Genomic DNA, 144179 nt, shown 5'->3' with positions numbered 1-144179 from the left:
TTATCGTTTTAAGATTATGTACACACACAACCTCGACCCTTTATACTCCAGATCCTTTATGAAAGTAACCCCCATCTCAGGAGAGTTCACAGACCAAATCCAATGTCTTCCTCCTCCCTTTTAGCCATCACTCTCCTCTTCTCTCTTCTTCTTTCTTGTTCCTGAACAATTCTTCTTTATTTCATGTCATGGCTGTTTTTCCAAACCATTTCCCCCCAATCTCTCTCTCTCTGGTGCTTTCTCTTGAAGTTTATGCCTCACTCTCACTCTCCTCTCTCCCCCTTTCCTCTTGGTTACTATCTCTCACGTCCTGCCCTCATATTTCATTCTGACTCTGGCTCACATTAGGCCCTCTATCTCTCTTGTCCACTGGTCTCGTCTCTTTTTCCTTTCTTTAACCCACCTTTCTCACTTTCTTTCTCTTTTACTTCATCCTCAGCTCTGTTTTTACTGTTTATCTACTGCCTATCCTCCCAGTGCCATTCTTTTTCTTAACCTCCTCTCACACTCTCTTTCTATTCCTCTCCCTTTTTCACTCTTCTATTTCCATGCTGCATTAAGTCAGTGAGCAGTGTATAGAAACCATATTAACCCAGAGAGAGGTGGGGGGTGGGTGGGTGGGTGGGGGGGGGGGACTTGAAAAGATTCTCAGAAGTTCTCTATGCGCTGACAGTGACTGGGGGAGGTCATCTATCTCCTGGGTTTTTCTCTCGCCTCCTCTCTCTCCAGACAGCTAATTCAATATGTTGAGAACAGGACAGAGCGCTGTTCCTTTGTCAACAAATTTCATTAAGCAACATTAGCAGTGCTATCAAAGAAGTGACAGGGAGGAAATGATGGATTCAGATTAGAATATGGAAAATGAAAGTCTTGGAGAAGCAAAATGGCTAATATGTGTGTGTGTGTGTGTGCGTGTGTGTGTCTATGTGTGTGTCTGTGTGCGTGCGTGCATGTGCACAATCTCATACTTGCCACACTTGTCCCCAGCCACTTAACAGGCAGAATTTACATAACCCATTTGAATTTTCATTATTTCTCTTGGAAGGATTTTGTAATTGGATTTTCTTTCCCACAGAACTTCTTAGCCTACACTTATCCAAGAGGAGAGGGATACTATTAAATTATTGTACCTTTTGAAGTAGTTAAAGCTGGGTGTGGTTTGCAAATTTTCTTTCTTGATAGTTAATATCTTGCGAGATAGAGACCATTTCAACATTGCTTTTGTAAATGAATCCATCAAACCAATTTAAAATTGGAATCATTTGCTGTCACACTTGCCAAACGCTCACTTCCTAAAATGATAGTGCAATGCCCTGATGTAAACGTACAATCCATTAAACAGATTATTGCTGAAAGGGTACAGTGGGATAGATGGCACAGATAGGCATTTATTTCTACTGTACTGTAGAGAAAATCATAATTCCCTGACTGAGATGATACGCTAACATATCCTTTTTTTGGTTTATACATTTTAAGTTAAGAGGTTGTAATCATCATTACAAATAAAAAAAAAAGAAGATTTTAATTACACACAGTTGATTGTCATTGTATTCTAAAATCTTTATCGTATGTGTGCTGGTTGTACAGTAGCAACTTTAATTACTTTAGCTACTGTAAAATGGGCTAACAGGGCAGGCATCATGATCAAGTAACTTTAAATTAACCAAAATATTGTGACAATAAGTGTGAGTCTTGGAGAGCTGCAAGTGAGCAAACTGTAAATCACAGCTGTCAGTCAAAACCCACACAGCAGGCATTAAAATCTACTAGAAGTCTTCAAATCTTATTAATGGAGCAATTATTTTCCAAAATGACCACCAGCACACTTATTACATGGCCTGAATTTAGTGTTTGAGACCATAGTTACTCATTGAAAATAATATTGACTTAGCATTTCTAGAGAGAAGTTGAGGCTTTTTGAATGGGGTTCAATTGGAGCCAGCATCTAGTGACTGTCGGTACTTCTGTATTAGCTTCAGCTGCAAGCCGTGGTAGTTGCTGATTGGTCTCTTCCAGGTAGTATGATTTCTTTCCACTTTACATTCCCCACAAACCTGGCACAACTAATCATTTAAAACAAGCCATAAAGTTTGTTTTGTTAAACTTTTAAGTGTCAGGTGGGTGTGGTTTGCTTTTTGGAACAGCTCTGGTTTTGGGATAAAATTATTCACAGACCAGTATTGAAAAAGCTTTCAGATAATGACATGCAAACTTATATTACATCTAGTAGAGCCAATTCAATTGGCTTTATAATCAGGGCAAAACAGAACAAAACAAGAGTAAAAACATGGCATTGTTTTGCAGCAAAATATTATTATTGGTCACTACAAAAACAGCACCATATGAGGTTTTTAAAGGAAAGCTGTGACACAGACTGTTGATCCAGATCCATTTAAAATATCTGAATTGGATTCTAAATTGGTCAGACCTTTAGAATTTAATTCAGACTGGGATTGGGTACAATAACATCCATTTCTAACAAATAGTTTACAAAACCGGCCTGTTTTTCTTTAAGTGCAAATTGAGACCGGCCTCACCTTCAAAAGCCCAGAATAGAAATAAGTGGGAATGCAAAATGAATAAACTGAACAAGTGGGAATTTGTTGTAATATATTTGCCTTTCTTTAATAAATATTATTCTCAGTACTGTATTCAATAGAACATTTTTAATATCTCTCACATTTGCTATCATTTTTTACCTCTGATACACAGTTAATGTCAACATTATTTGCACACTAGATCACACTCAAACTGATGTACCGTCAACATGGCACGGATGTAAACTTGACCTTTAAGGAACTAAGTGCTGGCAGCCTGAACTACAGGAGTGCTTTACTGTAGCTGTGCATCTGCTTAACTCTTTCAGCAGGCAAAAGGACAGTAAAGAAATGTCTGGGCTCATAACACTGAGACTGACGTATGTTGAATCATACAGATAATAAAACCGTCCTGATGACGTACACCACTCTTGTCATTAAAGGGGACGATTCATGCACATTTCCAGGTCTATATTTTTATTCTAAGGCTATTCTTACAGTTCAAAAGCTCCTTCCACAGCAGGTTGAAGCCTGGATTTTTTTAATTTTAGGGAGCATTTTTACATATGTTCACCTAAAGTTGTGGGCCTTTGACCATCATAAAATAACAGAAAATCAGTCCCCTTTAAAATATACATATACAACAAGGTAAGACACAAAGCCAAGTTTTAACTATTAAATATGACATCTGGTCTATCTGTTCATGACAAAGACATTCAGCCTGTTTAAAAAAGCAGTTCTGTTCACAACAATAAGATAAGAAAATGTGAAATATTGACAAAGATTTGAAATCACCAGCTGTTTTATAACACACACATGGCAACTTCACATGTGTTGAGTTATAAAGTGTCACAGACAGGTGCATACACACTCAAATATAAATGATAAAATTACAAGTTATGCTGTTTTCACACATGCAACTATGGATACTCATTCACTTACCTGTTTTTGTTTGGCTGTTGTGCAGTCAACCTAAATTCCTGCTCTTTCCTAGTCATTTAACACAGCTGAGCCACAGCTGCAACAGGCAGAGAGGACGTTAGATTCACAGAGAGGTATCAGAAACTCTCTTTGAGTGAACATCACAAAATTTGTCGCTTTTATGAAATTAAGGTGTTAAAAGGGTTCTTAAAAGTCACCACCTTAACTATATCAACATCACACTGTTGCCCCTGAATGCACAGTGATAGGCTAAAGCAAAGTTTTTTATTGGACACTAAGTTTAAATGCACGTTCACATTTCATTCTCTGACAGATGTCTAAGCACTGAGAAACAGGTTTACACTTAGACCTACTAAAATGTACACACACACGAACACACTGATAATCCCTCAAATTGTTCTGTGATTCAAATGGTTTCCATCCCCTTTGTCACCTCCCCCTCCTCTTTTTTTTCTTTTTCTTCCCCTCCCTCGTCTGGCTCTCTGACAGCTACAGGCAGCAGTGATGGAGTGAGTGTGTGTGTCTTATTGTTTGTCATGAAAATTGGATTTCAGCAGATGGATGGAGAGATTCTGGAGGAGAAATACAATCTAAAAGAAAGTATACATGGAAAGAATGGATACCGGCTTCCTCTCTCCCAGATGGGGGGGGGGGGTAGCAGCCTTGATTGTTCTTTTATGTAAGTGCATGCCCGTGTGGTATCTGAGATATATACTGGCATGTGTCTTGTTAGAATTTGAATTTGTGTGTGTGTGTGTGTGTGTGTGTGTGTGTGTGTGTGTGTGTGTGTGTGTGTGCGTGTATGTGTGTGTGTGTGTGGGCTTAAGTCCTGTGGGAGATGAAATGGGGAAATAGCAGGAAATAATTTATGTACTGACTACAAATGAAAACAAACACCTATGCAGAGAGACACAAAGGGAATGAACCTTAATCTGATATTTGCAATCAAAAGCACACATCTCCACCTACACATCGATATGGAGGGATTATCTTGTTTAGTAGACGCATAACTCATTGTTTGTAAAACCCCTCCCAATATGTAAGACATTTAAACAGATTCTCAGTGTGCATGTTTCTGATAGAGTCGCAGGAAGAGAATGAAACAGAGAGTGTATTCCCCATTTTAATGCTCCTCTCTCCTCCGCCTCCCTCTGAGCTGCTGAGTAATGCGGAGACAATGAGCCAAATTTGCCCGTGGGGATTATGAACAATTCATGTTGTTTTATCTATATTCATATTATTTCAGCTTTTCTTATTTTTATCTTATGAGTTCATGAATACGGATTCTGTTTTGATAGGATGTACTCTACCACATTTCAAGGTTGGCAAAAAATATAACATCTGCCCATTAACCACATTCCCATCACACGATCAGGAAGGCAGAGACTGAATAATATAGTACAGTATAGTGCTTAATAGAAGCATGTTAATGTTATGGTTCAGTAATTAGTAATCCAAAATGACACACACACACACACACACACACACACGTCTTTTCTAATCACTCACTGATAAGGAAGTATTTATATGGATCCTGAAGTTCATCAGGTACATTTAACACAAAAGCAAAGGCAATTAATAGCAGCTCTGTCTTTATCTAATTCTATTCTTAATTAGTTTAAGGCTGAACAATGGTGGAAACAGACAGTGATGCTGTAACGGAGAAGTATTTTACCAACTTGACTGCTGCCTAATTAATTCCTCTTCAACTTTGTTCAATAGAAACTATAATTATGTGTTGCTGAGCGCTTGGCTGTGGGAGTTATGGGAGTGGATGAGCATGTGTGAAGAGAAACAAGATCTGTTTCTAGATCTTGGACAGTGCTAACAGTATTACACTAGTTTCCAGTCTTGGCTTGTTTTGTATTTGTGTCGAATTAGCCATAATACTATCTCTGTCTCTCTTTCTCAGTTATCATTGTATCTGAAAATGCTTCCCTAAGTTGAGCTGAGAGTGTGTCTGTGTGCGTCTAATGAATTTCTCAGATTCTTTTCCCATTTTTATGTTTTACCTCTTTCCCCCCTCCCCCATTTTTAATTTAGCTTTACTTCACCCTTGTGATGTTGTATAGCCACTTTCAATAAGAGGAAGTTGAAAATTAACAGTAATTTTCATACTGGGTGTTTTCCATTTGGCTAACATAGCTCCTTGCAGCCTGTCAGAGGGGATGACATAGATGTGAGGAAGGGACGCGAGGTTGGGGAAATTTCACCAAATATCACCAAATGGGAAATCCTTGTTCACTCCAGTGCCATATTGAGGAGACTACAATTGCTTATGAGGCACAGCATCTCAACTGTCAAATGTAACAGCACAACAACACCTGATGACTGCTGCTCCAATACCGATTATAGATCAATAACAATGTCAGGGCATCAGAGAAAGTGACTGATAGAAATAACAAAAATGGACAATTAGAGCAGTGTCTCTCTAAAAGAGCTAGAGAGACAAGTTAAAACCATAGCCTGTAAAAAAAATACTGACATAAGGACATAATCACCATGACGTCACCCATTGGTTTGTGGACTGCCGTTTTGAAGCCTCAAGTTTAGTGATTTGACCATCACCATCTTGTATTTTTGGAGCCAGGAATGACCATATTTTGACGTGAAGGTGCTGACACTAGCACTAACTGCTAGCTTGGTTAGCACTGTGCATTTACAGTCTACGGTTAACTGTGATAATGTTAATGCTAATTTTCACAAGTGAAAAACAGGCTTAAAGCCATTAAAACAATTTTTTGTACTAACCGGAAAAATTGAACAGCCGACTCCTTAGAGGGTCTTTTGTCACAACCAAATGCTGAACAAGATTTTTTTTTAGGCGACCAAAATGTCACAATCAACTTTCATGAACTGCAAACATACAGTGAAAAAGTGGCAGCTCCACCCATACCCTGTGAATCTGGGGTCACGCCATGGTTACGTTGCATCATCAACGTTGTCGCTGTGGTAGCGACTTGTCAATCACAAGGTGGCCATGCCCTGAAGCATACGCTGCTTTATCGTGTATTTTACTTTAAATGGGACCATCATGTACAAAATGAACATCATGCTGTATTGAAGAAGACTTGAAACTAGCAATTGAGACCATAAACTTATTAGGAAAGTGTTTACTGAGGTAATAAATCAAGTGAGAAGTAGGATCATTTTCTCATAGACTTCCATATAATCGGACTTCTTTTTGCAGCCAGTGGAGTCGCCCCCTGCTGGCCATTGGAAAGAATGCAGGTTTAAGGCATTTCTGCATTGGCTTCACTTCTCAGTGGAAATGGATGTGAATCTCGGTCAGTTTTGAAAAAGTTGCAGAAATGATAGATATTGGAACATCCTCAATGATGGTGGATCACAATCAATTTCCAGGTCACAGGCTGGAGGACGGAGGAGCAAGGATGGGAGAATAATTATGAGCACATACTCTCATACTATAACCTGTTCCTCCCGTTTTTACTCCTCACTGCTGCCTACGCTTTCACTGAATGTCTCGGTAAATAAACTTTTTATAATGCATAGGGATGCAGGATCTCTCAGGGCAGAGCTGATGCTGTCAAATATGCAGATTAAGTATTTCTGCCTCATGCCTGCTGACAACACCTATTTTCTTACTGTGGGGGTTGTTTGTCAGTCAGACCTCCCCATCTTATCTTTTACACTCACTTCGCGCTCTATCTCTCACTCATTTATGTGCTGTCAACAACTTTCATATCCATCATTCCTCAGTCCAGCTATCTCACTTTCTGACTCCTCATCCTTTCGGTTCCTCCTCCCTTTTCCTATTTTCTTTGTTGTTGGTTTTTTGCCTTTCTCTGGCAGATCAGTAGTAGAGAAGCACTGGACATGCACACTGGAAGGACTTAATTAAGTTACTTAATACAATTAAAAATTACCACAATAATAAGAGGAATAGGGCAGCAACTAACTATTATTTTCATTTTTGATTAATCTGCTGATTATTTTCTCGACTAATAGTTTAATCGTTTTGTCTATAAAATGTCAGAAAATTGAGAAAAGAGCCTCTTGTAATTATTAAAGCCCAAGGTAACGTCTTCGAGTGTCTTATTTTGTCTGATCTGAGGTCCAAAATCCAAAGATGTATGACACAGAAAAGCTCTAAATTCTCACATTCAAGAAGTTGTAGGCCTACTGGGTTGTTGATGTGGCATGGCATTTTCACTGTAACCAAGATAAAAAAAGAATATAATTAGTATCATCATCATTTAAAAAATTTAGTAAATGGTTAAACATTTATTTGTTTTACATGGACCTGTTGTTATAAAAACTGCCTTGTTATTAGATTTTTTAAATATCTGAGGGAAATCTCAAAATTGTGAGAGTGTCTCAAGCATGGTTCAGTAAATTACAACTTTTATAAATGAAAAAGAAAAGCATAAAAATGTTAAATGCCTCAGGCATAATTTTACAAGTGTCTATTTAAGTAAATGGCTTTTTTTCATCCATATATCTCTAAAAGCATAGGAACTTGATACATTTTGTAAACCACGTCCTCCAATGTGACACCATATCCTGATTTTAAATTGGGCAATTCCATGGACAACTTTATTTAGTTGAAGGACCCCATTCAAGCACATGTTACTGAAGCCCATGACATGTGCTCATGGTAAGTTTATGTCTCAGAAGTTTTCAAATATTTAACTTTTTTAGAACCAACTATAAAAGTGTTAGGTTTTCTTGTCCTTTGTTGTGACAACCTTAATCATATTTTTTAATTAAAAACAATATGTTAAACTACATAATTATGGAACATTGTGCAAATGTCTCTTGCTAACTGCTAATGACAGGTTAGCTAGGAATAGCAAGGTCATTAACTAACACAAAAAGCTGAAACATCCACCGATGTGACAGAAATGTGATACTTCACTTTGTCTTTGAGACAAAGAATTGGGGGAGAGAAATGAGTGGGAGAAAGAGGACATAGAAGTATAGAAAGAAAATTAACGGGTCCACGCAGAAGGGAGGTTATCCTAAGAGAATGACACAGAAAGTAAATAGAATTGAAATGTTGCCTTGAAAACTGCAGCTATTATACGCTTTAAAAAATCATTCACATATCTTAATGAATATAGTTTGAGTATCAATAATATCAAGCTGTGCCGCACAGCAGGGAGGCTCTAGAGGAGTTGATACTGATTGACTGAGTGACTACCCCATTGTTGAAGGTACTAGGCACAGCTTACACTAGACTTGTTTAAATTTAGTTTTAATAACATTGGTGGATAACAAGCTAGAGTGGACACCTTCAATATCAACTTGCTGCCACAGAGAAAGCAGAATGAACTGCGTAAAATGTGGAACGAATCCAAAAAAGATGCAGAGCAAGAGAAAAGGCACTCAGTGCTATTCTAAATATGACCCCCAGTCTCCAGAAAGCTTACCAGAGGAGGCAGTGGTTGAATTACCGGTGAAACTTCCAGTTTAGCCTCCTCAAGCAGTGTTACCTCTTCAACCAGTGGTACCCCCTAATGTGGAAAGACATACTCCTCCATCACCAGAGGCCACACCAACAAGATGGAAGAACCACACAAAAAAAAATGAAAGGAAAACTAGCAAGACTGAAGAGGGAAAATAAATTACTGAAAGAACCCATCAAAACTGAAGAATGAAAAACAATGTGAATCAGAAGAAAAATACTTCACTTAACTCAAAATAAGGCAAAAAGGCAACTGAGTGAGAAATTTAGTGTGCCAACAGAGAGAAAAACAGCCACTGAGGAGAGACGAGAAGTGTCCTTCTTGTCAAGGAATGAAAACAGTAGACCTCTGGCTGGAAAGACAAACATTGTTGGCAAGGTGATCAAGAGGCATTGACGAGTTCTCACGAAATCTCTATGAGACCTCCACAGTGACTACTGTAAAGACTCGAGTAGGAAACATTCAATGTCTTACAGTTTGTGAGATATAGGCCATTTTATATCAGAGGCTAAAGCAACTGCAAGTATCAGCATGAGAATATGCGGCACACAGCAGCATACAGGGGCATAATTCAAACACGAAGCTTGTCGTTGCTACTAAAAGGCATTAATGCAATGCAATGCTGAAAACAAAAAATGCATGTGCCGTGAATACAAAAAAGTGCTGTTATGATGAGACTCAGCTGGTCGAACACAACCCCCTTGATGCTGCAAGATGGGAACAGTGGCAAAGACAGGATGTGACTGTTGGTGATGAAGTTTACAAGAACTGAATCAAGAAATCAAAGTGTGGCACTGTTGAAGACTGTTGGCTACACCACGCCGGAAAATTTAGGGAAATTAAAGAAAAGGTTGCTGAAAATTAAATGGTCCAACACATAGACTTTTCAGAGAATTATGGATGCTTAATACAGAAATCAAGGCCTTTCATTTTGAGGGAAATTGACAACAAGTTACTATTCATACTGCAGTTACATACACATCACAAGGATCCCAGAGCTTTCCAACTCTGTCACCATCATTAAGGCATGACGAGAGAGCAGTCTGGGCGCACATTAAACCTGGAAGATGTAAAATCATGTCCAGGACATTGACACTGTATGTCATCAGCGATGGACTGGTAACACAATACCGGAATAAAACCAACTGTTCCCTGATGAGCATAGTTCCCCTCACAATGGGATTCAAACTTGTAACCCTGGAATTACTCGGAAAGGTCACATGGCAAGGGAGTACTAGATGGTGTTGGGGGTGCAGTGAAGTGAATAGCCAACAAGCATGTACAGATTGGCAATGATTTGCAATTTCCCATGAGTTTTTGTCCTCCAAAACACAGACAAGCGTGAAATTCAAATGGATTGAAGAGTCGGACATTGAAACTTTCGACAAAATGCTTCCCCCATCTGTTCGACCGGTCACAGGAATCCTCAGTACACACCAAGTGTTGTCATCATCTCCAGGAGTGATTCTGTACAGTGAAGTGAGTTGTTTCTGTACATATCACAAAATATGCTCTTGCCAAAAACCAAAAAAATGGATTTTGGAAATGCTCCACAGATTGGAGACAATGCTGCCGCTCAGAACCAACTTGAATTGGATGAATCCTTTGAGGAAGAAGATAGGTGCACAGAAGGGAAATTTGTGATTGTGCAATATGATGGCAAGCCATTTGTTGGCCAGATCATGGTGATTCTTGGAAATGAGATACAAATCATGATCCAGAAAGGTGAAAGGAATTCATCTGTGTGGCCGGAGAAACCTGACTGCATTTACTATTCACGGCAGAAGGTTATTTGGCATCATATCTGCACCGGAGCCAATGCTGCTCGATTCACACCTCTTGATTGGCTAATGTTCAATCAATAAAGGCATTGCTGCCACCTCTAAAATGGACTTATGACATTGTGTCAAGCCTCTGATTAAAAACAATTCTTGACATTGTGTTTAAAATGAAATTAAATATGCACATGAATTAAATTAAGAAAGTTTTTTTGGTGTTCAAGTCTTAAAAGTCAGAGTGTCAAAGCTCAATTTGCTGATGAAAAATGATTTTGTCTTGTTTTTTAAAAACATGTTGGATATTGTTTGTATCAAAACTAAACTTTCTTTCTTCTTTGACTACTTTAATGTATTACCTCTCACTTTCCCTTTAATGCAGTAACTACCTTTTCTGTTCTTTAGTGTGACATAATGTCCAATGATGTGACACATTAAAGAACCAAAAACATGTTTTTATCTCTAAATATCTTAAAGAAAACAGTTGAGTTTTGCATTAGGGGAGATATTATCATCCCTCATCTTAAATTGTCATAATTTTCAACAGTTTTGAAAGGATGACAGCAAAGTTTGACTCACATTTATTAAAAAAGTCCAATAAGTCATAAATAATGTTATTCATAATTTCGTATTAAATAAATAACACTATATGAAAATAAGTGTCCAACGATGAAGGTAAATATCTTTCTTGCTATTTGTATATCACTTAAGATTTTTTTTTTTTGTGACACCATAGGATACATTTATGGTGCAGTTCAGTGAAAATGTTCAAAAAAACTGAAAGAATTGACAAAGTCAGACCCTTATTTATCAGATTTGACACTTCATAAGTATTTTTTCTTCAAAGATGGTGTTTTACCATAAAAGCAGTTTTACTGCATATTTGTCAACTACCTGGTATTTTTGCTTTAAAAATTACTATTACAATTATTCTATTATTAAAATAGCTTTCGATAGATTTTTTGTTGATCGACTAATCAATTAATCAACTAATTGTTGCAGCTCTAAATAAGATTTTTTTTTTCAGATATCAACAATATATGGCAAATATAAAGTACTCTAGCAAATGTTTAATGCCATTAGCTACGTTCCACTGTTACATCAGGTAAGTCTTCACACCTGTTAAACATCAAAAACTCAATTTGTTCGTTTTTAATGACATTTTGCTTTAAATCATACAGTAGTCACTAAATTAAATACACTAAGGTTTCCTTAAGTGGAAAATGATCAGAGACTGAAAAGAATGATACCAAGTGTCAAGTGACTAAATTCTAATTAAAATTGGATTTACTATATTATATTTTATACCATATGAATTTTTTTTTTTTTTTGCCCTGACATCAAAGAGTCAGGGAAGGTTTAAGGATAAGTAAAAGTCTAGCAGGTTATTCTTCTAGGGGAATATCTTAAACTGGTTTCAATGAGATCTGGTGAAAAGTTAGTTCAGTTTTAAAGTCAGTCTGTATTGAGGTGCAGATCCAGTTTAATCCATGAACTTCTTACATTGCAGGATGGGGCACTGATGAACATTTTCATTATTTTCATCATTTCATTTCACTACATTTACTTGAATAAGTTTCAATTAAAAAGATCTAAAACATGTATCCTAGGATTTTCTGTCAGTATATTTAGATGCAGATTAAAATGTTCTAAATGTTTTCTATTATTGAACTTAAAACACATTTTGAAGACACCACTGTCAGAGAAATATCTTCTGTTTTCAGTAGGTTTTCGGTGTGTTTGATAACATTTCACATCGTTGTGTGCTGTGATTGTCAAATACAATACTGCAACCGATTTTTCTGCAAACAGTACTGACAATCACCACTACAGAAGATAGAAAAAGAAAAAGAAAAAAAGCCACATCTTTAAATTATTATAGTGTATTGTCAGTTGAACTACAGTACAGTATGCAGTTTTCCCTCTTTTCTCTCTGGCTTCTTCCTCCTAATGGAGGTCTTAAACCCATGCAATTTAACCTTCATCACACATGAGACCTGCAAAAATGTGGCTGTCAACACACACACACACACACACATTTCAAGGAGATATAGATTCATGGGAGGGAGAAATGAAAGATGGAGGCCAAATAGAATGAAAAAGAAAAACATATGAGGCTGTGTTAAGGACAGAGCAAATAATGGGGAGAGGAGGGGTAGATTGGTAAGAAAAACTTGGAATGATGAAGGACACTGTGGGACAACAAAGCTGAAACAGCAAGTCAGTGGCTGGATAGTCACTGGTTGTTAAACCAGATTTACTCATAAATCTTGATTGATAGCTAAACTATATTGATATGGGAAGTTGCCACCCACAGTTACAGCTTATACTGAGAAAACTCCAATCCCTAATAACAGCATATTCAGTACATATCCATGTACTTTATTCACTGAGACAAGTCATGCTGAAAGAAAAGCATGCAAAGATATGTATTTCACAAAATCTACAAAGGAGAAAAATGTCACCCTGAAGTGACTACATACTAATACAGTAGTTAGGCCAATTTAGACATACAATTATAACAGGGTTTATAAGGCCTAATTACTTTCTTCCTTTCTAATTACTCCAAATAATTAAAACATGTTGAATATGGTCTGGTCTGGTTGGCTATCAGTTATCTGTCTGACACACACAGTTGAAATCATTTGGTCTCATAGTCTGCAATGCATATAAAAAAAACTGCAGGATTTTGTAGCAGGCCAGCTGTAAGACGTCATTATGGATACTAGGTTTATTCATACACATCCACCCACATCCAGTGAATTAATAACCCCACAGTGCCATAGTTTAGTGGCAAAGCACAACAACATCTGTAACCAAATACCGCTGCAGTATCACAAGTTTAGGAGGTCAGGTCGGTGGTAGGTACATAGGCACGGCGCCCAGACAACATAAATAACCTAGGACTTACAATATACAAATGTAAACGACTTACGTACTGTTTGTAGGTCTACTCTAAAGTCCATTTGCTGAACTTTTTTGACTCTCACTAGCTCATCAATCATAAATGAAAAACTGTTGTGCTACCCTAGCAAAGGAGGAGAAGAAGGTAAAGAAAATTTGAGTTTTACACGCAGACAGGGAGCAGCAAACCGGCAATGACGTGACAGCTCTTTTTAACGGCCCTGTGGAAATTTGGGAACTCATGTTTCCAGCATAGAGTAGAATTATATGCTGTATTTTTTTTTTAAATACATTTCTTTCAAATATATTCTCAGTCAGATACTGTGTAGTGTCCCTTCATAGTCCTATCTGATGAACCAGAGAGGCACACTGATGGCTTTTACTGGGATCCTGGTATCTTGGCAGTCTTCACAGTTCCTCAGTTTATATAGCCTAGTAAAAATCATCAGGAGTGTTGGAAACTGTGACACATTGAAAACACAGGTCACATTTTGAAATTCCATCAAAAATAATGAGACATTTTATATGATTCTCACACATCCAGTCTCTCTTCCCAGTCTTGGTGTATTCAGTCAAATTGCTTTTAACTAAATAACATATGGGCCTATAGTATCTGAGCACAGGGGTACCGCTTGGTTTTTAATAAACCATGCAATGATCAGAGTGCAGGAGATCTGTTGTGGGCATCAGTAGGGGCCCAATAACGAATTGTTGTCACCTCTTCTAATCTTTCTACGAGGGAGCAGACGAAATTGGCTTCATTGTTATTCTGTCTCAAGATGAATAGACCTCAATCATCTAAGAGAGTAATCAGAAGCACACCACCTCTGTCACTGTGTGTTTCTGTTTTAAAAAATGATAATTCTCACTTGATCTGAGTCGAGTCAGTGTTTGACATTTTACCTATATGGCACAGATCAGTTTCTCGTTCCTTGTGGGCACACACGACAATACAAAGCAGCCATACAGCGTCAGACTTGAAGACTTAATGTTGCAGCTTTGTGCTCAGTCTAGCACATCAAAAGATAGAAAATGGGCTGAGGAGAGCATATTGTATTTCGACCTCAATCCAAATCTATTTATGGTGACTTGTTCAATGCCAACTCCACTTTCTATTGCTCACAATATATTTGAGCATGGCTTTGACTGGCTGAAGAGTACCAGCATCAAGCGTCTGTAATACATAGGTTTAAAACAGATCGGACTCTATTCACTATGTCTGACAAGGCCGAGAACACACAAACTGCATTGCTCAAGGATGTCTCAATGGTCATTTTTAAGCATGATTGTCCAGACTTTCCCACCTGCTCCGCAAATCTGAACAACCAACTTGTCAAAAACTTTTCTAGACTTCTGCAGCGCTATGATTTTATCGCCTGACCCCGTTCCACTTACACCCTAATAAGTGCAGCAGCAACCTCCCTGTGAAAAAAGAGCTTGCTTTTTTGTCCTTCATGCTACCTGCTTTCTTATTACCAGCTCTTGTGGCCAGTGCCTTTATGGGTTGAATCATTATTTCGTTTTAGTTACAGTAACACCTTCACTATAGATTGCTTCTCTCAAAAGCCATTGACTTTACTGATGATTAGAAATGGTGACCTTTCAGTAACAATCTCACTTCTCCAGCCTTTCACCTCCCAACAGTTATCTCTTCTTTAAACTGTAGCTTTGCTTTTGTTATAGGCTGTTTTATTGCAGTTTGATTTGTGTATCCACCCTTATATTTTCTGATAACGTATTACTCTAAAAAGGGTAATAAACCCACTAGTTGAGCTGTAACCGTTGTGGTTGTATATCAGTTTGACATGCTGTAACAGAGTTTTCTTTGCAAAATGGGTTAGTGATATACATGTTAGTGTCAAAGTGGAGATAATTCAAGTATTAAACCAGTTTTGAACTGTAGCTGCTATGCTGTTTTCTACAGCTGCTTCACAATCCCATATATTCTCCAACAGATTGTGTCTTTTTCTAGCCTCATATGCTGTTTTGAAGTCACTAGATGCTGATAAGCTGCCAACCTGGCACACCTGGCTATGTTTATTTTGTTTTCCTCTTTTCTCTCTTCTCCCTTCACCAGTGATTCACTTGCTTTTCTGTAGAAAGAGATGAGGGCAAGAGCAGGGAGTCTTCACAGGTGGCTGCGGTAGTAACAGAAAGGGGGGATTAGATTTCACAGCTTGTGTATGTTTGTACATGTGTAGAAAGTTATTTCTCAATGTGTGATAAGAGAATATGGAAGCTCTAAGTCAGTGCCCCAGGTAGAGGTTATCACTGCCTCTAAATCTGGCTAACACACAGTATATTCATAATGCATAACAAATCCTACCAGATCCCACCTCTCACCTGATCAATACTTTATTCTTCTCTCTTTTCTCTCTCTTTGTGAAGCATTACTCTACTTGCTTTTTATACTTTAATCTGTAACAGGTTCCAAACATTTTCATGTTCCCATTAGATGAGCTGTGTGCTAATTTCATAAAATCCTTAAAATGAGTTTAACTTTTTACTATTAAAGGATGCGTTCTATACTGACAGCCGGAGCATAATTTCAGCTCTTGACAGCCAATGTAACGTCTCCGCTGCCCTTGGAAAAGCTTTGATGCTGTTTGTGTGTCTGACATCTAAAATATAAACCTGCCTGACCTTCCTGCCATGGAGCTCAAAAGGAACAGTTAACAGGTTGTGTTGTCTCTGTGTTGTATCTGTTGTATCTTCTATCTGTGTGCCTCTCAGTGCGTGAATGTTTTCAACTACAGCTTTCTGAATCATTGCCCAACCAAACGGACCTCTGGCACAGGCAGCCATGTCGTGCCTGTCCAAAACAATTTGGGTCACACCCAGAGAAATAGATAAGAGGGGCGCTCTGAGACTCATCCCGAGCCATGATGTAAAGTCTACAGAGACTTGAGGGGGAGCGATTGAGAGACGGGGCAGTAACAGTAATAAAAGTCAGAGGATGAAAAAGTGCAGGGAATGAACTAGAGAGGTACTTCTGCATTTTAAAGCAGTAGGGGAAGTGAAGAGAGAGATGAGAGGTGAAACTTGCACTCAGAACAATTTTGGGTTGTGGGAGCGAGAAAATATGAGACACTCTGACAAAGAGAAAAACAGCTGAAGAGGATGTTTGAGGTAAATGAAGAGAAAGAAGGATGACAAGCTGGATAATCATACAAAATAATTTAGAATAAGAGACACTGAGGGGTAAATGGGAAAAGTGTGCAAGGAAACATATTGTCAAGGAAAAGTGAGAAAATTATAGAGCTATCAAAACTTGATAGAGGGGAAATAAGGATGGAAAAAGCAGAGAAACAAAAAGGAATTCTGATACACCACCTGCAGAGAGTATTGTCATTGTCCACTGAAATGGATCTATTTTTATGTATGCTCCTTTATGCTCATAAAAACTTGCAAACCCACTGGAGTTTCTCAAAAATGAGTTGTCATAAGCATGAAATGAGGAAGAAGAATGAAAAGTTGACATTTTGGAGATACAGTGTTGTCACAGGGATGAGTGTTTTATCTACTATTTTAGTTTCATTCCACACAAATGAGATTAGATCGCAGACCAACACAGTAGAGTTATTTAAATATGCTGATGATATGTCCCTGTGGGCTTATTGTCGGATTACACAGATTTAAATGAACAATTTGACAAGTCTTTTACCCCATTTGCATACACTAGACAACAAGATCTAAACTAAAAACAAGTGACCAGATTAAAAACCCAGCTGTAACCATGGATGGTTAACTCAGCTTTAAGGATCATATTAACAGCATCACCAATGTTGCCTTTTTCCAACTCAGAAACATTTCCAGAATCAGAGGGTTTCTTTCTCATTCTGACTCAGAGAAAAAAAGATTTTGTAATGAGAAGGCTGGATTATTGCAATTCTGTGTTTATGGGTCTTCCAAACAAAACAATCCATAGATTACAATTTATCCAAAACTCAGCCGCATGACTTCTAACCAGGACAAAAGAACCTTCACTGTCTACCCGTTGTTTTCAGAATACACTTCAAAATCCTCCTTTTGGTTTACAAAGCACTTGCTGGTCTGACTCCACAGTATATCTCAGACATGCTGTCAGTTTATAACCTCAGCAGATCTCTCCGGTTACGAGGAGGAAATCTCCTCCATGTGCCTTGAGCACTTTCAAAATCTGGTGAGATGGCATCCAGTATTAATGCGCCTGCTGAACTTAGACTTGCTCCAACACTGTTCTTTTAAAAGCAAACTAAAGACCTTCCTTTTCAGTCGAGCATTTTCTTAAATTAACACACCATATTTGTACAGTATGTGATGTATATGTGATTTTATGTGTATGTATGCATGGATGTTTCTGTTTATTTGCACATTTTTGCTGTTTCTTTTTTTATGTAAAGCACTTGAACAGCTTTTGTATGAGATGGTGCTATACAAATAAAATTGAATTAAATTGATAAGATATATTAAAGAATTCCATAACTGTTTATACTGTAGGTGGGGAGATAACTGTGGAGAGAGTGAAACCTCTGATCAGAATATTTTTTTCTTATACATTGTGCTAACTTCTAGTGAAAAGAATATTGGTAAAATTGAACTACTCACCATTTTTATGGGGACCCCTTAGAGCCCCCTCAAAGACCCCTGGGGGTCCCTGGACCCCTCTTTGAGAACCAATGATTTAGATCAATCTAAATCACCCCTGAGGCCAGTCAGCTCATTTTTGTTTGTTTAATATTCCAGAGGGAAGTCCAACATTTGACTTGTGGGTCCAACATTTCCATCCTAGAGGTGTGAGCCATGTCGACGAAGGAGGAGGCCATGTAAGGTTATAAGCTTTGTTTATTTATTTAATGAATAAAATACTTAACAGCAGCTATAACTCTGAATGATGCTGTCTTGTTTCACAGAGGGCAGAATGAAACCTGCACACTGTTGGGGAGAAATTCAAACCTGATCAGTTGTGCGTAGGTAAGGTGTAAGGAGTATGACTCAAACTATCCAAACATATTGGAGCAGTGAGCTAAACTTGATTTTGTTGGCAGGTGAAAGTGCTCAGAGAGAAAATAAGAATGTGTTGTTCGTCTTACCTCATTAATACTTTTATGTGAAACACAGTAATGATTGTACAACGTGCGATGCATTAAAAACACCCAATTTCAACCACTGTATCAATACATTAGAGTTATGCTTCTCATTTTAAGAAGTGGATTTTCCCCTTCCCTTTGTTTGCCATGATATACAATATCAGATTATTGCTGACTTGAGTGGAGTCATTACATTTAAATTAATCATTCTCTCTCTTGATAATATCTGTATGAAAAATACAGTGTGCACAACTCAAGTGTCCAAGCACACCTTAAGGGTCCACTGTTGGCCAAGCACCTGAACCTGATCAAATGCGGACATGACAAGTTTCCATGCTTTTCGGTATTTTGCCAGAGTTGTACCTATATTTTTGGAGGACATTATCAGATATTTACACAACCTGATTAATTTCACTGATGCAATCTGTTGTAGATAAGATGCTACATAATTAAACCAAAGTCTGTATAACGACAAGTCAGTTCCATATTGGTAATGCCAGCCAGGCAGTAAGCTGAAGACTTCAAAGACCCTTATCGTTAGTATCTAAGTAAATTTTGTTAGGATAGGAAAATGTTTCCACTCAGTTTGGCTTTTACGCATGCACCACCCAGTGGTTTCTGACACAAGATCTATGGTTACTATGCATCCCCATAGCTGATTTTAGAGAAGATTAAGATATCTTAAATATATTATCTCTTTACTGTGCCAGAATTAATGGCACCCATGGCAAGTGAAATATCAAGCAAGTATGCTTTATAATATCACTTTACCAATTACTTGAGCATAAACTGAAATCTTTGCTTGATCCATCTTTCAGGCCTTTTCATTTCACCTTAAAGGGGCAGTTCACCCAAAATTTAAAAAAAAAAAATTTTCCTTTCCTAATTATCTTACCGGGAGTGCAATCTATCCATCTAGATAATTTCGGTGTGCTTGGACCCTTGAGTTGTGTACATTGTATTTTTCCTTTAGATATTATCAAGAGAAAGAATGATTCATTCTAATGAACTGACTCTACTCTAAACAGCAATAATCTGATATTGTATCAGTGGCAGCTGGTGACTGAAAAAATTGAGGAGGACAGGAGGAAAACCAACATGGAATCTTACAACAAACCGCATCATACTATATCATTGTCCCCCACCTGATGAAACAGGGGTTTTTGTTTTTGAAAGCAAATTGATTTATTGGCATATAAAATTGTCCCCCACGCCACCGGAGTGGTGAAAATGCTGTTTCTTTAAAGACATTTATATAGGCTATATTGTTTCCAAACAAAGAAGTGCTAGCATGTTAACACTTGTTATTCTAGTTACTTTAAGCTTATTACTCAATATACGAATCAGCTTAAAAACAAACTAAAGAAAATGTCACAAGCAGCCAGACCTCCTGCACACACATTCACTAATCACACAACATCAACAGGTGACTGAACAACCACTCAATTAAAAACGGGATCAATTCCAAATGAATGAATGAGTCCAGGCAACAAGCAAACTACCCACAGCACATTATATCATCTCTGCTGCAGTCTTGTTAAGGAGATAAATTCACACAACAGCCACACAGAAATACCATCAGAGATGAAATTAGCGACCAAAGAGACAGAGAGAGAGAAGCTGTATCTGACTCACGTTATCTGATGTCTTCTTCTTTCTTTCATGGAGATGAAGTATCCATAACGTCCGTTTGTGACTGTTGGTCACCTTGTTTGTTAGTTAACAGAACTTTGTGGCTGCTGGTATTGACTGTATATAAAGATGGACGTCATGACAGCTCCCCAAAAGTGAAGCCAAAACATCTCGATCGTCCCCTGGTGGCTGGCTGCAGTATAGGTCATAAGTCTCGCCATGAGCTAAACTAAAAAATCAAAGTACATGTCAAATACATTTTTCCCAAAGACGTTTTCTGTCATTTTAGGTAGTTCTTATCATGCTGATGTTTGTCCAAGTGCTCATTTCTCTTATAAGTTTGTTTTTGATTAGTTATTTGACGATATAGAAAGGGGATCTGACGTCATGATTGACAGCTGTGACAGCCTCTCTCAAACCTCCGTCAGGCCGCGGCTGAGGGGGCGTGTTCCGCAGGCTGTCATCCCGCCGCCTGACTCTACTGCGCAGACTCTGGCTTCAAATGATGTCACACAAGCAAGATGGCAGCTCCTGGAAAGGAGATAGTTTGGCTTCACTTTTGCATAGCGGTAGGAAGTGGAGACGCGTCATCCATATTTATATACAGTCTATGGCTGCTGGTTAACCAGTCTGATATGATTAGCAACAATGACAAACAAGCTAACTCTCCTGGTTGTTTCTCCGGTTCGCGGGTGGGGGCAGTATGGGAAACACTACTGCGCATATTCAGTGGGCCACACAACGCGCAAGCAAACCTGGAAGCTAGAAACTTTTTTTGGAGTATGCGCCAGGCGAGCAATTCCTATAGGACTGAATGGACACCATTTTTAGCCCAGTATCCAGTTCTTATAATACATCCATGGTCCAGATCCATTCTCACCGTTAGCTTAATAACAGTCCTTAACAGTCCTTCAGGGCTGCTACAACAAGCCAACTGTTGTGTTGGCTAACGGAAGCAGCTATCTACTGCTTGATAAAAGAAGTGAAATGTAATTTATCTATATCTCACCGCTCTTCTTCTCTTACCAGTTCCCCACACTCACATATGTTACAGTGGTAGAGAATTGAAGATGAAATCTGGAAACGATCATTGGACCAACGCAATGTCAATATTGCATTCTGTTTATTGATTGGTTAGGCAGGACGTCCTCCCTTGAAGCGTCATTTTACATGTCTTGGCCAATCATAGATTAGCATGAAAAAAAGTGAAGTACATTAAATTGATGTAAGAGGTCCCGCCCTGAGGAGGACAGCAGGAGCCTGTCCACTTCTGCTCCCCACTCCCCCCCCACCACCACCACCACCACTTCACGCAGACTGCCCTTTCTCCTCCTGCCCTTCAGGTGTCGCTGTTGAAGCATTTTAATCAGAATTTGAATAATGGATTTTTTCCAAAGAAGAGAGAAAAAATATTTTAAAAATAATACTGAGATTTGGTAATGGTTTATTTCAACCAAATATTCTTTTTTAATATTTTGATCTCCCTCTTGCCTCTCAAAAAATAGAGGAGGAGCAACCTCCTCTGCCTCTATTGACCAACCTCCACTATATTCTATATTATGGCAAACAAAGGGGGATCTAAAAGTAAAAAATGAAAGGGAAGAGGAAAATCCACTTCTTAAAATGAGAAGCATAATTATAATGTATTGAGAGAGTGAGCTAAAATTAGGTGTTTTTAATGCACCGCACGTTGTACAATCATTACTGTGTTTTGCATAAAAGTATTAATGAGGTAAGACTAACAACACATTCTTATTTTCTCTCTGAGCACTTTCATCTGCCAACAAAATCAAGTTTAGCTCACTGCTCCAATATGTTTGGATAGCTTGAGTCATACTTTATAACACCTTACCTACGCACAACTGATCAGGTTTGAATTTCTCCCCAACAGTGTGCAGGTTTCATTCTGCCCTCTGTGAAACAAGACAGCATCATTCAGAGTTATAGCTGCTGTTAAGTATTTTATTCATTAAATAAATAAACAAAGCTTATAACCTTACATGGCCTCCTCCTTTGGCGACATGGCTCACACCTCTAGGATGGAAATGTTGGACTGCCCTCTGGAATATTAAACAAACAAAAATGAGCTGACTGGCTTCAGGGGTGATTTAGATCAATCTAAGTCATTGGTTCTCAAAGAGGGGTCCAGGGACCCCCAGGGATCCTTGAGGGGATTCCAGGAGGTCCCCATAAAAATGGGGAGTAGTTCAATTTTACTAATATTCTATTCATTAGAAGTAAGCACAATTTAGAAGAATGACTATTCTGATTAGGAGTTTCACTCTCTCCAGTTATCGCCCCACCTACAGTAAAAACAGTTATGGAATTCTCTAATATATCTTATCTAACAACTATCTCCTTAGATAGGGGTCCCTGGAACAAAAATCTTATCAAATGGGGGTCCACAGCTTGTTACATATCTATTTGGGGGTCCTTGACATGAAAAGGCTTGAGAACCAACTGTCTAAGTACTGATGGTTCAACTGTCAATTGAAAGAGTGATTAAGAATAAAAATCACACTATAATTGCAATATTTAATAAAAAGCATCCAATTCTATATCATAAATATGAATAATAATCATATTTATTTAAATTGGCAAAATCAAAATGTAACCAAAGTGCTTATTCTGTTGTATTTGTCATTAAATGTACGAAATGATCCTATTCCTTTAGCAAGTGTCCAAATGTCCCACTCGTAAGGTTTTTTTTAAAATCCTTACTGGTAAAACATCCCACTCACAAGTGGTGAAGTGTCCCTGTTACCATGACTAACATTACAGTAAACTAACGTTAGCTATGCAGTCCACTTAATCTAAGCTGTAGTGTTGTATTGTTGTTCACTTGCTAGCTAGCAGACTAAAGGCTAATGTCAGTATAGCTAATGATAACAGCAGATTGGCACTGAATAAAATACATTTCAATCCAAAAGATAGAAGTTACGTATCTTGCTAACACACAGTGAGTGAGTTAGAGTTAGAGATCACAGAGACATTAAAATTCACCACAAAGAAAACATGAATGCTTTTAGTCCTATTAAGAACATGGGGTAGTGGTGCACTTCAGCTTCTTGTGGCCAAAATGAATATTACAACAACAAACACTTGACTGAAAAATGATTGTAACAAACAAAAAAACAATCTGTTTTCATAGATGGAAAAAAAAAATTAGAAAAATGATTCTGGCAAAACCTTTTTTCCCCCCCACCTGTTTCACATGTGGAAAAAAGGAACATAGCAAAACCTTTTTTTCACCTATTCTTAAGTCATAAGCACAGGAGAGAAACAATTTAACAATTTAGATCAGACTTAGAAAATGGATCACCAGAATTTTTTTTCTCTTTCTTGCCTCTCAGGGCTTCTGTACAGCAACCTTCACATTATACAAAGTAGTTTGATTCATTGGTAGCATAAAAGATTTGAGGAGAGCAGCTATAGAGACTTTGGCGAGATACACTATATATGGATAACAAGCTGAGCTTTTAACATAATACTGAGCATACTTCTATGAAGACCAACTTGACGTTATGTCTGTTATGTATATATATATATATATATATATATATATATATATATATATATATATATATGTCTATATAGATAGATAGATAGATAGATAGATAGATAGATATAGCTTGTGGGCAGGCAGTACAGGCAACTGAATTTCCTGTGTGGTTCAGCTGTATGCAGCAGGGCTCAGGCAAGAATCGACAACACTAACACCATCTCCTGCATCCTGAGTTTGAGTTTTTTCCTCTTTGGCTGTTGCTGCAAAATGCAAATAGACAGCAAAAGATCCATTCTACCTTGTGCAATTGGCCTCCTTAAATGAACCACTGTGAGTGAGGTCTTTGTATATACAACAGTTTGCATTGTATGTTTTATTTGACACACTGCATCATACTTGGGATGAGAAGATAGACGGATTTTCTTTGCCTTAGCCAAATACTGAAGTTTTTACACAGAGATCAGTCTTCTCTGCTAGATTTCTCCACTAAAAAACCCACAACTGTGGCCTTTTTAATAATTCAAGAGCCAATCATTTCAGATATATGGAGTTTGTATATCATTCTTTTATCTCACTTTTCTTGCCTAAACGATCAGTGTGTCAGGCTACACTTGAACTTTGAGAAACTACCATTGGAATATTAAACTCCTCCTCCTGGAATATTAATACTTTTTCGATCAGACATGCCAAGAATTCATCCTTTAGATTGACTGTCTCCATATGAAGCAGGAACCTTTGACCTGCACAAACGAAAGTGAAGGAAAGACATACAGAGACAGACTGATAGACAGAGAGGAAGAAAAGTCTTCTTAATTGGCAGTCACTCCCTGTCAATGTCAAATGTTTGACAAGTAACTGATTTGTTCAGCAGTAAGAGAGACTGACTTAGACTGTCAAATGAGATAGGTTTAAAGGAGTTGTTTTTGGGCATTAATTTGATGATTTGATATTAAACCAGCTCTCTGGAGAGACAATGTGGGGACAGAGGAACCTTCCTTTCTTCCTTCTGCCTTTAGTTTCTTTCTTTACTATCTTTCTGGCTCTCTGTTTTGATTTTGGTTGTGAGATCACTGGCTCTGCTATAATGCACCCAGCCCTTTTGCCTGTTTCAGGTAACACATACTGTACATGCTATCACACACCACATAACATAATTACACACAATATAGGATTGCCAGTAGCAATTTGGGCACGTATACCTGTCAGCAAAGTTCAGAGATAATAAAATGTAAGGGATCAGTGGGTTTTATCGTTGTTCTCTATGGATCCCGAGTGTAATTAGCTTTCCTGGCTGCAATTTTCCTCTGAGAAAAACTTGATAAGGGTAATCTATTTCCTCCCACTCTGAGGCAGCCACGAGCCCACTGCTGTGGTCAGTAGCAGAATTTCTTCTCTTTCGCTGTGGGTGGAGAGGGTTCTGTATCTTATTCAGCCAGGAAGCAGTAATAGCAAGGTGTGTGTTCACACCTTTATTTTAGCTTGCCCCTAAACCCGAAAATGACACTTGTGTAGCATTTGTGTTCTAGTCAGTTGAAGGTTCACACTACCTCATTGCAAACACACCGAGAGTTGTGTAGATTGTTTCACACAGAACCTCATTCATGACTGGGCAGTTTTGGTTATCATCCTTCATCATCAGCACCTTGTAGACCCTGGGGAAAAGATTTTATTCTTGTTACTTTCAGCAAAACATGCTGCAAATAACTGTGCTCAAATCCATGCCCATGCCTAGAGATAAGAACTCAGTAGTTATGTGATTGCTAGTCAAGACTGCAGACAAGAACCACTAGGAAAACTTCCTCCAGACTGCATTCACACCGTAAGTGAGTGTGATTTAAAGCATTTTAGCACTTCAACCACAACACATTGATGAAGCAATCGTTGCAACGTTCATTTCAACCAAATCAAATAAGCCAAGTGCAAAACTGCTGTTCACCTAAAGCCAGAACTCTTTCTTCTCTTATATTCTTTTGCCCTTTGTTCTTTTATTGTCTGCGAAGCAGTCCATTAAGAAAATATAATTACATGGTAACACACAGGAGCATGCATCATGGCATGCCTGATAAAGTGAATTTAAAAAAGCATAATTAACAAAAATAAACTTCCCAATAGGAGAAAATAGCTCTCAGAGGGGTGCATGTGTGAACACTGTGAAAAGGAGACTGCTCTGCTTCATTGCAGATAATGGCACTGACATGGTGTCAAACATCCCTCCTTGGGGTACTGTTGTTTCTTAGTGTCTCTGATGAGAAACTCCTCCTGAGAGTGTCCGAGTCAAGACACCTAGGTGACCTTTCATGTTGCCTCTTCACTACTATCCTGGAGGGAGGCCCAGCAGTTTTTGGTGCTATGCAGCATTGCAGTGCATCTCTTTTTGTGTGTCCTCTTGAACAGTGGGCTGCTGTGAGAAGATAACCTCTCTGTGTCATTGCTGGTTTATAACACTAAACTGTTTTTGCCTCCTCTGTGTCCTCTGCTCTTCTGGAATATCTCCACAAACACTTTAGACCCCGAACACAACGCCAGCAGCAGAGTACAGTGCTGTTAGAGTACCTGAAATGTTTTCTGATCTTTTTCATATCTTCACCTATTCAGTACTAGCTATCTTTTGCCCGACTTGTCCTTGCTGTCTGTGTCTTGTCTGTCTTAGTAGAGGAGTAGATGATGTCATACTGTTTGAAAAGTTATCAAACTTTTAGTTCTGCTGACTCCTTTCTCTCTTGTGGTTTATCTCTAATTAAATTTGTCTTTTTCTGTCTTATCTATGTCTGTGCGTCACTGCCAGCTGTCTTTTGTTCTCTGTTCAGTACATTAGGCCAAAGCTTTATTTTGATTTGATATTTGTAAATCCTCCAGGAAGTCCATATCCTGTGTTATATCCCCCATGTCTTTCCATCAGTGGTGCAATATTGTCTTGTGTGCTTGATCGCTGGGTTTCCCCCAGATTTATACAATCCCTCAAGGTGTTGTTATTTCCCGGAGGACAGTCAATTATTAATGTAATGATCTTTGATTAAATCTTTGGTGTCACTGTCCTGTCCACAAATGATGGTCACCCACAAATTACAGATACATTTGCAAGTCCTACAGTCCTTTTGCATGCTCATGCATGGGTCCCAAGTATGGCATTCCTTTGGATGTGTTAAATATGTCAAGACGAAACTATCTCATGTTGCAAGTTGCAAATTTAATGAAACAGGCCCCAGTATAGCAATGTGGTGAGTGGCAACTTTCAGCACCATGGACAGCTCCTCTGCCTACAGCGTTTACCTCCATCATTAAACCCTGCAGACCTGCTAAACAGTCTTGATTTGTGTATTTTGAAGGCGCCTCCAAACACTAAAAACACTAGCAAAGCTTTTACACCTTCATGTGACAAGTTAACAATTACAATTTCCATAACTAACTAAAGTCTCCCTCCACAGCTACGTTAACTATACAGTATCGTGAGTGTGAGATTGGGGGACAAACAAAGCTCAACTATGTGGAACTGAAATGTCACTGTGTCAACTTGTAAAAATAGTTCTAAACAATTCAAAATATTTTGTGCTCTTATCTATAATTGGCTGTTGTGGTGTTGTCAGTGTCAAATCCTGTAATGACGTCTCAGCGGAAAGAAATCAAAACTACGCTGACATACCTTTTAAGTATAAATGTGTCCTCTTTTATATCTACTTATTTATGATATCTTCATATAGTTTTCTCTTTTTTTATTTTGGCTCACTCATTTTTCAGGCTCAAACTTCTTTTTCAACTCAACTAAGAAATACTGTTTAGGACTTTTCCAAACCTTGAAAAATCAGCTTTTAAAATAGATATTGAGGGAAATGACAAAAAAAGACTCCCATCTCTTTGCTTTGAAAAAGATGACACATAAATGCAGTAGTGCCTGAACTATGGAAGAAAACATCAAAGCTGATTGAGGGTTGTTTCTAAAAAAGTCAGATGTTTGTAGTGATTTAATGTGTTTTCATGCTGAACATTATCCCATTATTATTTGGATGCTAAATTAGTCCCTTTTTTTTTTTTAGATTGGGCATGTAAACAACATGTTCTGTTTACTGTCACTGAAGTCCGTGATGAGGAACTGATTAGGATATGTATCCAACGTATAAACATATCTATCGGGATGCTGAGACATTTATACTCTTTATCCCATTTGCTGGTTGCTTTCATGCTCTATGAGTTTTCTCTTTTCATCCTACGTGGAACGTCAGATGTGTGATTGGATTTATGAATGCCCCCAAGAGCAGCGAGCAGAAATGTCAATTGTTGTGTGAAGGAAATGCTGCATTTTACACCTCGCACAGTGGGACAGCCCCGGCAGATATCATCTAGGAGGCTGATATGCTTTATGATCATGGTCCATTCTCATTTTCTCTGGAGTCACTCAAGTGGAACTGAAGTTCTCATGCAAAAAGTTAAGTTACAGACACAAAGCTCATTAAGAAACAGTCTATCACACCCCGCTGCTCACTTTCAAACATCTCCTCCACACTTCCCCTTCTCGTCTCTTTCTTGCTTAAACACACCTACACACACACACACACACACACACATACACACACTCTCCCCTCTATCTTTTCCTTACACCATCTGCACTTGCAATGTGGGGGATGTATGACTGTAAATTTACTGCTGGGACACTGTTCCCCTTTGCTTTGTTTCATATATTTTGATCTTATTATTCAAAATTGGCTCCCCTGCAGCTGCTCTTATCCATCATCTCCCAGAGCTCCCCCTGTGGATGCTGGGATTTAGAGAAAGAAGGAGTGGAAATCAAGAATGTTTGACTCAAGTGGGCCTGGATTGAATCCTTTGAACTCGAAAGAGCGGCAAGGCTTTGGCTAAGCCTCTGTAACAACATAATAACACTGGTCAAAAATGATGAACATTATATGGAATCAGCTTTTCTATTCAAAACTATAATATTTTCCTGTGGCTACATCTGATATGCAGACACTTTCCCCCCTGTTTGAAAGCAGGGTCAGGTCATCCATCCATCCATGCACTCCTAAAACATTTGAAAGCTGATGAATGCAAAGGTTTTCTTAAAATTAGGATAAACCATGTCATATATATATATATATATATATAAATGTTATATGTAGCATCATGCTATTGGATTAAGCTAATAATACTTATGATCTACAACAAATGCCTCTAATAAGACTTAAGGGTATCCTGTTACATCTAAACAGTCCCTTGGAACAATGTAAGGACAGTGTATCTTTATTGGTGTTGTTGTGAACATTATACAGTCTCTCCGGAACAGAGCTAAAAGACTAAAATATAAATGCAAATGTAAATGTAAATGTAAATAAGCCATTTGGCAGTAGCTGAAGGACAAATGCTCGATCTCATTTCCAAGACTGAAACAAGTGTCCCAACTTTACCCAGATTTACTGTAAATGTCAGCGTACCCATTTAACACAGGCAACATAACTATTAACATACACTGCATATAAATGTCTTGTAAGAGCTTTGAAATGTCAAAATCAAGTGCCTCATAATCATTCAGTTCATAAGCTGCTTATTGGACTTTCCAATTCCACCCCTTACACAGTACTCCACAGGACAATACTGCTCAGTGAGAGACTCATTATCAGCCTGTGTCATGCAGACCATCACTCCTATCCTTGAACCATAGTGTCAATATAACTGTTGCATGTTACCAGGACAATTTTTAATAGTAAATATGTGTGACAATGATAACAAGTTCTTGTGGATATCTGACTTTTCTTCATTTCTCATTCATGAATTTCTTCACTAAAACACAAAAGCTTAAGTTTAGATGAAACCCCTAACAGTGTGATTGCAGATATGGGTAAAAGCAAAGCAAAAAATGACATTTGTAGGATTCCATTCCTTTAAAATATTGTAAAAAAAAAAAAAAAAAAAAAAAAGAAGAAGAAAAAAAAGCCTTTGTTATCTGAGTCACCTTTGTATACCTTTGTAAACTGAAGCCAGACAGCCTCAATGCTAGTTATGAGTTCTTTGGACTTTCAAGTAAAAATAACAGTATCCTGTCTTTCTGCAAGGCATTAAGCTTGAAGGATAAAGGCAGAAAATGTACAAAAAAAAGTGTCCTTGGTGCTGTTTGCCTCATTTTGTCACTCCCAGCCTCTGTCACAAAAGACTGCATTAAATCGAAGATTATTGCAGATTAGGAAAAGAAATATCACCACTGGTCACATTCACTGAGATACAAATATCCTGCTAACACACTAATAAACCAGCTAATTGTTTATAAGATACTTTGGAAAAGACTGCTTTATACTACATTTAGATACTGACCACTTTCTTAATTAATCTGAATGATTAACTCTGAACCAACTGGTACTGTAACAAATAACTAGTAAATTCTTCTTTGTTGTGTACATATTACTACAATTGTTCCCTCTGAAATAAAGAAAAGCATCATATTGAGTTGCATTTACACTTCATGATTACTTCCAATTTACCCAACTGATAAATATTTGCTCAGTTTTTAAAGGGAAAGTACTTTTTCTACATGCCAGAGACAGCAAATATAATAAATTAGAGACTTTAATCAAAACACTCAGCACATTTCTACACATAGCACATTCACATCAGGTATCCTTTATAGACGCAGTGCATACTGTATGTCATGATATGCACACGTAAAGTGACCCAAAATGGGTTTACTGTATTACATGTTCATATTGTTTCATATTGTCAAATCAGTGATGAAAATAATAAATCCTCTGAGGTGTTAGATGCTTTCAAACTTTGCAGCTTGAGTTAGAAACTTTCAGCACCCTGGTCAGCTCCTCCAGTGTTTACATGCGCCATTACACCTCACAGACCTGCTGGAACAATCCTGATTTGTGTATTTTTAATGCACCATTAGACACCAAAACACTAGCAAGGTTTCTACCTTTTCATGTGGGGAGCATTCTCCAACCAATTCATGTTTTAAATCTCGCCTTTATATACTGTGGACAAATAGGAAACATATACAGAGGTTACTTGGGGTCACATATTTCAGATTGTAGCAAACACAACTGAAAACAAGTGTGTAAAGTCTGTTGTTGTGTTTAACCTGTGTCACTTTTAATGAGTTTTTACTCTGGACCCATGGCAGGTAATAATAAGGAAATTGCAAAAGGCCTGTAACCTATAGGATTTTGTTTCCCCTGAGAGGAAAAGGTCAAAAGTACAAGAAGCAGAAACATTTCTTTGCAAGATTAATGAGTTTTGCCAGGTAGCAGGTGGGGAGGAATTCAAAATTACAAAAGAAAGTGAAAGTCTGTCTTTTGACTATATATTTCCAGCCATATTAATCCAGGTAATACTTTCCAAAAGTGCAAGCAATACAAAAGAGAATTGTGATGTCAGCCAGAATAGTTACAGTGGGGAAAAAAAAAGCTTTTATATGAAACCAGTAAGATAAGAAGCTGAACCAAACTCCTCTGCGCCAAATCAGGTCAATAAAACAGACTCGAACTGAACCACATAGGAAGGAGTGTGTTGTCACTCGACAGTCCTACTCATCACCACACTCACACACACACACACACACACACACACACACACACACACACACACTTATTATGCAGAGAGAGAGATTAGTGTTGCCAAAGCGAACAAAAAAAACCCAGAGAGAGTCAAAGCAGAGAGTCACCGATTAAATATTTAAACACATATCGTTATATTAAAATGAACGTCCCAGTTTTATGCCCCATTTATGAATTGTATTTTCGCAAAGTTTCATGTGGCCAGCCAGTCTCTGTCCGTGGTGCTAAGGAAGGATCACGGAGACGTTTCAGGCACCAAAACAACGCTGATTTTACGGTTTATGTAACTTAATTGTATTTACTATGGTGGACAGGAGCACGAATTCCACAACAGAGGCGCATGACTAAAATGAAATTTGTGTTTGTACACCCAGAACAGCGCTTTGACACGGCTCCCAAATCCTGCCTGCGCTCTGGTGTGAACACAGAAGAAAAATCCCTCTGCTGAAAATCAATGACACGCTTAGTGCGAACCGGAGAGAGAGAGAGAGAGAGAGAGAGAGAGAGAGAGAGAGAGAGAGAGAGAGAGAGAGAGAGAGGAGGCGGTGTCTGGTGACCGAGGAGGAGGAGAAAGCTCTGGGTCCGCTTGTCCTCGCAGCTCCCTTTTGCCGTCAATCCTACAAGCAATCGGGTGCTACCGTAGTGCCCGGGGCCGTGGACTTATTTTCCCCCGGGAATCGGAATTGGACACCAACGAACTATCCCAGGTGGGTGAAACATTACCTACAACAGGCTTTGTGAAAGAAAATATAAATTAGAGATGAAAGTGCATATTCGCTCATTAGGCGACTTTCACGGTGGTGCTGCTGCTGCTGAACGGAGGAGAAAGCGGATGAAAGCCAAGACAAAGCTCCGCGGGGGCGTCAATTGTGTTGACGCCGCTAATTGCTTTTTAAATTTGCGGAGGGGCAGCTCTTGAGCTAATCGTGCCCCATCTGCCGCGGTGACAACTCTCCAATGTTTACAATCCGATTAGAAAAAAAGGGATCAGCAATTTGATCAAATGAGCACTCTCCACTCAACATAAACAGTGCTGCTTTCTTATTTCCCATTGTGACATTTTTGTGCGTCACAATATGTGACTTCTGTGTTCTGTAAAGTGCTGTATTCTACTTCTCACACTTTGCAGCACCCTCCTCTCCTCTTTATCAGTTTTCTCACTCTGAATGGCTGTATGCCGTCTTATATTCATCCCCTCTTGTTCTTCTCTCTTGTTTTTGCTTTCAGAAGATGTTCCTCTTTCTGCTACCTGTCGTGGCTCTCTTGCTGAGCAGAGAAACGGCAGTCTCCGGTAACAGTAACGACAAATGGCTGAGCACCGTGGCTCAGTACAGCAAGGACAGATCCTGGAACAGATTCAGAGATGTGAGTTTCACTGAGGGACACAACATCTAGCCAAAAGGGGCATTATAATTAGCTTCATTTGTATGTGTGCGTGTGTGTGTGTGTGTGTGTGTGTGTGTGTGTGTGTGTGTGTGTGAGTGTGTGAGAGAGAGAGAGAAGAGAGAGAGAGAGAGAGAGAAAGAAGAGAGAGAGAGAAAGAGAGAAAGAGAGAGAGAGAGAGAGAGAGAGAGAGAGAGCTCACTACGCCCTTGATACACCCTGTGAGTACTTGAGCACTTGCCAGCAGGCATAATCCACCTTGTAGAGACTCAGCAGGTTCAGACCCTGGTTAAAAGAGAAGCAGAGTCATACACAGAGAATATTGGACTTCTACACATAATGAGAAATTCTTTATTGCTTCTGATTTGACTGACTGAATGATTTCCCCACTGAATTGCTGTTTTTTATGGTAATGTTGACATTAAGAGCAGTCATAATCCTGGGATTTTATGACTAACGATTGTTTGCTCATTCCACTCAGAATCAGTAGAAGTGTCTGTGGTTTATTATGTGCTACTATTAACAAGTCCAGAGGCATTTCATAACATACAGAACAGCCTCTGCAATAATGCTTTATGTTAGGTAACTCTGCGTTTCATATGTGGTTGACAGCAAGCTTATTTTTATGATTTGTCTGAAAAACAATGTACACTACATGTGAAGTTCGTAGTCTACAGATGAGCTACTTCTGTACATTGTTTGTGGTTCAGATGGGCATGACTGTACCTCATTTATTTTCAATCTAATTTGGAGTACCGTTGAGGCTGGTTTCTTTATTAGACAGATGTTGCATGATATAGTTTTCTCGGAGACAGACATGCTATGTGGTTGATATAAGTTGACTGTAGGCCAGCTGACTTGAGTCATGATACATTGCTGCATAAACATTTGTGTTCTTTTTATTCTTAGAAAAATCATGATTGTCTGAGGTTTTGGTCACAAACTTAAACCAGGCTCTATAAAACATCTACGAAATTCACTTAAGAATGGCTTTAAGCTTTGACTTTGACTCTTAGCAAAGGACTTTTAGCATCCTTATTGCTAAATGAGGACTACAGTGATGTCTACCCAAAGTGCCCTCCTTCCAGCACAGAATCAGCACGTTGCTGGCCTTCAAAGGTTACATGTCAAAGCTCCATCACACCATTCATCACAAGAGACGCTGAAGCTTTTACATTTAGAATAAAGATTTGTTTGTCATCGCTATATTTTCTTATTCAGTATTGCTCTCACATCACCAGCATCATACCATTACCATAATTATTTACCTTTTTGATCGTTTTTAGCCCCTTTAGTAAACAGTGGCCCACCATTAGCTCAGTCGATAGAAACTCACGCTGTGCAGCCACACATTGTTCAAACCCACATGTAACTATTTCAAATTCTCGTGGAGATCCCAGAGTTTCCAAAGATACCAAATATATCAGGCTGCATGAACAATTCACTCAGTGTAAACATCATGTAGCTTCAATGAAGAGCTGGAACAGAATACATGTGATGCTGCCAGACAATCTGACAACCTTGAAGCCACTTAGTGGAAAATGTAAGGGGTTGGTTGAGTTCACACAGAATTCAATACGTCACAAACACAATTATAGTATCTTTTATAAATGATGATCCATTTCCAAGACAGCCTTTTATTATTGGACAAACTGCATGACCTCTACACCTGTGTGTGTAAGGCAGCCATCTGCTGGTGACTCCCAAATAATAAATTAAATAATTTATAGGCTGCAAGTAGTTTATCTAAGAATTCAGGAAGTCCTCTCCAGAATATAATTATAGCCCTGGCTCTGGCCTCTGGTCAACAAGTACCGGACAGTAACAGGAACTGTGAGTTACATACTCTCCAGTCTAACCAGTTGTCATCAGGCTGATGGTGTCAGTAGTGGGCTTCCAGTCTGACACTCTTAGCATTATGATGTTGTTGCCTGCTTACATGTTCTCACAAACGTTAGCCTTATTAGAGCTCATCTTCCCTATATACTAGAGCCATGATGTGAAAGCTAGTATTAGTCATGTCTCTATACACTCTGCCATGGCTCTACTACCTGCAGTGTGTGTGTGTGTGTGTGTGTGTGTGTGTGTGTGTGTGTGTGCTGCCCACTCTTTATTTCTCTCCGTGGTCTCCTGTGCAAATGAAACTCATTAACAGCAAACTGTCAGTGGAGGGCGGAGGACAGGAGCGGAGAGGAGGGAGGAGCAATGGATAGGGGGAAAAGGCTGTGACATTTATGTTTAATATTTCAAGCAATGCTGCTAACCAAATGCAGGAGCTGCTGTTGTGTTTATCTGTGCCTCACTGTGTGTGTGTGTGTGTGTGTGTGTGTGTGTGTGTGTGCGCGCGTGCGTGCGCATGTGTGCGTGTTGTCTGCCCTATCACATAGAGAAAGCTGCTGGTCGTAATTTGTCTCCTGTAACATTGGCTGTCTTTTGTCCCACTGTGTCTTCTTTCCTCCTCCATTCTTTCTGAGTCATTTCTCTCCTCCCCTCTCTGGCACAAAACATGGTTAGCAAGACCATAAATTAGGAAAACAGATTTCTGTGTTAATCAATTTCAAACTACAAAAAATGTCATCTTTGCAAGCATCTAAATGTGATGACTGAGGAGAGCCTGATGTTAAAAGTACTCACGTTTTGATCATGAAGTGTTTAAAGGCCCCTTTACCCTCACATTGTTTTGGCTTTTGTAACATTTTTGCTGCTCCATATGAAATTTGACCAATTTTAGAAAATTGCGGTGAAATCTTTGGTTGTCATTTGTCTAAAATTGTCCTGTGAGACATGTCCACTACAGCTGATTTAACAACCAAAGACAGGCAGTGTGTCAGACTGCTGAAACGACTATTGTTTACAAACCAACCAATCAGAATTCAACATAAAATGACAAAATACACTGGCTAGTTAGCCTAATGCAAAGGCTCGACAATATCTCGAATTAATTTGATTAATTAAAATTTTTGTTTTTTCATGATTTGTGAAATGTCTAAATTGTAGTTATTACATTATGCACAAAAAGGTTTTAGCTAGCTACATTAGCCATTTTGAGTTACAACAGTCCCGTGAACTGTGACATGAGTAGTTACACTCGCTATCTCTAGCTATCTCTGGCTATTTCGTAGTGAATTTAATGGTCACATCTATGAGTAGGACAGACTGAACATGACACTGCTGACTGATCTGTGCTTGGTTTGTATAAGTTGATGAGGCATCATCTCTGGTTAGGAGAGCTGAAGTCTAGGAGACAACTGAAGAGTTTCCAGATTCAACTTTGTTCAGTTTATCTACCTGCCGAGTTGCTAACATTAGCTAGCAGCAGTCTGCAGATATCAGGCTGATGTCTCATAAAGAAACACAAACGACAGCAGATCAATTAGTGAGCAGACTTTTCTGCTCTAACTTTACTGAATTTTATTATTAAACTGGATGTGCTCTACTTAGTTGAAGCATCTGGTACTGATAGTCAATAGCTGTGTGGGATAAGCTGTATTTTATGTATAATGATTCAGGTGTTTTATTATTCTTGCTCAACTGTGGCTTCTCACAGAAATATATACATATGCCAGCCAGTATTAAAAATACTGCATATATTTCATAAAAACACAGTAATGTAGAAACAGTGTCATCATTAGATTGTCCTGTGGCAGATTATCGGTATGCTCTGCAGCAACTTTGTCTAAGCTGAACAGATGTTGGGGGATGTCTAGTAAGAATCAGCCTCCATTTCATAACTTTGTCTTACCTCTTTAAAGGTATACTATGCAGGATTTTTCAGTTGGTGTTTGTAAACACACAGCATTCAAAGTCGGCCCCTCCTCCCCGAGAGAGCAGCGGTGGTCGAGCGAGCTAGAGAGTGAATGAAGAGAGTGAGCAGCGCTGGCGAGAATAAAGCTGTGAATTATAAAGAAGAGAAATAAAACGTTATTTTCTGATTGTTTCACAGCAGTTATGTTATAAAGCACAAATTAACATGCCCACACCTCCGCACACCTCCACACAACCCTGTGGGAAGGTGCCACATTGCCAGATTTTTTGTGAATGCAGAGCTTCTTCCTGTCCGCTGTGGCCTCTCTGCTCTGTGTGTGTGTAGCTTAGCCCCGCCCTCAGTCAAGCAGACACACAGACCTGCAGCTCTTGAAACATCCATGACACAGAGACAGAGAGCAGCCTTTATCTCTCACTACGTGTCAGACAAACATGTGAAATAACTGTTCACAACGTTTCTCCATGTCTCTCTGTCACTCAGTCACTCTCACCCATCTCTTCTCAACTCTGATTGAGTCATGAACTCCACATTTTTCTTCCAGGCTTCTCTCATTCTCTCATTTTCTCCCTCTGTCTCTGGAGTAGTGAATGACCCCGTGCTTCCTCAACCATAACCCTCTCCATCTCCTCTCTCTCTCTCTCTCTCTCTCTCTCCCTCTCCCTCTCTCCCCCTCTGCCCACACCCGTTCCTCCTCCTCTCTGCTGCTCTCCTCTGCCTGCCATGTTTCACTCTGCATCCCTGTTGATGAGCCACTTGCTCCCTCCTGCATAATGTATGAGCGTCCATTTGTTGGCGGGGGAGCTGGCGCAATAGTTTAATAGTCAAAGTTTAGATGGCTTATCTTGAAAACATAAGGAAAATTGGTTTTGATTTATACTTTTGGCCAGTCATATTGCACATAACTCGGCTTTAATGTATTGAAAAAATAAGTGTAATGCAGACAGAGACAGTTTTATTCTAGTCCTCTTCTAGTCTAAATTAAGACTGTTCCTTCATGTTTTGTCAGGTCAAAAACATTTTTCTCCAATAAAAACAAAACAAACCTCTTGTTATTTGCTTGTATACTTGCCACAAATACATGTGTGCCTCACTATGAGACAAAATGACACATTTCTTGAAAAAATGTCACACCACATTGACTTAGACTGAATTGCGTGGATTGGGTTGCTAGCTGAACCAGTTTAATTCTTTACACACCTGCTGCCATTGTGTAACTGTCTGCAGTTTGCCTAAAATATTACAATTCATTGTGTAGAGGTCTCATTTTGCTTTCCTAGTGTACTGCCTCTGTGTGAATAGTTTGGAGCTTGTTAGAGGATATCTAAATGATTATGACCAATTATATAGTTTCTTAATCCTTAAATTTGCTCAACCACCTTTGTTCTTCTTTTGCCAAAATCACTTGCTGTTTGATGTTTCTGCCAACAATATTTCCATTTTCCTTAGGTTACAATCACAGCTTTAATTTTCTTGAGCTTTTATGCAAATAAAGTATAGCTGTAGCTGAATGTACATACATTTGTATGCAGTGCTTAATTCAACTGTGTTTCTGTTTCAGGCAGGTTCAACTTTGCTGTAAGCCTGCAGCTGCCTCGTTGTTGTTGGCTACATCAAAGTATTCTGGTCAGGACAAACGTGAATATGAGGGGTCCAGCTGGAACAGTGGTAGAAGCAGCAGCAGTAACAACAGACCTTAATAAGCGATCCAAATCTGGTGACAGCAGCATGCAGGGTTAGATCCATGGAACATGAATTTGTAAACCAATGTCTAGTCTCTTTATGGTTTATGGTATTTGTTCATTATGTTTTAGACTTCTATGCTCTCTGGCTCTCCTCAGGAAGAAATACAATCAATATATTTAGTAGTTGAATAAATCTTGGAATGTGTTCCTGAAAGATTCTTAATAGGCACAATTTTAGCCGATAATTATGGTCCTTTACTGTTTCATTGAAAAGAGGAACAATTTTTAATATTGCAGAGTTTAGTGTGAGGCAAAGTCATAAGACTGGACCAGTAACAATATATTATTTAACAGTTTGGACAACAACAGTTAGGGGTAATTGCTTTTTATAATGTAGTGAAGTCTATCAGCTCATACACATGGTCTGTGGATTGCTGAGCTGGCTGGTTCAAGTCAGTCTTGCTATCCTGGCCTGGGCCAACCTATTATTAGTGGATTTATGTTGGGTGAGGACATTATAGGGTAATCTGTATTGAGGTAAATGTACAGTAAGCATTAGGGTAGGAGAGTCAGTGTACAACATGACATGATCAATGCTGAGAGTTCATGTTGAGCAATGATCATCACTGCTGGAGATGTCAGGATGTTATTCATCTCATGCGTGTGTGTTTGCTGGCACTGATGTACACACTCCTAGTTGTCTGATCTAATCTTGTCTAGGGCTGGGTATCACACTTAAGTCATGTCTCTGTTGTACCAAGAATGGAAAATCAAATACCAAAAGTTGGCATCAAATCCTAGGTCAGTTTTGATGGCTTGTTGACTTATTCTGTAATTGAAGTCTGACTTAAATCTTAATTTTTCCCTATCAGTAATTTATGAGGCATAGGTTCTTTATAGCAGCTTGTGTTCAGACAACATCCAACATTTGAGAACTATGAGTTCTTTTGTTTAAATGAAAAAGGGTGTTGTCTCATCTTGTCTCATTGTCTCTCCTCTCCTCTCCTCTCCTCTCCTCTCCTCTCCTCTCCTCTCCTCTCCTCTCCTTTCCTCTCCTCTCCTGTCCTCTCTTCTCCTCTCCTCTCTTGTCAGAATCGCTGATAGCAAATGGTGACATAAAAGCTGTCATTGCCATTCAGGCAGACCCACTTTTATCCTCAAGAGGTAGAAAAGTTGTTTTCACTCTTCTGAGCCTCTTGTTTATTTCTCCTTTTCTTGTCCATATTCTCCTTCCCCTACTTTCTCTATTTTCCTATTGAAATCATGTCTTCCCTCACTGCACACTGTCAGGTGTACAGAAATGCACTAAATCTTATTTTTCAAGGACGCTGGATGTGTATTTATGACTGCTGCCTATTTCCTCATAAATTTGTTTATTCATTAGTCAGTGGGACCTGGTGGCAGGTGGAATCTCAGCAAGTTACACATTGCTTTGTATGTGTTTGTGTGGTAGAATGACCAACCTGTCTAAGCTCAGTCTCATGGTGAAAATTAAATATTGTCATCCTTTATCGGCAGTATTTTCTTTACCGAGACAACAGTCTCTCCAGGGCTGCCAGTCAAAGACCACCACTTTCTCTCTTTATCAAAACAGGAGGACTTTGTGTGTGTGTGTGTTTGCATGTGTGTGTGTAAGAATGTTTGAGTGTTTTTCAGCAGCGTCTACAGCGACACTATTATATTCAGTTCAAAGCTAGTGGTGTCTGTTAGCTTGTGTTACGTGTTTTCTCCCTTTGCATTTATGGAGGAAGGGGCTTTGCTGAGCAGGCAAAATGTTTTTCATCCCTGCTCTGCCTCACGGTGAACACATTCACACCTGGGAGCTTCCTGCTGCATCCAAATTAACTGGTCGTCCTCTGTTATATCTACTGCATGTTTCTGCCTTGGTGTGCATGTGTGCGTTCTGATTGGCTTTTTTACAGCTGGGGGGGAGGAGGGGGAGGCAGGGTGCGGTTTAGAGAAGCAGCTTAAACAGGACGAACCCTGAAGTCACCTTCACCTTCTCTCACAAACACACATGCAGACATAAACCCTCTGAGTGAATGCTCCCCAGCAGGCGCACAGTATTTCCGTCAATTAAGTGAAGACTTGGCTGAACACCTGTCATTCTTCCTTATCTCCCCACTGCTCTGTCCTCCATTTCTCTTTCTCCTCTTAAGCTGCCTCTATACTTTCTCTTTATACCTTTTTATCATCCCTACTCTCTCCTGGCTCTTCCCTCGCTTGTTTTATACTCTGCTAATTCCTGATGAAACAGTGCCCTTGAAAATAAACTTTCTCTCTCTCGTTTTCTCTCTTTCTGCTGCTTTCATCCCTTTCTTTTTTTCATACTCTCACTCTGCGTGTGCATTTCTCAGCGAGCTATTGATTTCAAATGAGAAAATGCTGATTCTAATCTCTACACTGGAGGACTGGAGTTGTGTGTGTGTGTGTGTGAGTGTAAAGAGGGACAAGTATTGCGTAGTTCCAGCTGCAAGTCCATATTTCTGTGTCATGTTGTACCTCTTTAAATTCACTGGTGGAAAATTTTCATACCTCTCTCCAGCTGCTGCCTCTGCATGTCTGTGACACACACACAAGTAAACTCACACAACCTCCCATCCACCCTGAGGCTCTTGCAGAGATCGATCAGTAAATTTACAGGGCCTGGTAACCCTGATTGGAGCCTTGATATAATCAATACGAATGTGAAAAGGCAGGAACTGCACACATATGCATGCACACACACATAAACACACTGGAGGACAATTCGGTCACAGGCTAGACAAAGGTCACTGTCCTTTATGACTAGGATAAATAGGTTGTGTGTGTGTGTGTGTGTGTGTGTGTGTATGTGTGTGTTCTGTGTTGGAGGGTAGAACAGAGAGACGGACAAAGCAAGAGAGCTAAAGGATTGCCAGTGTAATTTTGGCTGATGATAAGAAAGAGGAAATGGGAAAAAAAGGGAAAAAAAATAGAGATAGTAGGAGAAGAGAGCAAGAGCAGGAGCTTTAATGTGAAGCCCATCAACACTGTGGGCTGTGGGCTGAACAGATGGACAGACGGAGGATGGAAGGATGGCAGAAATGTGGAATCCATCATCAATACAACATGTGTGTGTGTGTGTTTCAGTCAGCTTTATCATGGCTGCTCCTCCAAACTCCCCTCTCTCTCTCTGTGGGGATTGTCTTTCTGTCGGTCTATTTGGCGCTGATGTGAAGTGCTCCTGCTAAGCTGTTGATTCTCTTGAAGGGATTTTGTCTGATTTGCTTTTGTCTCAAGATTTACCAAGACAGAGAAGACATACTTGGACTATCAGAAAATACCTCATATAACATTCTGTATTTGTATCTGAGCAATAATTTATCAGACAATATTTTACCATTACTTTATCACTCCACTGCTGAACATGACAAAATCTTCTCTTCTAATAGGGGATTATATTGGATCACCTATACTGCAGATGTTGAACTTAAGTTAATATTTAGCTACACGTCATTACTTTCATTCCTACAGTTCAGGGGTGATTTGATACAACAATATATACAGTGAAACGATCTGAAATTTGACATTCCTCAATGATTTTTTTCTATACTGCTTTAATATTTCTAGTTGGATAGGACCCTAATGGGTAAGTTTTCTCAAAATTTTGATATCAACACACACTATACCATTTTCACCATGTTGTTGACTCTAGATTCTCATTGTCAGGTTAAAATATAGAGTCGACAACATGGTTTAAACAGTAATGAAAGTGAAAAAAGAATACCCATGCCTCCTTTCTACATGTAAGGAAACTGTAATCAGATAAGCACATAGAATACTGAAGGACCCATCATATACAGTATTTTATACTCAAAGTATGAACTTTTACCCTCTGGTGCAAAACCAACTATCTCAAGCTCTCCTTTATCCCTACCTCCATAAGACAATATATACTGTATATCTAATCTAATCTTATTTTATGGTCAGCATAAACCATAATACGGCTGCGGGAATGATTATTTTCATTATTGATTAATATGTTGACATTTTTTTCTATTAATTGATTAATAATTTAGTCTACAAAATGTTAAAACTAGTGAAAAAGAGCCTAAGGTGATATGTACAAATGCAGTTTTAAACATTAAAGATGCACTGCACTGGAGTTAGCTTGAAGCTAATTTGCATCCGTAGTCCCCCATAATCAAAACATACAACAGCACAACAACGAACAGTACAAAGCAAAAAAAAAACCACACACACAGAACATACCATACAAAATACAAAGCTACACATAACAGCACATCACATGCACCCACAATGTCAATTAGAAATTAATAATGTAAACTTGTCAAATTAAAAGCAAGACTACCTGCGCTAAGACCATAGATGGAGTTTAGACTCAGTGGTCACACAGCTGATTGGTCTTTAGCAGATTTTATTAGATTTTTACATTGATGTTAAACTGAGACAAGTTGCATATCCTCCCATTTGAAAAGGTGGAACCTGTGACAGTTTGTAATTTTTGTGTGATAAATGATTTCAACAATTATCAAAATCGCTGTTGACTGATTCTCTGTTGATCATCTAATTGATAAACTGACTGATCATTTCAGCAAGAACCATGTTCATTTTAAATTTCATTCCCACTGTTAATATACCATAACCCTGCATGCAGTACTGATCGGTATGGCTTCAAGTTGTCGCTACATTTCTACCATATTTCATTTTCATGGATGTCTGCAGTTTTTGTTAGAAAATCAACATTATACTAATGACATGCATTCAGCTTTATGTTAACATATGTCTTCAATGTTCTAGGATTTCCACTCACATCCACAACAGCTGGTTTTAATGCAAAGGGGGCGGGCAGGGTATCAGTGTGTGTGTTAAAGCCTGTGGATGAACAGGATTGTGTAGTGTTTTATGCATAATGCATGCATAGCTTGTTTTGATCATCATGTTTTCATGTCAAAGTGAAGATACAGACATATGTCAAGATAGTTTAGTATGTTTCTGTGTGAGTGTTTTGAGTGAGCGTGTTGCTGTTGCCGTTAATGAAGTCGTCACCCCCACTGTGAGCTAGTTCTATAGTGTGATCAGATGTTTCTTCCCCAGGGTTTGGCTCCCTCTACATTTCTCCATATGCCAGAGTTTGATTTCTCTCCTTCTAATCTCATAAAAAACCTATAGGTTGAATCCATGAGTGGTGATGAGCCATAGCAGCCTTATTTGCCTGGTTGTTCCTCCGCCAAATAGAAAGTCCTGGTTTGCAGAGTGATAGTATTGTTGCTTTGGCAGTGTGGGTCTTCATGCCTGCTCCCTGCCATAAACCCATAAACCTCATATTTTTAAAGATGACCCTGGAATATAACCTAATAGACATCTGAAATCAAAATTGATATTTTTTATAGGCCATTAAAGATTAAATCAGGATTTAATTAAATAATCAGTCTTTTTTCTGGAAAGAAAAATGTTCAAAAGGCAGGAGTGTATATTTCCCTCAGAGGCTCGGAGTTTAATGGAGTATTTCTGGATCTAGATGATTTTTGACTGCAAAAAGAGACTATTTGTCAAGTGAAGTTTGGACTTTGAAGCACATAGAAGCGGGGCAAGCAATAGAATCCTGTTCTTGATCAGTCAGAATCCATTTTTGTCTTTATCTTTATGATGTCTTCACTTTCTTTGGTATGTAGTCTCTTTCTTTGACTCTTATGTAGAGCTGCGAGGATTAGTGGATGAACTGATTAGTTGACAGAAAATTAATTGTGAACTATTTTAATAATCGATTCATCATTTTGAGTCTTTTTTTTTTAAGAACAAAAGTCCAAATTCTTTGATTCCAGCCTTTCCAATGTGAATATTTTCTGGTTTCTTTAGTCTTCTGTGATAAGAAATTTAAAAACTATGGGTTGTGGACTGTTGGTCAGGACAAAAGAAGACATTTGAGGACATCATGAGCTTTGGAAATCATTCTTCACCATGATGACACTTTATAGACCAAACAACTAATTAATTAATCACGAAAATAATCGACAGATTAATCGATAACGAAAACAATTGTTATTTGCAGCCCTACTCTTATGCAAGAATTTGATTTTTCTTTGGAAAAGTCCATTCCCGTCTTTTGATAATGATAGTTGTTGTTTCCACAACCTTTAGTCAGTGCAGTTAGTACAGTATGAGGTCTTTACATCAAGAGACTTGAACAATGCTTTTGCCAAGAAGCTAATAAAGCAGCAACTGATACTGCGATGTGATATAAACTAACATCATGGAAGCATCATTATACTGTAGGTAAGGATGAATTATACTCATTTATCATCGTTGTTTTTTTTCTCACAATAATCCCTTTTGTGTCTTGCAATCTGTTGCCACTCTGGACCAACATTGTCCTCTTTTCACTATCATGTAATCAGGTTATCTTGTGATGTATCTTGTGATTTATAAAGCTGCTCCTTACTATGATTGATTGCATGTGTCTGCCCCTGCTTGTTCCCTGTAATCACAGCAGTTGTTATTGAGATGATGGACGCAATCATTGTTTTTACCCATCGGTGATGTAGATCATCATATGAACAGTACTCAAATTACGAATCGTTCTTTGTAATAAATTGTTTGGCTACGTATTGTGTTTCAGAGGCGGACTAATCAATTATGAAATGCTGTGGATTTTATTTACATGGGGGCCATCTTGCTCGGATCACATCTGAAAGTAGACTTCCCGACCCTGAGTGTCACAGTGTGAAATAAATCATGGCCAGTCTGTTTCTCTTTTTCACACTTCCCCAGCCCTCCTTTCGATCAGTGTCAGCATCTCTCCTCTCTCTCCCTCTCTTTCTCTCCTTCTCTCACTCTGATGTTTATGGTCTCTAAAACCATGTCAGATTGAATTGGTCATTATCTCATTTTCCCCCTGAGGGCAAGGATACAGTTAGTTTGTGTGTGTGAGTGTGTGGGTTTGAGAGATGTCTTGTCTGCTTCAATAATTCAGGAGGTTTCTGCTACTGTAGCTCCCATGGTGCTCCTGGGAGATACAGAGAGAGAGAGAGAAGAGGGGAGGGAGAGATTGACACAAAGATGTAGCAAACCTGTTCCTTGTAGCTTTCAGTGCCTTTCCATTTTCCTCACTGCATCATTTTGTAGTTTTCTGCAGCTAAGTAAGTCCCTGCTGTATTCTTGTTTATGACAGACAAACTCTTGGGAATTGTTGGTAATGGCAACGAATAGCTGAACCCTGAAGGGTTGAATGAATACTGCATGTAAAGTCATTGACTCTGATTGTATGTGTGTGTGTGTGTGTGTGTGTGTGTGTGTGTGTGTGTGTGTGTATGTGGAAAGTTAAACCAATAGCCCTCTGGGTAGTGTAGTCAGACAGTAGTAGTTTCTTTGAAGACCTACTGCAAACTAAGTGAAAGTGAAGCTACCAGGAGACTGCTGCTTCTTCAAAGGAAGGTTACACTTACAAGGGACGCACTCATGGCCAGTGGTCTAAGTCACATACCATGTTACTGATTCTGGTTGTTACATGCCAGCCCCTCTTCTTCCTGTCTTCACTTTATAAGGATGGAAGGTGAGGGGGGCTGCTGGCTTCTGAAATAGTTTTCCCCACTCTGTAATCCCATTCCAAAGTTTTCTTTTAATGATATCATCAGTGTTACTCAACATAGAAATATGTTGGTCTTGTGGATAATTTAATAATCCTATAGGTTAATGTTATGGACACCAGTTTTAATTATTTCAACTTTTTTCCCATCAGTTTGTCATTTGGCAGAAGATTCTAAATACTACAAAACCCATGAGCCTTGACTGCTGTTGTGACAGTTAAGAAGCCAGTCAGAGGCAAAGAACTTAAAATGCTTTGCTGTTGAACAAAACATAATGCCATAAATTGGTCCATAATCCAAAACTGATGTTTCTTTACATAATGCACCTTGGGAGTCATAGTTAAAGGATACGGTTTGACTGCTTGACTTTGTACTACATTGTAAATTTCTCAAAGAACTTAGATATAAAGTCAAGAGGTTGTGAAATGTAGCACAACAAGCTAGCATAGCTCTGTAAATGGAGCTGCATTCTCATGCATGCACAGTGACATCTGCTTTACAAGAACTGCTCTTTGGAGACTGAAGATGTTTCTGAACTAACATGCCCAAAACTTTGTGCTGAAGAAAAATGTAACCCAGTGCAACAGTGTGACTCATTTATGTGATTTTAATCGTTTTTGGACAACAAGTAGGATGAGTTCATTGTTGGTTTGGCTCTGTATGTGAGATTTGTTGACAATAAGAAAAAATATAGAAAATTGCCCCTCTGTCCTTTAATTTCTCACTTTTACATACACAGGCTTGTACCTTTGATATTTTCTACGAGTTATTAAATTCTTTTATACAGATGATTCAACCAGTAGAGTTTCATGCCTATCCAAGCCATGGAAGTGCTCTAACTGTGAGATATCTGACATTGTCCATTGTGAAAATTAATGGGACTTTTACCTCTGAAACCAGAGACACCCAAGATAGCTTCTCCCACTCTGCAGCACTATTTCCTGTCTGTCTCTAACATCTCGCTCTATCTATCCTGCTCTCCAAATGAAGGGAAAATGCCAAAAGAAATCCTTGAAAAGATCAGATTTACACAAAATTCTGCATTAATGTAATCACAAATAATATGGATTGCTTCTCATAAAGGCAGTGTAAAAAAAAGAGTATTTATGGTCTACTGCTATTGTAGAGTTTTACACCTGTAATCCAGGCATCACAGGTCAGTAAAGTTCAGCGCCATGGTCAGCACCATGTCCTTGCTTTTTATAGAGCTTTTAATAGAGAAGGATCCAGTTTATTGTTGGCCTCTGTGTCAGTGTGTTTTTGCTGTCCGAGTGGGTTGAGTCTTGGTTGTGGGTCAGAAATGAAAGGTTCATGTGGATAAAAACAGTATTGGACACAGTGTTCAACTTGTACCCCTCAGATAGATGGACTGCTGCAGATCTGGGGGCGGTGAAGCTGGTATTAGAGTTAGCTCTAAAGAAGCTTGTCACTGCCAACCCCAGGCAGTGGCCTACCTTACCATTAGGCAAGGTAGGCCACTGCTAACTCATTAGAGCATCAGCTGCAGATTCAAACACAATCTATAAAACAAACATACGTAAATCTTTGGAGAATTGGAATCTGATAAATGTTGTTTTATCCAGAGTCCAAATCCAGCTAAATTGGAGGATACCAAGTAGTTTGTTTAAATGAATGTTTGAATGAAAAACAACAAAAAATAACGCCTTTTGTGGCACCAATTACCAAAGCTGTATATTACTTTTAATCATACTTGAATATCATAGTTTATTGAACCAACAATAAATAGAGACATTGCAGTTGTACAGGAGCATCACAATTTTTTCTTCTTCTGGGTTTTTCTTTGGATCAAATGGACCCCGGTTGGGATGTTTACTTGAATTTTACTTTCTTTTCTTGTTAAATCATTACATTTACACCATGTCTGTGTTGCTGTTTGATGTTAAACAAGGCACTTTGATAATAAAACACCAGAGATGATAGGATATGATCATTACTGTAATTCACAAAGACTTAAAGGAAAGTAATTAAACACTGCAGCACTGTTGACTGGTCCATGAACATGGTAATTAGAATCACATATATTATGTGAAACAATTTGACAACTCTTCGCAGCTACACAAACATGATGTGTCCTGGCCTCTAGCGTACTGTATCTGTTTGAATTTTTAATGGATCATCATGGGACACTGTTACCACAGTGCATGACATGTCATTAAAATGAGCTGTCTATAAATACGGCCCAGTAATGTTCTGAGAGAAAACAGTGTGTGCTGCAGAGGTGGCCTGAACAAATGACTCACTGAACTATATAACGGCTTGTCTTCCATTCATTATATACAGTGGGATTTACCATACAATAATTCTGTCCTTTGTTGTATTCATTTAACACACTAGAAGACACTTGCTAACTCAATCTTCATGTTCTTTCTTCCGAAACAAAACTGAATTGACAGCACATATTTGGATTATATTCATAAGAAATGCTTCAGCAGAAAGACATGAGACTGAGAACACTACTTGGTCACCATAAGACCAAAAAAGTCTCATTTCAGTAAGATATTGAGGGTACAGTGAGTAGTACTTGTTCACAGCTATTTGATTCCATATTTTGGTGGGGAGGGAGATGACTGAGGTCTGGAGCTCGGTGTCTTCAACGGTAACTCTGTTCCTGCAGGTGTTTTTTGTGATGACTGGAAACCCTCCCACTTCATAACAACCAGAGCAAAGGGCTCACCTCCCTCATTTTCCTCACTCCATCACACACTATCCTCTCTCTCTCTCTCTGTCTTCCATTCATGTACCGTTGTGGTGATACAAGCACGTTGTATGTGTTGACAGTGGCAGGCCCTGTGATCAAGCAGTGGGCGGAGGAAAGACATGGGAAGAATAATGAAGCCAAATGACCAGTCATGTCTTCAGGATGAATAAAGGGAGATTGATTATGCGGATGTCACACTTCAATTGATGAGAGAGAGAGAGAGAGACAGGAGGAGACAGCGTGAGATGGGTGTGGGTGTGAAAATGAATACATTTATGCATATGCATGTTTGAGGGTGACACACAAATTGTTTGACAGCTTTAATTAAACTCAGCTGACTCAGCCTCAGTGCTGCAGCTTCAATCACATTTTAATGAGCCACACACCCTGCAGCCTACATGGAATAAGGTCCATCTCTTTAAACCTCCTCTCTCTTCTCTCTGTCTGCCTTTGGTTCATCTGTGTGCATATGCGTGTGTGTGTGTGTGTGTGTGTGTACATATAACCTTGAAAGCACTGGCTGTTGGCACGTTCCCAGTGACTATTTCATGGATTTTGAGTTGGATAATAAGGTGAGCTGGGATGCGGCTGATCAATACCGGGAGCTTCTTTTATCTGGAACTGACAGATAGAACTGGTTCATCCCTGCCAATACTGGCAGACACAGCTTCACTTTGGATGACGCCATTTTAACTGGTGCCATTATGGGACTCATTTGAAGAGCCTGACCAATATATTGGCAGGTAGATATACAGTTTAGTCATCAGCATGTATGTTAGAAGACATAGGAAATGAACTCGCACAGTGTACAGTATGTTGAGTTATTTGTCACTGTAATAATTACTCTTGTCCATACTGGTCATTAAAGTATTCTAAACTATTCTTACATGAACATACAATTTTCTGCCAAAGTTAGAGCAATTCTGGCTATTTCACATCAGAGATCTCTGTTTTGCCTCTGCTCTTATCACTGGTTTGAAGTAGGTAGTCCCCAACCTTTAAAAAATGTCTGACAATAAACCACCTGCCTTGCACCGCATGGCAGACAGACAATGTCTGATTAGCTGATGAACATAGAGGAGCATTTACTTGCTAAATAGTCAGAGCTGAGTGTAAAACCAAAACAAAGCTAAAAGAAGAGAAAATATTGGACTTAGATTCAGCAGGTCGAAACAAACACAACTCCAGATGAGTGCTAATGCTGCTCCATATCTGCTGGATGTGGTGTGTGTGTGAATAGGAAACTGTTTGCTAACACGTTTTTGATACTGCACAGAATGTGGATGGTTTTGTCCCCCATCTCTAGGTAAGGATGACTCTAAAAATATTAAAAATCCCTATTTTTATAATTTGAATATGAGTTTGATATTATTCCATATTTTATTTTTGCCGTACCTATTCTTTATAATTGTTTCCACTTAAATTTACTGTTAGAATCAGCTGTTTTCCCGTATTTACTATTACTGTCAACTTTTATAACACAGTTAATTGTTGGTCTGTGATATTTGACTGATCCTTGCCAGAAGTTGTTTATGTTTTGTGATCATGTTAAAAGTGAATGTACAATATACACATTGAAAATGGGCTCAGAAATCAGGTATCAATTGGGCTTTAATTTGAACAAGTAACTGAACCTTAGTAACTGAGGGTGCATGAATACACATACAGACACACACGCACACAGATGCATTAACAAACCTAATACACAATATAATCAGGTTGACATTTCATATTCTTTCAGTGGTTTGTTTAATGATCTTCACTTGATTGCTTTTTAAGTAATCAACAACACTGTAAACGACTTGCATTTGCAGTAATATTAATCCAGCCTGGAGCACACGTGCGCACGCAAATGAAAATGTTCATGACCCCTTACTTGTATTTGTTCTTACTTTTATTACTGCAACTTTTCATTGTGAGAGCTCTGACATTTAGATGGAAACAGCCAATACTAACCCACTCTGACTTTCTCTGTCTGGCTTCTCTGAAGAGAGAGTGGGTGAGAGTTTCTGCGGCTCACTCCCAGTTAAAGTACTTTTTTGTCATTATGTGTGCCTGTTTTGTGTATGTGTGTGTCTTTGTGTGCCCATATGGCACCCAGCATGCTGTTTGCCAGAGCTGATTTTTTTGTCAGCAGAGCATTAGTTGTCTCACTTCCTGGGATACAGGAACTGCATTACCTCTCCATGATGACTGTAGGATCCCCGGGGAGACCTGTGTGGTGAGGCTGGGAGCAGAGACCTGTTTTGAGTGGACTATGGTAACTTATTACATGGTCGCTGCTGCACAGTGTGGCAGAAAAATGAGAACAAGATGTCTCACCTGGACAAACCCAACTATTCTGAATTTTGGCAAGTTCTGCCTTAGATTTTCATTCACTTTCTCATATGAGTGACGATGGGAAGTTCTGCTTTGTATCATTACTGAATATGGGATTATTCTGCTCCGTTGCCATATTCACTGTGATGAATAGCAGTGATAGTAGTGAACAGAAAGTCTGCTGTGGAAATGGCTTTGCTACATGTGTGTTACTATAATCTGCCCTCTCCTCTCCTTTAAATTACCTTTATATACTAAATTGTTTTTCTAATTATGTTATTGTTGTTCACAGGCAACATTTTTTTTTTAAAGCTGCAACAATTAATTTGCAACTATTTTGACAACTGAATAATTGTTTTAGTCTCTTTTAAAGCAAAAATACCAAATGATCAGTGGCTGCAGCTTCTCAGATGTGAGAATGTGAAGCTTTTCTATGTCATACATGATAGTAAACTGAATATCTTTGGATTTGTACTGCTGACCTGACAAAACAAGACATTTGAAGACATCGCCTTGAGCTTTAAGAAATTATAATGGGCATTTTTCTAAATTTTTATTACTTGATTAATTAAGAAAATAAACACCAAATTAATTGATAATGAATTGGGATTTGATACTTTGTTCTAATCAATACCTGTGCCTTAAAGTTCAAACTTAACTGACTACTCTGTGTTTACTGTGTGTGTGTGTGTGTGTGTGTGTGTGTGTGTGTGTGTGTGTGTGTGTGTGTGTGTGTGTGTGCGCGTGCGTGTGTGTGTGTGTGTGTGTGTGGCTTATTCACATTTCTTACACTTCCTCCTCCATCCTGGTTTAACAAGGACACTCAGCAAGGGAGTGAGAAAGGGTTTTCAGGCTGTGATTTTCCTGACTCAGATTTAAAAGCTGGCCTAGTTTTATACTTTTGTAGCAAAGGTCAAAGTATAAGGCAGCATTTTGTGAAGGTGTGTGTACAGTGTGTGTCCATGCACGTTTGTATGTATAAAATGTTTTTCCATGAGCACCAAAGTTTCAACCAAGCAGCTAGCTACCGCTCTGAAAAGTGAAGGAAAAACGGAAGTGCCTTATACCTGCATTCTCTCTTATGGCCTGCAGGGGGTGACTTTGAGAAAATGATCCTATGTCTCACTTGATTTATTGCTTCAATAAACATTTTGCTAATGAGGTCGTATGGTATGGTCTCAATTGCTAGTTTCAAGTTTTTTAATACAGCATGATGTTCATTTTTTAAATTATGGTCCCATTTAGAGTAAAATAGACGATAAAGCAGGGTATGCTTCAGGGTGTGGCTTCTGTATGATCGACAAGTTGCTACCACCAGTTCATGAAAGTCAATTGTAACATTTTGGTCACCTAAAAAAGTCTTGTTCAGCGTTCGATTGTACTAAAAGACCGTCATCAGCTGTTCAGTTTTTCCAGTGAGTACATGTGAGTGTTTTAAGCCTGTTTTTCGGTAGCCAAAATTAACATTAGCATTGTCACAGTTAACCATGGACCTTATATGCACCGTGCTAACCGGGCTAGCAGCTAGCATTAGGGTCAGCTCCCTCCTCTTGTCCAAAATGGTCACTACTGGCTCTAAAAATCCAAGATGGCGACGGTCAAAATGACTAACTCGAGGCTTCAAAATGGAAGTCCACAAACTAATGGGTCATGTCACAGTGGCTACGTCTATTATGTTTTTTTACAGGCTATGGTTATAACTAGAGATGGAGACTCGTATGGTTAAATATAGCGGGATGTGGTCTGATTAAAGCTTTGACATTGGCAACAACGTGGCAACATACACATGGTTGGTCACAGCACTCATGAAACATTGTGTGTGTGTGTGTGTGTGTTAGAATGAAGATCAAAGCAGTGATCTTTGTATCTTTATACCAGGTGGAGCTTTGATGGTAAATTTTAGCTTCTCTCTCTGCAGCCACGGAGTCATGTTGTGAACATTTGTACAAAGTATGCCACAGTGTTTTTATGTTTGTGTATTGTGATGTTAGAATAACACCCAACAGGATGTCATTGTATAACCTAACATATTATTTTGTTGTTTTCCTTTCATGTCTTACCTGATCCTTTTCTTCCACTGATGGTGCAATAGGTAAGTCTGTGTTTCCTATTTGTTTATTGTGTTGTTGATTTCCATGTGTTTGAGGGAGTAACAAGGTTTGCTAAACTTTAATTATGGAATCATCTGAAAAAACGTCTCTCATAGCTGTCAGACTGTAAATTGCAATACAGGTGTGACCACACAAAACATCAAAAATGCATTTTAATGAGTGTGTGCTGTTATGCATGTCTTGTTGGTGTGTAATTGTGACTGTAGGGATTTGTGCTGTTCCTCTAAGCCTGGGTTACACACACAAACACATACATAGACCGACATACGCACGTAGATCTGTCGACTTCGAGCATGTAAGTGTGTTTGTGTGTGTCTTAGCAGGTACAGCCTTGGTTACTGCTGGCCTGCAGGCTTAAGTGTGGCAGCTGAGATTTGTAGTTCTGTTCTCCCCTGAGTCTCTGCACACAGTACAGTATGATTTCACCACAGATTGATTTCACTTCAGACAGTTAAAATGCTCTGGCCTCTACTTTCGTTTTTGACGTAGGCAGTTATGAAATCGCAGACTAGCACGTACGTTACCTCCATATTGGTTGTGGGAATCCAGATATTCCATTGAGAGTGTTCAACTCTGGCTAGTGTGCAACTACCTGCCAACTGGCAAACAAATCTCCTCAGCATTGTTTAGAAAACCTCTGGACAGAATACAGAATGAGTTCACAAAATGAAGTGCAACAAAAGCCAGAAGGATACACTAGTATTGTAGTGACTTTATATTAGAAATTACATAAAAGGATTTGGAATATGACCGAGAAACTGTAAAGGCACTTAACCCATCTAAATCCTTGTAGAGCTTTGGACAGGGTGTGAAATGATAAACTGAAAAGATGGACTTAACTGTCATTTTTATTTATTTATGTTTTTATGTTTCAGTACTTGTTGAAAACATTTCACACAGCTCAGTGCTGAGCAAGACAAACTGAACCAGCAGGCTGTTAAGTTTATTTTTCAAGTGGAGCCTTTATGTCAAGTTTTATTTTGTTTCTGTAAAAAAAAATCCTTTGTGCTGTCCTTAATGACGCTTTCTGAAAATAACAGAAAGTCGCAATCAAGACTATGGGTTACTGATGGTGCATAAAAAGGGTACTGCTGTATCCTCCAGCATTCATGACACAGAAATATAATAATCAATAACAAATGTATTATTACTTATGCCAAATTAAATGAAACTGGTTAAATACTTGACTGAAATAAAAAAAAAGGGGTAGGACTAGGGGTCGAACATTGAAAGGTTATTATTTATGTAGCTTAGTTTGCTGTTACTTTGTTTTTGTTGTTGTTTTTTTTTTTTGCTTTGTTTGTTTCATTGCCAATATATTTTATTTGTTATTTTAACATGTAATCTAATCTAAAATGCGGCCATAGTTTAGGTGGTAGATTGGATTGGCCAATAGTCATAGGGTTTGTGGTTTGATATCAAAGTGTCTTGAGTAAGACAAGGAACCCCAAATTGCTCTCAATACATGTCTATGATGAGTTGCCTTGGATGTAAACATCTGCCAATGTAAACTGCTGTTTTTGAGACAATTTTGTGTTTTTTTCTTACTTTTATGATGGTATTGGACACAGTGTTTCCCTCTGACTATACTGTATGCTATCAGGTAAATCTGATTTGTTTACTTGACTGCTTTGAAATAGTATTACGTTTAGCTGTGAGAGAGATTCATGTTTTCAGTAGCTTAATGGCTGGTAGACAGACACACCCCTGCAGCTCATTATTTTTAACTAGCTCCACCATCACAGTAATTCAACTTAACCAATACTGCCGTTTGTGTCAATGACTATTTGTACGGCAAATATTATTTCCTGCTACCACCGTCAAATGGCCAATGGCTTTTGATTCAACCCTGCACATTTACAAAGGTTTGACAGTGCCTTTTAAATCTAAGACAGATGGTCGTAATGATGAGGGCATAAATGTAAAGCTTTGATGGTCAAATGTACAAGAGGAAAGTCATGATGTACACCATTCATTGTCCATGGTGTTCATATTGTGTTAATAACAGCACACCAGACAGAAATATAAATACATGAGAACTTAAAGCACAAAATGAGCATTTCCAACATAAATGAGGTGATGTGAAGTGAAAAATTGATGCGACTGTATACATTACTGTGTACAAAGGATATTAGTGAAGGAAATAGCTGAAAGTAGTCGGTGATGAAGGGAGGAAAGGAGTTGAACAGAAGAGTACGAGTTTTGAAAGTGACAGCTCCATTACTGCTATCATCCGTTAATAATCAAGCCAGGTCATTAGTGTGAGAAATGAATCCAGGCGCTCGCAGAGACAAACAAACACAATACTAATCTCTGTTCTCAAACAGAGTGTCAACAGCCCTGACATAAATGAGGGGAATGGAAAGTGAGCAGAGAGGTCAGGGTGAAGAAAACGAGGGAAGGAGACAGAGACGGCGATGGGCGAAAAGAGATTGCGCCAGACAAATGAAAAGCTGACAGGGATGACAATGTTTGGTAGATGTGATGAATTGATCTGAAACATATCAGAATGGGGGAATGAGAGTGAGATGAGCGAGGAAGAAGAGGGAAAGAAGAAATGAAGTGTCTGTGATTTCTGTTAGAGCACCTTCTTTGAGTTTGGACAATGACAGTTATTTCCATCATCTGTGAAGAGCCAGCGAAGTCATTAGTGCTAGAAATGAGTCCTGCTGCACACAGACAAACAAACCCAGCGCTGATCTCCAGCCTCCAACTGAATGAAAGCCAATCAATAGGCGTGTTTGGTGTTTGTGATGAATGGTAATTAAACTGTGAGGGTGACAGAAAGAAGAAAGAAGTGGTCTGTGGTCTGTCTCGCTGCGTCATTACCACAGTGGAGTCACCAAATCACCTATCAGGAAAAAAAAAAAAGTTCCCTCTCAGTCCTTCACTCTCTCTTTCTACTTCTTCGCCTTTCTTTCACTAGTGGTTTCTTGTGTTTTCTTTTCATGTCTGCCTGTCACTGCTTTTTCTATCATATTATTCTCTTTTTTTATATGTAATTCCTCCATTATTTGCTCACCCATGCTTTACACATTATCCACAGTTCTCTCTCTCTATCTCTCTCTCTGTCTCTGAAAGGGAAAATCATAGAATAGTACTCGATGTTTTTGAGGAGCAACAGCAGATTTCCTGCTGATGGGCAAGAACAAAACCTACAAATACGGCCGTCTGTGCCTTCAGGCGAGCTATTTCGATGTGTTTGTGTGTGTATGTGTGCGCGCACATGCCTCTAGATGACAGTAAAGTGGACAACTGCTCCAAACTCAGTCAGCAGATGTCGCTGACTTTATGAGATGAGATGGGGCGATATAAAACTTTATTGATCCTCATGGGGACATTGGATCTTTGCAACATCTAAAGTAATATACTGTAGGATAGGATTAAACCACAGAGGTAAAATATAAAGCAATAAATGCAACAATACAACGCAAAAGGATAATGAAATATAAAAAATAATCGGAGCGTGTAAACATAGAAGCAAATACAACTGGCAGTTTCAACACATGTAAGTCAACTGTGGTACTTGTTTATTGGGCTTACAGCTGGTTGTGTTTGCCTAGAAAAGCCTGATTTGTAAGCCTATAATTCTTCTATGTGTGTAAAAAAAATCCCTTAAATTCCCTGCCATGTTGCAAATGCAGCAGCACAATAGTTTTCACCCTGTTGCTGTGTTGATTTGTCTAAACTAAAGGACAGAAGATGAATTTGGTTCGCTGACAGATGCAGAATAATTAGAATTTCTGATTTGAAGATCTCAATATCTCTCTCAGTGATTATGTCTTGAGGCAGCAAACAAACGGTAACAAACTTGCAGATGTGATGTTACAACTCAGTGAGTAAAGACTCACAAACACCTGCACAGACAGACACATTCTCAGACACACTCACACCTGCACATTCATGCGCAGAACTGCTGTTTTGATCTGTTCGATTCTGCTTTGTGGTGCAGAGTCTGTATTGGATTTGTATGTGAAGCCAGCCTGCTTCTTCGCCTTATCACTGTGTTGTTATCACAGACACACACACACACACACACACACGCACATAAGAAGGTGTGACCAATTAATTTTTCCAATTTTGGTGACCGGAGGCAGGAGTGCAATCCTGGCACCGAGCAGGGCGAACAAATTATTAGTAGGAGGAATACAGTATCAGAAGGTGGAGTTGGGGTGAGCTACAATATAATGGCCAATCACATCAGCTCCTCTCATCTCCTTTAATTGCAGCGGACAGTTTTCTAATGAGCCAGGAGGAGAGTCTAGGTCAACGTCTCCGGCAGGCAGTGAGCCTACAATTACGGTTACGGTTGTGTTTCGTTATCTGTATTTACTGTATTTTTTTTTGTTTGTTTTGTTTTATTTTCTTTTGTTTTTTTGCTCAATTACATGATTACAGTAAGGCAGCATAGTTGTTTTCAGTTCACTTCTATCTGGCTACTTGTACATATGCACAGTAATGCCACTCCAGCAAATACTGTGAGATTAGTAGTAGGCATGCATGAATCAAGAGCTCCCCATACTCATGCCGACATGACAGAAAATATTGTTTTTACTTAAAAGAACAGTCTATTGTGTAGAACAGCATATGAAGACTTGGACCTATTTTCCCAGATCCTGGTGAAAAGATCTAAATCAAAGTGAAAGCGTCAAAGCACATATCACATACATTAAAGGGCTATATTTTGGAGAGGTCTGTGTGTGCCCATGCCAGCAAAAGCTGCAAAAATTGCTCTTTGTGCTTGTGTTTGCGATAAGGTGAAACACAACAGTAATTTCATGCCAAAAGGAGTACTGAAACTGCACTGAGCCACTCGATTTGCATAAACACAATCTCCATCTACCTCGGTCAAAACTGCTTCATTTGGAACCACGACACAAAAAAGCATACGTCCAAAGAAAACAGCAACTAGGTTTGCACTTCTGTCGTCTTTGCCCCAGCAGGTAATAGAAGTCTAAATATGTTCATTTCCAGCCCCAATCCTTCTTGATGAGCTGTTCCTCTTTGTTTTGTCTGTATAACAGTACTGCTTCTTTCTGCGTCATTTTTTAATACTACAGTATATTTATTAGACAGTTGTTTTGACCATTTTTCCATTTTAAGATCCCTCTTGTCATCTATATATTCTCCTTCTTGCTGTGATGCTCCCAGATTAGACTGTGTGTCACTGAGGAGCCTGAGGTCCTGATGAAAAAGTGATTTAATCGTGCTCTTTAACTGGGGTTTGTGCGTGTGGTGGGGGAGGGGGGGTGTCCTTTGTTGTCCTTCACTCTTTTCAAATGAAATGGGTATTGCTTCAATTGCTTCAATCATAAATTAAAAAAAACTGTTAATAAAGGAACCTTAAATTTACAGTAGTACACAGTAGATTCATTCAGCCCCTACAGGCATTGTTCTTGAGCTATTTCATTAGTGGTTTTTTAACTTTGCCTTGATCACTAACCTTGTGACACTTGAGTCATTGAATCCTGAACAGAATCGTCCAATATTGATGTCGTAGTCTGGTGGTGAGAAATACATACATTTCAGATGCTGTACAGTCAGATGTAACACAACATGCATAAATCACATAAAATAAAATAATGTTTTTAATCAAGGTTGTAGAAATAATACCTAACATTTTGTGTAATTGTGACCTTATGCGCCTACAATGGTTCAAGAGGGGCTCTTGTTACTTGTTGTCCTAGCAACCATACTCAAACATAATAGCTGCTGATATTATTTTAGAAATAAACGTGTCTGACATCTGGAATATTTCCAAACTTGTGATTAGAGTTACTGAGTACAACTAAGTGAAATTTATAAGAGCTTTTGCTGCACTCCAATATGGGAAGGCAAGTTTCTCTACATATGAGATCGGCTATGTAAGTGCTCGAAATCTGTATTCCTATTGTAATCTTAATGTATTATTTATGTTCTCATTTATCACACTGTTCAACTCTGCCATCTCTGTTTTGCTCTCGAGGCCTTGACCATTACACTACCCATGATGCTAATCTGAAGTGTTCATACCAATAAAAGGGAAGTAAAGGCATTTGTTTTACAGTAAAAGGCTGTGTGTTCATATGTAGTCGCGCCTAAGGAGTAGTTTGTCCTTGATGTAACATTCAACTTAATGCCTGATGTTGTTTGAAAGCTAAAGGCTGTAATTCTATAACTCAAATGATTAAAAAAAAGGGGAGGTGTATGTTAGTGAACTGAATTCGGGGGTAGGCTTGCCTCAAATCAGGATTTAAAACAGGCCTCCAAACAGCAAATTCAGCCCATGAGTGCATGTTGCCTTCAGCCGGCAGCCTGCTACTTAATGTGTTGTCATCCAGAGAGATAAGAGAGCTCATTGACTTATCTACATTTTTAACAAGTGCACTCAAGAGAAATTATAAGCCCCCTTCATCATTACACAAATCTCTCTCTTTCTCACAATGCACACTTGGATTTTGGCTGACATTTCAGATGGTTTTGACACATTTATTTTAGCATATTCATATCTGTATTATTGCATAATTCATTATCTCCAATTTGTGCAGCTAAGTAGCTGCTGCTCTGTGCTCTTTGTCCTGTGTTGTTAAGTCTTACTGTCTTCGCTCTGTTGCCGAATCTGTTCTTGCATTTGTCCAGTTTCATGGTGTATTTTTATTGTGCTCCACAGTAACAACTGGAGTTGCAAATTTGTTGAGACTTAAAGAAGAGGCAGTCTGCCATGTTCACTTGTGTGTGGTTGAAGTGAGAGCTTTGCCAGCCCAGCTAGAGGGGAGTTACAGTAGTCAAGATCGGAGAAGATAAGAGCTTGGATATGTCAGCTCTTTGTTGTCTAACATCACACCCAGACACTTGGCAGTCTGACCAGGACTCATTGTCATGTTGTCAGTGGTGATGTAAAGGTCGTGACGATGAGAAGATTCATCGGAGGGAAAAAAGAGCAGCTCAGTTTTGGCAGACCGCACCAAACTTCGGGTGGTGGAAAGCCGCCCAGCTCAACTCAAAATGTCGCCTGGATGAGCTGAAATTCCAACTCATGGGTCAGAGAGTCATCAGAATAAACTCAGAATAGACTTTTTATGCTCTTTTGCCCACACATCCTCATACGCCTGGAGATTATGTGAATGGTCTGCTTTAGAGCTGCAACAATTAGTCAAGTAATCAGTTGGTCAAGTGACAAAAAATTAATCTTTTTGATCATTGATTGATTATTAAGTAATTTTGTAAGTAGAAATGGCGAGTGCTCATTCTAATTGGTGGCTGCAGCCCTTGTCTGCTTTTCATTTATAAAGATTTTTTAGGGGGAAACTAATGATGAGGTGGTTTTTGTACCATCTTTGAAGCAAATTCTGACCACATGTGAGCATCACTCCTTCCTAACAGGAGGGAGAGATGCTCACACTGTGTATGACCACACTACTCTTATAACTACTTAGCATAATAGCTCCACAATTGCCACACACCCTATCAATATAGCAATGATTCTCCTCCCACGTCTGATCTTTAGCCTCCTTTTGTATTTTCAATTGTCCACCCCCCTTTCTCTCATCTCAGCGCAATAATAGCCTCCCATTCCCTTTATGTACATATATTATGTCTCCCTTTTCTCCCTCATGGAAACCTTTCACTCATAACAATTTCCAACATCCTCCCTCAATATTGACTACATCTCTGTCCCTGCTGCACTGACACACATATTCTCTACCCCGCACGTTCACCCGTTCACACTCTCATGCTCAGACGCACAGTAACAAACATGGCAGCACGCAGTCTCACAGGCTCACAAAATGTAAAACAGGCTCCCTCGCTTCAGTCACATTTGTAAGTCTTGAAGTCGGAAAAAAAAAACCTCCAGCTATAAATGGAGATAAATACCTTCACATCCATTTCAATTACTTTCCCACTCAACTATCAGCATTTTGATTAGTGTTCCTGTCAACTTTATGATTATAATGCAGATTATGGCGATCATAACTGTTGTGATGATGGTGATGATGATTGTGTTTGTGATTACTCGGCTTATTGACTGTGGCCGTGTCACCAATGCAATCTTTCATCAGCTCAACCCACTCTGAGTGGAGTTTACAGTCTGGAGGAGAGAAGGAGGAGCTTTAACTGGTCCAGACCTGTTCCAGAGAGAGAGGATACTATCTCTGTGGGAACTGTTGAACCAAAGTGGCAGATAGATGTGGATGAGTTGAAATGACGCTTTTAAAACTGTTATGGAAATGGATGGTTCGAAAAAATATATAAAATATAACATAAAACCTTCAGATGTATGCGAGTGTGTAAGTTGTGGGGCGATTAAAATGCTGACAATGTTAGACATCCCTTATCAGGATAATGTTGAAGAAAAGAAATAATTAATAAAAATTGATGAAAGATTGTTATATAAGAAAGTAGACAGAGTTGCAAGAGCAGCAGAATCAGCCTGGTAATACATATTTTGTGTCATACAGCTACGTGATCATGATCATCCTCTCCTAAATCTCCTGAATATGTGTTACTGGTGCCTGCTAAGCCAGAGTACACACGATATGGCTAAGGGGAATATTGTTTTTTTTTCTTTTCTGCTCAGAAAGGTTGTTACATTAATTTAGCGGAAATGAAACATCATTTTTATGATTGTTTATATTTGTTTATATACATTTAAAGTCCCCCTGCACTTACTCCCACTACAGTATGTGCACGATTAACTGTAAAAAATAATGGACGTAACCACCGTGACATCACCCACTGGTTTGTTGACTCCCATTTTGAAGCCTTGAGCTTTTTTGGAGCCCGAAGTGACCATATGTGGATGAGAGTGTGGAGCTGACCCTAATGCTAGCCTCTAGCTTGGTTAGCACGATGTATTTACAGTCTTTGGTTAACTGTGATAATGCTAATGCTAATTTTCGCTCGCGAAAAACAGGCTTAAACCATTAAAACAAAATGTACTTACTGGAAAAAAATGAATATCCAACTCCTTTGAGGGTTTTTAATACCACCAAATGCTTACCACCAATACCACCATTTTTTTAGGTGACCAAAATGTTACTAAAATGTAACTTTCATGAACTGAAAACACACTGAAATAGCGACAGCTATGGCTATGTCTATGCTCTGTGACTCTGGGGTTACACCATGGTTACGTTACCTAACCAACGTTGTCGCCGTGGTAGCAACTTGCCTGTTATGGCACCCACCAGTCATTCAAAGTGGCCATGCCCTTAATTCTACGTAACTTTACACCTCAATAAAATCTCAATGGGTGAGTTATATAAACATTCACCCCCTGTACTAAAAGACCAAAACCGTTTTTTGTTCCTGGCTGTAAACACATTTATTTCTGCTGTAAAATTGGGCGTTTTAACATAGGGGTCTATAAAGATTGACTTGCTTTTGGAGCCAGCCTCATGTGGCCATTCGAGGAACTGCAATTTTTGGCATTTTGCGTTGACTTAATTTTTCAGTCTTGGATGTTGCCAACTTGATGTGCACGTATCCCTCTCAATGTGGAAACAGGCTTTTTTGTATCAAAGTATTTTGAACATTCACAAAGTTACTATTTTTGTCATTTTTTCATATTGCTCATAGTTGATCATGCTTTTATGTGAGACTACAGTATGTAAAGTTTGCTTAACAGCAGCAAGTAGAAAGACAAGAGATTAGACAAGATATTGCAAGATAATAAAAGTAAAACATAGTGTAACAGAGTCATGAAGTCAGTAAGCTGACTCAGTTGTATATATCTACCTACATTCGCCAACATTAGCTGCCATAAGCTAATGGTCATATCAGACCAAGTAAGGCTGTAGCAGCAAAACCTCTCAATGTACTGAATTAAGCAAGGGTGGATTTTATTGCTTATGAATTTACTTTTTAATTTGTAAGAGGAAGAATATATTGTAACTTCTTTAGAAAGTCTCCTAGTGGTGCTTTAATACATGTCCATACAGCTTTTAATCTTATAGTGTGCATAATGAACAATAAATTTGAGAAAGACAAAGACAGCACACCTGGGGGAGGAGTGGTAAGAGAAAAGTTAGAGCACAACAAAGAAAGAAATAATAAATAACACTTCCACAGAAAATGTTCTTGTTTCACACATGATGCTTTGAGAATTGGGTGTGAATAGTTGAAAGTGCAAGAAAAGGTTTAATACATAGACACACAGGAACACATACACCACATACCCAGATGTTAAGATCTATAAGCACACAACAATAATTTGTGGGAAGACAAGAAGAGATAGGGGAAAACAAAGAGAAAAAAAATCCATCAGCTTGTCAATGTTGTCTTTGCATGCCGATGCTCAAATCTTATTAAACAGTTATTAGGAAGAAGAGATGACATGATAGATAGTTGTGTTTGGGATTTTTGTCATCAGCTAGCTCTCAGGAAAGATAAAAGGAATAAACTGAACGGGAAAAAAATGACAACAAACTGGAAATATGTCTATTACTTTTATCCGTCTTCCTTCCTTTTCTACATTTGTGAATGGTAAAATAGGTTTCAAATGACAAGGATACAATGCAAAAAAGACTATGTACAGTATCCCTCATAGTGCATTCTTCATAGATCTTATTTGATGAACAGTCTGCAGATAACCCACCTGACAGGTCTACACGACATGTTTCAGTCTTTTAATGGCAAACTGGCTGTCTAAGTCAATAATGTTGATCTTGTTGGTTATTCACAGCAGCTCTCTAAACCTCACTGAGGACCTCACAGAGCAGCTACTGACTGAGAGCCTCAACCAAAACAAATCAGCAGGGCTTCTTGAAGTGATATTAAGCTCCTCCATCACCCTAACTGAATCACTGCATCAACAGCATGACAGGAAGTGTGTTTGAGGGGCGTGGGAGTTCTTTACCGGGTTCTCAAGGTCTCAATCACACAGATTTTGTGTAAAAGCTTCAAGCACAGATGACTGCAGAGATCCGCTGAGTGCTCCTCAGCAGAGTCAACATTGAGAGTGGATCGCTTAAAGCCTCAGTATATACCCTGTACCTTTGGCATCAGGCTCATGTTTTCAGTCTAATTATACTGATCTCGTAATTACACAGTGAGAAAGAAGGAATTCAATAGAAGCATTAAGGCTGACTTGACTGATCTAAGTGGATATAAAATGGTGAATAAGCCACTGAACTCTGTTGCTAGAAAGACAAGGTTTTCCAGCCAGCAGCTGGAGAGACTCAAGTTGATGATGCGTGTAAAAGCACCTCCTCTGGAGCACAGCTGAGAGACAAGCGACTAGACTGATATTACAGTTCAGAGCTGAGAAGAGAGGGAGAACAATAAGAGCTTTTACTTACCCTAGTTAGTTCACTTTCACCGTTTGAGAGCACATGTAAAATTCAGTGTAGTTAACATCTCAAATGACTCAAAAATTACAGCATGAATTTTTAAAAATCAGAACATAATGGTTTGACTGTCAAACTACCAGTTGGAGAATAGTGTCACTGCTGTGTTTCAAATGTGTCTATGACATCACAATTAGACTGGAATACTCTAGAACCTGTGTGTGTGTGTGTGTGTGTGTGTGTGTGTGTGTGTGTGTGTGTTAGCTCTATAATGAAACACAATGGATTTAAAATGGAACAATGAACACAAGGCTAACCTCGGCAGACCCACAGCTTAAACTTGAGGGTGTTTAACTCCAGGATGTTCATATAATACATCATGGATTATACGTACTAGATAACAGACTCCAGGGTGGCACCCATTCCCTAGAGTAACAATTTCTAGGCTGCTCATAAGCCAAAAAAGTTTTCTAGCTTTTCGGTTTTCTTCCGCCAATTGCACAAGCACAAGCCTTTTTCCAGTTGGCCCGGTCTGCGTTTTCGTTCAACCTGTACACTTAACATTGGGATTACAGCACGTTCTTTAAAACAGCTTTTCTAGACTATTGGAAAATTTTATAGATATAAAACTGTCATGGATTAAAAATTCACAATGAAAAGAGTAATAATTGAAATTGTTTACAGTTTGAAAGTGACAGCGCCATATCCTGCTCTCAGGAGCTTTTTGCCTTCAGTTGGTCTGGCAACATTGTTGTTCAGTTTGACGAAAATGCAACATTTTTGCCACAAATGTGCAGTGTTGGCTACTGTAACGCAGCTCCTGCCAGCTCACTCAGTTCAGCAGCCTCTCTCTCACCATTTCTGCTGTGCATTAAAGCTGAGTATCCAGCCTCTGTCTATCAGCATGCAGTGAAGACATCACTGCCCTTGCCAGTCACACAGTTTGTGAAGCAGTTTCCTCTTTTAAGTCAGCTACAAAAACACAATTTTGGAATATAATGGATTACTAAATGAATCAATTACTTAGGAAACAACCTCCCATTTTCAACACAATGACAAATTGGTCATCTAAAAACAGGCCCAAATTCATCACTAAGTGGTAAGTTGTTGTTTTTTTAATTTCACTTTGTTATAATTGGTTTTAGAGGCACGATAATGAAGTCTCTCTTGCCCTCACCTCCTCAAGCTGTCCATGGTTCTGACAGATTTTCCCTGACAGATTATCGCTCCAAAACCCTGACCTGATCATGGAATAAGCTTTGAACTTTAATTAAATGCTGTATATAAGCTATAGATATATAGGCCTATCACCCATATGCACCCGTTTTTTTACTTCATTTTTGAGTTTTTGATGGTATGTAAGCAATGCTTTCAATACCAGTCCCACCTTCTCAGCCCAACTCAAGATAACTCCTGCCAAAGAAAGTCATTCAAACACTGGTCTCACACCTAAGTAGATGTGAACACTCTGAGAGTCAACACTGTAACCTCATGGTTATTATTTTGTTTCAAATCCAATGTGCTGGAGTTTAACCAAAACAATGAAAAAATATATAATCATATATATAATCATAATCGTAATCATAAGGAAATGGGAGAATAAAAGAATGGGGTTTGTATATGATAAGGAACTGCGGCAAATCCTCGTCTCACCTCTAAAGGGTGAGACGGCGCTTCCATCGACCAATGAACGCAGTGGGAGGGCGCTTTTCCCAGGAGGGCTCATTAAATTTGATTTTGTTTTTGTTAACTCAGATAAAGAAGAAAGACCTTTTCTCTGTCATTTCACACATGACTCAGATTGGAATAATAGTGATAGGACTCCCTCCATACAGTACAATTACCAAGATGTGGTTGCAATGTAGGGGTCCTCATAAAAAATGATATTTGTAAAAGATCACTGTATCACTCCCGCGGAGCCAAAGCACATCCTTCAGCCAATCAGTGTAGAGATCACCGGGTTGGAAGGGCAAATCCCCATGTGGGCTTGTTAGGGACCTGGTTCTGTTTGTTTGTTGAGGAAGAGAGAGATCGAGAGAGTTGAGATAATAGCAGGTTAGAATGATAAAGGCGATGAGGAAAACAGCAATTTGTGTGTGTGTGTGTGTGTGTGTGTGTGTGTGTGTGTGTGTGTGTGTGTGTGTGTGTGTGTGCGTGTGTGTGTGTGTGTGTGTTTGTGTGTGTCTGGTGTGTGGTTCTCTCCCTCCTTTCTTTCTGAAGAAGGTAATGTATTTCATTCTGTGGTGCTGTGGCCCAAAATGGGAAATGTTTTAGTAAAAGTTGGTGAACAGAAAAAAAAGAAAAATTGACCAGGAAGTCCTCATCTTCTCCGTCCATTGGTAGGGCTGATATTGTTTGAAATTTTTAGATAGTAGTGCAAACATGATGCCTGATTTTGTGTACCAATGCCAAAACTATACAGTACTTTACCTCACTTTGAAAAATATAAGCATGTTTTTCTTTAAATCCCCTTTTTTCATTTAACAAAAGAAGCCCCAGTTTTCATATGTTTATAGTCGTCTAAGCACAAAATGCTGAACTTTGCCTAAATAAGATTTAAAACTGGCAAAAATTGGAACTGTATAATAAAACAATGAGAAACAATATTACAAATCTGACTTGACTTTTGTCTATGGTGACATTTTGGCCAGTACCAAAAAAATGATTGACGTTTGATACCTGGTCCCAACTGTTGGTTTTCTATGTGGTGTTATTGCATGTGTGCTAACAGTATGGGGGTGCTAGCATCTCTTTTGTTGGTCAAATGTCACATGTAGGAAAATGAAGGATGGGTTATTCTGCTCCAGGCTGAAATGGTCTTTGGGGCTGTTGGGATCCAGTCCAGAGACTGACCCCTGGAAAGAGATCTGACAGGATTAACTCTTCAGATTGGAGAAGGTCAAATGCCATCTGGGTTCATGTGTGCCAGTGGTCCTAAAAGAGTTCTGTTCCTCTGATGGTTGGTTCCTTTTCCTTAATTAAAAACCTGCTTGACACACCTGGTTTACACTGTCAGACACTTACTTTTCTATTGTTGAGTGATCACTATTGACAAAAGTGGAGCTAATTTGTCCCAAAATGTTAAAGTCTCAAATTAAATGAAGCAGCTTCTCACATCTTTGTTGGGGATTATTTGCTACGCTCTCCAGTAAGGCAGTAACATCAATGAGTTGATGTATGACAATACATGATTGTATTATATGAAGTACTTACATTTTCTTGTTTAATTGCCATTGACGATATCTTAATTAATCATCATTTAGAGTCATTAGTGATAAATCATTTACACTTTCTCTCTTGACTATCATGAATTCTCATCAATAGCTTACATTAGCTGAGAATGAGTAATCATTTACAAAAATATATAGACTTTAAAAGTCTATATATTTACCTGCATTCTGTATAACTCATTCACAAATAATGTATAAATCATGAATACCTGTAAGCATTTTAGAGGATGTGTAATGTCAATTTTAGCTGTAAATAAAGTCAAACAAACATGTCACACCAGTGTAATGTAAAAAAGCACAAAAACTAAAATCTACTTTCACAAGCTAAATTGTAATATTCCAAAACATGACAGAATTGAGCCTTGAACAGCGTTGACAGAAAATATCTGTGCCATTTATCCTGACGTATAAAGACTGTTGACTGCATTGTGCAGGCTTTACTTTTGATGGCGTGTGCTTATTAAGATAAAGATGTCTCTCAGCTGTAGCTAACCTAAAGTCGCAGCACTTTGCTAAGTCTTAAAAATCAGCTACCATGTTTGCTTCATCTCTTTCCTTCTGCTCTACTCCCTCTCCTCTTTCTCTGTGTTTTTTTCATCCTGCATTCGCCTTTCCAATTCATCCTCCTCCTTATTTTCCTACATCAGCACCTTTCCCTCTTTCCTCTTTGTTTCCCTCACTGACTCTGTTCCTGAGTAAGCCTTTTAAACTCCCGTGAGACTGTGAGAAATTAGCTCCTGGCTGCTGTAGGTGGTAAAGCTGTGTGTGTGTGTGCGTGTGTGTGTGGTGTCAGTGAGTAGACTTGGTACTCTCCTCTAACTTTGATCAGACGTAATGCAGGATGCTGTTTCCCTGTTGTGTTTATAAGACAGTGAGGGAGAACAATATTTGTCCAGAGTGCTGTCCTGCTTAAAATCTTCTTTCCTTCCCTCAAGCGGCAGCAGTACTGTGGTTGTCTAAAAATATCCATGTTGTCCGTCTGTGTGTATGTGTGGGATCTCTTGTTATATGCGAGTCATCTCTCTGTGGGTCAGATCTTACAGATCTTGACTTATGTCCTATGCAGTGTTGTTTCCTTGTACAAGATGTACCCTTAGGTGATAAATATGAGAAACACAATATCACATGCAGTATTCTTGTAGACTTTTTCCTGCTGCAATTTAATGCATGGTTTAGATGCTCCTTTCCTAAATACAAAAAAAACTTAAATAATTTTTGTCTAGCACTCCCATCATTTTATTCATATTGTACAAATACACTGATCAGCCACAACATTAAAACCACCTGCCTAATATTGTGTAGGTCCCCCGCGTTCTGCCAAAACAGCTCCGACCCATCAAGGCCTGGACTCCACAAGGCCTCTGAAGGTGTCCTCTGGTATCTTGCAAAACAGATACCAGATCCATTAAATCCTTTAAGTTGCGAGGTGGTTCCTCCATGGATCAGACTTGTTTTTCCAGTACACCCCACAGATGCTCGATCGGATTTGGAGACCAAGGCACCACCTTGAACTCTGTCATGTTGCTCAAACCATTCCTGAACAATTTTTGCAGTGTGGCAGGCAGCATTATCCTGCTGAAAGAGTCCACTGCCATCAGGGAATACCATTGCCATGAAGTGGTGTACTTGGTCTGCCACATTGTTTAGGTAAATGGTACATGTGAATGCCAGGACCCAAGGTTTCCCAGCAGAACATTGCCCAGAGCATCACATTGCCTTCACCAGCTTGCCTTCTTCCCATAGTGCATCCTGGTGCCATCTCTTTCCTAGGCAAACAACGCACATGCACTCGGCCGTCCACATGATGTAAAAGAAAATGTGATTTATCAGACTAGGCCACCTTCTTCCATTGCTGCATGGTCCAGTTCTGATGCTCACGTGCCCATTGTAGGTGCTTTAGTGCCCATTATAGGTGCAGCAAACTGCAATGCACTGTGTGTTCAGACACCTGTCTATCATAGCCAGCATTAACTTTTTCAGCAATTTGTGCTACAGTAGCTCTTCTGTAAGATTGGACCAGACATGCTAGCCTTCACTCCCCACACACACTGCTGTTCTGATCCAGTTGTCTAGCCAGCACAATTTGGCCCTTGTCAGAGTCATTCAGATCCTTACACTTGCCCTTTTTTCCTGATTTTTACTGATTTCCCGATTTCAACTACTTAACTTTATACTGATTATATACTGTTCACACAGATGAAATCTAAAGGGCCTGAATAAAGCTTATTATGAAACCACTGTGTAATCTGTTGTGCTTTTATCCATTTATTGCTAAATGGGCAATAAATGGGCCTAAAATGAAACTTGTTAAAGGAAATGCTTTAGCAGAAATGCATGGAATAGTTAAGATGATGATATACAATATGGCATGGTATATATGATATACCATACATACTCAACAATCAGACTCCAGTCTGGATCTGGACTGAATAACAATTTAATCTGAATGAGGAAAAAAATGTATTCAGTATCAGTGTCATCATTCAGCCCCCTACTAGTTGCCACAGTTAGCAAGGTTGTTGTCGGATGTTGGAGCTCCAGTTGAAAAAGTAAAATAGTTTTTTCAAAACTAGCTGATACAAACAAAGAAAGGTGACAGTGAAAACATGCGTTCAAGGCTGACTAGACGGAGAAATATGAGTTAATTTTGCTTGATTTGCAATGAAACAGTGTCCATATGGAGGAGTGGAAACACAAAACACCACTACAACACCAAACATACCTGTTTTGAAATAAAAAAAATTCGAAAAAATGGAGGTAAGAAGCACAAAACTGAACCAGTTGAAGTCATGATATCAACACTCCAGCAGAATAATTGTAAAATCAAACAAACCCAAAATATTGGAGAGTTAAAACACAGCTCTCTGTGTTTAGTTTGTGTGAAGGTTGGACCTGTTGTTGTGTCATCAGTACATTTATTGTGTCACTTGTCTCTGATCTCACCATTTTTTACAGTTTAGCATAATTTTTTGTCCTTGCATTGATCTGCATTAATATCTTGAAGCACACTGTGATCATGAAACACACTAAGCTCTTGCAATACATCAATGGCTTTGTACGTGAACCAGTGAAGTGGAGGATATATTGACTGGTTTGGATTATATAGCTGAGCTCAGCCTTTACTGTAAATCTATCTTTGGTGACTTCCAGAAAAAACGAGCCTGTCCTCCCAAGAAAAATGACCCTATAGGTTGTAATGTCAGTCGGCAAAAACAACCTTTAGTTACTATTAGTTACTAGTTTGTTTGAGTGACTGACGTCATCTAGCAGCCGTAGTAATTATGACCCGGATAAGTGACACAGTTCAGATGATAAATTTCCATATTCGGAGATGGCGAGTTAGGACAAATTATACTCTCCTGCTAATAGAGGAGCCGTATTAGAAAATGCACCTATGGGTCATTCTGGAGTGCATGGTCCAATGACCTATTTGGTCATTTAAATTGGAGGACTTATTGGGGGGAAAAAAAACCCACATGCTGAAAAAAGCAGACCACAATTTTTTGATAACAATGTGAAAAAAGTGACTAATGTTTATTTCTTGTTCACATACAGCAAACAGAAAAACACTTTCTGAAAAGTTTAGACTGAGAACTTGTTTAGAGCCTGGTTTGGATGTTTTGTCTGCATTCATTTGACTTGCATTTAGTTTGACAAAACCGTTGAGACAGGTACGTATCAGCAGAAAGACACACACGTAAACACACACACAGTAAGATGTGAGAGCTTCTTCCCACGGGCTGCCTTTGAACTTTTTACTGGCATTTACTCTGTGAACAGACAGGCAAACAAGAAGAAAGAAAGTGTCAGAGCAGAGTGAGGAACGAGGAAGAGTAAGTAAAAAGGGAAACGAGGAGAAACGGAGTGCAGGACTGCTCTGACTGGTTCAGGACATCTCTAACGTGCTGAGGGAGGATGAAACTCTGAAAACTTACCGAGGGGAACTGAGGTGGAGGAAAGAAAGGAGGAGAAAGGGATTAAATAGAGCAGAGTGATGCACTTGGAGTAAAGAAAGGACATTTATCTCTCTGTCCTCCTGAGCTCTTCCCTTGTTTCCCCAGTGGAGCAGACAGATAAGAGAGTCGGTGTATGATTGGCTTAACACTTGGCCTGTCGCCATGGCTGCACTATCACCGTGGGATACCGACAGGAGCTGAGGGATTCTGTCAGATAGGATGGTATTAAAAAACTAGAAAATTTCAAGGAAATTTTGAGTGTGCCTCCTGCTTGGTGCATATCCTAATAGTGTTGGATGTGGTACTCACAAAGATAGACACCCTCACAAACACACACACACACACACACACATATACACTAAAACGCACATAGATCTAAAACTCATTAGCTCCCTATTAAGACACAGTTACTTTCTTGGGATTTTATTTTGGAAAAAACGCCTGAGTTTCCAGCACCAATACAATTTCTGTCTGGGGCTTTTATTTTGAAAAACTAAATCCATCCTCAATTCCCTGTAAACATACAGTGACCATTGGGGGGTTATTTTGAAAAGGCTGGGTCATCCTGACTCTCCTGTTATGATAAAGTTACCATCTTGAGCTTCTATTTTGAAAATTGGTAGTAACACTGTGTGTGTGTGTGTGTGTGTAGTACATAGACTGAGAAGTTATCCATCGAATTAGCCAATTACAGACAGGTTTGTCAGTTTCTGCCCAGAGACTAAGTCGCAGGTTGCTATTGTGAGACAAGTACCGACATTCATATCCATTGGAATAGTTCAGCCCCTAAGCCAAAATTAGTCACCGAACAACTTCGTATAACTCAAAAACTATAAGTCACATTGAAGACACCTGAGACTTCACTGGCGAGACTGATATATTATATGTGTCTGTATGATTTAAAATAAAGGAGTCATGATAGATTATATATCACCATCATTCAGAGCTTAGAAAGCATGGGAGTCACTCTCTGCCCTTCTGGGCAATTTATTCAAAAACCTTGAGTCCTATTTCAATGGAAGTAACATTGGAGGAGAGAGGACAAATTTGTCTACATTTTGATCTATAAATTGTGCTTGTAGAGTGGAAGCTGTGGGAGTAAGATGATAATTTGTTGAATATGTTTGATAAAATTTGAAGGGCTAGACCCAGAGTGGGTCTGAAAATTCTGCGTAATACGCATCCATTATAAAATCTAAAAGTGTCCAAAAATGTGATAAAATGTAACTGTAGCTGTAATTTCGTAAAGACCGTAGTAGATATCAAAAAGTGTCTTTGGACCAATAGAGTTCCAAGTCTTGTGCCCGTTTCTATGACAAAGTATGAGGAAGTGGTGTGGCTCCAAAGAGGGGTAGGTTTGATCAATTTTTGCAAAGTTTTTCATGATTGCCCATTTATCCAGATGGGCCCAAAAACATCAAATTTTTCGCACTTTGTGCAATAACTTTACATGAGATCGCTCATAGTCATAGCAAACCATTCCTGTTCAAAGCGCACGTTTTGATGTATTTTTGCATATGTGCTGGCAATGCTGCAAGACTAGGTACACGCCAAAGTTTTATACTGAAGATGAATAATAAGTATAGAGAATAATATAAGTGTGCCTTTGCATGGCATAGCAGGTACTCTAAAGATAGGATAGTTTTGTACAGGAAGTTAGATGGCTGAATTTAAATGAGTGTATTTGAATGTGTGCACTCGGACTAGAACAAGAATTGCCTAAACACATAGCTGTAAGAGCTACCATGGTCCCTTTCACACAGATGTTGGAAGAAGGGTGTTACACCCCCCTTATCGACAGCTTCCCTTTACTGCACAAAAAAATAAAAAGAATTGGTGCTTAAATTTGTCTGACTTTCATTTCTGTCTTTCATATTTCCTTACAACATAAAGAATATATGCTTTCATAGCCTAGTGATGTGGTGGAATAAGCCTGTCTCTTGCTCAAAGCACTTCATGCATAGCCAGACCAGTGAGGTTCGCATTTATTTATTAACCTTTATTTCTGCAGGGAGGGGCCATTGAGAGCATGCTCTCTTCTCCAAGGCCACTCTGTGTACAGAACATACAGAAAAATAAAAACAAAGTTTATGATGTACAAATTCAAAGTAACAAACAACAAGATTTACAGCAAGCATACAAACAGAGACAACATTCAAAGACATTCGATCAGAGACATCAGCATCATTCATAGAAAGCACTCACATTCACACTGCACCAAATCTGCCAATAGATGTTTGAAATGAGTATAAGGGATCAGCTCTTCCATTTAAGCACACTTTTGCCAGTTGTTCTACTTGTGTGGACCGAAGTATTTAAAAGCCAGTTTTTCAATTTCAGTATTAACATGATGTTTTTCAACAATCAAATAGTCATGGGATCTAGTGTAGTTAGAAAGTTATTTGTAATTGAGATGACAAGAGATATATGTAGGAAGTTTGCCCAGTAATGCTTTGCAAATAAATAGAATACAGTGTTGCTCCCTTCTCACAGCCGATGATTGTCACCCAACTTTCTGATAATATACAATGATGTGTTCGAAAGCCATCTACAGTTATGAATCTAAGAGCTGAATGATGTACTGAATCAAGAAATTTAAGAGTAGCAGCAGAAGTGTGCATATAAATTGTATTGCCATAGTCCAAAACAGATAAAAAGGTTGATTAAACAATTTGTTTTCTGCAGTTCTGGGTAAAACAAGTCTTATTTCTGTAAAAGAATGCTAGTTTTGCTTTTAGTGATTTTGTTAGTTCATTAATGTGCTTTTTGAAGCACAGCTTATCATCAATCCAGAATGTAAGATATTAACTCTTTCAATTTGTGTCCCATCCAGAGTGTTAATATTTATTATTTGCACAGTTAGTTAGTTTTTTAAAAACAGCATACAGTTAGTTTTATCTGAATTCAGTAGTAAAGATCAAGCAAGATCATACAAAGTTTGCTGTACAACACAAGTCAACAAGAATATTTTGAACCTCTTGAGGTTAAAAATGAATTGTGCTGTTCCTGAGGTTTTCTCCTAATTCATTTATAAAAGTTGTAAAAAAGAAGTGGTCCTAGAATAGAGCCCTGTGATACACCTTTGCCCACATTCATAAAACTGGACTGATAGCCATCAGCTACTACAGTTTGGGATCTATTACCAAGATAACTTGCAAACCAATTACATGACTTTTTATCAAATCCAATAGATTTAATACACATCATCTTGGGTCAAGAAGGGATCCTTAGCAACCTAGCAAGAAAGACCCATGTTAATAAAGTTTAAAACAACACATGCTGAAGGTTCCATGCACCAGCTGAGCTAACTGCACGTACATACTTTTCTAGTTTTGCCTATATTTGTTTGTCCTCATGTTCTGTTTCAAGCAATTTATTTTTGAGATATATCACTACATGGAATAGCCAGCCCTCATTCAGAAGTGGTCTCTTGTTCAAGTAGGCTACAAATATTTGTACATTCAAGGGCCCATAATTTGCCTAATGACTTCTGATTTTGCACTTTTTATTAAAGCATTTTATTAAGGTTTCATGATTGATATGAGCATGCATGACATAGGCTATGCCTCATTGACATGAACCATTTTTATTGACATAATAATGAAGATGCTTTGTGAACATCTTAATCTTACTTTCAAGTTTTATTAATAGCTCATTCTGACAAGAACTGCTTTGCTGGATAGTACTGTCCAGCACAGGTGGGGCACCACGAAAGAAGTGATAACCCCCCCCTCCCTTTCCCCCCTCCCAGAAGAGAGTTCCAACATCCCTGCCTTTTCATACTCTTTTTGCATAATTTGCTCCACTTTCCATACATTTTCACAGTGAGATTTAATAGATCTCTGTTTATGGCGCACACACTGAGAGAAAAACATAGTTGTCATATGAATATATTATGATTGTTGTGAACCTTAACATGCTTTGCCCTCATTTTGTGCTTTTCTCACAGCTCATCAATGCAAATATATGGATTCAGTTACAGCCAGTGTATCTTTTTTTTACCAGCTTAAGTCCCCTCTAATGTGACAAATTGCAGATCTAGTCACCACTTAGAAAGCAGAAAGTGAAAAACAGATGCTCAGCTGCCTTCTCTTTCTCTCAGTGATTTCTTCCAAATATCACTTTGTGTATCACTTTCATAGAAATTATTCAGCTTTGGCTGCTTAGATGTGAAGTAGTCAACACAGGCAGAATACAGCAGAAACAGGTGGGCTGTTAACGGTTTATAATTTTCACTCAATCTCTATCCTGCTTAACAGTGATGATCTGTTGGGGGATAAAGTGAAAGTGATACGGAGGAGAGAGTGAAAAGGAAACTGAAATGTTCTGAGCAAGCTGTTGAGGTTTTTTTTTTTTTCAGGAGTAGAGGAAAAGAAAAAACAGCTACGGCTTTGTTTTTCACACCAAGGAGAGGTTATGGAAGCATGACTCCAGCAGCAGAGTATTCATCATCATCATCTAGCTTATGGCTGCATGCTTGCTGGTGGAGCTCAGCTCACAGATAAGAAAATCAAGGACACACACTCTCACTGCACCAGTTTGACAGACCTGTCGTCAAGTAGACAAAAAGAGGAGAAATAACATTTCCTAATATGTTTCTTTGCTGCCCATTTCCTCAGTCAGAAACTTTCAGGGGCAGCAGAGCTGTAGCCTTGTCAGGCTAATCTAGTGACATGCTGTCTCATGGCTTGATTCCACCAAGCGTGTCTGTGTCGCATTCTGGCTGCAATGTAACCACCAGAGCTGATTGCAGCCACTCTAGTCAATGATTGTGATCCCACAAGACGCGCCGCTGTGCGTTTCAGAAATGTCCCCTATGCTACACTCCTAGTCTATTTTTGACGGAAGCCACGTGAAGCTGCACAGAGCAAGTTGAGCTGGACAGGAAGTCAGACACGGGAACGGCATAGAGCATCTGGTCAGTTTTCAAAATAAAACACTCTATACAGAGTCCCAAGCGTGTATCACATCACTATTTGACACCATGGATGACAGGAGGTTCATCTTGGAAGTGGAAAATCACAAGATTTTATATCACCACTGCTGCCATGACTGCCCCAGTGCCTGGATTCCTCTCCAGGAACAAAACGCTCCACTTCTGAAACACTCCTGGTTGGGGCATGACATGTTGTAGAAGCCAGAACAAAACGTCTACGTCATAGCCGGAATGCAACGCAGCCGTTGCCCCCAGGATCAAGGTGTTATCTATTATTCTTTACGCTGTGTCCACCTGCCCGTATCTCCCCCAGCTTTAGATCTACGTTGACCTTGATGTGCATGTAACACCAACATGGTGGAGAAATGCTGACCTTACTGCTAAAAGTGACTTGGGAACAGTTAATAACATGAGACTAAACTAGTTGTGTCTGTATCACAAGAAAAGTGTTTCAGACTTTGTATTTTTTCTTTGTCATTTTTGTTCTCCCTCTGCCATGATCTCATTCTCCTCCGTTCTGTCTCTGTCACTGTGTTTAACTCAAACATGTGGCTGAGATGCTCTTCAGCTTTGTCTCCCAGTCATCTATGTCACTTCCTGACTTGGTCACTTTTCAGGCTGTCAGTTGCTCACTCATTCGTTTACTCAGTGATGAGGATGCACCAACATCAACGTTTCTCACCAGCCAGTGCAGACACGGTTAGACAGTTAACCGACTCTTTTGATAATTGGGGCATTTTCACTATTTTCTGAAATTTTGACAGATTTATAAATAAAGAAAATAATAGTTCAGCCCTAATTGTAGCCTTTTTTTGTCTGTCAGAGAAATATATCCTTCTACATATGCAAAAGATGAAAATAACATTGTAGATTAACTTTATTTCATTTCATTTTACATGTTTTTTTTATATCAGATTTACATCTTGGCCTACAGCACAATTTTGTGGGGCAACACTGTATCAACATTGAAAGCATTTCAGACGCGTTTTTCAGCCTCCATTTTATGTGTGTAACTACAGTGATTGTGTATTGGGCTCTGAGTTCTTCCAAAAAGCATGTGACCTACACTCAACACTGTGCCTTAGCGCCTCCAGTGTAGACACATAAATGGAGCACTCGACGCTGCTGCTGCTCTGCTGAATGTGCTGCTCCATCTGGAACCTTTTTGGCATTAAACATCATTTGAATTGTGATTTGTGAATGTAAAGTTCACAAATCGGGTTGTGCCCACGGTGGTCAGAGGAGGGAAAACTTCAAAAGATGAGGCTTTTTTATTACTTGCCCCATCTTTCAAACTCATCCTTCTATTCTTTTCTTTATTGGCTAGTTTCTATCCACATACTATTATATTAGCAAAATATGGTATATTTCCAAAAGCTTTGAAATAACAGATTTTGCTTCAAACATACTTCTGATATGTTTTAAGACATATAAAAATACTACAAATACACTTTGAATAATAGTAATTTGTGTGTGTACACTAGAGGCTTCATGTTTCCTCATCACACTTACGCATGTACAAGTTGTATACTAGACCAGGATTGGCTTCCAAAGTTGTGATGTCAAGAATGATGCTCATAGGTACACACCTTAAACTCAGATTTTCTGTGAGCACAGAGAAATTCTCCACTTTCAGTAGTTTGAAGTGTCATTCTTCTACACCACCTTTCTCTCTCTACACAAATTGTTTCTGTCATTTATGTTTTAGCTCTGGTTGTCACTTTGTTTTTTCAGTATTAACAGCTTGACATCCTCTCTGCTCTCACCAGGATTGTGAAAGATTGCTCTCTCCCAAAGCTCCCTGTTTTTTAGTTAGTTAAAAATTCAGTTTTTCTTTGTTTCCTTTAACTTGGCTTCCTTCCTTAGTTCCACATCTCACTAAGCTTTTGCATTAAACTAACTCTGTCTCCCTCCTCTTTCCCCCACTCCTCCTCTCTTGTTATCTATTGATTTTCGTGTTCAATATCTTGAAACTGAGAGGAAATGGGGAGAAAAAGGAAAGGAAGCCAGTTGGAGAGGATATTGGAGAGAAGAAAGAATTCTGAAGAGTGTGAAGATGGCAAGATATTTTGAATAACAGGCTGCTCAGTGAAGGTTTTTCCCTCATTAACGTGAAAAGAAAGGACGGAATGAAGAGGAAGCATATTTTTGATGTTTGGCTTTGAGCCACATTGTTCAGTTACAGGATCAGTTGAGGAATGTTTTCAGCAGTGTAAAAAAAGAGAAGTAGAGGAAGAGAGTTGATGAATGAGGGAGGCTATAAAAATAGAAAGCCAAGAGGAGAAGGAGGGATGTAAGCAGAAAAGAAAAGAAGTCGTTTGTCTCTGTTTAGAGGCGCTGGATTGGCTGTGAATGCAAATGTTGTCATTGATTAGCTCGATCCTTATGTAACTTTACAGTCTGGTTCTAATGATACGGCCACATTTGTCTGTAGCCTAATTGCGTGTGCGTATGTGTGTATAACTAAAGCGAGAAAGTTCGAGTAACTCCCTATAAACAATTAACTTGGGTTTGTTTGTAGCTATCCTCAAAAGCAGGTGCAAACTACTTTGTGCATGGGCACGTGTACAATATGTGTGTGTGTGGTATTGCTTCATCTGCTCAGCACCACATGTAAAATTCAGTGTAACCTGTCTGTTCATATGAATGAGATTCTGCCTGTCAATCTCAAGGCTGTAGACGCGAATACTGGATAGACTCCAGTGGAGCTGCGCTACAGGAAATCAAACTCCCATTTCTGTTCTTCCTCTCTTCTCTTCTTTCTCTCACTTCTTACTGTGTGTTGCCACTCTTCCACCACTCTGACTTCACGTTATCTCTCTTCCTCAGTCCTCATTCTCTCTCCTGTTTCCTCTGTAACTGTGTTTTGCTCCTGAAGGACATAGTTCATTCTTCTCTTCTTTTTTCTCACGTTTTTAAAATCCACAGTCTATGCTTCTTTGCTTTACCGTATTTCTTGCTTAGTCCATGCTGCCGTCTAGTAAAGATAAATCCAAGTTCAAAATGGATGTAAACAAGCTGCTATTACAGCTGTGGCATCTCACTGGTAATGCTGTAAACCCTTTTGCCAAGAAATATGCACTGGAGATCCTGTATTGTACTACATGTTGAAAATGTAGATATCAAACACCAATTAGATGAACGTTATAATCAAAAAAATTTCTACTTTTCATTGAAATTTAGTCCAATTTGAATAGAGGGTTAGACTTCTTTTCATCAGAAAAACCTTACGGAGTGCTCTCTGCTGTTATTAGGTGCCACAACAAGAAAATGAAATTTGAAATCTACAATCCTCTGCTGCATGAAATTAATTTTAATTCTACTCCATTAAATTCTGAGCGGTATGTTCACTCTGGGTCATCCAGGGACCACAAAATACAGACATCTGCCTGCAGCGTGCCACTGATCTCTTCGTGACGGGGCTGTGTCACTCTGCATATGTTTCCTGACCAAAATTTCAGTTTTATAATTTAAAATATTTCAAATTATTGCTAAATTATCTATTTCATCTGGTTACTGGTGACGAAACTATGGATTGCAAATTTGTTGATTTATAATCATAAAGCAATGCAGGCTGTAGGGTTAAACAGCAGTTTCACAGCCAGACTATGGAGGTCAGACAGTTAAGTTCGATGTTGTCACATTAGTGTTCTGAGACTGATTTACTTCCACATTCACACAGACTACTTATCTGTCAGCAGGGGGGAGACTATCTCTGCTTTCACTGGCAGTGTAAATGGGTTCAGTTCAAGAGTACAACACATAAAGCCAGTTAAGGCAAACCCACATGACCTTACCCTCTTATGCGTTTGAGTGCTGGTCATAATGTTAATAGCATCTAATGCTAAAGTCACTTAGAAAACTACTGATCCAAGTAATTTGTTAAGTGTGTGAGAGTTAATGAGTTTCCATATTAAATACTCTCCATTATGGATTATGACAATGGCCAAGAAGTCGGTATAAACCCTTATAATCCTGTTACCTTCATCAGTGGCCTTTAACTGGTCTTGTAAAGGCTATATAAATTGTTAGTATCACTATTGCATAAATCAAGCTAATATCTTTATGTGACATGCTTTGAAAAGAACAATTTTTCATGTTATACTGTATGTCAAAAGTGATGGCCTTACCTTCTTGGATAGTTTTGTTGGGTTAGGTCCACACCCGGCAGCATGGACAGGCTTATAGCTTATAGCCTAGGTCTATGGCCGAAGTCACTTATAGGTGAACCAGTCCAGACACAGTCCTATCCGGACCCAGACCTATAACCGATAAAGCACAGCTTTTCTAGCCTTTACGTCACTGGTTTACCAGCCGAATAAAAACTCACAGACCAATTTCATGTGTTGTACATGATGCTACTCAGCCAATCAAATCTGTGCATTCCGATAAGTACTGCGACTGGAGACGGTGAGTGAGATACACACAGGTGAGAGACGAGACGGGAGACTATAATCTGAGAAATAAGCAAGTCATAGAAAAGAAAGTTCACATGGCGCGCTCTAAAAAGAGAAAAGTAGACAATGGAAACAGAGCTTTTAATCGAGAATGGACAGACTCTTACATGTTCATTCTTCCCACGGGCAGCTCAAAACCAGTATGTCTCATATGTTCCGAGACCGTGGCGATTGTGAAGCACCACTACGAGACAAAGCGCAAATTTTTTGAGCAAACATACCCACTCAAATCTGAATGCAGAAAATAAACGATCTAAGAGCCCAATATGATCGATCCACCAGAATCCTAACACATTTCAGATTTAATATCCTGGCAGGACAAGCTGGAGCTCACTTCTCCCACTGAACAAGAGAAAGTGGGGCAGAAAGAAAGAGAAAAGGAGGTGTTAACGATGTTCAATTAAGATGTGTTGAGATTGTTTATTACAAAATTGGTTGAGACTGTTAAGATGAGAAACAGAGTTTCAGACTTTATTTTAAGATGCACATTTTTCAAAAACTCGCTGTTATGTATTTTATTCTTGAATGCAACCCTTATTTTACTTGAAATTTATTTTTAGAGTAATTATTATTTATAATTCCTCCACTTCAATGTGAAAACTGATAATAAATATTGTTGAAAGGTTATTGAACTGTTGTTGATACAACTACTAGGTCACTTCAATATATATGGAACTGAGTCATAATGCAAGTTAGACATTATGATGTTCCAGACCGTTGCTTGAGGAAATTTTCTCTAACTAGACTGCTTTGAATTTTAATTGAATACTCCTGCTCTCTGGCATAGTAGCTTGTTCATACGGCTGTTCTGCTGCATACGTGATGTCATTGAATCAGATAGTGGTAAGTCACAGTGAGCTGTAGGCTGCAGCCACCAAGCCCACAGTGTTCCAATTTAATGTTTTAAAAATGATCAATCACTGACAGTGTGGTTATTCTGCAGTGCAGATGGGCCATAATGTTGACGGAAGACCCAGACTGTTGTTGAGTCCAGTTAAATATATGGAGAGACCCTCCGAAGATATATATCCATTTCAGTCTTTGTTTTTGTATAAGTGAGTGTTCCTAAGAGAGAGAAATGAGACTTTTCAGTTGCCTCTCCTCTGTTAGGGTCTCGGCTGTCGTCCAGTTCAGCACGGCGGACAGCGCCACTGTGTCGCTGTCCCAGCAGCGTACTGAAACAGAGATGAAAGGGAACCTGTTGCAGAGAAACTCTTTTTTTAACAACGGTCATTTTGCTTATGCAAAGAAATAAATCTATTTAGAGATATTTGCTTTCCACAAAACAATTCTGTGAACTGACAAGGAATGAAATTAAAACGATTTGTTCTTGAAATATCCTTCAAAAAGTGAAAACTAATCATTTTCAATTATGATTTACATTGAAAAATCATTGAACCCCCCGAAAATGCAATGCCCATCCACAAACCACCGGGTCTGGTTAGGTCAAATGATTGTAGTTAAGGTTGTTCAAAAGTATTAGTTATAGTTTATCTCAATTTTATGAACACAACCGCTTTTGCTGACTTATGATGTTGGATTTTATTAGGATGCAGAACATCAGCTGCTCTTCCTGGAGTCCACAAAACATAAGCAGGACAACAGGTTAGACACTTCCAGACAAAACAACCGAATGATATTAAAATCTGAGACGTATAACTAACCATATACTTTGTTGCAAACATATTACTATTCATATTCTTATTCATAGCCACTGATATATATTAATATACAATAAATTCACAAGCACTGAATATGTATACAAAGTGAAATCTTACAACATATTCTTATACGTAAAAGAATAAAAGAAAAAAAGAAGAAATGTACATAATGTTATTGTGTAGGGCTATTAGATGATGCTTCACTTGTTTTTTTAAAGCTTGCTGTATTGTGTGCTTTATCAATCTGAGCTGGGAGTGAGTAACATACACAAATCAGGTATGTTTTCCAACTAACGAGGACAACATTAGGCTCATCAAATGCACTATTTGTCTCTCTGTGTGTGTTGCTTTTCTGAACAAGTGTGTGTCGTCACTACAGTATTGGTGTTGAAGCAAAACAGTGTCTGCTGGTCCTACTCAGCATTCCTCACTTACCAAGGCCAAACTGTAAAGTAATCTGACCCACTCTTCACCGTTCTGCTATCTGCTCACACAGCTCATTTATCAGCTTGACTGGATGCTGATCAGATCCCAGACCAGTTGTCTATACAGCAGCCTGTAGGAGGATAGCAGAGAAAGCAATAGGGTAGGAAAGAGAGGAATAGAGAGGAAAGAGGAATGAATTAGGGACTATGGGGAAAAAGGATAGAGAGAGGGAAGGAATTCAGCAAGGTTCCAGACCCATGAATAAAATGCATAAAGTACACAATAAATTTTTAATGCAGTTTAGTTTCCACCGAGAGGCCAGATTTGCATCCACATCCCCTGATTATGACATCTTCAGTCAGCACTACAGGCATGGCTTTGCCTATTTTAATGTTAATCTGCGTATTTGTGCAAACTCACAAATACCCACTTGTGAGTGTAGGCGCGTACTCACACACACACACAGGCACACACACACACACACACACACACCGGATTAGTGGAGGTTACTTCTGCTGAGAGAAGCTAATCGAGTTGAAGCCATTCCCACTTTGATTCCCCTCTGAATCAATTTGGTTCCTTCTCTACCTTTTCCTGTCACAGACTTCCTCAGGGATCTGCTATCAGATGAGATCTCAGTCCATCGCTTTAAGCTGGAGGAGAAAAAATGAGCTGACCTGGTGGAGCCCTAAGAGACTGAATGAATGTGAGGAGGTCATCACAGAAATGAAAGACCTTTTTAAAAACGTCCTCACATGTAAAACGACAGCATAGAATTTCTTGACAAGTGACCTTTTGCTGTCGTGTGAATAATGAATGTGAGACATACACACTAGTATCCATGTTTTGAGTTTTATCCTAGTTATACGGTTACATAGTTACAAAACTCCAAAACTTTTAAGGGACACATTTTTGGTCTTACTTTTATGATTGAGGTAAAAGTATTTTATCAATTTTCTTAGAAAGTCACTTCTTGGCTAATATTGAGCCCCGCAGGTATCTAACTCGTTAGGAGCGGCCATCAAGATGTGCAGACAGTCAGTGGAAGAAATGTTCATTGATCAGTGTTGGCTTATTAAAAGATACCGTTTCTGCAAAAAAAAATATAACTTGACAGGTCCAAAAGAGAGCATCCTCTGTTTTGAAACAGCGATGATTCGGGTCTGTCACAGGCAACAATTTCTCGAGTAATAAATCCATCAGCTCCTGCAACTCCTCAGATAATGCACATATTCATTCATTTCTCCACCCCTTAGTTTCAAATCATGGGAAAACAAGCTGCATCCACACAAATTGTGGTTTCATTTATTTAATGTTACATTCTTTAGTGTAGAATTACCAATAGTGGGGCTATATTTACGAGATGTGTTCTTATTTGTTACTCTGTATTTCCCAACAGTGAGTGACACTACAGAAATAAATCATTTTCTCCACATGTAAGGGCACATTATTTAACATGAGGTGTTGTCAGAAGTGACAGTGTCATTGGATAGGACTGACAATGTATTTATTGTTTAATCCATGCGAATAAGTAACTTGCCAGTGTTTACTTGCAGCCTAATGCAGTGACATCATATTATTGCATACATAACCTTGATAACTTACCTATTATTTACCTGTGCATGTACAATAAAGCCTAGACATAAAAAGATTTTATCATTTTCTGCCTTTCAGATCTTTCCGTTGTTTAATATTTCAAACTGCAAATGTCAAGAGGAATTCACATTATCATTATTTCTGCTTTGCGGCTGCAAATAGCGACGTTACGCGACAAGTATTTTTAGTAGGATCACTTTCACCACCATTCCTAGAGACACTTGATAAATAAGGGCTCTGGTTAGTATTCTCCCTGTTTAACTCACCACTGCAGTTGAGGATGAGCCCAGTTTGGTTTCTAGCTGCCTGGACTCACTACATTTAGTGCTCTGCTGGATTTAGCTTCTCTATGTAATCACCACTAATGGAGGATGCAACAATAAAATTGATCATTTGTATTACCTCCACCAGCATTTCACTTTTATTTCTGCATGTGAACCATTATTACATAGTTTATCATCATATTTTCGTTTTACTGACCTACTATTACATAGCTCAAGATGGGGATGTAGCATGTGAACATGGCAGATAATTAGAAAAAAAAAACAGATTTCTGTCCTCTGACCAAAAGTCACACTTTGACACCAGACACTGGGGTTCACACTAAGCACAACACAACCATTAGCTAGTGTGCAGCATATGCTGATTTGTAGTTGTCACCAAGTAGCTCACACAATGTCCCCAACTTTTCCTCATTGACATGTCTGCCCCCTTTTTTGCCTCTAGGGAGACTGTCTGAACACAGCAGCCTAGTTTAACTTGAATGCCTAACTGCTGAACAGCCACATCTAATGGAACTACTTACTGTTTCATGAAGGTGTTTGAGGACAAACATGCAGTCAATTAACCATAATTAAAATGGAAGCGCTGCTAAATAAACTGCATCATGTACAGTTTTATAATAAAGGAGACCCATTTTCAACGACAGCTGTTGTACTACATTTTAAACAGATTTTTAATTAAACCCCTAAAAAGACTTAATTAAATGGTTCAAATTCTTGCCTGCGACAGTGTTTTCAACTTTAAATGGAAACGGTTGAAAGATTTGCTTCACTGTGAAACTCACTACGGAAAATTCCAGCACCACCTCCAACAAAGACGATATGATAATAGCGACTCAGTTTTATCTCCTTGTAATCACTTTGAAGGGTTTGAATGACATTGGGGCAATCTTGCAGTGAGCTAAACAGGCAGTTAAAGCTTTTGAGATGAGCGCACTAAAATATTAATAAGGGTCCTGGGCAAGGAAAGGTCATCCCTGAGACTTAAGCTGAATAATAAGAGGGCTAGTAGCAACCACTGTGGACCTTCAGTAACAGCAGCTAGTAGAAAACAGCAGAGCAACAGCATCTCAACTGCAGTCCTGCAGTGCTGGCCACAGTAAATGCCGTTATTTGATGAGAACAGATGAAACACTTTTTCTTGTACACACACCATGTTTGTAGCTGCAGGTCTGAACAAGCTCAGCAGAAAATACCAATAAACCGCACATTGTCCAGATGGTACAGAAATCAACGAGAAAACAAATATATTCATTCCACAAGAATCTGGTTCAGATTTAACCACACAGAAAACATTCACTGTGAGCCTGATTCTGAAGTTACTGTGGATGTTGTAAACAGGTACAAAAAGGGTAAAACACAGTGGGTAAAGATAGAAGCATGGGAAGCTCTATCTTGACTCGTATCAAGGCAAATGAAAATTATTTATATAGCCTAAAGTTACAAATCACACATTTACCTCAGAGGGATTTACAAACAAAACAACGCTGCTCTGCAACAGCAGAGAGCAATAAATACACAAGCAGAAAAAATGAGATAAAAAAGTTTTCAAGTGAAGACACAGTATCTACCAACAACATGTGTTCTTTCATCTTTTTTGTCCATTTGAATTAGTCTTTTTCATGTGAAATAACAAACTGAATTACCAAGGTCAAAATGGATATTTTTCAATTACAGATTACAGCAAAAACCTGTAAGTAGATTTAGCTTTAGCTACTGTAGGGCTAGCAGTAAATACCTCCCCAGCTAACTTTCACTTGACTTATCTCTTCTGTCCAGCTGTCTGTCTCTGTGGCAACTTACATGCTGTTCAAACAGAAATCATACATTTTCATGGCTGTTTTTTTTTTTTTCCTAACACTGAAGCACGTACCACCCTGGAGTCATAGGTTGGTAGGTTGTCTTGCTGGATGGTGGGCATACAGAACACTTTGGTTAAGGTTAGTGAAAGACTGTCATTTTGGTTAAATGTTAATAAACATCTTGTGTCTCATGCTTGAAGTCACTGCAGACTTTTTCTGTATTAAACCAAGACCACGATCTTTCCATAACCTTAACCAGGTGCTGTCAGTGCCTAAACATGAAGACCATGATGTAGCTTGATAATGCTGATTTTTTAAAAATATGTTGTCAGTGAAGATTTTACTTTCATTCAATATTAGCATTTTGCATCTTGCCTGATGTGTTAATTAACGGTATGACAAAACAGCCAAATAGTCAGATTACTGTTGTAACTCAATTTTTACCATATATATAGTTCCTGCATTTTGGGTTTGTAGGTACAATCCCTCAATCCTTAAACCACCATTAAGATGAGGAAAATCTCCACAAAAAATCTTTCCACCCTCTCCTCTCCTCTCCTCTGCTCTCTTCAACTCTCCTCTCCTCTCCTCCTCCTCCTTTTCACCTCTACTTTTACACAACTTCCCTGCATCCCCAACCCCCTCCTCCTCTCTCTCTCTCTCTTCCTCTCTCCTCTCTCTTTTTCCTTTATACTGTGCCTCCTCTCTAAGCCTGTACAATTTGCCCTCGATGTGTTTCAAATTACATGCCACATCAAATAAGCCTATCTCATAAGACTGCGAGCGTGAGTGTGAGTGTGTGCATGTGTGAGTCTTTTGGTATTCTACCACCTTCAGAATCAGATTCCTATTGAATGAATCTCTAGAGCTGAACTCAGTATTCAGAATGAGTAACACGGGGTTGTAATAGATCTGATAGACATCACATACTGTGCCATTATCACTGACCTTTCTTTCTTTCTTTCTCTCCTCTCTCCCATCTATTCCTCTGCCTCTCCACTCTGCAATCGTTTAAAGGAAGCCGAGGTAAGTAAACCCATTGTGTTTGTAATTTCATATACTATTTTTTAAGGCTTTAAGGCATTGTTATCTGGCTTTAAGGTATTGTTGCAGAGCTGCAGAGGTGTCACTGATATGAATGCACAGCAGGTTGGGAAGCTGCTCAGCCATAACGTGGTACAGTTCAGCATATTAAAATGTTTCAAATGTGATAGATTTCTTCCTTGAAGCAAATTTGGCAATTTCTAACACAGTTTATCACATTTTTAGTTTTCAAGAATCTTAACCCCACAAAAATAAAAAAAACATCTTTTATGTGAATTATTAGTGTCAGTTTCTGTGAAAATGCTGAAAGGAAGCTTACAATACTTGACCAAAAGTATGCGGACACCTTAACACTACAACCAATGTGATTGTTGAACATCTCATTCCAAAAACAGAGACATTTCAAATGCTGCTATAACAACCTGCATTCCTCACAGAGGGCTTTCACAAGGCTTATTTATTTATTTTTTTATTTATTTATTTGCACGGTAAAACAAAGAAGCAGACGCACAACAGCAAAAGAGAAGAAGCAAATTGTGCAGGTGAGATTTAGAAAACCCCTAGAGGCTTATAGAAGGAATCTCACCTCAATGCGCATTATAAACAAATACAAAAGTCATGTAATCCCCCAAAATAAGCAAACAAGAAACCATAGGATCAGAAAACAAACATAAAGTAGGCAGTATAAATTCAGTTAGAAATGACTTATTTTTGCTGAAATCCTGCTTTGTACTTTCATAGCTATAAAGGATCATTTTATAATAGAGTAAGATGGACATAAAACAAGAGACAAAGAAGTGAGGACATGAGTGAAGTAGGGACCTAAGGGAGAAGCTAATTAGGTTTCCTTTCCTCATTTAAAACTTTTGTGTTGCCTTAAACGACAGCAGTTGTCATTTATAGAACAAGGACTGAATGAGTGGGTCAGCTGTCCATTTTCTCTGGACTGTTTCATATGACTGCATAATTTATCCTTCCTTTCTCTCCTTCTCTCCCCCTCCTTTATTCAATAATAAAAGAGGGGGAGATCCTGCTTTGAAACGCAGCAGGTTTCCTTTGCCTGGTTCAAATTGTGTCACTGACACAGGCTCACTCCCTGCTGACACACATATGGCTCGCCCTGGGTACTACTTTAGATGCAGACACCACCACTGTGTGTGTGTGTGTGTGTGTGTGTGTTTGTGTGTATGGGCGAGTATACCTGTCGTAGTGAAGAAAACACTTCAGCGTACTTCCAGTGCCAGCATGAATTATACAAATAAGCAAATCTCTCTCAAACGGAGCTCACAGTGTAGGTTCAGACCATCATCAACTGATGACTACTGAGCATCAGCCTGTTTATATAACACAGTGGTCTGTTGAAATGCTGCTGACGCTCTGGCCGGTGGCAGCTGCTGCATTGCATGTTTAAAATGCACCAACTACTGTACCACTCCTGCCCTCATCTGTTGGTTAAAGGGGACATATCATGCTTTTTGTCATGTACTGTTATTTTTATACTGTTATGATGTCGGATATCTATGTTAAACATGGTCAAAGTTCCAAAACTTGAGGTGAAAAAATATAAAAATGCTCTCTTCAGCCTGCTCTGAATGCTACATTTTCAGTGTTACCTCTACTTCCCCATCAAACTGATGTCCAATTGTTTTCACATGCCCACAAAGGGCCATTAGCTCCGTAGCCTTTGTTGCTAAGGTTGTTCCTGTTGTCTACTTACATATTTCAGATCGGATTCTGGCTCAAACATGTGCAGATGTCTTTTGGAAGTTGACATTTTGAGTAAAGAATGAGAAAATATTATATATTATATTATGACTATAGTTTGTTAGCCTGCAGAGCTGATGGAAGTCTACTGAGAGGAAACTTCTGGGAGCTAGCCAATCAGAACAGAGTGGGGCCTTAAAGAGACAGGAGAGTTTTTTGAACTTTAAATCATGCAAAAATGTTCCAATTGAGCCCCATAATAAAAATATAGACCTGGAAATGTGCATGACACATCCCTTTTAAGATTCATGGACTATTAACCAATCTTTTCACATGTGTGCATGGTACATATAAACAGCATTGTTTGTCCTAACATACTTTGTAAAGGTTCTACACAATATGAGATTTCTAACTCTAGTCCAGTTTATTTCCATTTTTATCATTTTCAATTGATGAGACTCTCTCCATGACTGTAGACCATACTGTTAAAATATATTAATAACAATACTAATTTGCACTTTTCCAAATATGGGAATATATTGGGAACATCCCAACAGCTCAAATATACCATCTTCCTCCTCAAAACCCCAACATGACAAACCCCCTCTGTCATTTTTATTAACAATAACAGTAGCAGTTCTTTCTGTTTTTCATTGCAGAAGTCCATTCTGACCTTGACATTAAATGTTTCTGTCCTAATTCAACTCCTCTCTGCTGGAGGCTATAACTTTCTTTAATCCCCTGTGTATCTCCTGCAGGTTTCTCCAAATAATTGGGTCCCAATTTTAAACTTCCAAACATGCTTCATCCTTCAATATACTGTCCTTTTCCACTGTAATCACTCATTTTTACCAAATACAAGTATGAAAGAACAAAAGGAGAGAAGAATGAGGACAGGATTTCTCAGTAGTCTGGATTAGTATTTGGGCAGTTCTCTCACTGGTCTACAAAATAATTCAATGATATTCTCAGCGTGGAGTTATTTTTTCATAACCCAGTTTCTTGTGTTGTGTTTCCACTCAGGATGACTACTTCAAAAGCTGGGCTCCTGCCATGTCTCTAGACCAAGGTGAGTCCTACGGTTTTGTGTTTATATGAATGCATACTGCATGTGCAACAAAGGCTGGACATCAAACCTCATACAATACATTTTGAATACCAACCAAAAAGTGTCTGTACAGTAGCATCAAGTGTCAAAACCTGTCAAGTATAGAGAGCTTTGAACGCTTGGTCAGATACTTACCCTTGTTCTATATGATCGGATAGATACATGCTGATGTTAGATTGTGACAGCAGTCTAGACAACATTAATAATAATAATAATAATAATAATAATAATAATAATAATAATAATACATTTTATTCATATAGCACAGGTCTTACAACAAGCGTAACTCGAAGTCCTTTACATCAATAAAATATAAATTGTATAAAATACAATAAAATGGAGAGGGAAAGAGAAGAGAAAGGCAAACCCATAAAAGAAATAAGATCAAGTAAAATCAAATAAAAACAGAAAATAAAACATAGTAAGACACAAAACGCCCATAAATAGCGCTAAGTTATTATGAGACGACTAAATTACATAAAAGCAAGCCTAAAAAGAAAAAGTTTTAATGTTTCATTTGAAGCTGTCCACCGTGTCTGATGCCCTGACCTCCTCTGGGAGGCTATTCCAGAGGCGAGGGCCCCTGACACAAGATGCAGCATCACCATAGGTCTTAGTTCTGGTCTGGGGAACACCCAAGAGACCAGAGTTTGACAATTTCAGGGGTCTAGGAGGGGCATACCTGGTGCTGACCCATTAAGAGATTTAAAAACTAAAAGTAAAATCTTAAAATGAATTCCAAAATGAATAGGAAACCAATGAAGGGTCTTTAAAACAGGGATGAAATGTTCTCTACATTTGGTTTTGGTGAGGAGACATGCTGCTGCTGCATTTTGAATCATCTGTGGTTTATTTAAAGATTTTTTGGGGGAGGTCTGAGGACAGAGCATTACAATAATTCAGTCTGCTAGAAATAAAAGCATGAATGAGACTTTCAGTGTCTTCTTTAGACAGGAATGGTTGCACACAGGAAATATTTCTAAGATGGTAAAAAGGCATTTTTAGTTATATTTGTAACCTGGGATTCAAAGGACAGCTCACAGTCATGACACCATTAAGCTTCATGCTTCATGTTCATAGCCAGCTGGTTTAAATGGGCACTGAGACGGGGCTGCACTTCTTTGGCCCTGATAATGAGCACCTCAGTTTTGTCTCTATTTAGTTGCAGAAAATTTTGTGACTTCCATATATTTATGTGTTCAATACAATGAGACAGTTTATCAGTTGGGCTTACATCATCAGATGAGAATTAGATATACAGTTGTGTGTCATCAGCATAGGTGTGTAAGTCAATTTCATGGTCTCTGATAATATTTCCCAGTGGCAGCATGGAAATATTATAAAAAAGTAAACAAAATCAATGATGCAATGAAAGGTTTGACATATTTTGTGTTTTTTTTTAAATTACATTCTTTAAAGTGAGGTACTGAAAGAAATGTAGTTTTTAAAAAAATCTCACACAGAGACTAATGTGGCAAGCCATCATTACTACAGCAAAGTGTCCTGAAAGGACTGCTCAATTATTACATTCTCTGTTCTTTTCAAGTTAATTGTGGCAGCCTTTAAAAGCATGTGCCACAACTGAAGAGGTTTTTGATTACAGTCATTTGATCAAACATCTCAGGTTTATTTTCTCCCATTCAATTGCAAACAACTTTTGCAATTATTTTGAAGACCTTGGCAAACAAAATCCATCATTGTTAACTTAACAAATCACATATTGTGAAGTTGCAATATGTGGTTTGTTTTAAATGTTTACAGTTTGAAACTTTCTTTTCTTTCTGAATGTGCTCATTGAGAAGTACCAAAAGAGAAAAAGGTGACACAAATGCACACTTTTTTCCACATTCTACTTCTGTATTTCTCCTTGGAGTGGACACATTTAAAAATAAGAATACTTTACATGCTTTACAGTGATATGAAAACCTGTGTGCTGTCAGTCACAACACATTCAAACCAACAGACAAACTAAAGCAAGAACCTACAGTACAACACATAATAATTAACACGGTTTCATGTTAAAATTGCAGCTTTCAAGGAAGGAAAAATATCATACTGTATGATGGAGGCATATTAAATCTTAAAAAGACATATGAATCAATGATTAAACTGTGTTACATAATTTGATAGCAGGACTGCAAAACCATCTACTGTACAGTGATGTAAAACAGTGAGAATATATAGTAAATAAATGAAATATTACAGAAGTTTAAGAAGGTATTTCAGGAATGAAAAATAAATAATTACTTGCTTCTTTTGGATTGCACCAGCGTTAATGTACTTAAGCCCGAGTGTGTGGCTTTACTTATTTTATGTTAACTTCACATCATATATCATTCGCTCACAGTCTTTCAGTGTTTCAGTTTACAGCATGTAAATTAGAAAGACTCCAACAGGACTAATTGTGCTGTTCAGTGAGCTGCTGCCAAAAATCCAATCATGTCTTGAAACACAGGTGTGTGTGTGTGTGTGTGTGTGTGTGTGTGTGTGTGTGTGTGTGTGTGTGTGTGTGTGTGCATGTGTGCTTGTGTGTGTGTCTTTTTCCAAGGCCAAATGCTGCTACTTTTCTCAGTTACGTGCTGCTTATGGATTTACTATGGCAATAATGCCAAGTCCACTTTATCAATCACACTCAAGTGTGTAATGCTCTTAGACCTCCAGTAACTCTTGACTAAACTCAATTATTACAAACACTTGCTCGCTCTCAGTCTCTCTGTCACACACACACACACACACACACATACAGTTTAGAGGGTTGATTAGACTGCAGCTCTCTGAACAGCACAACAGACTTTTAATCTTTCCACCACTGAGTTTGTTCTCTTCTGTGCTGGCTTGGTTTGCATATCTAGCACAAAAACTGTAACTCTTCAGGGAAAGACTTGCTGAGCAGGTTTATCTGGGCCAGCTCCTCGTGGATACTGTGCCTAATGAGAACAGCCTCGCGTCAAAGTGCATCAAATTCTGGAGTTACTCTGTAGTTTCTCAGAGACGACTAAAGACAAAACAGAGCGTCATTCTTCTAACGAGGGACTAAATACATAAGATGTTATGGAGGAAAAAATCCAGGAGTAGCACATGTACAGAAGCTGATTTAAATGCTAAAAGAATGATGTACTAACTAAAAATGTTACTGTGGAGCTGCCATCTGCGTGACATACTGTTCCCCAAACATGGAAGCTCTGGATTGATTTCTATTATGGCCAAACTGTCATAGTAGCCAGGTATTGAGGCTGTACACCTCACTTTATTTCTAGTATATTTCATTGAATTGAGCCGAACACCAAACACAAGGCGCTTCATTAGTGGTGTCATTGGAAGCTATGGAGGAGAGAGAGAAAGGACACTCACTATCCTGGCGGGAAAAAAACCTGCAGTTGAATTAATGTACAGTCGTACACACACTCAAGCAAGAAGTCACCCTTCACTGGCCAGCATTTATGTGGTGATGTGCAGTCCTTAATGGAAACTATAGAGCCAGGGCTTTATTTTCTTTGCTTTGGCCATCAGTTCAATCGATTCTGATAATATTGTACTCACCAAAGTCAATGCTGAGATTTTGGAACACAGCAACATCACAGCTAAAAATAGATCCAGCCTGGCGATAAATACGAGGGATCAGACAACCATACGAGTTTAGCCAAATGATCTAAACAACTTTATATGGAGGTAACACTGAAATTGAGTGCAACATTAATGTCCATAATAATTCCTTACTGCAGAGGAACACTGTGAGCACACACAACTGCAGAAAGTACGATATATCACCTTTGTTTTCTGTGTTTTCCAAATAAGTCTGAATAAACTGGGGATTTGTTTTTGGCATTTCTTGCCCCATCTAGACCTAATTTTAACAATGTTGCTGCACTCTCAGATCTCAGAAATTACAAAGTACAATGTTCAAACAACAGAACTGATGGCTAAGATAGATCAAAGATACAAATAAAAACCCCAAGTTGTAATAAAGCATAGTTTTTCCTTTGTTGTAGCAGGAGTGGTATAATATGGTGGCCCCCAAGGACAAAACACATATGAAAGCAAAGCTCAAACAATAAGGAAATGTGCTTCAAATTCAAAAATGCAACAAACTGTAAAACACATAGAAAAATGAAAACAAATATCAAAACACATAGAAAAAATGTTTCCCCAATGTCCCTTAAAGTTTTGTGCTTAGAGGCCACCATAGTAAAGCCCTGTCTCACATTAGAAACCATTTCATAATTACACATTTGTCAACATTTACTACATATAGAAAAAAAGATCAAATTACACAGTTGTATAAACTTCATGCATCTGAGTCACTGCATCATTTTGTGAGGATACAATGAGGTGACTATGTGCTCTTGAAAATGTGACATCTGTGCAAAGAGTCGTTTCATGTAGCTGAAACACAGAGCAGCTTTGTGCCAAAGAGGGAAAAAACAGACTCTACATGAAAGTGCAGAAACACTTCTTCTTTTTCTTCCATCTTCTCTTCGCCTTTTCTGTGCTGCTGCAGCGATGCACTTCAGCTGCAACATGAGCGCTCCCCTGCTGCAGAGCTGTGAGCACTCTGCCCTTGCTACTATCACTATGCACCATGCAGTCATTCTCCCTCACAAACAGCACACTGGGGAGTAATGGACAGCAAAACAATTAGACAGCGAACAAATAACGGGAATCAATCAGACAATCTGGTCAGCTTTGGGAACATTTGATGGTTTTCTGTGCCTGAAATGCTTTTAGTGGGTTCCATTTTCACCCAGCTGGTGAAGCAGACATCACACTTCTGTCAACTTCACCTTTTGACTCCAGCCAATGTCAGCATGAGGCACAATATGGAAAATGCCTGCAACCTTTTCCTAAACAAAGCTACATCACCGCTTTGCAAAAAACTATTCCTTTACCATTGAAACTGGTATCATAAATCATGTTGAAGGCCATTTTAGTCCACAGAGCAGACAAAAACGCAGACTAAAAGACAGAAATCAAGTTTTCTTCCTGTGCTATAGCAAATGAATAAGCAGCCAAAGAAACATTGTTGTGTCTGAAGAGCACCTTAGGACTTTTGTAGGTAACAGGAAATAAAACAGAGACTGAATTTGAGCAAAGTCATTTGTGCACACCGAGTGATGTAATCGTGTAAAATCTGATGTGTGTGGTCAGATTACAAAAATCATATTGAAATGACAAGTGTGACCATAACATTTGATTGAGGGTCAATACAGCTGAAAGGATACTGGCATCAATCACCACCTGCTGATCTCTTTTTGACTAATGAATCACTTGTCGCCCTTGGAGACTAATCAGCAGCAGGAAGGTTGATGGAGGAAAATCCAGTCCCTTGATGAATCACTCGACGATTAATGCTTCCCTCCGTCGCATCTAATGAATGAAATCAGTTGGATCACAAATGAGTTGTTGGTGACACCTGAACGGCAAGCGATCGAATCCGCTGGTGGTAAATCAGTTTTCCAGACTTCTTGTGTGGCTTCATGAGGTTCAGCTGTAGATTTGTAGCTTATTGTAGAGCTGTGGTAAACATGTACTTGCATCCAAATGAATCCTGCTCAATTTCAGAAAAATCCAGAATCAGATACAGTCTGTAAAACCAGTTGGTCCATTTGCCTCACTCATATGAACATATGGTCCACAGCTCATCAGTGTAATGATATTATCAACATGTCAGGATGTCTGTAGGCAGTTCAAGTATGAGTACTGTCCCTGCCTTTTGCTAATATAAATGGCTTTGCAAGGACTGAGACATATTGTACGCTGTTATTGTGCAGATTCTTTAGTGATGTTGTGCAATAATGTACTTTGTTACTGTATGTGTGTTTTAACAGTATGGATAAATTGTCTTTCACTCTACAGAATGCAGATACATTTGTTTTTCGTTGAACTAATGTTTACAGTATAAACAAGTACCTTATTGTCTCCATATGTCCAGTGTTTCTATCATTTGGATGGAAGCAACCCAAGAGCACATTTTGTGCATTGAAAAACCTCACACACGCAGTTTTTTGTGAAACCTTTAGGAGTCAAACTTAACATCCTGTGGAGGTGAAGTATTCTGCCAGTTTTTGCTGAGAGGCAATTCACTAAACCAACAGAATCTTATTTAAAGTGCTACTCCCTACAAAATTTGATTCATGCAGCAATATACCCTGCTTTATGTGTGTTGCCCTCGCTGCAGTCACTCTTTTCTGTCTTTCCCTTCTTCCTTTTCTTTAAGCCTGCAGTAACAGATTTTTTTGGGCCACTTGGGGACAACATTGACATATCGTCACTTTTTAGGTTGTTATGGCAAATGTGACGGCAAATAATTGGTTATTTACACATTCAGTAGTCACTGAGCAACATATTTATTCATTTGGAGTCATGTTTCTGTCTACCAGATGAATATTCACTCTTTCTTTGGTCTCTACCAACTCCTGAGCGAGATGTCCAGCTCTTTAGCTGCTAAATGTTTCACTGTGTTCACCAACTAGCCGCAAACTGTGTCTGAAAACAGCTGCCTGCTGTGGCCGAAAACCACATTTTGAGAGCTGTGAGAGTGAACCAAAACAGTAATGTTGCAGGCAAGCCAGCTAAAATATGAGCTGAAACTCTTTATGAAGCTTCGTAAAAAGTCTGTAGGTTCATGACTAAGAACGATGCCTCTCACATTACACATTGTCATTTATGTTGTTATAAAAATATGGATGATAGCAGCTTTAAACATTACTCTCTTTTCCCCTCACCCCCCGTTCCCTTCATGTGCCTCTTTGCTCATCGTTTCTCCATAGTTTTCTATTGTTTCCGATGTATTGAGTTCATCAGATGGAAATTACATAATGATGAACAATGGGTGACTGTGACTCAACATAATACAGTGACGTGTAAACACACACACACACCACACACACACCACACTGAAAGCCTGTGATCAGTAGATTTTAGTTGTTTTTATACATATTTGATTAAAATTTTAAGAGGTAATATTTTATTATTATCATATTCCCTCTGTGTTATTGTAGTCTTGTCTCTTCTCTCTTGTTTTTTCCATTTGGTTACATATCCACAGTCTTTATTTTGACAGTTACATGTGCTTTTTTTGTGTGTTTGATCAGTATTGAAATGGTCATAAAGTAAAATTTGACCATGTCCCAACAGCTTTTCTAAACTTTTCAACTTTTCTAAATATCTGCCTTCACAGTACGAGCTGTAACTTGCTTGATCCAGATCTAAAGCTGACAGCCTTTACTCAACTTTCTTGCTGGCTAAAGTCAGATCTCTGTGGCTGAGATGGGAAGTTTGAAATAAATATTTCATTAAAGTATTTTGTACTCTCCCTTTATCTGGTTTAAGAAAATATGATGAAACTTTTGAAGGCAAGAGTTGTGCTATTCAAAATATTCCAATTCCAATTAAGAAAAGGATTGATTAATAACACAGACAAATTATAAATAGATGAATAATATCTATATGTTGTAATAATAAAACAGGCACTATGGAGTTTACTTTGCTTAGACTTCTTGAAACAGTACTCTCCAGTGAAATGAGAAATGCAAATATTAATGTGTATTTCAAACACTGTTCATTTAGTCAAAATTCACAGAGCGTGATATTAAAGGATGGGAAAACAGTGATTAAATTAGTCTTTTGGCTGAAAGCATTTAGCTGAGAGAGTTCTAAAAATTACACACTGCACATCAACGTCATAACCCTTGTAGTCTCCGTCATGCGTGTGGACAGACTGCGGATTCTTTCGCAATGCCACGTGAACTTCCATGGTGTTTCCATGGTGACAGCTCTTTGACCTGTGTATTTTCCAGTCATGGTTGATTAACCTGTTAGTCCTCTCATGTTATGCTTAATGCTGAATTCTTTAGCTCTAAGGAGGTAGGTGTGTGTGTGGGTGACACTGGCCTGTGTCCCAGACAGCCCAGCTCGCCCTGTGGGTGGATTAGACAGACATCTGCTGTACTCAGATCAGGGCTTCATGCTTTCATTCTGTGCCAGTGCGCTGCCCAAAGCCGACCCAGGGCCAGTGAGTGAGAAGTTACATCATGAAAAGCTCGGTAAGAGTTTTACCTTCGTGCCTGAAGCTTACATCACCAAAACAACACAAGCAACTGATGATGTAATATGAACACAATGAAGACATTTGTTAAGATTATTTTGTCAATCTACTACTTCCATGCTCAATAGTTGCAGGTGAAATCATTTAAAAGAGGTGAGCCTCATGAAGAGAGTGAAATATAAGGGAATTTATACTTTTCAGTTTTTGACATCTCAGTAAACTGTTGATAGAAAACATCCTCCTGTTTTGACATTTGAATATACTGTAGTTTAATAATTGAGGTGAAATCCATGATGTTATGTGATGTTCGTCTATTATAACCAGACAGAGGAATATGAGCACGTACATCCACACACACACACACACACACACACAGCTATGGTTGTTTTTTTCGCTCTCTGCGATCTGAAGTTGGAGCGGCTGTCTTGTAGTCATAAAATAACAGCCACATCCAGACTTTCACTCTTCCCATTTACAAGGAGGCATAAATATCTGCTGTCAAACAATCTCACACACTCACTCACACAAAAAGTCTTTCGTTGACTGTAGCCATCATTATGAGTAGATCACACGTTCCGTCATTGAAATGAATTTAACAGTACAGCTTTTAGATTTAAGGTGACAATCTTGACATGACAAGAAGCAGCTTAATGGTGAATGAAAAAAATTATACACACATTTTCTTGTATGACCACTGCTAAATCTAAAATTCTGTGTCGTCCAGGTCAGCTCAACCTTCTTCAAGACTCAACAATGACTTTTTATTTATAACTGGTTTTCTGCATCTGCATTGTTTTCTGTTCGGTCCCATCTGTAATGGTTGGAGAGTTGCCCTGAAAATGCCTTTAAGGCTGAACAGAGAGACAGAGAGAGACGAGAAGGGAAGAAGAGTCCTTGGCAGCAGATTACAGTTGTTCTGTCAGCAAGACTGATGTCAGAATCACTATTCTGGCTATTTCATTTGGGGTTCTTGTATATCGGTATGCCCAACAGATTTGTGAGGTTGTGATTGTAATGCATTATCCAGAGAGGGGAGTCAAAGGGGGGATTACAAATGGCAGGCAGTGTCCCATTATCACAGCCAGTCCAGAGGAGCACAGGAGAGTCAAACTGGCACAGAGACCCAACCAGAGGACACAACACAGACAAAAGACAGAGAAAGGTCTTGTTTAAAGAAACAGTAGAGTTTATCAAAGTTAAGTTTACAATATTTAGGTGTTTACTGCTCCTGTCAATTCATCTAATTAGATAACATACTGTAGTGAGTAAGTGGTTGCTGTAGCAACCGTTTTTGGCAACAGAAACAGAAGTCATTTGTGATGCGCTCGGGTTTGGCAGAAACAGCCACAAACAAAGCCTTGAAAATCTGGAGCTTCCAAATTGCCAATCAGCCTGATTAGACGTGACATTGTGTTTTCCCAGCAGAGTGTTCATCGTTGTTATATATTTCATCAGCTATTTCTCAAACTCACTAACCTTCTGTCTCTCTGAAGATATTCAGAAGTCTGTCCACTCCCATTTCTCATCAGTTCATCCTCACGCAGTCAGCCGGCTCCCCTAACTCTGTCACCGCTTCTTAATACATTCTCACATAACCATCTTTGATCTGCGCCTCAAGGAGCTAAAAGAATTAGGAGGAGAGAAACTGATAAGAAAAGAGACCGATAGGACAGCAAACAACAGTTAGCACCGCGGGTCTGTGTATTAAATGGAGTGTGAGCTGGAGCAAGAACAAATATCTCATTTCAGTGTAATGTGCTAAGGGTTTGTAGCCCGCTCTCCAGGCGTTCTTTAAACATTGTTTACTGCTCTGATTTTAATGGCTTGTTGGCCACATCATAAAAAGTGACTCAATATCCACGACCCTTGGTTCAGCTCTTATCTCGCTCTTTCAGAGCTCGCAATGTTGGGTCTCAACACATAAACAGGACTATCAGCTGAAACGCACGCGTACATGCTACAGTGATTTCAGGTGTATGCAGTAAATTAACCAGTCACACACACACGTACGCACACAGGCTGTAATCAATGATACCTGGAGCCTGCTGAGACACACAGAAAGGAAATAGACACAGTCATACTGAGGGTATTGTTAATTTAATGAACAGATGAGGCCAATCATATCAGCAAGGCAGTAAAAATTCTATTTAACCAAGATGGGCAAGGAAAGGTATGGAAGGAGAGGCAGTAAGGAAGCAGCAGCTAAGAAAAATGGTGATAAAGAAAGAGTAAATGTGGACAGACAGAGCCACAGTGAGTAAAGTGAATTGTTACTACCCTGCACTTCCAGTTCTCAAAGGCAGGGCCAAAGCCAACTACAAACTCAAACTGAAATGAAGCTGTGAATCAATGGCCTGCAATGTGTGAACAGTGCTGAACGGGCTCTTTTCAAGGGGAGACACACATAACGGTAGATCACAAAAGAGGGAAGACTGAATCTGTGTGTGTGTGTGTGTGTGTGTGTGTGTGTGTGTGTGTGTGTGTTGATTATGCCCTTTGCGCCCTGTAGACAAAAGAGACTCTGATGATCATTGTAAATTAGGATAAATAAACTTACGAGGATGTGAGCAGTCAGTCATAGCGAGCGATCATAGCAGCAGCTCTCAGGCTAAATGCCAGCATGTGAAAGTGACAGCGGCATCAGAGAGTCTCGAGGGAGGGCAGCAGAGGGAGATATAGACGCGAGGCTTACAGAGCAGACTTGAGAGAGATTTCCTGTAGAGGGGATAACTCAAGAGATAAGACAGTCACCCCATAATGAGGAAAAGAGAGGTCTGGCAAAGGGGAGAGAAAGGAAAGAATGATGAATATAGGGCGTATTGACAAAAAAAAAAAAGTTTGACTAACTTTTGTCACGCACCCACACATCTCCTCACTTTTTGCTGGTCATTATATAGAGTCTCAAAAGACTTGCTCGCTAATAAATACAGGAGATGGATGAGTTAGGGAGTTAATCATCTCGGGGTATTAATGTCACAGCCTACAGACAGAGATGACAAACTCCCTGTACCTCAGTGTTTGGCTGCTCTGTTCTCTCCCTGAGGCTCTGCCACCACTGGCCTGCTTCCATATGGAGTGTTGTACTGCAGCGTGTATGTGTGTGTGTGTGTGTGTGTGTGTGTGTGTGTGTGTGTGTGTGTGTGTGTGTGTGTGTGTGTGTATGGAAGAGGATGGATTAGTGCTTTTGTATCTAGATGGATAGGTGCTTTACTTTGCTTTACTTTGGCTCTGCCTGCTTGTTTTTGTGTTCGATAATGATGCCGCAATGAAAGATTATGTTTGTCACTTTGCAGCATCCATTGAGCCTGGTGTAGGATTTCAAAATGTCTCTCAAGATTAAAGTCAAACTGAAATGAATCAATATATCCTTGGTGTCTGTTTTGATTTGTAATTACCAAAAATAACAAAATTAAGTTTTATGTTTTCGTCTGCAGTGATACCGCCTCCGCTACAAGTTTTATACAGGGTACGGACTGACACTTGTGGTACTGGTACTTGATTGGTCCAATATCTGAGTGGGTGGACACTAAACATAGTTCATAATATCAGTTCTGTTTCCTGATTTGAGACTGTGTGGGACCCACAAATATATCCCAAAATGGTTTTATCCTCATCATAAATTTGCTTACACAAAAAGTGAAAAGAAAATTCAAATGTCAGTTTGACTTTACAGGCTTTATGTCAAAATATTTGCTTGCTTTGGATTGTGAAATTGGGAAGCTGAAAACAAATGTTTTTATTATTTAAACATTTGTGAACTATACTAATTCTGTTTTTTTTCTGGCTGTGTTTTTTAGAGGGAGAGGTCAACCCTGGCAGATATGGAGACCCAGGGACCAAAACCCACTCTGGCTCTGCCAAGAAGACAGTACAGGATGGTGAGTATTAGAAAACATTTTCATCAGGGTGGGCAGGGTTTGTTTTTTTTCCAGTTTTCCAGTAACCATCCTGTTTATGTTGCTACAGCAGATTTAGATCTAATATATGATGTGTTCCCAATGCTGATACTTGTCTCATGATATCGAGATCCACAGTGTGATCATTCCAGATTATCTGAATTAATGAGAATGCTTGAATAGCAGTCCGTTGACGTTCTACAACAGATCTCAGCATTACTTTACATTTAGCTCGGTTGCAGTTCCCCATAAAACGGCGGGTATGACACAGCTGTGTTTAGTGCAATTAGTTCTCCACCCTGACTACCTGTCAGGTAGTGTGCAGAGATGTCAATGTGGAGGAGAGAGATAACCAAGCTCACAGCTCGTTCTTTGAACCAGTTCGAGCAGGGCTAATGCACACAGGATGATCAAAGCTGGCCCCTTCAGTAACATGGAGCTATTTCCAGGGTTAGCTTCAGCACTGACATCATTAGTGTCAGTGCAGGCCAGTATGAAATTTGTAATGTGAAATTTAGCAAGTGGGCTGTAATATACCTGTCAGTTCAGGTGTTAGTTTAGGAGAGTTTAACAAGTTAATGAGTCTGAATGAAATGAAATCCTCTGTAATGTTGTTTGTTTGAGATTAACAAAAGTAACATCAAATGTATTTAGTTTCCTTATTCTCAGTAACCACAAAGAAATAACAACTTCAACATAATTTTGCAATGTAGGGGAAAAATATACGCTTCATTTACTTTTTCTCAGTCTTCAATGATGTTTTGATGCTTTTATTCTTGCACTCGCTTGATTTTGATCTGACTTAAAAGTACAAACACTCATGCATGCAGGAAAGCTTTTATTTCTGCAGCACAGCATATATTTAGTTTTTTCAGCATTTAGCTTGATTAATTGAGAATGCAGAGGCATGAAAAATTGTGCAATTTGAATTTTCTTTTAGAACTATGATTAATCAGTATATGAGGAAGTAATAGGCGACTATAATGATATGGATAACTTCCTCCTTTACTTTCAGCTAAAGCAATTCCTTAACTCATATTTAATTTGATAATACTGTTATACAGATGAATAATAAAGAATTTGATGAAATAATTTACACATATAATTAATCAAAAAATATAAAAATTTATAGTGATTAACAAAAAAATTATTGGTGAATAGGTAATAGAACAGATTGACTAATCCCACCATGTATCCTGTGGGACATTAGCACAGTGAGAAACACAATGTTATTTTAACGTATGATATAACAAGGGTCCTCATGTCCGCCTATAAAACTTTGAAGATGGCAGGACTAAATTATTGATTCAAGGGTGTGCACAAGTTGAAGTGTCAGCCAATGAGAGTTCTCGTTACACAACATGCAGATTAGCTTTGCCACAGCAAGACTCCAGAGTGCTGCTTAAATGATACCAGAGCTGGCAAATGGAAAACTAAATGGGGAACCAATTGGCAAATCAGAATGCAAATTGAAATGCGACTGAGATTCGTCAGCAACCGCACATTGTATTCTGATCGTTAGGTAATTACAAAACCAATTACACATGTTTTGATCTAATTCATTTCGAGATAAGCTGCATGTCAACACACGGTAATCCACAGTATCAAAAGCCTAGATAAATCCACAAAAAAAAGAGCAGCTGCCATATTATGCCGCTTCATGTGAGAGTCAGGCAGAATAAATGCCTTTGCTCCCTCTGCATCTTCACATATTTGAGTCCCTTCAAACACAGATCTTAGGACAAAGCTGTGGTGAGGGTCTGGTTATTTTTTAATACTTACAGTTTTGTCTGGGTTTTAATGTGATTCTGAACAATACTGATGAACTCTGGGTCAGTTACAACAATTTAGCCCTACTCATCTTTCAGCGTGCAGCAACGCTTCACATTTTGTTGACCTCTCGTGTGCTATTGGGAAAACAAACCTCGCTCATTTCCCCTTTAAATGGAGCAAAATATGAGATTTTGAATTATACATGACATATCATATCATATCTCTCTCCATTTTCCCTTGTCTACTGAGTGCTGTGAGTCACCACTACTGTGGTACTAATCTTGTTGTGAGCTTTGTCTTGTAGATAAAGTGTATAGAAAGAGGAGATTGAAAGGGTTTTTTGAACTTCAATAAAGTGAGTCTAATCTTACTCCTTCCTGTCATATTATTACATGCTTTAGCTTAAATGGACACACAGCTTCACTGTACATGTGTTTGTATAGGTTTGTGAGTAACATTAATAAAATGGCGAATGTGAGCAGATGACAACTGGAAGGGAGATTACTTGGAGGTAGGGGAGATAGAGGGCTCTGATCTGCTCTTATTCATTCATGGTCTCCCTCTCTTACACACACACACACACACACACACACACACACACACTCACACACCCTTCAGCTTCAGATTAATGAATGCCTCAGTCTAGGGCAGTGCAAAAACATTTAATTATCTCTGACACTGAAGGTGAGGCAAGAGGCCATATCTGTCATACACCTGTGTGTGTGCATGTGTGTGTGTTTGTGTGTGTGTGTGTGTGTGTGTGTGTGTGTGTGTGTGGAAGGAGGAAAAATAGGAAGAGATCACAGTGTGTCAATGAGGTAAAGAATCAAGTTGTAAGTCAAGCATGTGTTTTCTCATTGTGACCTCTCTAGACATTGACTTCAGGTCAAACTGACACAAACTCCTTGTCTGGAAGCAACGTACAACCAGTTGAGAACCACGAGGATCTTTTTCTAAGTGGAAGGAAAGAGTCCATTTGGCATGTTTGAAAAAAAAAGTGTAAATAAATCTTGCATGAAAAAAAGAAAACTTACCTTCCCTTGTCAGCCAGACAAAAATAGCAGCTAATGTGTTTGATTCTGATACAAATGAATAATTTCATATCTCAACAACTATTGGATGGATTTCTGAGTGTGAATCCTAACAACCTTGGTGACCCCCTGACTTGAGGTTGACATTTGTGGTTTTAGGCCGAATGTCTTGACAACTATCAGATGAATTGCCATGATTTTTTGATGCAGACTTTCATGTATCCCTTTAGCATGAATTGCTTTGGTGATCACAGACTTTTCTTCTACTGCCACCAACTGGTCAATGAAATATCCCCTCAGGATAACAGTGATTCCCTCATAGTGATTGCATACCTGCAAAACTAATGACATTCCCATTTTCCTCATCTTTACTTAGTTTTTAGTGCTAATTAGCAAATGTTAGCATGCTAACACGCTAAACTAAGATGGTGAACATGGTAAACATCATATCTGCAACACAAAAGTATGTTAGCATTGTCACTGTTAGTATGTTCACATGGTGATGTTGGCTCAAAGCATTGCAGCCTTGTAGAGTTGATGGCAAGGCTGTAAACTCTTAAGTTCTTATCTTTATTTATGTAGCACTTATCAAAACAAAGCAAAGTGTTTAACATATAAACAAATAAAAACACAGCGATAACAGCCAACTAAAAGAGCAACATAAAAATTAAAACAGTAAAAGCCACAAAACAGAATAAAAACTAGAATCAGGTGAAATCAGGGAAGGCGGTGCGATAAAAGTATGTTTTGAGCTTAGATTTAAAAGAAGCCACTGACCCAGCCTGCCTTATTACCTCAGGCAGGGTGTTCCAGAGCCTTGGGGCTCTTATTTCAAAAGCTCTGCCCCTTTAGTCTTCAGCCGAGAGTCTGGAACAGATCGAAGGGCCCTGCCCGAGGATCTCAAAGTGCGAGCGGGGTCGTACGGGGATAAAAGATTTGAGATATATTGAGGAGTAGGGCCATTTAGTGCCTTGTAAGTAATTAAAAGAACCTTGAAATCAATTGTTAAACGTACTGGAAGCCGATGTAAAGAGGCTAAAACTGGGGTGATGTGTTCAAACCTGTTTACTCTGGTTAAAAGCCTGGCAGCTGAGCTCTGTACTGTCTGAAGCCGCTCTACAGTTTTTCTATTCAGGCACATAAGAAGTTAGACAGTACAGTAATCCAGGCGTGATGAGATTAAAAAAAAAAAAAAAAAAGTAAAATTGTTTCTGTATCTTTAAAACCTAAAATAGGTCGAATTCTGGCAATGTTCCTTAGTTGCTAAAAACATGCGTGTTAAATATGTAGAATCTACATCAATTATTGTATGTGTTTCTCTGTGTGTGTGTGTGTTCCCTCCAACCAAGCCAATCCTATGCATATTCTATTTTATTTCTACTCTCACCTCTCCATGATCATGATTAGAATTGTAAACACACTTTATGCAGAACAAGTTACGTATACTATAAGTTTTAGACCGTGAAATTATCAATTTCCACCTTTAATTAATGTCCTCTTGTATGCACATGTCCTTAAATGCATCTTTGCTGCTGTGCTTTGAAGCTGCCTTCAAAGACTGTTTGATTTATTTGCTTCAGTGTTGCTTTAAAAATGTTTCGCTGCCAGCAACAGCTCCACAAAACACCCTCTTTCACAATAATAAGTGAGTGTCTCTCTCCAGACTTTTTTTTTTCTCCCGTAAGCAACCGCAGTTTCCTCTCTGACATTCAAACTGAAACAGCCTGTTTATCCTCTCCATTCCTCAGTTACATCCACAATAATATGATTTGCCCATGTTTTCAATAATTAATTTTCTGGATGGTGAATCCGTTCTATCGCTGTGTCCTCCCGAAGGCTGTCTCTGTGCTTTCATCCCACCATCATTCCTCTCTGCCATCCCTCACTCCAGCGCCTTTACACAGGCCAAACAGTCAGACCCGGAGGAACAATGACAAAGCAGAGTGAAAAGAAGATTTTATCTCCTCCTGATCTGTTTGTCTTCTCTCTCTCTCTCCATTGCTTGTTTTCCTCTGTAGCCCCCGCAGGTGAAAGAGAAGAAACACCTTTGTAATTAGTTTATCAAGGCCTGAAAGTGATGCTCATTTTTCTAATAACAGTCAGGAATTTGTCCTTTGGGAATGAACGTTGAATCTCCTGTTTATTTAATTTCAAACTTGTTTATTTGCTACTAGAAACAGTAGAGGGAGGGAGAGCAAACAATGAAGCGCGGTGTTGATAAAGCAGCACACACACCATTACACACACAGTACAAAAACACCACATTGACCCATGTCCAGCTCAGCAGCAATTAATTTGAGGTCACCCTCTACTCTCTGACAGGGCTTGTTGGCATTGTGGCCCCTTCTATTGGACTGACTATCTTTATTATCCAATCACTGCTCTCCATTCTGGCCTCCATCCAGTATTAGAGGACACAGGAAGAGTCTTTTATCTTATTCTCCTCTTTTCTGGCCATTTTTCTGTCTCTTAAGGAACATTAATGGTAAAAAAAATGAGGGAAAAAAACCTTGAGAAGACAAAAAGTAGATGAGTATGGCAATTTAACATCAGCCGTAATTGTAATAAAATTTTAGTGCTTCAACTGTAGTGTGCTTTTTTCTCCAGGAACCCGCTTAGAAGTGGTGCATCAATGATAATAGAGGTATGTTCAGGGTTTGAATTACGCAGGAACTTTTTAAAGAAGGATTTTTTACACACTGTAGGCAACAAACTGCCATATTTGCAGTTTGCCTTAATGAATAATGGTGCAACAATACAACAACATTGCCACACTAATGCACTTCAAAGTGATTCAGTGACTTTAATAGCTCTAAGTTAACAACTTAACAACTTCTAATGTTTAATGTCATAAAATAGCAGATTTTTTAATTGTTATATTTTTTTTAATGTGCTTTTTACTGCACAGACGCTCAATGCTGCATAAGAGTAAGTCTCTTCATTTTTTGATGCCAACCGTATGTTTCTTGCTCTCTCTCCTCTGGCCGGCTGTGTTTGCCCTGTGGCTCCCTAAGGGCTCTGTGCTGTGGACTTGGAGGGAAGGAGGGAGAGGGGAAGGTGATAGGAGTCAATATATGAACCTTCTTCATCTGCAGAAGTGGATATGCAATGTACACAAGAAATCACTGTAACTGTGGTAATGGCAGGAATGTTAAGTGAGGGCAGAATGACACACACACATAGGAACAAAGCTATGATTGGTGGAACATGAGTAAGAGAGAGAGTGAGTAGGGCTCTGTCTTGAAAAATGATTTGTAATAAAAACTATTAGATGAAAAAGACAAATGCTTTCAAAACAAATTGAAAAGAAAACTGTAGCATCCCTGGCATTCACATATTCCTTCACATGTACACAGAGAACGACCTCTTATGGATTGTCTGTGAATCGTACATATATGTGCATCATTTTGACATGAGCTTGATGAAGATAACTTCCATCTCGATGTTCAATCAGATAAGGCTTTTTGTCAGTTTTTTCAAAGACTCAGCACAACTTTTGATTTCAGCAGGGAATATATTTTCTTTAATGTACTTGCTGTGCTCGATGAGCATGAGCTACCAACCAAAGAGTATATTGATTCCCTCCCCCCCAAGTATATAAAAGCAGATCGGACCAGATGGTAGCTGGGTTGATTCTGGGTTTGCAGCAACAACAGAGCTTTCAAAGCATGCAGCAACACACAGCAGTGAAATATACAACAGCCATGAGGTGTCAAACAGATTTTGGTTATGAAACAACATACAACTCTGTGTTGTGCAGGAGTATTCTAGTCCTAAAAGGCAACCATCAAATGACCACAGCTTAACCTTTCTAATAGTATTTTGAATATACAATTAAAAAAATATGCACACAAAGGTGCAGACACTACATATATTTATATATATATATATATATATATATATATATATATTATGAGAAATATACTTATTTACTTACTCCAGAGACTGAGATGAGTCTGAGACTGAGATTGATACCACTTTTAACTTATGTCTGTGTGTTAAGTATGGAGAAGGTAGTTAGCTTAACTTAATTTAATGACTGGAAGCAGAGGGAAACAGCTAACTTAGCTCTTTCCAAAGTTCAGAAATGCACCTTCCAAAACCTCAAGCAACACGCACTGGCAGTGTGTGATGTATGTTAACACATCCATAATGGTACGTCATCTCACCTGTACACCCCGCTGTCCTATTTCCCAACATCGATGGCATCACCTCTTCAGAAAAGCAACAGTTTTATAACACTTGCTCTCTGTACCTTGACAACTTCTTCAGTCTGTATAGCACATTAGGTGTGTGCTAAGGGGATTCATTCACATGTGATGCGATTCCAAATGACGTTGCTGATGTGTGTTGCACTTCAAGTTCATTAATTAACAGATTGCATCTTGTTAGTTTAATCTGGATACAAACAGAAATGTAAAAACAAAAATTGTTGGTTTTAGGAGGAGTCACATGCAAATTATTTCTTAGTGAACAACAGCTGAGCACAGTGACTTTCCAGAGTCTTGTCATCACAGTGGGGCTGCAACAGTAGGTGTGATACCATCATGTCTGTACAGAGCCAAACTGTGTCAGTTTAATACTTAGAGAAGTGTTAAAGTGCCCATCTTTTATACAAACAGAGGACATTTATGTCCATTTGTTAATGATCTGCTGTTGTCTTGTGCCCTCACTCCCCTCATTTACAGCTCTGCCAACTCTTCCATCTGCCTGACGCCCCCCAGACCATCAACCCAGCAGGCTGGGTTGCCAGACCTCTTGGGTCATCAGTCAACCTTACATACTGTATGGCCAAGAACAATTGATGTGTGTGTGTGCAGAACCGTTGCTCTTGCTCACAAACCGTAACTGTAACATTACAGAGAACATCTCTAACTTGATTCTCCCTGTGTCTTCGTCTGTTATCAGCTACCAATGTCAAAGCTCTGTGTCTTCACAGTTCCTGCATTAAGCGTCTGATGAAGAAGAATCATTTACTTGACACACATGCACACACACAGGCACAAATCCTTTGCACTCGCTCATTTGGCAACGTCTTATCAGCGGCAGAAGACCTTGTTCATTTACATAAATCAATAACATTTTCAAGGTAAAAATGTGGTTTAGAGTATGAAAAAGAGTTTTACTTGGCACTTTGGAAATGAATGGATATGCAATAAGGCATGTCAAGTTATATTGCTTATGCATATTTACCTATTCACACACACAGAGATGGAGAGTCTTACTCAAGATTAGAAAGAGGAGAAGGAGAATAAAAGCAGATGATACTTGAACTGAAGTGAAAGAGAGGTGGCAAGAGGTGTTCTGCAGTGCTTCTGCATTACAATTGATTGGCTGGTTTAACTGCCAGTGCTGCTCAGTCAAGCTTTAAATAGATGGATAAAACTCTCTTTTACCCTACACTCTTCTCCTCTCTTCTCTTCCCCGCCTATTCCTCCTTCTCTCTTCATCCTCCAATTTTCCCCTCTCCTCTCCTCTCCTCTCCTCTCCTCTCCTCTCCTCTCCTCTCCTCTACTTTATATACCATAAATATTCTAACAGCATCAGCCATAAAACCATTTCACATTCAGAACATCATTGTCTCCCCAAACGAACCATTTTCCTGTTTATAAGTTTTATCTGAGTAATCGTCTACATATGATGCTTTGTGTGTGTGTGTGTTTGCCTTTGTAGATAAACTGACTCGTTCATTTGTGTGTGTGCATCTGATTTCCAATTTGTCTGAGGGTGAAGGTCACGCACTAATCCCAAATTGTCCTCCAATCCCCTGTTAACCAGATACGAGCCTCGTTTTTTTCCCCCTCACATGATCCTTCCTCCTCCTCATCCTCTTACCTCTTCCCCCTCGCTCTCCTCTCCTCTTCCCTTCATCTGTCATTTCCTGGCGGTGATAAAGTCATTTTGAAGCGAAGTGAAATAAGACGGGTTTCCTCCAGCACTGATAGATGGAGGTGGAAACAGGCCCAAATAAGCCCGGGCGAGAGAAACACACTGCAGAGCACGCAGCTATCAGAGGGAAGGCTGGCATATCATCTCTCTGCACTCTGGAGAATATGAGAAGCCACACCGGCTTGTAAATGTGTTTTTGCATCTGTGTACGTGTTTCACAGATTGTGTGGAAACAAGTGTGTTACTTGGTTATGATAGATGTGTGCAGTGCGCGGTGAATCTCTTCCCTTGAGATTCTTTGCCATCTTTATTGTGCGTGTTCATTCATATGCTTCAAAGATATTGCGGCAAATATATATTTATATATATATATATATATATACAGCTCCAGATATGTGCAGCATGTTTACGGCTGATACGTGTTGGTGATCATTCTTATAGATGGTTGTTGAGATTTCAGCTCTACTGTGAGCGGAGAAAGAGGAACTACCATCATGTCAGATTCTGTGGCCGATTTAATGCTGATAAACCAGCATGTAAACAGCAGTGAAGTGTGTGATCAGGTCAGAAACTAGTTGATGTTCACATCAGACACCAGCTGTGTCTCAAATACAACCCATTAGGCCCCTAATGGAGACAAGGCCACTCTCATTTTATGATGTTAGCAGCCACATACTAATGACTTGTACATGATGCGGGGCTTTTATCTATACACTTTGTGCTCAGTCCTAATTACCTCGGGAGTTTAAAACATTTTTATTTCATTCACCACAACGATGGTATGTGATCTGCATATGTTGTTCAAAACCCACTTCGTGTTTGATCTCATTTTATTAGCTTTGTAGAGTATGTTAGTTGGTTTTTCTCATTCGTCTTTCTTTAGTACATATCTGGCACAGCCTGTGTGATTGACAGGATCACCATGACCGCCAGTCCAGGGTCTGCTGCCCTGATGTCAGCTTGTCTCTCACTTCATTTGTACTTAAAGCTCTCAACTCTCTCTTTTACTGCCGCTGTTTCTTTTTCACCTTCTCCACCTTCTGTTTTTTCTCTTTTCTTCTGTTTGTCAAACGAAAGTGGGCTTGTGCTGTTAGTCTAGTGTGAAATGACACAATGCTCGGAGTCAATGAGCTGCTTTGATCTTTTGTCACCTTGGACACCCGCCAGCTGTGCCTTTCTGCCACGGCGATATTGTCACTGTGGAGATTGATTTGGAAGAAGATGGGGTCGACGCTCTGAGAGAATAGTCCTCATTAAGCAGTTCACACTGCGGAAAACTCGACGTTTACTTCATACCTTTTACCATTCTTCTTTTCCTTCTGTTTCTCCAGCTCATTATTTTTCTGCCTGCTTCAGTTAGTAGAACGTAAGAATCTGCCAGCTGGAAAACCAAAAGAACAGCTTGATGTTTTGCTGCATCAACTTTCAACTTCAGTACTACATAGTGTTGATTCCCCTTCTCTGCATGTTTCCACCAACTTTTTTTTTTTTTCTTGCAGTTCAGAGATGAAGTTTGTTCCTGATCTCTCTGTTTAGGTCCAGACGCCACCAAGGACCCCTGTCTGAAGGTGCGCTGCCCTCCTCACAAGGTATGTGTCAGCCATGATGACCAGACAGCCATCTGCACCAATCACAAGCAGCCAACACACAGGTAAGAGTTGTGGATGCTTGATTGCAGTATTTTCTCTCTCCTCCATTATGGAGTTATTATTATTATGTTAATAAATATTAGTAAGTAAATGCCTGTAATGCAAAATTACTATGTAAAACTGATCTTCAATGTGCTAAAGGACAAATTAGAAAAATTACAACCAGCAGAAGCATGAAATAAAGTATTGTTTTGTGTTGTATGTGTTAACAGTGTGTAACAATCCAATCCACTTCAGTGACAGACATAAAGATACATGTTCTCAATACCAAATAACTTTAATCAAACAGTCTGTTTATTTGCATTCTGTGGACTCTGACAAAGATTGTGTGCCCTGTCAGCACCCAATTTGTTTGTGTTTTCACCCATGTCATGTTGCCAAATTTAAGGTTTTTCAATTTCTCAGTTCAAGAATCATTTCTCCCAAAAGACATCTGAATGCTTTCTGTCTCTGTCTTGGGTTTAATTGATTTCCTCAAGTCATTAGCTCCTAAGAAACTAGGTTTTAATTCTTTTCTTCATATTGAATTAATTACAAGTACTATTTGCTGCTTAATATGTCCGATTATTCACCTGAAATCCGTATTTTCCCAACAGCATCACTCACTGAAGCACTGGACCATGAGATTGTTTTATCTACATGAGTTAAATTACCTGCAGTAATTAGCATAACACAGATTCAGTGTCCTCTCAGAGGGCAAATACAAACTTTGTTCTCTCAAGATATTTGAATACAAATATAGATAAATGCACTTTGTGGTGCAGTATGTAGCAGATGATCAATCATTGTTATTCACTGCTAACAAAATTGTCTTTTTGAAGATGCCCTGTACACACTTTGGCGTCACTGTTGTGTCTTACTAAAATCCACAAGCAAATAAATTTTGTTCTCTTCTAAGACGCTGTCAACACAGAAGTTCTAAGGAGAGCTTCTTCTTCTTTTTCATCTTCTTCAAATTCATGTGCAGTAGTTCTGTTCAGACTTTACTTCCCTTATTGGATGATAATGTTTAGCTGCAGGCATCGATGTTTATAATTCAAAAACCATTATGGAGGCTTGCCATGTTAATACGAGTGCACCTCTGTCCTGCTGTGAGGGGGGTGTAGTACCGTCAAATCAGAGCTTTTCCAGATTAGAGCAACATGGAAACTCTCAGCAGGGGGCTGAAGTACAGTGGTATATGAGAGAGCAAGAGGGTGAGACAGAGGAAGAGAGAGGGGAAATGATCACTTTCATATTTCTGTTTGAGAGTAAGATGTCTACAGATTGTCTGTCTCAAATTAATATTTGTCAGGCATGAACTAATTGTCTTGGCTGAGTAAATCCCACCCTTCAAATCACACTAATAACTTGAACACATTCATGTGCTTCACTGCATTTCTGCTTGATAGGAGGAGAAGCATTGGATTTGATAAGGTGATAGATGAGGGGAAACATTTCAGACAATCATCAACCTGCTAGTTTCATCTCACCTTCTCTGCCAGCATTGCTTTATTTATCAGTGCAGCATGCATGTCTAATCTGCCGTGGCAATACTTGTGGCTCAGTCGGTAAGTCTGATAGTTGTAAAGAACCACAAAAGCGTCTGACACGCCACCTGGGATTTCTGCTGTTTTACAGAGCGTGGACATGAAAGAGGTTATACATGTGTGGAATTTCTGCTTGCTCACTTCAGTTCACTTTCCTACATTTTGTCGCCAACACATTCATTTCTCTTTAAGGAGTCTGTTTTCTGTTTGGCTTTTATTCCACTGTTAGTCGATGGATGAGGAGGTAGCAGGGTGTTCTGTGAGAGCACTTTGCTAGAAAATCTCTGCGAAATTTGAATCGGAACTGTCATGGGTGGTGTGTGTTAGGCAGGGAGGGAAGGACCTAAATGCAGACTAAAGAGGCAGGCAGGTAGAGCTCAGTGAGTTTATTGTCAAAAGAGAAGATATAAAAGCTCACAAGCATGGGTGGCAAGTCCAAACAGTAGAAACAGCAGTTGTATTAAATCCACAGAGTTTCAGGAATGAGAGAGGGAAAAGTCCAGACAGGCAGGCTAGCAGGTACAGATATGGTACAGGTCCAGGAAACAGGATACAGAAAACAGAAGCTCGAAAGCACTGAAAAAAAGCAATATGACAGCTACAATGATCTGATAAGGGATCAAAGGATCTCGGCCGGTATATGAAGTAAGTGACTGATGAGAGAATGACGTGCAGGTGGGGAGATGGGCGGGGAGGTGCCAAGTGGCCTGGGAGCTGAAGAATGGCAGACGTCCCAGGGGCTGGACCAGGGCGGAGTAGGAGACCACAGGCGGACAGCCTGGGGGCTGGTCCGATGGGCGTAACAGATCTGGAGGGTGACCAGGATGCAGGACCGAAGGGCAGAGCAGGTCTGGAGGGCGGCCAGTAGGCAGGGCTGAAGGGCGGAGCGGCTCTGGATGCCAGCCTGGATGCTTGTGACGTGGGCAGAGCAGCTCTGGAGGATAGGCGAAGGACGACCAGACATACAGTACCACTCTGGAGGATGACCTGGAGGCCAGCGATGTAGGTGGGACCACTCTGGGGGCTGATGACGAAGGTTGGGCCGCTCTGGAGGTGATGAAGCTGGAGGTCAGGAAAGACAGCTGCATCCTAAGATTCGGCTGCAGGTTGGGGCAGGGTATAGGACAGGCAGACTGCTGGAGTGCAGAGCAGGAGGCAGGCTGGAGGTCTGGTTGGGCATCGGTGAAGACGGCCGACTGATGATCTGGGAGGTCTGGTTGAGGGTCGGTGGAGACAGCCGACTGGAGGTCTGGCTAGGTGTCGGCAGGGGTGGCCGACTGGGCTTCAGGCAGCTGTGTGTCTCCTATAAAATCTTCCTGAGCCTGAAAAGAACGTCAGACTTTCACAAACAAAGCAGCATTTTATTTACACATATTCTGCAGGCTACAATTGTTTTTATTGCTGCTTTTTGTCAGTTCTGTTCTTTCGGTAATTAACAGGTTTAAATGGTCTATTTGTGTCTTATTCTGTGACAGCCAGACGCTGCTATAGATCTGTAATCAAATGATAAAAATTTCAGCAGTTATCAGATGTTTTCCTTCCAGCTATCACTATGTAGAAATGAATAAGTAACACTTTAAAGTGTTAATAAATTGTACATAAATTGAATTAATAAGTTTAGACTTCAGAGTTTAAACTGCTTATTAATAATTTCTATATATTGATAGCTGACTTCTACATATTTGACAGTTGAGATGCTGTGCGTCATGAGTGGTTGCCGTCTCTTCAAAATGACGTTAGAGTGATCGAGGATGTCCCGTTTGGTGAATTAAATTCCTCTGTCTTCATGTCTCTTGCTCACATCTCTCTCTGACATCCTCACTGGGAGGAGCTGAGACACGAGGAAGAGACGTGAGGGAGGGAAGCAAGGAGTAAAAGTTGCATAATGAAAAGCACCCACAGAGCCAGAATGTGACAATAACACTCATTATTAAAAAAGGCCTCAATGGAGCAATTAGGGTTTGCTCAGCTTCAGCTGACCCTGACGACATGAAACCTTTTTAAAACTCTCCGCTCAGTGAAAAACTGATTCCATTGGTTTGGATAATATTCCTGCCTGAGAAGTTATTACTGGACCACACACACACATAAACTTATGAGTCTAATGTTTGTCAAAATGCAGTATGTTTGTAGCTGTTCTGTGTGTGTTACTATAAGTTCAGGTGATCTCTGCTTTGTTTTACTGAGGAATGTCAAAAATTCACATTATTGACTCCCAGAAATTGACAAGTGTTTTTCTGTTTCTTCCTCTCTCAGTGTGAGATCCAGGAAAGCCGGCTTGGGCCGTAAGCACAGGGTTGAAGCCAGTGCTCATGGGAAATGTAGGTTGTGCACAGCGCTCCATGCAAGTCCTGTGTGTGGATCTGATGGACACACCTACTCCTCCAAGGTGAGACGTCCCTTCTATATCTGTCTCCCTGTAATGTCCAAACACTTCTCATTCTCTCTTTACACTCTTATTTTCACTTTTTCTAAGTGTGTCATTTTGTTCTCTCAATTTCTCAGCGAGAATAATTGATCAATAATTCAGTTTGTTTTCAACCATAAAAGCAAGGACAGAATTTCTTCAAGTCATACAGAACTAGAGGAGTTTCAATAATTTACAAAGTAAATATCTGAGATGATCTGTGCCTTTCCTTTTTTTATATGAAAATCTCCTCATTTTTTACTTCTCTTCTCCTGTCTTGCTTCCTCCCTTCTCCACTTCTCTTCCTCCTCACTCTACCTGTGTGTTGACTCATGTGCTTCACCACCATATTGATTTCAGCTGTACTTTTGTCTCCTTCTGCCATGCAACATGACAAAATGACAAGGAGAATAGGGTCAACTATCAGATCCTCCTGTTGAAAATCATCTCCGGATGATTTGGAAAAGCTCTCCAACCTCCATCTCCTCTGATTCTAGCCCCATTTCCTGTCACTCACCTCTGCTCATAAGATCATTCGCGGCTATATTTCAGCTACAAACTCACAATGTCATGGTAGAGGAAAAGAGAAAGATGACGTGACTCAATCTTCATTAATTGAGAAGGAAATGAGCAGAGCAGGACTGAGAGTGAGGAGCTGAAAAGTGAAACCAGTTGACAGAAAAAGACAGAAAGAAGTGAAGCATAATGCCTTTATCCTCGGTGTGGCACTCTGTGGATTTTCATTGACATCCGCATTCACAATATCATATTATCCCTGTGTTCACAACCTTTTGGTTGCCAGGTGTGACGCACAATCCAATATAGAGGAACCTTATACAAACGGATAATATAAGACGTCTCTTGAGTCTCTTGCACAGCTGAATCAAAGTCTTTGTGACAGAAATATTGGCAAAGAAGAGCGAGCAACATGCTTGTTACCACTTGCTCAGTGTTATTTAGTAATTGCAGCGTTTCAGTCAGGGACATTTTTTAAACATATAATAGTGTCTGAGACAGAATCAATAAAAGCAAACTTATAAAAGGAGTCACACTGGGGTCATGTTTTCTTGTCTGACATGCTTGTTGTCTACACATCAGCCGGGTTTCGAGTTCAGATCTGTAGAATATTATTGCACTTACAGATGTTTGGTGATCATGTTGTTTGAATGCAGGGTTAAGCCTCAAAGAGGAAGTATGAAACAGCCTTTGATTGGGCGTTTCCACTCCGTGTGTTGGAGGTAGTCAGCACAAAAGCCTTCCTAATGACCCACCTGCCTGAGATGTGCTGAGGAGGAGAGCTGTTGAAGGAGAAACAAGAGAAGAAGAACAAAAGGAAGAGGAGAGCCAGGGAGTCCCTGTGCTCGCTGCGGTAATTTAGTTGGAGGGGTTCAGTTAGCGGGTGGAGTGATGGGTCCCTGTGGCCCAACTTAAACTCAGCTCACCAGTGAGTTGCTCTGTAACACACTGGTCTCTAGCTTATTCATGTTTTATTATTACATTACACGCTTCTCTCATAACCACACACACCCACACACCCTCACACACACACACACACACACACACACACACACACACATACACACACACACACACTCAATATCCTATTAAGAGGACACTGCTCTTATCTCCTGAGAGGCTTCAGCCCACTAAGTTAAGTCCATTACTTCCCTCCTCTTAAATTATCCTCTCTCCTCTCCTCTCCTCTCCTCTCCTGTCCTCTCCTCTCCTCTTCTCTCCTCTCCTTTCCTCTCCTCTTCTCTTCTCTTCTCTCCTCTCCTCTCCTCTCCTCTCTTCTATTTTTACTCCCTGAAGTCAGGTGTTAAAATACTGTTTCATCAAAACCACATTAACCCCTGGAGAGAGACAAACATAAAGATTCATTGGGCCTCTCAGTGTGCTGACAGTGACTAGGGGAGGTCATCCATTTCCCCGGCTTTCTCTCTCTCGGCTCTCTGTCTCCCTCCCCAGACAGCTAATTCAATATGTTGAGAACAGGACACAGCACTGTTCCTTTGTCAACAAATTTCATTAAGCAATATTAGCAGCGCTATCATAGAGGTGACAGGGAGGAAATGATGGATTTGAATTAAGACTGAGGGAAATGGAAGTGCTGGTAGGCTAATGCTAAGCATGTGTAAGGCATGGTTTGGTAAGATATATGTATGGATATTTATGCACAGTCATGGTCTCGGTTGACAAAACCTGTCGTCATCATCTCACAAACAGGATTTACATAACTCATCTCAGTTTCATTATTCTTCATGGAAGGATGTTGTAATTGGATTTTTTCCCCCCAACTAGTCCAAACAATTTCTTACCCCTCACTTACCTGAAATGAGATTTATACTGTTAAATTACATTCTGAAGAAGTCCATCTTGCGTTTTGCATGGCATTAGGTTTGTGCTGCAGTGAATAATAGAATGTCACTGGGCATCTCGCTGTCTAATGGTGTGTCTATATGGCTGCCTAATGGACACATCTGTTCATAGAAGATAAATGACCAATCCTGTCTCAGCAAATCTTTCCCTTAATCAGATAGACAAGGAAGTTTAATATTCGTGTTTTTCAAGTTTTGCATACGTGTACATACTTTCAACACAGTTACGACATACCTTTACATCATGGAAATTAAGTCTCAAGACTGGGTTGCTCCAGCTGTTCGTATATCCATCACCGAGTTTGTGCGTAAAGTCCTTTTTAGGTTCTTAGTAACTACCAGCTAGTTTCAAACTAGTTATTTATTATATCAGGTTGCACCATTAAACTTAAAGGATAGGTTCACAATTTTTCAAGTCTGTCTTAAAACAACAGTCAGGTGTTCATGTGAACACTAAAAGAGGTTTTCCTCGCTGTAATCATTCCTGCTGTTCATACTGGCTCTTAAAAGATCCCCTTCAAATGTGCTTTCAATATAAGTGATGGGGGGCAAAATCCACAGTGTGTCCACATAGTCATTTTGTGCAAAAATGCATTTAAAAGTGGATCTGAAGCTTATATGAGGCTTCAGCAGTCTGAGTTAGATATCTGCCACATTTACAGTCTTTTTGGCATCAAATTCCCTCTTTGTTTCTCTGTGGAGCTGTGGTGGAAGTATAGTAAGAAAAAGAGGGACTTTGGCACTAAAAAGACTATAACATTGAAAGATATCTACTTGATTTGACTCACTTGGCACTTGGAAGTTTCATATTAGCTTCAGATAAACTTTTGAATACATTTTTGCACAGAAGGAGGACTGTGGATTTTGTCCCCATCACTTACATTGTAAGTGCATTATGAGGGATCTTCTGATGGTCAGTATGAACAGGAGGAATGATTACAGCAAGAAAAACCTGTTTCAGTTTTTTTTGGGCACCTGACTGTTGTTTTAGAATAGACTTGAAAAACTGTGAATCCATCCTTTAAGAAGTCTCAGCTTGTAAACACTTTTGCTTGCTAGAAAACATCTGAAGCACTGTCCAGTAAGAGGCAACCAAATATGTAAACAGGAAGTCAATGTAGCATCACGAGTGAAATGTAAAGTGTCAGGTCAGGTTGACCATATACCATATTAAGTTCCCTCTTTCACTTTAATAAATGGGTCGATTATTAGCAAGCTAATGTTAGCTTTGTCAGTTGGTTCATTCAGCTTATGCAACAGTTCTTCCTGGCAGTGAGTAGGTGGAAATATTTAGTGACAACTAATCTCCACATAGGAACTAGTTTGTGCAGTGATGCGTCTCCACTTAAAAAACAATTTAATTATAACTTGGCTTTGAACCTACAAACAGCTGGTGCAACCAGCTCCAGAACTCATGCTTCTTCATCATTTGTGCTATAGTATCAGTTTATTTAAAGGGGTGCTCCAGCGATGTTTCATTGCATTTACATAAATATGGGGGACTTGTGAGAGACAGACTAAAATAAGAATGAGAAGAATAATTATTTGTATAGCCCAATATCATGAAATTTGCCTCAGGGGGCTTTACAATCTGTAAAGCAATACAACAGCCTCTATCCTTAGACCCTTGATTTGAATAAGGAAAAATTCCCTTAAAAAAAAAAAAAAAACTTTAATGGGGGAAAAATGGAAGAAACCTCAGGAAGATCAACAGAGGAGGGATCCCTCTGAGATCCCTCAAAGCAAAATTACAGAAATACAACATGGACAAACACGACGACAAAGTTGTAATGGATTTATAACATTTTAAAATGCACACACAAAAAAAGATTTTGACTCGGGATACTTTCTTATGTAATGAACATATTGTACAATTGTTTTCACAGGCTGAGTAGTTCTCCCCATGACAAGTAAACTGATCACTTCCCAACCCTCACATCTGTGAAATAAAGCCTCAATCACACATTGGTGCTCTTTGTGTTTTTACAGTGTAAGTTGGAGTTCCAGACCTGTCTGTCTGGGAAGACGGTCTCAGTGAAATGTGATGGGCTGTGTCCCTGTTTGCCTGGTCAGGAGTTCAGCAAACCGCCACACAAGACTGAGAAGACAGGTGAGTACTCCCCATTCATATAAATAAACTGGTTAGTGCTTTAAGTGTGTTAGCCAATCAAACCTCTTTTCCACCTGTTTTAGACTGTATGGATGGGTAGATTATATAAAGAGTGATGGCGGGATATACTGTATGTGCTGACAAAGGGAAGGTTATCTGGATTTCAGCCATTTGGGGGTTCAAGTGGATGCACATTTATGACTCTTCAGCAAACACGCAAAAACAATTGTCAGACTCTGTGGTGATTCATGGTGTTTCCTTTCCTTTCCTTTCACCTCTCCCCTTACTCATGTTATTTTCTTCCCTTCACACCCCACCCCTCCACCCATCCACCCACCACCACCAGCTACAGACAAGAAGCAGTGATGGAGTGAGCGTGTGTGTCTTATTGTTTGTCATGAAAATAGGATTTCAGCAGATGGATGGAGAGATTCCGGAGGAGAAATGCAATCTAAAAGTTAGCAGCACAAAAAAAGGATGGATTATTATCGTTACAGACTTCCTCCCTCGCAGGTGAGGGAGTAGCAGGATGGTTTATACTTGAATATTTTGGACATGCTTACCTTCCCTCTGCCCTCAAAGGTCTTTTCTAATCACTTTCTGATTAGGAAGCATTTATAAGGCACATTGAATAAATAAAAGAGAGTGTCTGCTAATTAATGACAACTCTCTCTTGATCTAATTCGCTCTTCATTAGTTTAAGGCTGGATGATGGAGAGAACCGAGAGTGATGCTGTAACAGAGAAGTATTTTACCAACTTGATTGCTGCCTAATTAATTCCCCTCCATCCAAACTATAATTATTTGTTTGCTGGTTTGCTGAGAGCTTGGCTCTGGGAGTGAACAGAGTGGATGAGCTTATGTGAAGAAAATCTATTTCCAGATCTTGGACAGTATCAACATGCAGCATTACATTTCTCAGTGTTTGGCTCTCTGCTGATTCTGACTCTTTCTGTGAGTTTTTGTGTTTACATGTGGTCTTCCCTCATGTTCCTAGTTCTGATTGCACTTTATCGTCTTCTCATGAACGTCACTGTACTTCTCAGCACAGCCAGTCCTCCGACCATCAGTGAGATAGGAAGCTAGCAGATAGCAGGTCCGGGCGGTTCCAGGAGATGAGTGAAGTGTGTGCGTTTGTGTGTTTGACGTCTCCCCAGCTGATAGAATCTCTCATTAGATCAGCTCCACAAAATGGTTAACGGATGGAGAAGGCAGTAGGTGAGGAAAACACTGTGAGTTTGTCAGATTGTGTTCCTATGGTAACAGCCAAAAGATTGCAGCAGTTCGGTTTGTGTGATCACTCCTCTCTGTTTACTGATACCCAAAAGGTTCAGACCAGGTTTGAACATTCATACCAGACTAGTAAATATCTCTGTTTACACAACCTGTATATATAACTATATATATAATTATAAATCCTGATTATGTATATGTAAGATTAAAGCTATGAATACATTTTGGTTGCATTGCCATCAAAGTCGTATTAACTAGTACAAAAGCCAGTTGGGAATACTGGTAAATACACATTTATCATGAGGAAAAAAGTGGGGGAAAAGTTTTGCAAATAACAACAGGAAAAGACACAACGGAGGTTACATGCTTATTGATCCGGAAATCTTAAATTTTCAGGTCAGACATTTTCAGTCACTCTAGCAAATGTCACACTCCACAGTGATGTTCAGGCACGCTTGGGATCAAGATGAGTGAGATTTATTTCTTCAGTTTTATCTTCTCTGTGAAAGCTGTATGAATCAGAAGAACTGGATACATAGTACATATTCAGTGAAGTGTGTGTGTGTGTGTGTGTATGTGAGAGCATTATTTAGACATGGAGGGCAGATGAGGTAAGTGTTGAGAGTTGGCATCAGGAGAAATAAGCTGGACAGGCAGAACTAAGCTAATTAAAGTGGCAGGGCTGATCTGTTTAAATCAAGTTAAAATAGTCAATGCGGGAGGTTTTGTCAGTCATCCATATACAGCATGTTGTCATCCTAGCATCAGCATTAATGTCTTTGCTGAGGCCACTGTGCTTTTATAATTACATCGTACTATACAGTATTATCCATGGTACTCAGTACTATGCAGTACATCTACTCAAGAGGGTGAGTTTATTAATGATTAAGCACATCTATGATGGTGCTAAAACAGTCACAACAGTGACATCACAGCACAAGAAAGCACATTAATGAATGAAAGAAGATGAAAGGTTGAATTATTTTTTCCAGTTCATTACAGGTTAACACTGAGTCATACTGGATGGAAAAAATGCTGCACACTCTTCCTAATCAGAGCAGGGCGTTAGCGTGATTAAAAACAGAACAGAACTGATATAAGAGTTTTTATGCACTGGAAGAAGCTATATTTTAGTACATCATCAGCATGATTTCTTTGTTAAATCTGAGTTCTGATTTAAAAAAATCAACAGAGATTTAAGCTTAGAGGATAACTGGACCAGGCTGTTGGTAAAACTTTAGGAGTTACGACAGACAAATACTGTAAATTAACTCTAGTTTACTCACATTCAGCTGAAAACTGTTTGCTTTTTAACATACACAGCTGTTAACATTATATGAATTGCAGAGATCATTTGGATTTAGTCGGGTGTAAAGCATGAGGATAAACACTAAACCGTACCAGTTTCTGCCACAGAGTCAACAGTCACCTTGAAAAGAGCTGATTCTGTTATAATAATTAAAGAAAAAGAGGAAGTATTGTTGCAAAGTCAACAAACAACCTCCATAGGTGAAGCCTTGTCTCTCCATCTTCTCTTCCTCTTTCACTCCCTCTATTTTGATTATAAGTGTGTGCTGCAGCATATTGTTTATTTGGAGTGTCAGGTGAATATTGTTTATTATTTGACAGGGTAGCGTGGAAGGCTTTAAATATACTTTTTTGAGTACCTTTGCCTGAACCACGCTAATAATAACCTTTTTTTCTCCACTGAGTTTTAGTGGTTATTTGTCAGTCCTGTCTCTCCCACACTCCCCTCTTTCTCCTCACCCTCCTATCTCTATCTGATGCTCATTTATTTTCAGTCTCAAGCCTCCACAATCCATCATTTTCTCAAAGTGTCAGGTTAAAGTTCCACCTCCACTTTTTGTCTTTCTCACATTTTTCCGCCCTTTTATTCATTTCACAAAAGAACTGTGACATACAGAAGATGCCTCGTTGAATATTACAAATAGAGTTGAACCCTTTCCTTAGCTTTTGACATAGGGTCAAATTGATGACTATTTGGCACAAATGGATCCTACACACTCTTCGCAGTGTTATAACCCGTAAAGGGTAGAAACAGACAGGAGCTGAGAGATGAGAAGAAATTTCTCATCTCTCATAATTACAGGTTTATTGGATATATTAATTGCTAGATTTTCTGTAATCTTTATTTTAATGACTAATTAATGTTTCTTAATGAACACATAAACCTGTATTTCTGAGAGAATCCATGTTGCTTTTTTGCCCGTTTGTCAGCAAAGGCTAACATATTGACACAGATGCACTGACATTCAGTTTGATCTGTCATCCGCCCCAAGGCAGCATTGCTGTGACATTGAGCATCATCACTGTCTCATATAAAACAAAGAGTCAAGCCGGTACATTGTGTTCCTGCTGGTGACTATGTCAGTGCTGGTTATGGTAAAATTTTTCTACAGTAATAGTTCTTTTTCTTTAACTTATTGTTGAACAAAGGCCAAACAGGCTGAACTGGTGAAATCCTCTCACTAAATTCAATTTTTCTGGGCAATTTTGTCTCGGACCCCCACAGAGAGCACACGGGAGGACAGATAATTTTTTGTGCTCCTCTCCTCTGCTTCCACACCTCCTATCCTCTCCTAACACATGCTGGTTGCTTAGGGATTTTCTGAGTGATTTCCTGATGAATGCCTTTAGAGCATTTGTAGTGTGATGTATTCTGACTGTCCTCACTATCAAAAGAACAGCATTGATCATACGTTCAAATACTACAAAAAACCTATGTTTACCTCTTCCTGACAAGTGCCCTCTTGAGACTGGGATATTATAATAGCACTACAAAACCACTTAGGGAGGAGGTTGTGATATTGTTGGGCATAGACCTTGTCTCCCGTCTACTACCAACAGGCAACATCGTTTTTATTTTATCAATGACCACAATCATTACCTAACTATATCCCAGTAGTAGGAATTTTACCTTAAAGCAGCTATAATTGATATTTTTTTATAATTACAGTGCAACAAATGACAATGTGTAATGTCAGAGGTGTCACTTGTAAGTAAGTAAATAAATTTTTTATAGAACTTTTCATAGACTTGAGTCTTTGCATGGAATAATACAACATACAAAAAAGACAGAAATCATGGTAGGTGAAGTGACAACCAAAGTTACATGATTAAGAAGTGAAAAACTAAAACACACAATACACAATGAAAAAACACTAGTTGTTGAAGTGGAAAAAAACAAGGTCTAGTCAGCTGCTTAATATGGGTGTCGAACGACGAGTTACATAGGTTGTAGTGGGCAGCAGAGGCCCAATACTGTGCATAATCATGGGGACAACCTTTTTGGAGCAACAACCAGAACCTCTGTCTTATCGGCACTGAGCTGTAAAAAATTTTCTGCCATCCAGTCCCTAATAGCGTTAAGACAGTGCAGAGGCCTAGATAACCTAAAAGCCTCACTAGGTTTGAATGAAAAGTGGAGTTGGATATCATCTGCAAAAAAATAATAAGCAATATTAAATCTGTTTATGATCTGCCCCAGGGACAGCAAATATAAAGAGAATAACAGGAGCCCCAGAACCGAGCCCTGCGGGACACCACAAGACAGTGGTAGTGCTGAACCTACAGAGAATTATCACCAGTTATCAATTACAGCGTGTTTAGCTCATTGTTTAGCTGTCAGGCTGGAACTTTACTGTTTTGGTTAACTCTCACCATTCTCATAGTGTTTTCTTTCTACTGCAGCAGACAGCTGTTTTCAGAGAAAAAGCTCTAAAAAGCCACTGTACACTACCCGTCCAGCACCAAACAGTGAACAGACACAGTTAGCTGCTAGCTGGTGAACACAGTCAAGCATTTAGCAGCTAAAGAGCCAAATATTTCCCCCAGGAGTTGATAGAGACAAAAAAACAGAGCTATACTAGAATAAATATTGTAAATGTGAAATGATGTGTAAATTGTTGATGGAGGGAACAACTGTTTGCTATCAACAGTTCGTCATATCAACATAAAAGGTTAGTTTATGTCAGTGTTGTGTTCACAACTTGTTTCCACTGCCCCAAGTGGCAAAAAATCATCTAATTTAGGTATAAAATACCTACACAGCACACACACACGTTTTCACTTATTTTGCCTAATTAGATCTCTCAGGACTATGGGGTTACGTACAGACTGTCATGATTGACATCTCCTACATGAACATGGACCTTGGTGAACTTGTAATTCCCATCATAGCAGAGGTCCAATTAATCAGAATAAATGAACACACCCGTGTATGTGGGCAGAGCCTTCAGAGAGATGGCAGATCTGAAAGTGTTTATGTGAATACTTTTATTCTATCACTGAAAAACGATATCTGCTAATAGGTGCACCAGATCAGGAGATGCTTATCTTATTGATATGAATCTGATGAGAATTATTTTCACTCACTGCCAGACAACACACACAACAACATAGACATCTTCACTCCCAGGCTATAAACTGCACCGAACTTGCTGACTCAGCAACCCATTTACCTAACTATTTCTTTCTTCTGTTTTTTGTATTTTTTTTTTTTCATTACCTTTTTTTTCTTTTCTTTTTTTAAATGTACTTATTTTATTTACTGACTGGTTTGCATACTTACTGTATATCTTCTGTTAAGTTTCATTTCCCAAAACCAAAAGATGGCTCTGCATGATGGGACCCTCTCATACTGGCCCAGGTGGCTGAGGGGGCTTGGGGGTCCTCACTGGTTTGGACAGCTTGGTGCCTGAGGGCCTAGTCCCCATTTAACCCCCCTTCAAATAAAAAGATGCTCCTCAAACCCAAATGAACAGACCCCTGGGGTAGGGGCTGTTATAGAGGGTATTTGACCTGTAATAGGCCAGCAACCTCCTACAGGTTTGGGAGCAACCTAAAGCAGGAGAGAGCAATGAGAGCCAGGAAGGGTGTGGAGGAGAGAGAGGGAAATATGGACTGACAAGCAAACAAACTATAAAAAAAACTGGTTGGATAGGAGTGGATGGGGGAGAGAGGGGGAGGGGGTGGGGGGGGGGGAATCTGTTCTGACTCATCCTGGTTTCACCCTGGGACCCAACCAGAGATTCCCCCCAACAGCTCTGCCACTTTTCACTTTTTCTTCCTCTTTCTTTTTCTCTCTCCTCTCTTTTGTACCTTCTGCTCTCTTCCCTCTATATCCTTACACACAAACACACATAACACCTACCCACACTAACACACACACACACACACCTCACGCACATAATAACCCAAAATTTTCTCTTTGCTTCTCTTGTTTGTACTCACCCGTTTCATATGTGTTTTCATGTTAATCACTTATCTTGCACTAAATAAAGGAAAAAAGGAAATGCTTATCCTATTTTGTCAACTTTTGAGGACTGTCTGTTTTTTGTTGACTTACTGTTTGAGGTATTATCCATTCTCTAATCACCTCTTACTAAGTTTAATCTTCATGTGCACCTGAACAGAAACCTCATTCAGAACCTGACCCTAAATCCAAGCCCCAACAGCAAATGAGTCAATTGAAGAAGCAAATACTTGGTTGTGTTTATTTTAAAACTAGTCTCCCTCTTACATTAAAACTTGAACTGCTCGTCTTTCTTGCTCTCTCTTTGTACCCGTCTCACCCCCTCTATCTGTTTCCCTCTCTGCGCTGGCCTTCGACAGAGACAGTGTATTACTGATCATTATCTGGGCTAACCTTAAGTCAGTGCCAATCAGATTGTTCTGGAGGGCTGATAGCTTGGGGCAAAGAAAATCAAACAGAGCCTTGTATCTTTTTAATGAATCTGACCTTCTATCTTCCTCATGTCTCCTATCTGACTCTGTCTCAGTTCAATTCTTTCTCCTTCTGTTACCTTGTTAAGAAGTGTCACCTCACTCCACCACCTCCATCGCTTGTCTCCGCCTTTCCATTTGCCTTCCATCTTGATCTGATCAAACCATAGACTGTATATAAAGATGGATGTGACGTCACCCATTGGTTTGCACTGGGGCCAGTGTGAAGGCCAGAGTGGCTGCTTACGGTCAGCACCATTATTTCCATTTGGAGCCACGATCTTCCAAATAAGGAGTGTGGGATGTTTCTTTTCACGCTCTGGAAACACACCGCTACCTCGGACCGAAGCTAACACTAACTTACTGGGAACACTGAGCAGTGCAGACTTGCACTAACATTAGCTAACTAACATGGCAGATATCATTATCAAATAACATTAAACTTACCAAAACATTGCAACAATAGTCGGACTCAGTGCCAGTCCTGGAGCCAGGGAGCAAACCGTTAATCACAGCTGTCAATCAATGCCCACATGGCAGACATCAAAGCTACTATTCATCTTTATATCTTATTAACAGAGCAATAATTTCCAAAAAGACCACCAGCACACTTATTAAAGGGCCCAAATTTAGAGAATTTAGAGATTGAGACCATAATGACTCATTAACAAATTTATTGACTATGAGTAATACTCAATAAATTTGTACTATGAGTACAAATTTATTGAGTATTTCATGAGAGAAGTTGACGCTTTTTCGATGGGAGTCTATTGGAGCTGGAGACTTGTTGGAGCCATCTTCTAGCAGCCATCGGTGATATTGCACTTTAAGGGACTTCTGATTGGCTTCAATTTCAAGCCGTGGTTGTTGCCACTTGGATCAAACCACGCTCCTGATGTCTCAAGGTGATCACCACCTACCTTTCTTCTGTCTGGATTTAGAATCACTCCTTCCCTTTTATATGACAAACTTAGTCAATCATTTATAAATGATAAAGGAGACCCCTGGAGAAATTCTAAGACCAATGACTCCTGATATTTGGAGTAATGTAATAGAAAGTCTGGAGGACACGTTTGTCTCATGACCTAAACCAGCTGGGAGGAATTGCCGCCATATGTAATTTGGGAAAATTTGCACTCAATTACCTCCTAATGGCAGCCACAACATATGGTGATGATTTAAGATTGTTGCATGTTTGTGCCAAAGTAAAAGGGAACAAAAAAGATCCATCATCAGCAATACGAGGGGAAAAAAATGTGTACAGTAAAATGACACTTTTGATGATCATTTAAAAGAATGAATGATTGGTTGACGTGGTTGGGTGTTTGATTAAGTATTTGAAGACCTAATATCTTACTAAAAAAGATGTTTTCATTACATTAGAGACATTCTGAATATCAGTAAGATAAAAAAGAAATCAATGTAGCATATACACAAAATGCATCACTGTTATGTTTATCATAGTAGACTATTAAGCATCACAATTGTAGAAAATTACAAAAACATATTTGGCTTAATTTTTGTTGTTATTTTCTTTGCTTTTTGCCTTTTTATCCAGTTGAGCAGCACTTTTAACATTCAATTTCAATTTTTAACCAAAACCACAATCTTCCTCATCTTTAATATGCTCCAATTGTTTTAGAGGCTTCAATGTAACAACAAGTGGGAGGCAGCACACAAAACTTGGGTCTCCAGTGTCAAAGTCCTGTGCTTTCTATGCCCAAATATCCACTCTGACCTCCACACTTTGATTTTTGTGGAGTATAAGGAATGGATCCTTACTGTGGCCCTGAAGGACAAAACACATAGAAAAGCAAAAGCACAAAAGTTAAGGAAATGCGCTCCAAATCCAAATGCTACAAATTGTAAAAGTGAAAATACAAACATTAAGAAAAACATTAAGTGAAATCTCAGCGTAGATTCTGGATGTTTGGATGTTTTGATGAGCAATTTCTTCAAAACATAAAAGCAAAATAGAGGTATACAAACATGCTTTGTAGGCAACAGGGCTGCACAGATGATGATGATGCATCTCATTTAGCAGCAGTTTGATTTGTTGGTTGAATTGATTGTGTTGTAGTTGCTTCTCTGAGTTGGATTGTCTTTTCTGATCAATTCAAGACAGAGGCATTCTCTAATAACTAAAGATATCTGCAGTGATTAGTTTTGTCTCTGTCATATTTATATTTAGTTAATATTTAGTTAGTAGGAGTTTATCCCTCACACACACAAAAAATGAGAATAGAAAATGCTGGGTAGTGTTGGCAAGTTTTTGTACCATTTTCATCTTTGTCAGACTGGTAAAGTAAAGTAAAATTTATTGCTACATTATTGTGCGCTGGCTTGCAGTTTGGCTGTACTTTTCCACATATAGCTGGTAGTTTGTGTCTGCGTCTGTTTGTGAAAAACTGGTGGTTTCTGGGTTGTTGTTTTTTTTCCTTTTTTTCTGCCAGTTTCTACTGACCTACTGATGAATTCACAGACATGAAAGCAGAAGCAAGGAAATGTAGGGTGAGAGGGAAGTAGGGAGAAAGGAAGAAGGATTAGAAGGTAGTTCCCAGCCATGACTCAGTGTCTGAAATGTGATCCGCAGCTCTGATCGATAGCTTCTCCTGTGTGAAAGCAGCTGGTGTTTCTGACTGGCTCTCTACGACCACTTCATCCTGGGTGAAGCTCACAGTCAAACAATCTGTGATGGGTTGGAAGCAGAGCCGATAACATCAACCCAGGCAACTCTTGCACTGTATCTCTGACTCTGTACACATGGACATCTCCACTGGAACAATTAGAAAGTAGCTGTCAAGCAGAAAGGATTTTTATTTTTTTCCAACTGATCTTGAGATCTAAAACGGCAACCTCAAAAGTTTCTAGCTGTTCTGGCTGCTGCAAATCTTAGCTACATCACCTGCACTCTCATTGCAACAACTCAATAACATTAAAATTACTAAATCTAAAATCATAAGAAGAGACCCTCCATTTCCTCATGGCTCATAAGGTCCAAATGTTGTTTCCAGCTGCAATTTTTGTTTTCCCTGTGAGTCATGAGTAGTTTCATGTGGTTGCCATGGTAAACAGGTGAGTATTTACAATTGGTTTCACCAGTTGGACCAGTTATGATTTTGCAGGGCCCAGGACTATTCCCACACAATGATACGAAATCATTCCTATTACTGTGTGGTCATAGTCTGTTTCACAGTATCACATAAGAAAAAAAACATGGCCCTGTTGAGAATTTATTGCTTTATTAAGTCCTGGAAAATAGTTATAAATTGGAACATAATCAAATTAATTTGGAGCATTGCAAAATGAACATCTGCTATGCGAAGCGGAACATGAGATACGTCTTCAAAAAGCGAATTAATAATAATGAAAAACACATTTTGTCAAATGAATAATGACGAAGGCTCAGCATAATCAGCCAGACAAATAATGCATTTAGTTCAGTAGCTCCCAACAGCTTTGCTACACAGTGTGACATCTTGAAATAAAACAATGTTTACACCTAAAAGGGATTTGAATATTTTTCAGGCCTGAAGAGGTCAAACTACGCAGCATCATAAAGAAAAACAGTGAATCATCTCAACACCCCTCTGATTTTGTTACCCCTTGTAGGAGCCATAAATCACTTAGTGTACATGTACAATATACTGTATAATAAGCAGATCTGATGACCTACTGTACAAATGTTGTAGTAAAATATCTGTATACTTTAGACATACAGTACATATGGCATAATGATTTTTTTCAATCCAAAATGAAGCAAACTGTATAAAATCTGAATATATGGACATACCCTGGTTTGTGCAAACTCTTGGGTCCAGTTCTGAGGTGGGTCAATATGTTGCCTGAGTCAAGCTGTGAAGCGCTTATGAGACATTTGATCAAGTATCCTACTGACAGCAGCCACATCACTTGTTGGTCTCCACATCAAATACAGCTCTGTTGAAACAGTGCAACCTTTGCAATCACATGTGGAAAAGCTTTGATGTTGTTTCTGACATTTTTAAGCCTGCCTGACCCTGTTGTGGTTCATAAATATATAAATATATACATATATATATATATAGAGGGAGAGAGAGAGAGAGACAGACAGAGAGAGGGGAACGGTTAACAGGCTGTTTTATCTTGTTGAGATGTATCGCGTTGTGTCCTTCAGTTTTCAGCTCCAGCTCTCTGACTCATTGCCCTGCAAAAGGACTTGTAGCAGAAGCAGCAATGTTGGGCCTGTCCGAAACAATTTGGGTCACACCGGGAGAAAGAGATAAGACGGGTCCACTGAGACTCATTTAGGGCCGTAGTGCAAAGTCCAAGAGACTTGAGAGAAAGAGATGGAGAGAAGGTCAGAGACTGTCAAAGCAGCAGTCAAAAGGAGAAAAAGTGGAAGGAGCAGGAGAGGGACAGAGGGAGTGGATATCAAAGGGAAAAACAGAAACACTTAAATCTTTGGAGTCTATAGGGGTGTGTGCGAGGAGAGAGATGGGAAATGAAGCACTCAAAGCAATTTAGGTGAGAGAAAGAAATAGAAAGAGCTGGGCATATCAAAGTGTCTTCTAAGTCAAGAGAAACTGAGTTAGGTACAGCCAGGTGTGATAAGTGGCTTCTGTTGAATCTCAGAAAATTGACAGAGTGAGAGAGGAGAGAGATTGGACATTAACAGGCAATAGAGGGAAATGAGCAAGAAGTCCTTAAAGGCAACAAAAGAATCACAGAGGCAGAGAGTGATTCAAATGGCAATGGGTGGGAACACAATGGAAGACAATGAAGGAAAAACCTGATGTGAGGATGAAGAACGGGTCATATAACTGAATAGGAGGATAAAGTTTTCTCTGAGGGTCGTGTTCAGAAAAGAACAAGCTACAGACTCCACTTCTGCCCGAGTTTTACTCAGGAAGTGAAGACAAATAATGTTTAGCTGTTGGTATTTTGCACTTTTTTTCTCTGCTCTAGACCGTGGAAATAAAGAGCACTCTGAAGTGTTATCTGTCTGGTCCTGAAGGCTTATATTATACACACACACACACACAGAAACACACACACATGGACCACCTTGGGATTCTGGAGGTAATCTCACATGGATTGCCGGCCAGATAGATGTTATTTTTCCTCCTCTCAGCTCCCATCTGTTACGTGGGGGCATCTACTGTTTTTATAGCAGCTGCAATAATGACACAATCCCAAAATATAACTATCAAATACTGGGCGTGTGTGTGTGTATACATGCATACATGCTTGGATGCAGAACACGGTTCGATAATAGGATGGGGGGAGAATGACTCAACAAAAACTGAAACCGTTCTAACAAAGAGACGTGGCAACATCTCTCGGCCCAGAGTGAAAATACCTGCATAAAAATTCCCTCTGGCTCTGTGGCGTGCTCTTTTGTGTGTGTATGTGTGTGTGTGTGTGTGTGTGTGTGTGTGTGGTGCGCACACACCTCTTTGATGTCATGCTGCAGATGACTTTATCCACTGACAGCAGAGTGTGATCTAGGTCTTCACATAGTGACCAATCTGCTCTGTTCTCTCCATTAGAGTAAATACCTCTGGTGTATGTGTGGTGTGTGTATGTGAGAGAGAGAGAGAGAGAGACAGAGAGAGAGAGAGAGACTTTGGATGAGATGATATTTCTCTTTTTCCTGATATAGGATTCATTGTATTTGCATGCAAGTGATAGTGGGTTGTCTGTGTCTAATTTCTACTTTTTTTAATTTCTAGTCCAATATCCAAGAATTTGAAATTATTCTCTTAACTGAATCCTTGTGATTTGTATTCATACGTGATTCTTTGAACGCTCGAAACTGTTGCATGTTTGACAGTGAACCGCCTAATTTCTGAAAACAGGAGAGCCGCAGGAATGTTAACAACCTCCTTCTACATTTTCTATTTTCCACGATAAAGCCGGAGAGTTTGGATTGGCAGGCTCAGTATGAGGTGGAGAATGGCTCTTGTCCTTCAGGCACGTTATCAAGCTCTCAAAAGAAAACAGAACGGGGGAAAAAATATGCCAATCACACGCAGGACAGAGAGAGAAAGAAAGACAGAGATTGACAGACAGAGACGCAGAGGGAGACAGCAGAGGCAGAGGTCTGCTTGAATTGCAGGCAGACCCTGTCAGTCCCACAGGGCTCAAGCAACCAGGGATTTGTTAGGCAGTGACAGAGGCTGAGTTATATTTTTAATTAGGAATATCCTTAAAAATAATGTTCAGTTTGTGCTCTCTTTGGATAGTTAACATGGAGAATAGCATCAGCATGTCTGGCAGTGTTGGATGAGCTTTCTGTTTGGCTGTGCAGTGGAGTGTGATCACGCATAAAAACACAAACACACACACACACAGATTCGCCCCGGATAAAACACAATGCTCAAGTGGTTTCTCACTGCAAGATATCGCTTTATTTTCCACTTGAGGTCCAGATGACATTTGTGATTTCAAATACACCTTTGTCCACGTGTGTGTGAGAGAGAGAGAGAGAGAATGCATGTGTAGTTTCCCCACACGGATAAAATCACTCATTTGAACAGGAACACTAAATGGTAAACAGATAGAAACAACAACAGACAAGGAAACTCCTCTCTGTGTGTGTCTATGTGCGCACATTTTTGTTACCTCATTAGGACCTTTTCCAGTATAAACTCCAACCTTTTTGGGACCAATAGTCCTCATGGGGACCAAGGTTAAGGTTAGGGTTAGGCTGTCCGCAATGAATGGAAGTCAATGCAGTGTCCTAACGAGGATAACTTATGTGTCTGTGTGTGTGTGTGTGTGTCAGATGGGGTTCCTATGGTAACTGTCAAGAGATAGCAGTGGTTCGGTATCTGTTATCACTCGACTGTGTTTACTCAAGGAGAAGAGTTGGATGAGGAAAAAGAAAAGAAAGAATAAGGAAAAGTACACAACAGAAATGAAATGAAAGTTTGATAAGAAGCCAGAAAAGAATTGTTTTCTTTCTTTTTCCTCTGATGACAGCAGCAGATTGATAGAATCCCCTCTCCTCATTATTTTGTGTGTGTGTGTGTGTGTGTGTGTGTGCGTGTGTATGTGCATGTGCGTGTGTGTGTGTGTGTGTGCAGCCTGCACAGATGCACAGCTTCACAGTCTGGCTGCCAGACTGAAGGAGTGGTTCGGAGTTCTGCACCTCGACGCCAACAGAGACCTCATATCCTCTGACAGCTTTGACGCCACCACTGGACGTGAGTACATCCCCCCACAAGATGTGTGCGTGTGCGTGTGTGCACACAGCCCTTTGCTGTTGAACAGCTACGCTTTTCAGTCCTCATGAGAGCTGGTAGTGATGTTGACAGCGACCCTGCTCTGTTCTTTGCGATGTCAACATGTCTCAACACATCTCAGCTCAGCCACCACACACTCACACGCACTCAAATCTCAGTGTGCTACTTGAAAAAGATAAAAATCTAAATGACCAGGGCATGTCCTGCAGTTTAAAAAATGCTTACTTCAATCTTTTTTTCTTTATTTTTGCCTCTGTCTGCTCTGTTTCTAGACTTTGACACTAGCATCTTGCCAATCTGTAAGGACTCTCTGGGCTGGATGTTCAACAAACTAGACATGAACTTCGACCTCCTGCTGGACCAATCGGAGCTGAGCGCCATCTACCTGGACAAGTATGAGCTGTGCATGAAGCCCCTTTTTAATTCCTGTGACTCCTTCAAAGACGGCAAGCTGTCGAACAACGAATGGTGTTACTGCTTCCAGAAGCCCGAGGGTGAGTAAGGGAAAGGAGGAATGGAGAGTTTAAAAAAAAAAACTTAATGTTGGAAATAGAGGTGGGGAAAGGATACAAGGGCCAGAGGGAGGGAAGTAAAGTTTAGAAGTAGTAATGTGATAAATAAGGTTTATTTTATTGTGCTTATTTCAGACCAGTCAGTTTCTACACAATGATTATACGACACAACAAAGGTAACAAAATGCTCACTTGAAGCAGTTTTTAGTTACTGCTGAAGTGGTTGGAAACTAATTGAAGGCAGGAAAGTGGAAAATCAGTCTCCAGGAGATTTTAGTTTTCTACAGCCTGGATTTGATTTTGTAATTTCGGCCATCTTTCCTATTTGTTATGATGGCATTTTACTACATAACTTCATTACTGAGATTTGGGGACATGATGAAATATCTGGTGCAAGACAACAGGAAGATAAGCAGTGAAAAGATCAGATCGGGTTGTAAACAAGCCAATTTTACCACACTTGTTTAGAAGAAAAATACAGCAAATGTTAAGACTATTACATCATGTTTTTGTTGTAGAAATCCATGAGGTTTTGCTGATGACTTACTGGTTGAGCTGAGTTATTCTGTACCTACCATTCCCAGTTTTTCTATGTAATAAAAAAATATTACTGACATTTTAGGTGTGCTCATTTTCACATTCACCTCTAATTAAGTGGTATAGACAATATGGTAAAACTGTAGGTTTGTTCATAGCCTGTGTGATTATGTGCGCTGTGCGCTCATTGTTTTTGCCCTTGTGTAGCATATTACCATCATGTCTCCAGATGTTGCCAACTGAATTAGTGTCATTAAAATGTGCACAACCAATAGGAATTATGGCAAACACAATAAAACCCAGGTTGTAAAACGGTACATTTTCCTGTGAAGATCATAGTTTGATTTGGGAAATTGTTGGCAGTTATGTTCAAGTATGCACAATTTGCTCTGATTAGGCTAAAACAAGCAAAATTAAGACTGTGGTCCTTTAAGGGGATGATGGACTGGAAAGGACAAAGAATAGATTCAGGCAAAGACATAAATTGTAGTAGATGTGAGGACAGTGGCTATTTAGGAGGATGGATAGAGGAATATAAAGAGAGGGTGACCAATTTAAGAGGATGTTAGATGAAAGTGAGAGTAACTATAGTTGATAAGACAGGGAAAGAGCTGTTTCAGTTCAATTATGTTGGCTGGAACAGAGGAGGAGCTCTTTTAATGAAACTGTTGTGTATGTTCTCTGTTTGTAGGATTGCCTTGCCAAACTGAGAAGAGCAGGATCCAGAATCAGAGTCGAAGGAAGAGCCTCATAGGTCAGTTTGGTTGATTGACAGCTGACAGTAACTTACTGCTGTCTAAGCACACAGCATGCTCACCTTAAACTCTGTCACATACACACTGAAATGACGATGTGTATCTCTGGTTAACATTTTGTCAGGTAGAGCTGCCGCAGCATTCATTTTTTCCTTACGGTGCATATTAGCAAAGCCATTCAAACCGTTGTGGTAACCTCCATTAAAAAATAATTTAAACCTCAGATGTTATAAAATAATTGGTTTCTAAATACTGTATTGGCCTGAATATAAGGCGACCCTGATTATAAGACGACCCCTCCCCCTTCCCACACTTGTTTTTGGAAAGTATAGTATAGTTACATTCTCGCACTGTCCTACCAGGCTCTTGGAAGTGGTAAAAAATTATTTTTAAAAATTTATTCTCTCCGGCAGTTAGCATTTATAAGTGCCTGTTTGTGTTTTTGAGCTCCTTATCATCTATCACAGTGGTATTTGGCAGCTTGACATATTCTGTTTCTGCAGTAGAGACATCAGAAGACACTTTGGACTCGTTTTCACTTGTTGTGAATTTTATTTCCTCTGTGGCAGAAAAACACGTTACATAAACCTTCAGAAACTCCTGCAGGTGAAACTGGACTAATGAAACACTTTTAGTGCTGACTGACTCTAACACACTGACTATAAACAGACTTTAAGACACTTGCTAGCCTAGCAACATTAAGGCTACAAACAACCCATAATGCAACACTCCATGTAGGAGTCAGTTTTACACCGGTACTTTAATCATTCAAAAACAATATCTGATGTTTTGAACAGGTAATTGTCTAGACCCCAAATATAAGAAGACCCCACTTTTTCAGATGTATTTCAAGGAAAAAAAAGTCCTATATTCAGATTATATTCTTCTATAGACTTTTTGAGTTCCGCAGTCTATTCTTTATAGCCTCTATAGTCTAAATGTCTGTTTTTTTCCAGTGTTGTCATTAAGAGGCTGACTTTGCAGCAGGAATACTGGTCGGCATTTGGCAGTCACGTCTTTCTTTTTGTCAAGCCTGTGAGAATAACTAATGTCCCATCGCTTGAGCCGCTCACTCAGCAGTGAAGCGGTGATCAGCTTGACTCTGCTGTGGGCGTGATGTGATTGCGTTACCGTGGTAATGCGGTAACCGAGGCAGCTCTAGTTTCAGGTAGTTAAAAGGAATGAGTAGTATTAAACATACGGCACACCCACAATACGAAGCACATCCTGACATTTTGTACGTATGTCATCTGTCCCCGTCGGGCAGATCATTCAGTGTTTCTGCTCACAGCAAAACAGCTTGAAAAATGAGCTCGGACTGGGTCAAATGAAGGTAACGGAAAATGGGTGTTTGTTTGTGTGTGTTATTGAAAGTGACTGCTTCCCCTTAAGCAGAATGTATGGTTGTTGTCCTGCAGCCTTCACAGCAGTAATTGATTGTTGATCTCCCTCTGTGAATACACAAGAACTTCAGTCACAACTACAGGACACATAACCTCTGCTGAGGAGGGATCAGATTCCACCATCTAGTTTTGTCAATCTAATATTCTCAACGTTTTCTCTCTCTCTTTTCTTACCTCCTTCTGTCACTCGTTCTTCTTCTCTGCTGTTCTCCATCTTTAGGTTCCTATATTCCTCGCTGTACTGAGGAGGGCTACTTCAAACCAACCCAGTGTCATGGCAGCACTGGTCAGTGTTGGTGTGTGGACAAATACGGCAACGAGATCGCTGGCTCCAGAAAACAAGGCAACCCTAACTGCGGTAAGACCACCACACACACACACACACACACACACACACACAGTACACTAACACGTGCACACACCCACATTCACGTTCACTATAGCTAAACAAGGGTTTGGGTTGTGTTGCGTTTGCCCCCAATTTGTCTTGCTGTCTGTCAGAGTTAGCGCTTTGATCCAGGTGGACTACTGCTCTATGTCTGTCTTTTCTCTTCCTTTGTAATCTGCTGCTGCTGCAGATGAGGAAACTGCAGAGTTTCGTTTTAAAACATAACATAATTAAACAAAGACAGCACCACAATCACAATACTGTTCTATTTCTTTGCTCAACATCTCTCCCTGTCTCTCCTTATCTTTACCAGTATCTACGCATCAGTGATCATTTAAGCATGCCTCTGGAGCCAGTCATATGTCTGTTTCTATCTGCCTCTGATATTCTGCTCACATAGCTTTGCTAAAACACCAGCATCTTGCAAGTCAAGTAGGGAAATTTGTCACACTTGTCAGCAGAGAGCGATATCAAAAGATTTGTTAGAATTTGTGGTGGTGACTTTGTTGCACCTTTTGGAGGAGAATAAACACTTAAACTGCTGGCTGATGCTCGCCCAAAAAAGATGCATTTAGACAAAGAATAGCATAGTATACAAGACAGCAGTGGGAATTCAAAGGGAATGGTCAAAAAGCCAGAACAAGTACTTGCTGCAAATCAATGGCGGTGGAATTTCATTGTGGGAAAAAAGACCAACAATTAGCAAGAAAGAATGCAGGCAGACTTACTGATTACCAATCAAACAGCCAACTCACAGTCACAGATTATGGCTCACTCGAATGCCAGTCTAGTCCAAAGCCAGTAATTGCAGCTTCCAATATTGATGAGTTGTCTCTCTAGCCACCCCACACACATACACACTCACACACTGACAGCAGCAGTCCTTTGTCTCTGGTCTAACAAGCTAATCTAACTCTGGCTGAGTGGCCTCAGGCTGAAGTAGCCTGGAGTTCTCCAATACCGATCTGCATAGAACAAACAGGTAGCAATGCAGCAGCTCTTCACTCAGTAGCCTAAACACAAGGACACTAAGCTGATTTTAACAATATAAATGCCACTCAACCAGAATGCACTTGTACCTAGGTGTAAATTTGGCTGTTTTGAACTAAGTTCAGAAGGATTTTTAGGTCCCAGGTTTGTGAAATGCTGAAGACAGCAGCTGAGATAATGATTCTTGTTCAGCTCTGACTCAGCTCTCTATAAAAAGATAATTTCTTGCTTATTTGCCGAGTGCGCTATTTAACATGACCAATTCAAGGTTCACAGTTTTTCAGGTCCATCTTAAAACAACAGTCAGGTGACCATATGATCACTGAAAGAGGATTTCATTACTGTAACCATTCTTCCTGTTCATACTGACTATTAAAAGATCCCCTTCAAATGGGCTTTTAATGTAAGTGATAAGGGCCAAAATCCACAGTGTGTCTACACAGTCATTTTGTGTAAAAATGCATTTAAAAGTTTATCTGTAGCTTGTATGAGGCTTCAGCAGTCTGAGTCAGTCATATCAAGTGGATATCAGAGCCATATCAAGTATAGTATGAAGAGGAGGAATCATTATGACAAGAAAAACCTATTTCAATGTTCATTTGGGCACCTCACTGTTGTTGTAGGACATACTTGAAAAATTATGAACCTGTCCTTTAAACTCTGTAAAATGAATTACACCAACTCATTACATTTCTTTGTAGCATTTAAATAGGTCATTACACTAGCATGTTCACACAGGGAACATATCAATATGAATTTCCTACATTTGTGCATACTATTTGTGAGAGAAGGCACCCGTGAGCCAATGAACCTACACTATTTGAATCACACGCTATACCGACTCCGTTACACAAGGATCTTTCTGTGCTTCTAACCTGTCTGTTTATGCTGTTATGTTGTTTGTGCATCTCCCTACAGACGAGGACCAGGAGACATCGGGGGATTTTGGCAGCGGCGGTGCAGTCATTCTCCTTGACGACCAGGAGGAGGAGCCATCACAGAGCGGGCGGAGCCGGCAGAAGAAGCGACGGGGCCGGATCCATCCCCGAGGAGCCATTGAAGATGACGAGGACGAGGAAGACGATAAGGATGATGAGATCGGCTACGTTTGGTAGCTCCTCTCCATTTTACTCTGCCATCAGCCGACCAGGAAACTCCGTTAACTCAGCACAGATCTGAAGCCATTCCAATTTCTCCTCCAGTTACCTTGGCAGTGGTCCATCTTTTGGCTCCTGAACTTGCTCCTGTAATCCCTGTCCCTTATCCAAATCTCTCTCTTCAGTGAACCTCATCCGACCTCTTCCTTTTTAAGTGTTTTGCTCTTTCCTCAGACAGAAAACAGAGAGCCTATTAGATTTCAACAACAACTATCAAGCCCCTAATCAAGCTCAAGCTGTCCACTTTCTGCTTCTACCTTCCCTCAAAACCTGCGATCTTTAACCTCCTCTGACATGGGCTCACATGTCTATTTTCTCTATTATCCCCTCTATCTACTTCTTTCTCTTATTCTGTCTCTCTATTCTATCTCTGTATGTCCGTGTCAGAGCCTCTGGCCAGTCTGTGAGCCCAGATACATTAGCTGATGTATTGGATGTAAATATGAATCCTCCAGGAAAGCCAAATTGTGGATTACCTTTGCTGTTCTTCCATCAGCGGTTCATTATCATGTTCTGTGTTCCACCGTCGGGCTCCTCCCAGTGTTCAACGATGTTCTCCGCAAACCGCTGCCACACTCCCAGGCTCTGAAATACTCCCTCTCTCTCTCTATTACTTCATGGAAGATTGTAAATTATTTAATCGTTGATCTTGAATGTCCCAGAAAGCCCAGGAAGCAATGAGAATAATGATGTATTGTCGTTGTTGTTGCATGTTTCTCATCGTGTTTCTGTAAAAGAGAGATTTACCTGGCCAGGTCTAGCTCTATGCATCTCAAACAGAAAGTGATGCCTATTTGGCTGCTACAATACTTTGTTGCTATGTTGATGCTGTCTAGTGTCTTTTTGGTTCTTCTCCCAATCTCAGGAGGTAGGAAGTTGCATTGCAGAGCAGATAGCAGTGTAGAAAAGCGAACTGCAAAGGCCTACAGTCCAAATCTGCGGCGTCTCAGCCAGCTATTCTTTTATTAATTGGTCAGTAGGGCTGCCGAGGCTGTTTGACTGTGCATGGACACTAGAGGAAGATGCTGCTCCTGAGCTGGGAGGACACATGAAGTCGGGGGAGCAGAGAAGAGGCTCTGTTCTGCCTCCCAACATTGGATATGTTCAGTGATTTAAATTGAAATCTTCACCATGTCAACTAAGTGAACTTTTCTTTGTAACTTTGAAAATTTAAGTAAAGTGGCACTTTGGGTGTCTTTTGAAACTTACAGGTCTGTGTCCATGTGTCTGTTGTTCACATCTCTTTCCTCACTGTGAAACCGCACACAGTAATTGATTGTTTCTCATGCTTATGGTTTTATTTTTCTTGAAGCTCCAATTTCTCTCGCAGTAAACAATCAAATCCCTCCATCAGTTCTGAACTTTTCCAGCCTTGAGAAAGCCGCAATTGTAGCAGCAGAAAATTCTCTTTATCACTTGCCTTTGAGAGAGAAGAATCACAAAGGCAGCAGTGCCCAAAAGAACATAAAAGCTTAATGAGTGTTATTGCAATATCACTGGCTAATGGGACAGCTGACCCCACTGGCTTGAAATAGCCCACTCAGCACTTTGGAAACACATTGTACAAACAATCGGATGCTAAATGAACAACAGAATCTTCTGGCTTGAAACAGCACATTCAGCAGGTCACAACACTGTCAGATACAATAGACAATGGACTTAACTATGTGCATCAAATTATGCTCGGAGCTGTGGATAGTTCATAATCACCCAATTCTGCGACCCTGGCTAGTGCAGCACTTTATTCTGTCCTCAGGCCACATGACAAAAGCTGTAAAGAAAACGTCTCATTCATTCCTCTGTTTAATCACATGCACAGTCTGCTGCTTTATCCTGCATTGTTTTTTAAAGTATGCACAAATTTCATCACGTGGCAGTTTATTTCCTCTCCCAACTTGAAACTACAGCTACCACGAGACACATTTATTACAAACCAGCGATCACTTTCAACCCTCGTCACACTCACTCTCATTATTGTTTTTATTTCCTTGCTCTCCCCCACTCATTCTCCTGGAGTGACTTCCATCTTCATCTCAGTAAGGGAGGTGCGTGGTTGTGTTTTATCCTCAGGGCACTCCGTTCCTCTGTTTCATTTCTCTATTGGTTGCTTTTTTATTATCCACAGATGGCTGCTCTATCTCATTGATCCTCCCATCGGCCCAGGGTCTCCATGGAGACCGGAGATTGGTCCCATTTTTGGGACAAAGGGTTTTTAGACTTATTTTTGTAGAAACCTGCTGCCTGCTTAAAATGATGCTGATGAGAGTTGTGAGAGTCAAAACAGTAACGCGGGCCAGTAAACCAAAACAATCAAACGGAATGACACTAAACTCTCCGCAGAGCTGAGGGGCACTGCAGAGTCAGGTGATTGTCTGTGGGTTTGTCATTATGAACGGCACATTTCACATCACATTGAGTCATTTTATCCGTTGTTCATTTAAAATGATTGAGTATAGCAGCTTTAAAGCAGCCATGCTTTCACCCACTCAAACCAATATCCTGTTATATAAAGCTTGAATTTGGGCTGCATCTTCTTAATATTTAGAGGTTTAGAGCACTTAAATAATAACAACAGGCTGCAAATGGAGTCTGCTCATACTGTGGCTTCATCTTGCACACTGGACCATGTGCCAAGATTGCCACTTTCATAGGTGAAAAGGTCCAAATGGTCTTCCATGGTCCTCAGGGTTCAGATTGCTGCTTCTTCTTCCAAGTAGCTTTCATTGTAGTTGACCGATTTAAACATGCAACCACATGGGAATGCAATTAACTACCTGACAGAATAGAAATCCAGCAGTGCCCCAGAGCCCGAGGACCAGATTTGAGGATCACTGGTCTAAAACCTGCCTATGTAATTGGCAGAGACATTGTAATAAGTAGGGATCATCTCTCCCTAATCTGTCACAGCCCACCACTTCCACTCACACTCTCTTACATGCTCGGCTGCCACTGCAGCAGCCAGCTTGTGGAGCATCTGAACAGATCAGACCCCCCTCATGCCCCCCTGGTGGAGGTTTCTTGGATCATTCATGTCGATGTGGTAACCAGCAACACTATTCCAATATGCAAATTTAGAAAGAGATCATACTGTTCTCGTTAACGCAACGCCAGTAAGGTCCCTCTGGTAGCAGTAAATTGTAGGGTGTATCCCTCTGCTAAATAAATTAAACAGGA

General features: G+C 39.4%; 1 protein-coding gene across 2 annotated transcripts; it reads left to right on the top strand.

Annotated features, from left to right (window-relative positions):
- Nucleotides 1–31882: 31882 nt before the first annotated feature.
- On the top strand, nucleotides 31883–142213 carry spock1 (SPARC (osteonectin), cwcv and kazal like domains proteoglycan 1). 2 transcript variants are annotated; one of them, XM_067599178.1, is made up of 12 exons: nucleotides 31883–32041; nucleotides 32565–32699; nucleotides 90266–90311; nucleotides 102192–102272; nucleotides 112520–112634; nucleotides 116418–116550; nucleotides 120936–121056; nucleotides 135105–135224; nucleotides 135536–135757; nucleotides 137004–137066; nucleotides 138691–138828; nucleotides 140767–142213. In XM_067599178.1, exons 2-12 carry the CDS (start codon nucleotides 32565–32567, stop codon nucleotides 140961–140963), a joined length of 1371 nt encoding a protein of 456 aa, XP_067455279.1. In that variant the 5' UTR covers nucleotides 31883–32041; the 3' UTR covers nucleotides 140964–142213. The 2 variants fall into 2 exon arrangements, with proteins under 2 accessions (XP_067455279.1, XP_067455278.1); XM_067599177.1 differs by having other exon boundaries at nucleotides 32562–32699.
- The last annotated feature ends 1966 nt before the right edge of the window (nucleotides 142214–144179 follow it).

This window comes from Thunnus thynnus, chromosome 9 (genome assembly GCF_963924715.1).
Source record: "Thunnus thynnus chromosome 9, fThuThy2.1, whole genome shotgun sequence".
In the NCBI taxonomy this organism is placed as follows: domain Eukaryota; kingdom Metazoa; phylum Chordata; class Actinopteri; order Scombriformes; family Scombridae; genus Thunnus; species Thunnus thynnus.
This window is presented reverse-complemented; position numbering and strand designations above follow the sequence as displayed.

What these genes read in the sequence shown, in the direction of transcription:
- spock1 (XM_067599178.1), top strand. Translation starts at nt 32,565, where the DNA reads ATGTTCCTCTTTCTGCTACCTGTCGTGGCTCTCTTGCTGAGCAGAGAA. An exon ending in CTGCTTCCAGAAGCCCGAGG is followed by an intron (nt 135,758 to 137,003) that starts GTGAGTAAGGGA and finishes CTCTGTTTGTAG; the next exon opens with GATTGCCTTGCCAAACTGAG. An exon ending in ACAAGGCAACCCTAACTGCG is followed by an intron (nt 138,829 to 140,766) that starts GTAAGACCACCA and finishes ATCTCCCTACAG; the next exon opens with ACGAGGACCAGGAGACATCG.